The sequence below is a fragment of the Cajanus cajan genome, chromosome 1 (assembly GCF_000230855.2).
Source record: "Cajanus cajan strain Asha chromosome 1, NIPB_CcT2T_4, whole genome shotgun sequence".
Lineage (NCBI taxonomy): Eukaryota > Viridiplantae > Streptophyta > Magnoliopsida > Fabales > Fabaceae > Cajanus > Cajanus cajan.
Genome location: NC_138517.1, coordinates 27,112,774 through 27,256,952, shown reverse-complemented (window position 1 = coordinate 27,256,952; position 144,179 = coordinate 27,112,774). Strand labels below are relative to the sequence as shown.

The following is a 144,179-nucleotide window of genomic DNA, read 5'->3' as shown; positions in this document are numbered from 1 at the left end:
AAGATACTTCATTTAAGTCACAAACATCTTAAATATAACCAGTAATAGACTGAGATGTTGGACCAACCGTGGTAGCTGATTTATCTCCTACTTGTTCTATTTCATCAACTCTTGCTAAAATTTCTTGAAATGTTGTAGTACATCTAAAAATAAGATAGTTAACTCACTTAGAACACACATATTAGAGGGTTTTCATAGGAAAAAAGTATTTTGATACTTGTAACATTTTTTTGTTGTAAAATCTCACTCTTCATTGATATTAAGGTTTTTTAATTGCATTATAATTGACCATAGCTTGTTTTGAGCACAAAACAGTGCCTTTGCCATTTGTGGATTTAAAGAGATTCAAAAAGTATCTAAAACCCTATTCCTAGTACTAAATTCACTTTTTGAAGTAATAGTGAAAACTGTGATGACTAGAACATGTTTAACCATTTTTAATAGTATAGGAAACCTTGAAAAGTTTTGTTTCCAATAAAAAAGAATGTCAACTGTATATATTTTTAGTATCTATGCAAGTTTCATTCAAATACCTGTTTCTATTAATAAATATTTTTTCTCTCAAGTGCTTCTTAAAATCATCTTTCTTAGCCAAATATGATAAATTTTTAGCAAAGACAGATGTTTCACAATGAGAAACACATAATGTTGAACAACAAGAGGATTGTGCAGATTCATTCTCTTTTTCATAAGCTGTTTTGCACCAATTACACATTTGGATCAAATTTATTTTTTCAAAGAAGTTGACAAATTATCAACAAAAATTACATCATTTGAATACATTTCTTTAAATGACCAATCCACAAAGTCTAATTTGTAGCGAGGATAAAAAAATAAATCTCAAATACACCAATTGATTGGTGTTATTTATATTACCCAAATAGTTATCACACTTTTGCATCATATCCAAACCTATCATGGCCAAAATAGTGTTGAGGTTCATAGTTGATTGCTTGAGTGCAAAATAAATGGATGAGAGTTGATGAAATGAAATGTGTAAGCTAACATGCAATGGTGTAGAGAAAATCCTAGTGGTCTCAAAGAAAATTTTCAAAATTTTCAAAAATGTTCGAACATGCTCTTAATCAACTATAGTTGGAGTACCACCTACCCTAAAAAATTCCACATCACTTGAGACCTTTTAGGTTTTTCAAAGGCATCTTGAAAATTTTCAACAATTTATAATATCATATATATATATATATATATATATGTGTGTGTGTGTGTGTGTGTGTGTGTGTGTATAATTTCATCTTGTGGGAATATCAAGCTATAACAATTTTTCACACTCAATTCTTGAAAATTCAACACATTCGTTGAACTTAGAAGATGTTTTAGTTAACACCTTATAAATCTAACAACTGTTTGGATACTTGCAATGGAACTGTAAACATATTTCAATCCATCATTCATTACTAGATTTGATATAAGGACACAACACCTCATATGAAAAATTTGATTATCCATCACTAACCGTCCCATATTCTTGATCATTTTTTCTTAAATATGTTACAACATTAGATGAATTTTTTTTAACTGTAATTGTAAACAAATTTCTCAAATTCCATTCCTTTATTATCTCCTCAACTTTCTTTCATATCCCCTCCCCTTGTGATTAGAAGTCCAACAGTTAGTGGTGAGCTACCCTAACATAATTTGACTTAAAGAAAACCTTTAGCTTATGTTTCTCATCCATGTAAAACTAGAAACAAAGTTTTGTTATTATATGTCTTAATAGTACAATAAGTTTTTCATGTAATTGTCTACATAAGTGCTTAAAACCCCCACCCTCAATCACACTAAAAGGTCGTTCATCTAAAATTACAAAACAATTAATTCCTTTCTACAAGCTTCAACATTGTATCTTTGGCTTACAAGTACCAAACCACTAACATCTTCTCTTCTCAAAGTAGTGGTTGTTCGATTAGGGTTATAACCAATAACATTTGGATATTTAGGATATTTTCCTACATTACATCTATATTTTTTGCCACAATTTTTACATTCAATCATTTTTTTCCTTGTATTAATTTTTCATGAGTTGTTTGAAATGTTCCCAAACTATAATTTTTTTAGAACCACTTGCATTTTATTCCCTTTTATTTGTATTATTTGGAATAAAAATATTAGGGTCAATTCCTATAGTTTCAATTGTAGTTGTTAGTTGTCTAATTGGCTGTGCACCACCGTCGCCAACTCTTGCTATTGCTAGTTTAGTCATGGAGGGACTTACAACCTCTACAAATTGACTAGACCGAAAAATTAGTTATAATAAAGAAGTCATAAACAATCTTCAAGTTTTATAATATTTTAACAACTTTTAATTTATCATTTAAGAATGGTTATAAATTATAATTCATCATCTATACTTTAAAATATCATAGAAAATTATCACAAAAAAAAATACAAACAAGATAAAGAGATAAACTAATATAAATAATTACAAAATATTTACTTATCACTAAATAAATGGAACACAGTTATAGGATATTGACTAGTTAGTAGTTCCTTATAAAATAAGAATCTATATCCTATAAATTTAGTCAAAAGGCTAGCATAAGAATTTGCAAAACAAAAAAGAAATCAACTATAAAAACAATAATAAGATGTTAAATGAAAAAAAACATGGATCTTTGAAATTTGAGGTTTTTATCTTCTTTTTATGCTTTTCTTCCTTTTGTTCTTCCTTCCATGTCTCTTGCATTTATTCAGAATACAAATCTAGTGCAAATTAGAAGTCATAACAAATAAAATTATTTTGTTTATAGAAATTATTATCTCATAAGAAAAATGATTATTATCTCATAATAGAAATTAGAACTTCAAACCTCATAAATCCTATTATTGGCAAAGTTGTAACCATTCTTAAAAATATAAAACATGAAAAACATTATAGACAGAATCTTGTAATTGGAATTTATTAATTATGTTTAAAATAATGAAAAAGATTAAAGCTTCTAATTATCATGTACAAACTCAACAAAAAATAAAGAAATAAAAACATGCTTTCTTTGATAACGAACTTTATTTATTTATACATCATATATTTGCATTACATATAATTGACCATGCCAATACAATGAGAATGTAATCAATCTCAATAACTACTAGAAAGATTAAAGAGTATAGTATCCCAATACAATGAGAATGTCAATATCATGTTTTTTTTATCCATAACAATTATACTCCATGGAAAGAATAAAGAATAACTAGAATAATGATGTATAGTGAATATGAAAAAATACAGTATTAGTCACCATTTTACTCATAAAGTGCATGCTCATCATATGCAATAAATATTGAATTGAATAAAAAATGCTCCCATCAACATCAGATTAATATTGACTTTTAGAAATTATAATTACATAAACATATATATACCATTAAGTTGGAAATAAGGAAATGAAGATAATATGAATTAAATTGAATTAAAGTGTAGAAAAGTATGAATTTTTCAATGAAATTTTAATTCTTGAAAATCAACCAATTAAGTGTCTATGATTATGCAAAGTAGAAAAATAACTCACTTAAAGGATTTAGAGTGAAAAAAAATATTAGTGTTATGTATGATTCCTAAAAAGGACCTCAAAACAGAGACATTAGACACGTTATCTCAACATTTTTGGGTAATTCACCACTATTTTCCTTGTCAAAGTCCAATATCAAATACTATTTGTTTCCAAAAAAAATTGTCTTTATGATGCGCTTACAATAACAAAAACAAAATACATATAAACTTTAAAAGGACAATGATGAGTCATTATTTTTCCTTATTTTCTTACCTCTCTGTACTTACTTTAATCTCTGATTTGTGCTTAATTGTTTATATTTTGCACTGTTTTCTATTTGGGCTTTAATTGGACCGCTAATTCATATTTTAACTAATTTGAATTTTCTAAATCTAATTATTCCAAATTTTATTTTCAGGGCAGTTTAATAATTATTTAGGCTTGGAATTAAATTTTTGGACTTCAAGTGGAGCTGCCACATCATCTTCCACGTCATCTATCGTGTCATCGCTGCACCATTTTCCACCTCAGCATTAATTTTCAGTTTTAACTCTATTTTATGTAACTTGGGTCAGATTTGTATTGTTGGGGGCCCAATTTCGTTTTAGGTCAACTGCACCTAGAGTAGGGCTGACTTGGCAGCCACTAGCACTAATATTCTGATGTGACCACGTTGGGACCTCTCTTCATTCCATTTGTCTTACGTTTTTCTTTCATGTAGCTAAAGTGTCTGGACGTTTTGGTTTTCCCTGTTGCTTTCTTTTACATTTTGTTCTTTTTGAGTTTCCATTTTCGTTCTTCTCTTGTCTTCTCTGGTTGTGGAACTTGAATATTTACATTTGAAGAATACATTGCATTTCTCTTCTCTGCCTTGCATTTCCGTTTCCTTTCTCTTCTCTGCCTTGTATTTTCGTTTGTATTTTCGTTTTGATGGAAGGCTAAAAACCCAGGGGTTGGTTCCTTGAGCAGATTGCAATATCTAATTGAGGTTTTATTTGTATTTGAATATGTGTTCTACTTGGTTCTTCTTCATTGAACCTCTGAAACGTTTTTGATACTTGTTCATGCTTAATGAATCAGGTTACTCACAAGTTGCTTAATATTGTGAGGAGGTTTAATGTTGTATACGTTTGCTTAATTCGTGTAGGGAAATCTTGAGTTAATCTTCGCTTAGTTGGTTAACTCGGATAGAACAAGGATTAAGTTATGAACAGATAAATCTTTTGAGAACCAGGGATAAAAGAGTTGCAATCTGAACAGGGAACCAATCCATTTTACTTGCTGTTTTATTTCGTTTTATTGTGTTACAAACTGAAAATTCTGAACCAAACACCCCCTTCGTGTGTTTAAGCCTTTAAAAGTAAAAGACGGTCCTTGGGAGACGATCTAGGAGTCACTTCCTAGTACTACATTTAATTGTAATTATTTGACCGGATACGGCTTCGATCAGACAATAACAAATATAAAGACTTATATAATCATACGTATGTTTATAAAATAAGATGATTTCACCTTATCACGTTTTCACCTCTAACCTCGAACTCAGTCCAAACAGTCATGACCTTTGACTTTAGGCTCACACCAGAAAGTCACAACCTCTAACACCTCGTGCTTGAACCAAACACTCATGACTTTTAACATTAATGGCTTGATTTAGATAGTCAAGACCTTGTACCTCAACCTTGGAGAAATGGAGTTTTGTGTTGGGAACCAAGTCACGACCTTATACTTTGGATTATGAAACAGGAGGATATGTGGTATAGGGAACCTAATCTCCCATTGTGATAGGTTTATGAAGAGGAAAGAGATGAGTGGACTTTATTTAGGAACATAGGCTAATGGTACTAGGGATTTAAGAAAGGGAAGGAGAAGAATGTGCTTGAAAGCCTAAACTCTATAGAACTAGGTTACAACATGAGTAACATTACCTTTTATATGATGGATTTTTAATAATCAAGTGTCAGTTGGGTTTGTGTACCAATGGGTAAATAAATTTAACATTTAAATCCAATTTTAAATACTCAAAAATTCAATCACCCAACACAAACAACTGAAGGAATCACAAACGAAGAAAAAAAAGCACGTGTCACCAATAAAGCAAACCACTAAATGAAATGGAGTTAAAAAATTAACTACAAAAGGAAAAAAGGAAATGAATACGAAACTGAAGCCAAAAAATTCAAACATGGACAAAATCATCAAGCCCACTTCGTATAGCCATAAGCCCAACTCATTCATTTCTCAAGCCACATCTTGAACTCTCCTTCTCCAACTCATTCATTTCTTATTTGCCAAAAGTGAGCCTGACACGTATTTGGAAAATGGACATGTATTTGATAGTTATGAAAGACGTATTTTGCATTGTTAACATGGTTTGCTCACTTTTGGTCTTAAACAAGGTAAATTTCAGGTCTATCGAGGCCTTTCTGTACTGCACGTCAACCATTTAAGCCTACTTTTCTTTCGTTGAACAATTTTATAGCTTTGCGACTATATATATCCAAATTTTGATTTTGTCATCAGGATTTGAATAAACAACAAAAATGTTATTATTTGGACTCTTGACGAGATTGTAGCCTGCCGATATATGACAAAAAGCTTGAATAAGTAAGTTTCGTCTTTCATTGCGAATTTCATATTTCAAAATGAATCATTTTAATATTTTGATTTTGAAATTTGAATGTCTGTCCTGCCTCATTAGGGTTTTGATAAACACGGAAAGGGGAATGTTTTGCATTGTCGAAGACGTAGTATAGTTTATGTTTACAATAGTAAGCTTTATTAATTAATTCATTTACTATATTTCAATTATCACATTTCAAATTTGAATTTCGTAGATTTTTTACCATAAATTTTGAATGCATGGCTTTTCTACTAGCCTACTTTCTGGGTTATATAAAATATGTTCTCCCGAGGTGAGTTGTGCAAACAACATTCTGTCAATTGAAATCATGGCCAACCAATTCAACACAATTTTCTGAGTTGTGTCCTGATAAGGAAAATTGGAAAATCATGCTAATTGTAATTTATGCATGGACAGTCCCTTTCTCTATGGAGTTGATTTTCGTGGATTGTAAGGTAAACTTTGCATTAGCTCACTTTGTTGTATGCAAATATTATAACTTCTTAAAACTATGATTTCATTTTTTTTTGTCTAAGGAGATAGAATACATGCCTCTATCCAGTGACGGATCTAGAAATTTTAGATAGTGGGGGCAATACTTATTTATATATTTGTAGTATTAAAAATTTTACATATATAACTTTTAAAAGCATAAATATATTATCATAATTATTTTTTACAAGCTTTTATATTTACGATTACAAGTAAATATAAAAATAAATTAGGTTAGACTAAATTTTATTATAATTTAATAAGTTTGAACCTAACTTTTTCTAAAAATATATATCATAAGTATGACTTATTTATCTATCATAGACATTTTTTTAAAATTTTTAGTTAAAACTACAATCTTAAAGACCTACTTTATAATAATTCAACACTATTAAAAATATAAAATAAATATGTTAAATTGTATAAAAATCAAGTTTAATTTATTTATGATATAAACATGTTTTTAATATCTAATACGTATTTTCATATGATAATTTATTTTAATATATATTTTATAATAAAAATTCTAAATAAAACATAAATCTTTCAATTTTTCTTATTTTGATTTTTTTAATCAATATATGCAATAAATAGAAAACACAAAAGGTATACATGCATACTGCAAATTTTATTTTATCAAAAATTAATTTTTTAAATATATTACATTGTATATGTGAGTATTAAGATATATATATATATATATATATATATATATATATTATAATTAAATCTTTTAAGAAAATTGATTCGTTATTAAAGAGTATTTAATTTTTTATCACATAAGAGAATTAATCTTCTTCAAAAATTTGACACACATCAAATAAATAAATCTCTTCTACGAATCTATATTTTATACATATAATAATTTAAAATAAATATATAATTTTTATTTTAAAATATTATTTTTTAAAAATAAAAATTATGTATGTGTGAAATAGTAGTGAGGGCAAGTGCACCCACTGGTCTCAACATGGATCCGTCACTGCCTCTATCTGAAAGACACTAATCTACAAGTTCCAAAAAGACTTAAAAGAGGGATCTGTTTACTCCATTCAGTGCTTTAGATTGTCTCTAAACAAAGGTCTTTTTAAGACCTCGAATCATGCCTACAAGATTAATTTCCAATATGGTATGAAGGTCACAAAATTGAACAATCTATGAACTAATGTTGTTTGTTGTAGACCAAATACACTTGCAAAACTGTATAAATTATACAAAATTGATTTTCAGGGCAGAATGTGAGGAAGCTATAAATCTAGCAAATAGGTCAATTTTGTCCATCAGTAAAGCTATTACTTATTTTGGTGTGTTTCTTGATTTTTTATTTTTTAATCCTTTTTATTATTTTGTTATTTATGTTGTAGGATTCTGGAAAATATGGAGTCACTTACACAGGGTTTGAGTCATCTCTCTACAAAGGTATTAATGTCAAAAGGGTTCTTGGATTCTTCTAACAAAACAACCTTACAAGGTCTCAAAGATGGAAATGAGCTTTAACGATGACAATTGCTTCTTTTTTTAAGTTGACACATTATTTCATGCTTCTTTCATTTATATAGCATGAAATAAAATTGTTGAAGAAGAAGATTGGTGGTATATTACCAGCAACTGCGTTAGGGCTCTTATCCAAACTTTAAGATGTTTTTCTGTGACAGGTGCAACAAACATATCATGAATGTTTATTTAAGGTTCCCATTTTAATTGAAATATAAATATGTCAATACATGAACATGTAAATGGTTTATATTATAGATCTGTCTGTGTTTAAATTGTGTCGATCATTTTTGACAATTGCATACATTTATTTAGGTACTGCATCAAAGTAAGGGTAATTGATGACACAGACTCAGCCACTTTTGTTACCTTTGACCGTGATGCCACATTTTACTAAATAAATCATGTAGTGAACTATTTGAACAACATGAAAAGGTTTAACTCAAACTTAGTAAATATTGCAAAGCATTGTAGTTGAACCATTATTTTTTTTTTGTATCTAACTTTTTTAAACCTAAAATTTTGTAGCAAGATTTCATTGGAGTTGTTCCAAAGGATATTTCTGATTTGATGGGAAAGATTTTTCTCTTCATGGTTGTGGTCAAAAATTGTATTAATCCAAAATTTTGACAATGTTTCAAAGTTAAGAAAATCTGTCCTAATATGTGTATCATCAAGAAGTTTAAGGAAGCTACATCTGATTATAATTTTAAGGACTCACAAAGGGAAAATGCATCCACTAATTTCCACCAGGTTAGATGATGTTTTTTTTGTTTATCATTATCTATCAAATCGTTGTTGATATCTAATGTATGTTTAACTCTCAAGATCTGATGAATATGTTTAGTGGTGTTGTGGAAAACGATTCTCAGATGGATAAGAAAGAAACCACAGATTTGTCCAATGATGTTGAAGAATCTCCATATCTAAAAAAATTGTCTCATAATACTAATTATGAAGGATTTGACATGTTGAATAATTCATCTAGTATAATTCCATCTAAATGTGGTTCTACAATGTAAAAGACGGGAAAAAAATGACAATGATGTCATGACAAAGCAGATGGTTTCACAAACTGGTGTGTTGCAAATTAATGAAGTTTAGGGTCCTATTGATGCAAATGAAACAACAACTCCAAATATCACTATTCCACTCAAGTTGTTGAAGAAGAAAATTAAGGTTCAAAAAAAAATGTTGTAATTTAAGTTTTTACATTTTATATTTATGTTGTTTATTTGTTATGAAGACTTTTTTGTAAGGGTAGCAGTTTCCAGATTGAGTTTGTATTGCACTACCTTCTCTGTGATCATATTATTGGGCAGCTCCTTTGTGTGTACTATGTTATTAGTTGTATGACTGATTTTTCAATATGTCATTCCCATGAGTTGGAGGAAGTAAGATATTTAGTTTAGGGTTTCTTGGTCAATCATCCAGATTTTTTGTTAACATAACTTTGCAAAATAGTAAATAAAAGGCACATTTTTTAACAACTCATGTTATTATTATATTTTAACACAATATTTCAGAAATCTTTAGTGTGAAAAAATGGCATGAAGAAACAAAACTTGAGTCAAGCCCATTCGCATTCGTGCAGATAACTAATAAATAGCCCATTTGAGTTCGAAAATTTGATGAGAATAAAGTGGAAAAGTTAATAAATTAATAAATCATTGAATAAAATGACATAAATATAAAATTAGAAAATTTAAGCCTATTTTCATTCTTTTGAGACCCAACACATGGTTCAGTCTCGTGTTTAAGATGTAATCAATGGGCCATTTATGTTCGTAAATCTTTTGATCGTAAACTAAAAAAGTTTAAAATTTAATAAATCATCGAATAAAAGCACATAAATATAAAAAATATTAGGTCAATACGAATTTCATTTGTTTAAGACCCAACATATGGCCTAGTTCTGATATGAAACCCAACCCATGTGGATCTCCGCTTATGTTTCGAATTCCTTGATACTACTTGGACTTGGCAATATTTAAAATTTCTAAATTGTTTTAATCACAATCCTTCCCAAACATCTTCATATTCGTACAACACAAACATAATAAGGAAAAATGGTGAATTTTCACTTTCACATATATATTTTCTTCGCTTAGAAACCCTTTCTGTTCTTCATCCCAAACCCCCCTCTTTACTCCAAAAATGGCACAGTGAGATGCAGCATCACAGAAAGGAAGACGAGAGGTTTCTTCCAAAAAATGCATCGAAAGGATCAGGTTAAAATGTAGATATTATTTTTTTATTATTTAGTTTATCTGTTTTATGTTATCTTTTTACTTCTTCAGGCCTTTGGTGAACTTAACTAGTACTTCTAGACGAAGTACAAGAATCGAGTGGGAAATTTATGGACATTGATAGGAGAAAAAGAAAACAAACATCAAGTGAAATGTGAGGGGTTCGGTGAGAAGGCAATATTGACCAATGGCTAGGAAAATTTGGAGGGCTTTTTATGGATTGATCGGCAACCACTCTTTGTTGTTACGGTATATGTCGGTCACATACTATTCCAACTCACAGTCTGTAAAAAACCCTCCACTCGAAACCCAAGTGCACAACCTTCCAATACAAATCCCATGCTTCCTTCTATTAACCCTAACGTCTCTATTTCCATTGGAACGCCATGCACAAGACCTTGAATAGATGGATACAATTTTGTAGGAAGAATGAATTTGTTGAAGCAGATGACCTTGAATTTAAATTTGTAGACAAATGAAAAAATGAAGTTCATGTTAGGAAGGAGTAGTGTTTGATTATGTGACTATTTGTTTTAGCCTTTTTTGTAGCTGACTCTAGTTTCGTTTTGACATTTCATGGATGTTTTGTTTGTTATCAATAGTTATTTGGACATGCACTTTTTAATTATATATTTATGTTTGTGGTTTCTTTGAATTATAATATTTGATAACAAGTTTACTAATATATGTTTATTTTTGTTTTACTTATTCATTTTTATGAAATTGAATTTTAATTTTGTTTACAATTATGAATGATTGGCGTAAGCAAATATAGAATGGACATTCCTTTCACTAATTAATTTCCCTGGATTACCTTTTAAAATTGTAATTTCTATGTCAAAATAGGTTTTTAACAGTGTATTCAAAGTTCCATTGTCGATTACTATTTTATATTGTTTAATTGGGTACCAATTAAAATAGGTCTAATAGAGAATGTTACTTTATAAACAACAATAAAATCCATATTTTTAGTAAACATATTAATCAACGTGTATACCGGTTTAGGGGCCATAAACCATTTGGGCCAGAATGCATGTCCAAAGTTATAGCCACATATTTATTATTTTGTAAGCTTTTGTCTCAAAGAAGAAACTGTGCTTTTGGATTTTGAGTTGGGCCAACAAACACTAGATTGGGCCAACTTCGAAGTTGAGAAGTTGTTCAATTAAATTTTTGACAACTATTAAACAAAAAAATCTCTAATTTTACTTTTTTTTTTTTGTTTAAGCTACACTTTCTAATTATCAACTATTTAAAATTACTTTTAATATTAACGATTTTCATAACTACTTAACACAAAGTCTTTCATATTATAATTTTAATATAACATATAATAAAATCTTATTTTAAGATCAAATAGAATTTAATTAAAATATATCAAACAAAAAATAGTACATAACTCGAATGGTCCCAATTTTTTTTTTAAAAATTATTTATTCAGTATAAAGTTTACGTTCCAATAAATACGTAAATTGAATATTATTTTTACAATTTACTCCTCTTTATAAATAAATCAGTAGCCACAATTACTAAAAATTGGGCCAACAATTAAACTGTATGTGAAAAAGTCCAATAATGTTTTCACGGTTGATCCCAAAAAAATATTTTGATTTAGCTGAAATGTGAATTGTTTTTTTTTTTTTTTACTTTCAGTACTTCAATAAATTAAAGTAATAAAAATTGTTGAACACCTTCATAACAAGGTCAATAATGTACTTTGTTTGGAGTATATTAGGGAAGGGGAAAATTGGAGTATATTGACTTCTTCATCACATTTCATAGAAAGTACAATGTATAAGCCTTAAATTTGCTATCTTAATTTGACTTCTATTAATTTATTTTATTGAAACAACCATTTGGGATGATCATATGAGTTTTTTGCAAGGAATAAAAACATCATCTCGGAAAATGGTAGACCTTGATCAACTAAGATGAAAATCGTCACCGTGTTCAAGTTGAAGGGATTGGTGACATAGCCCTCATTACTAATAGGTGGCAAGAACTACGACGATTTTATGGACTTACAAAAATTCATTCCATCCTTTTGCGTTATGTAGGCCTAACTGATTTTCAAATAACAGTTTGGAAAAACCCATGTAGATCTATGGTATCTTCAACTAACAAAGAAATTCCACCTTAGATGTTCAACTCGTAGATTAGGGAAAAAAAAGTTCTAATATTCCTGAAGATTCAAAAAGGGTAAGTAACAATTTGGTGCATGGAAAGTCGAATTACCGTTTTAGGTTCGATAATTATACCAGAAAAAAGTTGTGTTACAAAGTCATCCCCACCTAGTACAAAGCCACATGCAACCATTTGGTGTGCATTTCTCATCTAATTTTGTTTAAATAAATAAATATTAGTTATGCATTTGTGTTCCTTAAAAACATAGGTCTTACAAATATATATATATATATATATATATATGTGTGTGTGTGTGTGTGTGTGTGTGTGTGTGTGTGTGTGTATACATATATATATATATATATATATATATATATATATATATTATTTCTTTTCCCATTAATGAAACAAAGTTTGCTTGTGGAATTTTCTCATCATTTGGGAATGTGCTGATGGAAAACACTTACTCTACATGGTCCTGGTGGGATAGTCAAATGTTCTGTTCTTATTCGCAAATGAGACAAAAAATCTATAAAGTTTGGTAGAGGGTGTAAAGCATTTTATGAAATTAATCAGCTGAAAAAGGGGGAAGAAATTGAATTCAAATTTGAAGATGAACAAGTTAATGTTGTTGATGTTAGAAAGATCATTATTTAGATCTTTTGCAAAATGATGGATGTAATTCATTGACATTCTGTGAACTATATGGTTCTTTTGAATGTTGGGGGTAATGTAGAGAAGGAAAGTAAACGTTTGGTGATATTTATATATGTATTTTGACCATCCTTTTTGGGTTGTTACTCTATGAAAGTCAATGTCAGATTATGGAATGTTTATTTTATATTTTATATTTCTCATATTGATATATTGAATTTGGATCTTATGTTTAATGTAATATTCTATTTTTATTTTTCAAGTTATTATATTTATTTTTATATGAGTTGACATTATATGAGAACAACTTCATAGCCAAAAAGGTTAGTGGCTATTTTTAACTTATAAAAAGATATTATCCAGTAATCTCAGGAAGTTTATCACCTTTTGATGATTTTGAAAATAAAATTTTTCTAAAGTTAATACACATACTTGAAGACAATCTGTAAAAGTTTGACACTACTACCTATGCATGGACTATTACAAACGTTTTACTTCATGCCTACTGCCCAAAGTCTTCTTAGTTGCATATATGGATTCAAAAGACTTCACAAGTGCAAGACTACAAAGGAAGATGATAATGAGGTCAAAGAAAAACAACCAAGTTGCTAGTGTAATAGGTACTTTAAATCTTTTACCTAGAAGAACTTGGTGACACAATCCTTAAATTTTTAATCTTATTTGTCTTCTAAGAGTCAAATGTTCCAACAATGTAAAATAAACATTATTTCAAAATGCTACAATGTTAAAATATATTTAGTAATTGATATGAAATGAAACAGTGCTCAATATCAACCAATATTGCATACATGGATAATATATAAGGTTAATGATTGAATGACATGTAGTTAACTTAATTTATTAATATCGATATATCTGTATGAAAAGATTCGTCAGTCAAGGATAATAGGCAGACAAAATTGTGTTTTAGAACATTTTGGCCAACCAAGACTGTTTTATGTCATCTGTATGCATATAACATTAAATGAGTTACAAAATTCTCAAGAATGTTTTTTTGTAGATGAAAATACATGTTCAATAGGAAGCTATCAATCTATGAATGATGAACGAAGAAAGAATACAACCAGAACACCATTATCATCCATATCTAATGGTATATACCGATTTCACAGCTTTTATTATATGTTGTTTATGTTTAGAAATTTACTAATTGAAATTTGTTCTTATTTAACTGTGGTTTTTGGTTTTCATAAGCAGTGTCGATACTATGAACCATTATGAAGCAAGCAATCACATATATAAAAGATCAAAGACAACAAATGTTGATTCTGGTGTTGATGTATCTTATTTTATATCTCCTTCAAATAATGTTATCAGTCAAAATTCCAATTAGAATTCAACAAACTTTAGTCTTTCCAGTAAAATTACGTTGGATATCCTCCACGTCTAACATAAAATGGTTGACAGAAAAACAAACAAATAATCTCAATCCGTGAACACATCCAAAAAATAACCAAAATTCTTCAATCTAATCGGAGAGGTAGATCCAAAATAAAAAATGGGTCTTGCTGTCGTGCATCATGAACGGAAAATTTCTAAAGGTCTCACACTACTGTCGTCGAAAATCGCTGGAGAGGAAAATAGTGTTAAAACACTCGCGTGCAGGAATAAAACAACATTTTTACACAGAAAGATCAATACACGCATGAAAGCACTAACCTCAATCCATGAAAACGCCTAAATGCTTCAACTCAATTGGAGAGATAGGTTCAGAATCAAAAATGGGTTTCATCGCTATTGTCGTCATCGTGCTCACCGTGACCGAAAAACACCCAAAGATCTCATACCACCATTGCTAGAAATCGCTAGAGGAAGACCCTAGAGGAAAATAATGGAAAAACACTTGCGCACACGAAAAAGACGAAGGTGCTGGGGGAATAAAATAACTTTTTTACGTCCGGCCAATAAGGGTTCGACGTAAAAATTGAAATCTACGTCGAACTGTACTTCATATCCAACGTAGATTTTAGTTTTTACGTCGGACCCCCTTTGGTTCGACGTAAAAAAGTTTACATTAATTTCAAAAATGCCACCGCGTATTTTTTACGTTTGGTATTTTTATAACCGACGAGAAAACACTAACGTAAAAAGACTGATTTTCCACTAGTGTGTGCTGTGAACTTAGGATAAGAGAACATATGTTATTTTTAAAAGATGAGATATCCTATTGTGTAGATGTGTTGTGGTGCTCTTAGAGCCTAGATGGTTGAAAAATGTTTTTTGAGTAGTTGACTCTTGAAGTGGAACATTGAATCTCACTATGAAGTTAGCGGAAAAATACACAGAAGAGGGGGTTGAATGTGTGTGTGCAAGAACGAAGGAATTTTAAAACCGTTTTCACAAAAAGACTATTTTCCGTCTAAAAACAATATTATCTAGAACACTTGAAAACTGTGCACGGTTGGCTGAATAAAAGATTTTTCGTCTAAAGGTTTATCATCTGCACAAGGAAAATGTTTCTTAGAAGGAAAATGTTCTTTAAGATAATGAGTTGCACAAGTATATTTTTCGTCTGAAGATAGTTGTAGGCAAAAATAATTAGTAGACAAAATTTTCAGTATGATATAACAGCTAAATAAAATTGCGTCTTAAAATAGATAAGGAGTGCAAATAGTTTTATATTGGTTCGCTCGACATGAGCTACGTCCAGTCTCCTTTAACTGAAGGGTTCCACTAATCATAACGGATTACAAGTATTATCAACCACCTCTGGTTCTTCAACTTCACTCGTCGACGCTAGTATTTTTAAACCACTTCTGGTTTTCCAAGTATTATCAACCACTCCTGGTTCGTCAACTTCACTCGTCAAAGCTAGTATTCTTAAACCACTTCTGGTTCATCGAGTATTCTCAACCACTGATGGAGACCTCCCTTCCATGGATGATTATGGCATCTTGAAGAGGGTCACCTTTGCCCAAGGATCTAGGCTCACCAAAGGACAAGAAATGGAGACGTTAGGATGGAGGAAGTTTTAGGCGTGAAGATAGGTGAAGGGATAGGTGGAAGTGTTTGGTGCTCAAGTAGGTTGGCTCACTCCAAGATGAAGATGGAGGTCACTCTAGGTTTCACTCTCCAAGGGTGGAGAATGAAGAAGGTTAGCCGAAGTTAACCTAGGGACTAAGGATAGGATTTGAGGCAAAGAAATGCTCTCTCAAATTCATATAATCCAAAGTATTTACAAGGTGTGGTGCCTAGGGTATTTATAGGAGTGGGAGGCATCTAGGGTTGCATTTGGAGAGTGCATGGCCAAAATTTACAATGCCAAATGCATACCAAATGAAACCCAAATTAACCATAGATGCAACTTGGTGGCCAAGGGTGGAATCTTTGGGTTTAGTTAGGCTACATCTAGGTGCATGATAAGACCATGCAACCTTTGCCCTCCACTTGGGCCTAAGCCTTTCTAAGTTAAAAAATAGGTCCAAGAACCACCAAAAATACGTCTAGTCTCCTAATTAAATACCTTAGCCCAAAAATAAAAACCTATGATCTAAATCACCCCATAATACAAGGGTAAAATGGGAAATAAAAAAGAAAATAAACCCTATGACTAAGATACCCAAAAATACAAGGGTAAAATGAGAAATACAAGTAAAATAAATTCTAAGACTAAAATACCCCAAAATACAAGGGTAAAATTGGAATAAAGCAATACAATCTTATACTACTCAAAATGAGCCTAGGAGATGGATCAATACTCCATATTTATGATGAGTATGGCTCTAGGCATGCTATCTCCTTTATCTTCCTCCATTCTCCTAGCTATGGACCATTTGATGGGTCCCACATGAAGTTCCAAGGATGGTCCTCCATCAACCACTCCTGGTTCTCCAAGTATTCTTTTAAATAGCCTCTTCAAGCTTTACAATAGATGAATGGTTTGAGTGTGTGTATAACTCTCACAGAGAGGATAGGATGATTTCTACACTCACTAAGGTATACAACCTTAGTTTTACAGAGATGTGTTTTTGAGTGTCTATATTACTCTTATAGAGAGGATAGGATAGTTTCAATACTCACTAAGATAAGTTATCTTATATCTACATAGATGTACAAGACTGCACAAGAAGAGATGTAAATTTGCTTTGACGTTTTTTTTTTGCTTATTGCTCGTTGTTTCTCTCCTCCTCTCTTCTCTTGTTTTGTCTTGATATTTATAGCCTCATCATAAATCTTCCCGTTGTTTGAATTTGAAAGTGTTCGTTGGAGCGGAGCTTCCCGTTGGTGCAGATAGCAGTTTGTTCATGGCTATGTAGATCTTTCATTTAATGCATTTGATCTTGCATTAAATGTTTGCTTGCCAAATCTGTGTTACATGAAGTCTTTTGCATAATTTGTTTACTTTTATATCTGACTTCAATCATAACCTAGGTATATATGTTCTCTTTCCGTCAATATAGCTGTAGAGGCATTGTCTTTTTTCTGAAAAGTAGGTGTACTTGCTCTGACACATGCAGCTTTGACTTGTGAATTTTCGCTTGCCTATTTTTCTTCTTTCTTTTCACAATATTGATGACTTCGTGTTCTTTTCTTATGAGTGTAGACGATATATGATATCTCTCGTTGTGAATAGTGGACTTTAGACACTTTTCAATATTCTTCGTCTGCATCTGGAATTTGAGTCTCTGTCTAAGAGATAGACTTTGACTTTTTCTTTCGTCTGCTTTGACCTTTCCTTTCATCTAATCAGTCGTGAAGATGGAAGACTTTAATTTCATCTGAAACGTTTCTTCGTCTTGTGTTTTCCATCGTCTGATACTCTGTTGACCTTCGTCTAATTGACCATTAAGCTTCATCTGATGTTTGTGTGGACTTCGTCTAGTACTTAACCAACTTTTTCTTGATTTAGCCTTGTTTGATGCTTGTTTTGGCCTTTCATTTGATACTTCAAGACTTCGACTGGTATTTCTCCTTGTCTTGTATGTATTGTATTTTCGTCTGGCTTTTGATCATGTTTAGTCTTGATGCTTGATCAATTCGTCTGATGTTTTATACAGCTCATCCATGCTTCATTTGGTTTGACCATAGTATGTGTAGTAATACGTACTTCGTCTTTCATTTTTGTTTGTTCTTATATTTATCTGAAACACTAACATATATGTTAGAAATAACAATATGCATTATATTTGTCATGTTCAAAACCTTGTTGGGAGTTGCTTCGTCTAACTTAACAATCTAAGCCCTTAGTTGTTGTTACATGATGGATAAGTTGAGCCATACCAGTTTAGAAGTGACTAAAACACACTAAGTATGAAGTTAAGGTTTAAAATCCTTAATTGATTATTGGAAGGGTGGGTGGTATCAAAAGGATAGTTAGCGAGCTATACTCATATGTGACTTGGTTAATGCATCCAAATGTCGTGGAGGGTCCACACCCAAGCTACACTATATCTAATGACTAGTACTAGACTTATCTAGTTTAAGTGACGAAATTTGAGAAATCATGTCGTGATGAAAATGAATTAATATCCAAGCACTGTGTTGTCAACCTAATAATGAAAAAGTTCATTTTGTATTGATTTGATAAGGTTAAGTCACTTAGATTGTTCACTTATATTGTTAGAGATCTCTTAGTTGAAATATGTGATGACACATAAAAGTGTTGTGTTGATAAGTTGTTGTGTAGTTAGTTGTTATGTTGATATATTGATAAGTTGTATAACTTGTTGATGTGTTATCTAGTAGAAATATTGTTGAAGGTTGCATGCATTATGGAATGTTGATGTTGAAAGTTGTGTGACAAAATTGTTTAGTTGTGAAATTGTTTTCATGTAGTGAAGTTGTTTATACAATTAGCTAATTTGCTTATATATTATATGATGTTCTCTTTACTTTTTTCATGTTTTAAAACTATGATGGTGATATTATTATGGGAGTAGTGTAAGAAATAGGTTGGAGGGCAATTCTTGAAGGATGACCTTGCTAGAGATGGCTTGTTTTTTGTTGAGTTATTTTGATCAACATGTGCATTAATGTTGCTTGATCGGCAACTTAAGAATTTTATATTTTGATGCTTGATATTTGTGTGTCTATATATATATATATATATATATATATGTATGTATGTATGTTTTTATATATGTATGAACATATAGGATCCTGTTGTAAACCACTACTAGATTTTAATTCTTTAGCAACATTTTCTTGTTTACATTTGTTAAAATGTTACTAAATATTAAACAAATAGGTTATTTTGCAACACTTTTTAAAAAAATGTCATTATAGATAGAGTAACATTTTTATTTTAATATTATTCTTTCTAATTGTTTTCAAAATCAAAGTCCCATATCGAGTAAAAAAATTTCACATAGGTTATTTTGTAACATTTTTTTTTGAAAAATGTTACTATAATTGCTTCTAAAATCAAAGTCCCACATCAAGTAGATTAATGACTCATAAAGAGTATATATAACCATATAGTTATACTTAAGATAAATAAAATTTGATATTTTATATATAATTAGTGGTAACTAATTAAGAATGTCTTCCCCTAAAAAATAACTAAGAATTCCTAGGAGTTTAAGAGGCATAAAAATATAATAATTATAGTAATATATCTAAATTAAAATTAATTATTATTTTATAAATTAACAAAATATTAGCAACATCATTAAAATGTTACAAAAATACTACTTTGCTAATATTTGAAAAATTTTACCTAATTATATAAAAATGTTATTAAAAGTTTTTAGTAATATGGACTATATACAACATTTGATAATATGTTGCTAAAGCAAATTAGTAACATTTATACATAATTAAGTAACATTTTTCAAATGTTGCTAAAAGCTATTTGTGTTGTAGTGCTCCACTTAGGGATTTTATGATTTTAGTTGGTTACTCCTTACATATATTCCACTGCATGAATATCCAAGTGCTACTTGCATAAAAAATATAGGTTAGATGACTTTTATGTCTTTTGCTACCTAGTTATTGAGTTGTACAAGTGTAGAGACATGTTGAGTTGTTGCATTCATAATCCATGCATGCACACTAGGTGTGATACTCATCTTTTTGGGCAAGAGAAAATTCCACTAAGGAACTTGCTTTCTCTGATTTTTTTTTTTTTGAACCCACCCACTAAAATCTTCAATGCAACTTAGAAAACATGTATTCTATTCTTCATGCATCACCAGAATTAGCAAAAAGATCACATGTAACTAGATCATGTTACAAAATTATCAATTCTGCTTGAAAACCCAAAAATACATAAAAACCCTAATACCCCCCACTTCATCATCATCAATTCAACTGAATTTTCCACCAATGAGCAAAACAACACTAAAATCGACATAAGCAACACAACAATGATTGCAATTACAATCCTTCCTTACACCAATTGTTTCATAAAGCAATAAGAGGAAGAAGGAACAGAACTCAATGAGCCCTCAAAAGTTAACTTCTCAATATGATTTTGAGCTCCTTAAGTAGAACCCAAGCTTCTAACAATTGATCTTGACTTCAAGAGAAGATCTAGAGGCTTCTGGTGAAGTCAAAATAAGAAAAGGTCTTCCTTAACTACAAAATGTATTTATCTAAAATTTCTTTCTAGAATTTTGAAAAATGAACTTATGATGTTCAAATACTTTGAAAATCTTATATACATTCTCCTATTCTTGATCAACTTTGACCTCAACTTAAATACCTCTAAGCAATTCAACTCTCAAGGATCCCTTGATCCTCCAACCTCTACAAAATTACAACTAACAACATAAAACACATTACGACATGTAATAAATACTTAGCATACAACACAATATTACATCTTCTATGATTATTTTAAAGTTATATCAACTCTAAAAATAGGTTTTTTACCATTACATCTCAAATTAGTCCACTTCATAAACATATTTATAAAATAATTTTAAATTTACATACATAATTAATAAATAATCACTTATAATCATTATTGTTCGTTAAATATACTCTATCAACTAAACTTAAAAATCAATTATATTGATGTTTTTCTTAATCATTATCTTTAATTATTAATTAAAATAAAGCTTTATGAAATATATAAAATTTAACTATATATATTTATTAATTGACTACTTTTAATTGTAATGCTTCTAAAGTATAATTAAAAGTATATAATATATTTATTTTTTTAATTGTCGGCTCACAAAATATATTTTAACATATATAAAACAAAAATAAAATAAAATTTGTTACATACATAATATTTTATTTCTTATGTGTTAATATAATATTTAATTTTTTTTTATTACAGTGAGTTACGTATCCATACAACTTTTTTATTTATCATCTTCTAAATTTAAAATATATATTATTAACTTATAATTATTAAATTTGTATTGTAAATACCATTAATGTAAGTCAATTAATTATTTGTTAATATAATTAAGTCCATTGAAATTTGCTTCAGTGTTTCACATTTGTTGAAGTCTACTCTATCAATTGATTTATGGAATTGTATAATAAGTAATATCAATTAATGGATATGTTTAATGGATAATAATTTTTTGTAATAATAACAATAATAAAAAAGATACTTTTGATTCTTCATAAAAAAAATATTTTTTTAATAATTTTTAGTTATTACTTTTAGAAAAATAGTTATTATTTTACACATTTTTTTTTCTATTTTATCCTTAAATAAATATTGGTGAAAAAAATAGAATACAAATAAAAGAATATAATTATCTTTGTTATAAAATAAACACCAAAATAATATTTATTTTATATATTATTATAGATTATTCATATATATTTTTTATTACTAACCGATAATTATTTTAAAAAAATATATAATAAATATCATTAATTGGTAGTTCAATTATTCATCAAGTATAATAAATTCCATTAATTTTGATTATGTCTTATCAACAACTGTTTTAAAATACGAAAAGATGGATTTGGATCCTTTCCTACAATCCTCTCTCTCCGGCATCAATAATAACAATGAATATATTTAATAACTCAAATTCAATCTTATAAAAATTATTTAAAATAAATATTAACTATTAGATTAATATTTAGGCATTTTTTTACTAGTTTCATCTCAAATTCTGTCTCTTCCAACAGAAACTCGTAAATCACCCAATAAAGACTATATTGACAAACAATCCAAATCACATAACCTCTTGTATTTTAATGCGCAAAATATTATTACAAAACTAATCAAAATTATTATAATATTATTTAAGAAATCATAGTAATTTTGTAGTAATATTTTTGGCTGTGCAATAATCAAAATTATTTAAAATATATATACAATTATATTGAGAATAAAAATTATTATCTTGCTCAATTTTTTTTTTTTTGTAATCTTTATGAAACTAAGTTTTCAGTATAAAAAATTAAAACCTAAGCCCTTTGACTTAAAAATCATATGGTAAATGAGAAATTCAACATTATTTGACTATTTTTAAATCTTGGTTTTCACTATATGGTAAAAATTTGGCTTTCATTACTAACTTGCTTTGGAAAGAAAACAAGAGGTTACGTGGTTTGGATATTTGTCAATGTAGCGTTTATTAGGTGGTTTACGGGTTTACGTTGGAGGAGCGAATTTGAGATGAAGCTGGTAAAAAACGCTTAAGTGTTAATTTAATAGTTAACATTTATTTTAAATAATTTTTATAAGATTGAATTTGAGCTATTAAATATATTTAATAATTATTATTGTTGTTGGAGAGAGGCTGGAGAGAGAGGATTGCTGGAAAGGATCCCATTCTCGAACAAATTAATACAACCTTAATAAATGCAAAAATTAGAAATGCAATATATGGAAAAGGATAGAATTAAACCGTTATAATTTTTTTATGAATATCACACCATATAATAATTTTATATAAAAAGTAAATTTTATCAAGTTAATATTGAAATTGAAATTTTATATTATCTTAAATATGTATGTTAATTTTTGTTAAATTTTTTTTAAAAAAATAATTAAATTATTTATATTTTATTATGTTTGAAATGTATATAATACATATGTAAATTTCATTTATATGAATAAAATATTAAATAATTTTAAATTAATATAAAATTTTATATATATAATAACACAAAATAAAACTTTCAATAATTTAATAATAACTTTTACAAAATATTTATTTAATTAAAAGTTATTGAGTGATGTAATATATAATATTACATTTCTCTTGACTACTAAGAAAACATGATTTTATGAGTAGTTATTATATTTAAATATTTAATATATATGTAATTAAATTTAAAGTAACTTATAAAAATATTTGAAATTAAAGAAAGGATGAGTATTAATTAAGAGAAGTAAATTATATAGGATATATACTCTAATTGATTAGAAGGTACTTGACTATTAATTAGAAAATAAAAATAGTGTAAAATAATTTAAAATATATATATATATATATATATATATATAATATATAAATTTATTATTAAGAACTAAATTGACTTTTTTTTTTTAATTTGATGAGCAGTGGCATATAGTATCAGTATATTATTATTATCTTTAAATCTTAATACTTGTATTAATTTTTCTGATGTTCAGAAATTACAATTATCTTTCTTTCGATCATCAAATTCATTATGGCCCTCTTTTCGAACGCATTAGACAACATATGAGCAGCACTTCATTAACTTGTCCATGCTAGCATTCGCCCTATATGAGAAGGCAATAAGTGTGAAAATTGACAAGCCAAATAGTACCATTGTTTTTTATTTTCCTTATTAATATCAAAATACATTAAATACCTATCCTTTATAGTTTAATGTTTAGCTGGCTCTATTTAAGAATGAACCCAGAAATAGTTGCACTTCATTTATTGTGTTTATTATTTGTAAAAAGTTATTTTATAAAAGCATTTCAAATAAGTAGAAATATATATGCATATTAATATAATATATTAAATATATTTTAAATTTAAATAAATAACTATATATTTTTAATAATTTTTTTACAACTAATATTTTAAAGGAACTAAATTAAAAACGAAATTAATAAACTTATTTATGTAATTATTATTATTATAATTTATTTTTAAGTATTAATATAATTATTATTTTTCATTTTTATTTCATATTAAATTATTAAATGCATATTAGTTGTCAAGTTTATATTAATTAAAATTGAAGTATACAGTTATATTTAATATTATTATAATGCATGTCTATATTTAGGCAGGTAGCTAAATCGATATAGAGAGATTCAACGAGGCCATTTCTTTTTTCTCTTCTTTTGAGCAACGTGGCAAGTTAACCAACACAAAACCATTTCTTTTTCTTTCAAAAGTTATCATCTTGATTGCGATAGAAGATAAAATGAAATGTTTTAAATGTTAACAAATAATAATATATATTTATATTGGGTCAATTTGTTTAAAATTAAAAAGTGTTTCTAAAATATGTTTTCTAAAAAATAAAGTAACAAATATGGATTGCTTTCTTATTTAAAAAAAAACTATACTTAAAAACATAGAAATTGCTTATTAAAATTATATATTATTAAACATTCTAAAATTCCTTACACATCGAAACGAGAAAAATCTAGAAGTTGTACATATGTGAAACTGTACAATTGAAAATGCTTAAAAAAATTAATTAGTATTACTTATACTAACAAGATGCATCTACTTTTTAATAGTTTGTTATTAAGAATTCCATAGATTTGATGTCTCATAGGCTACACTCCACTCAACTTCATGTTGATCAAAAACCTTCACCGATAAAAAGCCTTCATGAGTCACCTTTTCTGGGATAGTTGACCACTTTTTAGGATCATTGATTATGTACACAAACTAACACAAGATTTTTCATTGTGTTTTATCCTCGTTCACACTTTTCTAAAAAATTTCTTAAAAAGTCACTTGTTATTAAATCGCTCTAAATCAAGCATGTTAAATTATGAAAATTATTAAATGAACTACCAAAAATTATATGCATCTCCCTTATATAGGTATATAGGTAGTATTAATTTATTCATATCCTCAATTGTATAGTTTTTTTTTATCTCTCCCTTTTTTGTGTGTTTATGATATTACAAACCGATTAGTTTTTACTTGATTCGTCTTGAATCAACCAGGAGAGAGAACTAGGTTTTGATAGCATTTATAACAACTTTCATATTTTCAACGACTACACATCAAAAAATTTCATACAATGTCACTTCAATTAATTATTCAGAATCCTTCGTCAATTAGATCCTTATATGAACAACCCTTTTTAAAATGTTCAGCTGATTTTTGGGTTATCAACGTTCATCACAAATAAAAATAAATTTTTTATATATGATTTCTCCTCACTCACATTTACTGAGAAATTTCTATAAAAAAAAATAAAAAATAAAAAGGAGGAAAGAAAGTCATCCATTTCTAAATCTCTTCGAATCAATCACGCTTGAAATCATTAAGCGTTCAACCGATATTAATTTTATGTTTGCAATGTTTTTAGTATATAGTGAAATCATTCAAAAACGATCAAGATTCGATAATTGTAATATCGACACATCTGCTGTGAAACCATTCAAAATCACCAAATCCAAGTTAGAAATTATTCAAAATAATATATAAACTAAAGAAAAGAGAGGTTTAAAAAAAAAAAAGATAATGCCGACTTAGGTGAATTGTTCAGAAAAATAAACAAATAAATAAGGAAGGTAATGAAAACAACAAAGAGAGAATCACACATTGAGCTTATTTAAATACAAATTTATTTTTTATTTTTTAGTTTTTGTCCTCAAATTTAATCTTTACTTCTAATAATAAAAAAAATTTAAAAAAAAACACTTCTAATTTATATTCAACCACATTATTAACTTGATATTGCTTTAATCATTGCATTTCTGGAGAAAGAATGTCGTCGAATTCGAGGAAGGAGTTGCATTTCTGTGACTTCTAGTAAGGGGGGACACACCATCAATGAAGAAGAACATAGGCTAATAAATGCACATGCATTTGTGACTTATCCTAATCTAGTAACCCCATGGTTTTAAATTGCGGTTGCGGTCGCGGTTGCGGTCGCGGTTGTAATTACTGCGGTTGCGGGTATTGCGGGTATTGCGATGCGGATTACAGCTGTTGCGGTGTGAGATTATTAATTATTTTCATTAAATATAAAAAATTTATAATTATCAATATATATTTTATTTTTAAGGATTTATACATTTTAATTCCTTTTTTTAAAATATTTTATTATTTTAATGAATAATTTAATTTATTTTAAAATTATAGTATCAATTTATCGTATTGCGGATGTATTGCGGTACATTGCAGATGTGTTGCGGACGCAACACTGTTACGTTACGAAAAAATGTGTGATTTCCAGTATCATCGTAATTGCGGTCCGATGCCGTTGCGGACAAGGCCGCAACAACAATATTGCGGCCGCAACACGTGTTGCGGTCCGTAATTTAAAACCATGAGTAACCCTAATCATGAATTAGAGAGGCGAAGTGAGACACACTAGCACACAACAAAATAAGAGATTCTAAGATGAACTAGCTAGACTGAGTTATCTGTCACCAAAATCCAAAATCTTACAGCCCAAACATAATAACAAAAATATATATATAAAAAATAATAATAGCATATTTTTTTAATCTAGTGAATTGGTTCGGTTTAATTTTTAAGAATCAAAACCTGATATTTGAAGTAAACCGACTGAACTTATAATTTTTTTAATTTGAACCAATATGTAAATATATGAATTATTCTAGATTTTTTTTTTTCCATTGATATAGTTCAGATTAACTAGATTAATGGATTGATCCAGACTCCAATTCACTTCTAATTAAGACTACAATGGTCTGTGCTCTCTGTGTTGAGCAGTTAGAACTTGGAAGCATTTAACAAATACAGTGATAAATTCCAGAGTTAGGCAACAGATATACGCATTTTTCAAAGTTTGCTATGAATTGCACGTGAATAAAGAGGCATAAGTGTGACACAAATTAAAATTATTTATTATCCAAGACTTTGTGTTCGAATATTCGAGTCATAAACAAAATTGCTCACAAAGTACACAACTAAAATAGTTAAATAAGTTTGGTGTCCTTAACTACAAAGAAGATAAGGTTAATGTCAACATTACCAGCTAACTGGCTACTTTTCTCCAGCTCTACAATCTACATTGGTCCAAATACGAAATATAATCGATCTAATTTTTCCTATACATCAGTGTTTATACTTATTTTATATTATATCTGCCTTTTCTTTTACAAGGAAAAGAATATATACTAACATAAATAAACGTACAAAAAATGGGTGATTTAGAACTCAATCTTCTTAAACAAATTCTTGAGTTTGAGATCTATATATATATTAGAAGAAAAATCTCATTAAAAATAATTAGTCAAATTTTTTGAAAAATAATCATGGATAAAATTGATAAATATTTTATACTAATAACTTAGTCATAAAAAGAAAAGAAAAAAAAACAAAGAATTGTTTTTCAACCAAAATTATAAAATTTTGTCAATAAATCGTGGCGACATTTAATGAACAGGTTATCAGTCAGAAATTTCAACTTTAAACATACACACAAGTTTTGTCTATATATTGATTATCACATGTATCATTTCCCTCGATCTCTTTCTGTATATAAAATGATTAAATTACTTCATAATTTCTGGATAAATAATATGTTTACATAAATTTCTTTATACACACTTTTAAGAAATTAAAGAAAATAACAAGGAAAAAATAAAATATTTTTTTATAAAAATTAAAATTAGTTTATATTGAAATATTTTATATTAATTTTTTATAAATGATTTCAATTCACACTAATTTTAACTTATATGAATATGCTTTATCTTTCTTTTTATTTTATTTTCTTTTATAATTCTTTAAGAAAAATTTATCCAACATAATTCAAAGTATTCATAAATTTTAGAATTTTCAACAAGGTAAATTTAAATAGATCAAATCAATGTACACCTTCCAAAAAGATTAATTGTTTTTTTGGATTAAAGTCACAATGGTGATCGAGTTGAGTACAACTTGACTTTTAAACCAACATAAAAAAAAATAATAATAAAAAGTGATTGTACATAGTAATACATATACTACAATAATATAATAATTATCAAAAAAAATACTTTTACATACTATAAATAAACTATATATTAATATATTATTAAAAAAAATATTTATATATGTTATAGTAACACACATATTGAGTCTTATTTAAAATTAACATTAAAATTATATAAAACTATATATTAAATAGATTTATATTTACATACATTATATTTATAATGAATATTTTTGTATATCGTTATTTGTAAAATTTCTTATAATGATTCTTTTTGTTTTTTATTCAACTAACATTTGTGGGTAATTTACGCTCAATAAAATGAGTTATTTTTTCTAAGCATGTAAACATTGCATTTGAAACTTATTAACTGTAGACACAAATTTCAAACGTGCAACGAAATATATCCTAATAATTAGTGGGTGGTGTTAATATGGTTTAAAAAAATTATATAAAGGGACTCTACCTTGTATAGCATAACCAAATCCTTTTTGAAGTTGGGAGAAAATGTGGTCTCAAATGGCCTCTCTTAGTACTCTCGCACTTGTATTGGCTTTACTCTCTCTGAGCTTGCCATCTCAAACCTCAGCAGACAAAGATGGTTATTCATATCCTCCACCGCCACAAAAGAAGCCCTATTACTACCACTCTCCACCACCCCCACCCTCTAAGAAACCTTACTATTACCACTCTCCTCCACCACCAGTGTACTCACCTCCCAAGCATCCTTACCATTATTCTTCACCACCACCACCACCTAAGAAACCTTACAAACCTCCATACAAGTACACTTCTCCTCCTCCACCACCTAAGAAACCATATAAGTATCCATCTCCCCCTCATCACTACTAGATAGTCACTTAGTATACCATCCAACGGTAAGCTTCAAAGTATGTATTCTCCATCTCATTTCAATAAAGATTTTATATATTGCAATTAAGTAAATGTCTAGAATTTTAATATTGTAATAGGTAATCACATTTACATAGCAAGATATTGTTAATAATGTATGAAAATTCACTAAATCAACCACAGTTATAATACTATACACGAGATTAATCGTCACTCTAATGAATTAATAGATATTTATGACAAGACAAAGCATAATATCATTATTTAAAATTTGACATTCAATAAAATTTGCTATTATGATGAAAGTTAAATACATGCATTTATTTATTGCAATTTTAATTATTAATAAATATCATTTTCACTGTTGCATTTCTTCACTTCATTCTACATTTATTTTTTATTCCAGAAAAGATAAACACATTTCTCTCTCTGTCTCACTCTTTCTATATATCAGTGTGTAAAATAGTATATACAACTTCAAAATGAAAATTATATATATATATATATATATATATTTTTTTTTTTTGTTTTTTTGTTGGTCTTCTAAGAATATTATGTAAAAATCCTTAATGTTTTACGTATGTTCTGAATTTTACATTTATACTATACCTATTTGTTTTGTTTTTCTCAGGGGATTAGAAGAAAAAAAATATTGTTCATTAATTTTAAGACACATTCAATTATGTAACCTGGTTACTATGATAAATTATTACAGTCTGGCATCATTATAATTCCAATTAATATTGACAAATGCATATAATTAAATAACATCAATTCTTTCTCATATATAAATTTTTGTCGGGAGGAACTAGGTAATCCAAAGTTAATTATGAGATAGTTTCCTCATTACCGGATTGAGGGATCAGTTATTTACATGTTATGACAAACTAATAATTTAGTCCCGCACGTGTTTTTCAGGATCTGAAGAACATGTGCAAATAAAGGAGATGGATGGATGGAAGAAGCACCAAATAGTTTATACAGTGAAGAGTGGAACATGTTTTGTGAAAGTAGTGTTAATTTGCTTTCAACTTCATTTATTTTGTAGTATTTGTACTCAAAGTTTTAAGGCACATGTTCACTTCTGATTCATGTATCTCGTTGTCCTGCTTGTGTTGTGGTTTTCTAACTGCTGGATATGCAGAGACAACTTTTACGCCATTTATATAATGTAATAAATAAATACTTTGAATTGTGCTTCCTTTTTTCTTTTTTCTTTTTTCACTTTTACTGGTGTACCATCGAACAGGTACACAAATATAAGTTGTTTTCATTGAAATATGTCTATATTCCGGTCTAGAATATTTAACATTTTTCTATTTATGTATATACAGGTCTAGAGAGAATATTAATAGTATAAATAACTTTTTAAAATATGTTATTAACTTATAATTATTAAAATTATATAATATATATATATATATGTATATATATATATAATTAATTTATATATTTAATTCTTCATTAAATATAACTAAGTCTATTCAACTCAATTAGATTTAGCAATTAGTCTTATAAGAATGACACAGTTAGTTAAATATCTTCCTTCACCTCTATTAATTAGGACCTAGATTTGACCTTATTTAAATCGTGTTTTGTCCAAACTTTTTTTTTTAAAAAAAATATCTAACAACTATAAGATTGAAAGACTAATATTAATATATTAAATGTAAAAAAGAAATAGAAAAAATATTATATAATTAAGTCTAACTTAGGTTAGAAAATGTAACACCCAGTTTTTTTAAAAGATGGCATTTTCGTAATTATTGATGACATTTTTGTAATTTTAATAAAGGAATAAGGGTATTTCTGGGTGTCGGAACGGGCCGTTCCAAATGCAGAACGGGCCGTTCCAAAAGAGGGAATATGCTTGTTTTTAAAGACCCAGAACGGGCCTGGAACGGGCCGTTCTGGAAAGGAGAACGGGCCGTTCTAAAATCAGAATGGGTCGTTCTGCTGGGTTTTGGAACAGGCCGTTCCGATTTTGGAACGGGCCGTTCCAGTTGAGAAATTTGCACAGATTCGAAGGATCCGGAACGGGCCGTTCCAAATTCAATACGGGTCGTTCCGGAGACCCCAGGATGCCTATAAATAGGGGCAAGGGGGGTGAAAATTTTATACTGAGTGAAAAGTGAAAATTCTAGAGAGAGAGAGAGAGAGAGAAAGAGAGAGAAAGAGAGGGAAAGAAGGAGAGAATCCGGAGGAGGAGGCCCTGCCCAAGTTTCAACTCCGCTTATCCAGGTAAGGGAGGAGTGAGAAACCTCGCTCAGGGGTGTGTGGATAATTGTTGAATAGTTTGTTTGTCGGATTGGCCCCCAATCCCTTGCCATTGTGCTGTCTTATTTTCTGTTTGCTCTACTTTATTCCTTGTTGAAAATAATAAATGATTATGTAATCATAATCCCTTGCCGTTGTTCTGTTGGATTTTTTATTTACTCTACTTTGCTCTTTGTTGAAGGTGCCGTTGTTCTTCTATTTACTCTACTTTGCTCTTTGTTGAAGGTGTCGTTGTTCTGTTTGATTTTCTATTTACTCTACTTTGTTCTTTGTTGAAAGTAATAAATGAATATGAAATTAATGTTAATAATAAATGAGTTTTAATATGAATAAGAATGCTCTCTGAATCTCTGTGAATACCTATGCGGACCTTATGAGAAGTATTTATGACATGACCATGGAAATATGGACAAATGACATGAGACCTAAGAATGGACTATGAGACCTAAAAATGGACTATTGAGACAAGCTGTGATAATAACAATATGAAAAATAATGACATGATATACTTGATGAAACCTTGTACTAAGTTAAATGTTGAGTTCATGAAATAATGAATATATGTCATGCATCATATGCATATATTACTCCAGGTGTGCCGCTGAGGCCGCATACCAACGATGCTAACGAGGTGTACCTTAGGGTCACCGGTGGTGTAACTTGCTAACGAGGTGTACCTTAGGGTCACCGATGATGTAACTTGCTAACGAGGTGTACCTTAGGGTCACCGGTGATGTAACTTGCTAACGAGGTGTACCTTAGGGTCACCGTTGATGTAACTTGCTAACGAGGTGTACCTTAGGGTCACCGGTGATGTAACTTGCTAACAAGGTGTACCTTAGGGTCACCAGTGATATAACCAGGTGTACCTTTGGGTCACCAGTGATGATATGTGAAACTTCCTTATGGCGCCACATGCATGCATTTATGAGTCGAGTTCATGACATCATTTCATGATAAATGAGTATATATGTGATATTGATGATGTATGTGTATTGTTTATATGTGACTTATATTTGTTGTGTGTGTGTGAGTGCTATCTAACCTTTATTTCTGCACCTGAAACTGAGTGAGATGTTTCTCACTCCCTTGTTGTTCTTGTATATGTTTAAATTATGTTGCAGGTGATCAGCATCATGAGGATGTTGGTAATGAGGCTTAAGGCTTCAGTTGGGCATGCTCTGATAGGATGTGACATCGGGCATAGCTAGGCTTATTTTAACATGTTATTATTTTAAAAGCTTTAATTTTCTCTTCCTTTGTAATTTTGAACGTTCTTGAGAAAAGACCAAAATGTACATCTTTATCATATTATTTTTATTATATGAATTGAAAATTAATTCCTAACTAGAAGGCACTGCCACCTTTGCTGGAATTAAGTTTATATTTTCTTTTATATGACTTTTTAAGTTTTAATACTTATATGTTGACTTTTTATGATTGATGAGTTACGAATGTGAATCTTCTACCTTATGAGATTTGAAACAATTGTTTTATACATGAAAGATATTATTAAACTATGAAAGATTTTATTTACTCAAAAAGAAAAAGAAATTATTGTTTACATTTATTATGTATTAACGTTGGGGTAGAGGGTGTCACAGAAAAATTGTTCCACCAACCTCTCTTTTGTAGATATAAAGTTAAATGTTGTATTAATTATTATGCTAAAAAAATTTCAATTGGTTTCTATAGAAACATATGTTTTAACGAATAATAAATTAAAAGCAAAAATGTAATGAATACATAGTTAAATTTGAAATAATTTAGAAAAACTTAATTTAAATAATAATTATGGATAAAAATTAAGAAACACATTATTAAATATATGAGTCTACCACCATATTCTGAATTTGGTTATATTTTATAGTATAGAAATTCCAAAACATGTATAAAGTAAATCTCCATGTCTGATTACACGTTGTCAATTAAACAAAACCAAACTCAAAACAATTACATAAAACTAAGGCTTAAGCCTCTTTTTCAACGTCATCAACCACAAATGGCGCTTAGTCAAAAAACAAACAACACAGATAAAAGAGTAAGATACATCTTGCTACATATTTTTGGTGTGAAAATGAAAGTCAGACAGCACACAAGCATATAAATGTTTATATCAATTCAAAATAATACACATTTCAAAACAGTTACTCATGTGATGTAACGTGAATCAACATTCTAATGCATTTGTTGTCATTTTAAGTCTTAATTTACATGAAAAAGAAGCACAGGAATACACGTGAGTCGACGAACACTACATCATGGTCATTCAATACTATCATTCTCAACTAAGATGATATTGCTAGCAATATGACACCTCGTAATTAAAATGTATATAAAAAAAATATTTTGAAATTAATTGGGTTTTTATAAGACAATAGTTTAAAATAGAATAAAAAAATTACTTTGTGAGAAATTAAATGTTTTAAACTATTGAACTTTGATCTCAATTAGTTCAATAGCATTTGGTTAATTAAGATAGAGTTTATTAGCTATCTAACCTAATACTATTATTTTTTGTTTGGCTCTTGGAAATATTTTATTTTCATTACCATAAAATGACATTTCTCATAATTCATAACAATATCAGTCTCAATGCATCTATGCAAAATTCTATCCAGACTATTCAAACATGCATCAAATGAGAATCTATAAATAGTTAAATCATCTATAAACACCTCCATGCAACTCTTTAGAAAATCATCACTAAAAAATGCTTACCATACACTACTAGAATGTACGAGAGGCGTTGCACAAGTCAAAAGGCATCCTCCTATATGCAAAGGTGTCAAAGGGGTAGGTGAATGTGGTCTTCTCTCCTAATCCTCAAGAGCAATATGAAATCAGAAATAGCCAGAAAATCCATCAAGGAAATAATAGTGAGATTTACCTGCCAGATGCTCAAGCATTTGGTCAATGAAGGGTAGAAGAAAGTGGTTCTTTCTTGTTGCTTGATTTAGCCTTCTATAATCAATGTAGACTCTCCAATTGTTTTGCACCCTTATTGGAATCAGCTCATCTCTGTCATTCTTCACAACTGTAATTCCTATTTTCTTGGGAACTACTTGGACTGGACTCACCCAATGACTATCAAATATGGGGTATATAATTCCAACTTGAAGGAGTTTGGTAACTTCCTTCTTCACAACATCCAGAATCACCGGGTTGAGTCTCCTATGAGATTGTCTCACTGATTTAGTTCCATCTTCTAAGAGTATCCTATGCATGCATGTGGATGGGCTAATACCAGGAATGTCAACTAAGGTCCAACCTATAGCTCTCTTATGCTTTCTAAGCACGAGCAACAACTTCTCCTCTTGCTGAGCATCTAGGGAGGTGGACACAATCACAGGGAGCTTGTCATCATCCTCCAAGTATGCATACTTGAGATTTTTAGGCAGAGGTTTAAGCTCCAAGATGGGTGGCTGCATAATGGAAGGAACAAGACTAGTTGACAATGAAGCTACAACTTGCACCTCAACAAGTAGGTCAAATTCATGCACATGTGCATAATCAGAATGTGTATCAGTACTCATATCAGTATCAGCATTAGTATCAATATTCAGAAACTGATCAATGCAAGAACTACACAATTCAGAATCAGTACATGTAAGACAAGTGAAAGAACTTTTTAGAGGTGGGAAATCAGCATCATGAAAGAACTCAAGCATATGTTCATTAATTAATTCATCAAACAGATCAGCATGAAAAACAGAATGGTCCTCAGATGGATGTTTCATAGCATCATGAATGTTAAATCTAACCACACTATCATCAAACTTCGTAGAAAGTGTACCATCATGGACATCTATCTTGGTTCGGGTTGTATTTAAAAATGGTTTGCCTAAAATATTGGGTACTGCACCATGAAAATATCCTTCTTCCATACACAACACATAAAAATCAACAGGAAAAATGAGTTTATCAACCCAAACCAAGACATCCTCTATAACGTCAACAAGGTGGGAAGTACTTCTATTTGTCAATTGAATCACCACACATGTGGGTTTTAAGGGTCCAATGAAAAGAGAATTGAAAGCAGACACAGGAATAACATTTATTGAAGCTCCTAAGTCTAGCATGACATTTTCAAATTTTTTGTCAACTATGATGCAAGGTATAGTAAATGTGCTAGGATTCTTACACTTCTCAAGAATATAAGGAACAAGCTTACCTATGAGTGCAAACACATTTCTTCCCATATTGATCCTTTCATTACCTTTCAGCTTTCTCTTATGAGTGCACAACTCCTTCAGGAACTTGGCATACCTTGGTATTTGCTTAATTGCATCCAAAAGAGGTATATTCACCTTAACCTTTCAGAAAACATCCAGAATCTCTTTATCTACCTCTTCCATCTTCTTGCTTTGAACTACTCTTGGTGGAAATGGAAGGGGGATAGAAAATTTTTGGTGTTGGTTTGTTGAAGGTTTGTTGGACTGAATTAGCTCTTATTTTGCTTGCATATGACCATTCCCTTTCTCTATGGCAAATTGATCTACATTTGGAACACGGGGTCTTGTTGCTTCTATGGAAACTGTGTTGTGGCAGGTACAGGTACTTCATCAATGGTATTCCCTGACCTCAAGGTGATAGCACTAACATTCTTTGGATTGACCACAGTTTGCACAAGAAACTTGTTTAAATTTTGTGCTTGTAGCTGATTCACAATAGTGGCTAACTGCCCGATCTGGTTGGTCAAAATTTGAATGATGCATCATTCTTTTACTGGTAATGGAGGTTCAACTCAACCATTTTCTTCACCATATCCTCCAATGAAGGTGAAGGTGAAGGTGCAGGAACATGTGTTGGTGCAGCTCGCTATTGGGGAGGTTGATATGCAGAACTTGATGGATGGTTTTCAAAAGGTGATTGGTTCTACTAAGAATTTCCCCATCTCAAGTTAGGATGATTCCTCCAATCAGGATTATATCTGTTAGAGGACAGATCATAATTTTGTTGTTGTTGCTGGTGTGGAGGCCTATTATTGTAGATATTTGCAACATAAGCTTGGGGGGTATCAGGACCTGTAAACTCTTGCAATGATGGACAACCATCTGTAGGATGATTATTTGAAGTGCAGATGCCACATACTTTTGCAGGAGAAGCTAATTTTTGATTCGCAACAAGTTGGGAGACTAATGTGGTGAGATCATCAATTTTACTCTCAAGCTTTGTGTTCTGTTGTATCTGAGGCTCCAACATCATGGACACCTCTTACAACTATAACATCACTTCTCATGTTGAATTGCTGAAAGTTGGATGCCCTTTTCTCAACTAGACCTCTAGCAAAAACAGGTGTCATGTCTCCTAAGGCTCCTCCACTAGCTACATCAATCATGCTTCTATCCATTATGTTCAATCCCTCATAGAAATATTACAATAACAACTGCTCAGAAATATGATGGTGGGGACAACTAGCACACAATCTCTTGAATCTTTCTCAGTACTCATAAGCTCTCTTCCATGAGTTCCCTAATTCCATATATGTCTTTCTTGATTGTAGTGGTCCAGGATGCAGGGAAGAATTTTTCAAGGAACACTCTCTTCAAGTCATCCTAGCTTGTTATGGAACCACGGGCCAAATAGTACAACTAGTCCTTGGCAAGATCCTCTAAGGAGAAAGGAAATGCCTTCAGATAGATGTGATCTTCTGGAACATTTTGTGGTCTCATGGTGGAACAAACTATGTGAAACTCTTTGAGCTTCTTGTGTGGATTTTCACCTACACGACCATGAAACTTAGGCAACAAGTGGATTAGTCTAGTTTTAAGCACAAAAGGAACATCCTCCTCAGGATATTGAATGCACAAACTTTCATATGTAAAATCAGATGCAGCCATCTCCCTAAGTGTTCTCTCACAAGGTCCATTAGGTTGCTCACCCATGTTTTCAGTTTGAACTGAACAACTTTAGTTGCAACACTTACACTATGACTATCACTATCTAAAGATAGAATTATATGATCTATAACTAATCTATGGACTATCCTATCTATTTCAGGATCAAATGGATGCAAAATGCCCAGATTGTTCCTAGTCATGCACTAGTGACCAGGATACGTGAATAGTAGGGGTAAAATTGGAATTTTTATGCAGATTGAGAAACCATAAACAATAATGCACCAATATCATCCTAAAATCATTGAAAACTACCACAAAAAATTTCAAATCAAAATTTAAAGTCTAACTACATGAACTACCTACGAAAAGTTTGGAAAAATAAGAAAATAAAACTTCAAAATTAGAAGAAAAAAAATAGTAAATGACGTTTTCTTGAAAATCTAAGCATGGCCTGCTAGCAAAGCGATAAAGGTTGCATAGATCGCATTTTTCTACCCCAAAAACATATAAAATATGTCCAATTCTAACAATCATAGTAAAAGTTATGGCCATTTGAAATTTTTGCAAAATCACTATTCACCACACTCATGCAACTCACTCCAAACAAGATAACTAAATGTGGCTTATCCAACACTCATTATATGTTGAAAGAATTGTGCAAACCAATTTTCATGCAAAAATTCATAGTGCAACCATATAAAGTATGTCAGGTTGAGAGTTGGACAAAATTGACACTATTCACCAACACATTTCATGCACAATTTTCACACTCGCAATAGAGGAGTAGTAGGGAGAGAAAACAAAGTATGCATAACGGAAATAGAGTATGCACTACACTACACTACACACTACACACTACACTACACGAACATACAATACAATACAATACACAACCTTTGGCTGGAGCGTTACTCCCCGACAATGACGTCAAATTTTATTGATGTCGTACCCGTTCAAATGAAATGTGATTTTTGTAGTACTAGGAAGTGACTCCGAAGTCGTCTCTCTCAAGGAGCAACAGGCCAAGCTAAGGTTCTCACAGTACAAACAAACACACGAAGGGGGGTTTCAAATTTGAAATAAAACACAGTCCATGAACAATAAAGTAATGGAACAACACACATCAACTCTCCAACTCAGTTACAACACCCATATCATTGGTTCAAAATATTACCCTACTTGTCTAAACCTCAGTTCAAGTTCGAGTAACCACTAAGCATCATTACCCTCATTGAACACATATATACAAGTGAAGCATTAGCATGAATCTCTATTCACGAGATTTAAGCAAACCGTGAGCAACTGTAAACAGATTAATAAGGATTAGAACGCAAAGACACATTAAATGAATGAACCTCAATAGTGCATTAAACTGAGTCCGAGAGTAATACAAATTAGCCTTCCATGGAAATGGAAGACACAACAGAATAATAATGGAAGAAGAAGAAGAAGAAGCTACAACAACGAAAATACAAGAAAAGTGAGGGAAATCGAAAATACAAATATGGTTCTCTTTTGAATCTCCTCCAGAAAATTAGATACATTAAGTTCAAAAAATTGGGCTAGCACAGCTGCTGGCCTATACAAATGGGAAAATAAAAATAAAGAGAAAATTGGAATGGGGTATTGGTGCTGAAGTAAGTCCACGTGGCAGTGCTCCTAGTCCATTAAGTAGTCCAAAATCTCTACAGGTGATTATGAAATTAATTAGGCTAATAAATCCAATTAAAGGCAATTCATAATTAATAGCCCAATAAAACTCAAAACAACAAAATATGGCAGGAGAAAATAATTGGGCATTAACAACATTTAATAGGAGCTCACAAAAGTAAGAAAATGCATGAAAAATATGGTTCATCAATATCCAACATACAAATCCACATCCAAAGCGAGGTTTCTCACCCTCCTCTTACCTCAATGAACGCTTGATGAAAGATGTAGGTCTCTGAGGTGTTCTCTTACAAGCTCTAGTTCTCCTTCTCATTTTTCAAAATGATAGAAAATAAGGATCTTAAAAATAAAAGAATTATTGTAATCTTTTTTTAAAAACTTAATCCACACTTAACCCTTTAGTAAAAATATTTTAACCATAGTTATCTTTTTCTTTCCCTCAAATATTAAAAATTATAAATAAATAATATATCAAATAAACATATTTCTTTCAACTCAAATAATTATAACAAAATAGAATAATTAATAATTAACAAAAATATAATATATAAAATAAATCTATTTCTTCCAATACAACTATAATTAAAATAAAATATATAAAAAAATCACAATAAAAACACATATTTTTCTTCAAATACTTATTATAACAAAATGTCATAAAAAATACATATTTCTCTAATAAATATAATACAAATAATTTTCATAGATATTCATTATTTAATTAAAATACTTGTAACTATTAAAAGCCTTTAAAATATTTTATAGAACCCATTTAATTAATTAAGACAATTATAAGAAAATAATCTTGATAAATATAAAAATAAATAATAATTAAACTATTATATTAATAAAAAATTTAGGGTGTTACACCACATCCACTCTGGTATATTTAAAGGTTGTAACTTTCTAAAAGGTTTCTAATGTTCTACCTTAGACTTTTGGCAAACTAAGCAACCATTATATTGGCCTTACTACGGTGATAGTTGAGCTCAAAGTCATAATTCTTAAGAAACTCTAACCATCTTTTGTCTCACGTTAAGCTTTTTTTGGTCAAACAGGTACTTAAGGCTTTTATGGTCATTAAACACCTCAAATCTTTAAGACAAAAACTACTGCAACTAACTTTAGGTCATGGGTAGAATAATTTTGTTCATGGATTTTCAACTGCCTAGATGCATAAGCTACTACCTTCCCTTTCTGCAAAAGCACTCCTTCTAAACTCATCTTAGAGGCGTCACAATACACTACAAAAGTTTCACTAGGGTCAAGTAATACTGAAATAGGTGTTGAGTTAGACGGAGCAATCCTTAGCAGGGTTTTGAGTGAGACAAATATAATACATGTTGTTATTACTAACAAGTGTGTCAGCGTTTCAGAAAAATATAAGTACAGGCAAAATGAAGAACAGAGCATGAGCAACTTTCCACACCAAAACCAAGACAAAGGGTAAAGAACTATAAGGCATCAGATGAAGAGATCAAGCGAAGCCAAGCCCAGCACAAGAAGGAAAACAATGAAGCCTCAGACGATACAAGACCAAAGACAATGGATGAGGACAAGACAAAGAATATGGAAAAGCTTCTGAAGTCGACAAAGATCACAGAGGAAGACCTGTCAAACACACCAAAACAAAAGCAGGTTAAGCAAACGATTGAAGCTCAAGCCATGCAAGAAGGATTAGTTCTAATACCAAAGAATAAAACAATCACTAGTAAAAATGAATGTACCGAAGAAAATTGGATGAGTCAGGAAATATAACAAAGGATAAAGCAAGTGGTTCAGATAAAGTTTGAACAATCAGACGGAGATGAGTCAAAGCAAAGCACACCATGAGGATCAAACAAACCAAGTCATATGAATAGATAAAGTATGACATGTGAGCCAGACAACTATGAACCAAATGTCAGACGAGGATGTGTCAAGGACAACCTCAATTGCAATCTAATAAATTAGACGAAGAATTGGTCACAAAACAGAAGGAAGTCAACTATGCGTCGGACGAAGGACAACGCAGATTGAAAGGAACTCCAGATGGAAATGGAATCTGTCCACCTACAAGTTGATCAGACCTAGAGAAGAGTCAAAGCATCAAGTCAAAAGCTCGGACGAAGGTCAAGTTTTGAGATGCATAGGACTAACAGACAAAGACGAAAACTACCATGAAAGCATTTAAGGAATTATGTCTCCAAGGACAACTCAGACATCGTCTACGATCATAAAAGCTCTCAAAATGATTGCGCGAGTAAAAGTTGAAAAGAAGAAAGAGAAAATCAAGCGCAGCAGTAAAAACATGCATGTGTCAGAAAAAGTACATTACTTTTTCAGAGAAGGACAGTTCAACAACTAGGAGACTAGAAAAAGGACAAAAAGGTTCCTTGGTCTCTGCTAAATCAGACACTACTGCTAACAAGGCAAAGAAGACTTCACGCAATGTCTATGAACAGGAAGCAACACTTAATGCAAAATCTTTAGCATTAAATGAAAGACCAAACTAGTCATAAACTATTATATCAACTTCAACGAACATATGCAACGAGCAGATTCCATGAGCCTACAAATATACAATAACCTCAAACCTAAAGAGAGGGGAAAGAAGTAACGAAAGAATGACTATAGGCATTGCCCTGGGCTTTGAGCACTAAGCACCAAAAGTAATATCAAGCCCAAAAGAAAAACAGAGAAATCAGAGATCGATTCTTCATAGTCAAATCTACAATGTATCATTGTATTTATCTCTGTAGTCTAAGGTGTTCCAAGTGTATCTTAGGAAGGAGACCTTAGTGAGTGTTGTAATCTTATGTATCTTCTTTGTAAAGAGTAACCCACACACTCAGAATCTCTATAGGACTAAGGTAGTGAAACCTTAGAGAGTGTAAATCATATATGTATCCTCTCTGTAAGAGTAACCCAAACACTCAAACCTGATTATACGTCTATCATCTGTAAATCCTGAAGAGGCTAGGGAAAGAATACTTGTAAAGCCTAGAGGGGCTTGTCAAAGAATACTTGTAAAGCCCAGAGGGGCTTGTCAAAGAATACTTGTAAAGCCCAGAGGGGCTTGTCAAAGAATACTTGTAAAGCCCAGAGGGGCTTGTCAAAAAATACTCACTGCTAGCCAGAAGTGGCTGAGAAGAATATACTAGCGCTGGTGAGTGAAGTTGGTGGGCCAGGAGTGGTCAAGAATACTTGGAGAACCAGAAGTGATTTAAGAATACTAGCGCTGGTGAGTGAAGCTGGCGGGCCAGGAATGGTCGAGAATACTTGGAGAACCAGAAATGATTTAAGAATACTAGCATTGGTGAGTGAAGCTGGCAGGCTAGGAGTGGTCGAGAATACTTAGAGAACCAGAAGTGGTTTAAGAATACTAACGCTGGTGAGTGAAGATGGCGGGCCAGGAGTGGTCGAGAATACTTGGAGAGCCATAAGTGGTTTAAAAATACTAGCGTTAGTGAGTGAAGCCAACGGGCCAGGAGTGGTCAAGAATACTCAGGTCCAGGAGTGGACGATAATACTCAATGTTCTTCATTTTCATATCTAGTGGAACCCTTTAGCTGAAGGAGACTGAACGTAGCTCAATTGAGCGAACCAGTATAAAAGTACTTGCACTACTTTATTTATATTTCAAATGAAAATCTTTCTTAATTGTTAAATCATACTGAAAACTTCGTCCACCATTTATTCATCATCAAAATCATCTCTTAGACGAAGACGCAAACTTCTCTTAGCTTACTTATTACACTGAAAGTTTCGTCTACTGCTTGTTTTCAATACGACAATCTTTAGACAGAAAATGCAAGATTTAAATTATTATTATAAGAAACATTTTCCATGAAGCAGACGATAAAACTCTCAGATGGAAAACCTTGAGCTGAGAAAATCTTACATAATCGTCAAATGTTTTAAAACCATATTTTATCAAACGAATCAAATCATCTTTGTGAAAAAGGTTTTAGATTTCCTTAAATTACACAGACACATATTCAACCCCCCTTTCTGTGTGTTTCTCATCTAACTTCAATAGGCACGTTGGTTAATCTCCTCTTAAGCTCTTGAAAACTCTCCTCACACGTAAAATCCCACACAAAAGATTGGTTTTTCTTAGTCAACTTGGTCAAAGGCAATGCTAACTTTGAAAAAACCTTTATAAACCTTGATCGAAGCCATATCCGGTCAAATAAAAACATGTAAATGCAGTACTAGGAAGCTTTCCTAGGTCGTCTCCCAAGGACCATTCGTCTCTGTCAAAGGTTCAAACACGTAGTGGGTGGGGTTTTGGACAGGTTTGAGCAAAGTTAATAATGCAAATTAAATGCAAATTAGGATTGACTCCTTGTTAAGATTGTAACTCTCTTATCTATGGTTCACTACAGATATCTCTGTCAACAACTTAATCCTTGGTCCATCCGAGTTAACCAACTAAGTGAAGATTAACTCAAGACTTCCCTACACGAATTAAGCAAACATATACAACATTAAACCTCTCCACCAGATTAAGAAAACTGTGACATTAAAGGAAACCCATTAAGAATGAACGCATTAATACATAGATTTAATGAAAAAGAACCAAGCAGAACAGAGATACACAATATGAACACAACCTCAAACAGAGATTACAATCTGCAACAAGGAGCCAACCCCAAGGGTTTTAGCCTTCCATCAAAATGAAAATGCAGCAGAACATAGTCAGCATGGAAGAAGAAGAAGAAACTAACAATCTATATTCATTCAAATGTAAAACCCAGTCTCAAATACAAGCAGAAAATCACAACGTGAAAGAAGAAGCAAAACAGAGAGGAAAAATATAAAGGAAAAAGAAGAATAGAAAACTAAAATGTGGTCACGTCATTGAAGAGTAGTGGCTGCATGGTCAGCCTAGCCTAGGACCCTAAAACCCTAGAAAAGTCAAATGGCCCCCAATCCAACTCTGACCCGAAAATATAATATAATAAACAAAAAATAAAACAAAATGCTAATGTGGCGCAGATGTGGTGAAGTGGTGCTGACGTGGCACCTTGTCTCTTGAAGTCCAAAATATCTGAGCCCAAAAATGCTTCATGATTAACCTGAAAATAATTAATGAACAAAAATTAGACCAAGTGAATTGAAATTAATTAAATTTCAAATTACTGGCCCAATGAAGCCCAAATAGTAAAATTGTGCAATTAATAAGCATTTAAATCCAAATCAACAATTAAAATAAGTACAAAAAGATAAATAAATAAGGAAAATAATGACTCATCAAACTTCCTATAATACCCAACTAAACCTAGTAAGCTCTTAATCTCAAAAAATGATTTAGGTGTTTTTCACTCAAGTATCACTTCATCCTTAGAAGGGTCTAGAGCTATACCTCCCTTAGAAATCACATGTCTTAAGAAGCTCACACTATCTAGCCAGAACTCACACATAGACAACTTAGCATAAAGCCTCTTATCCTTAAGGATTTGAAACACTATCCTAATATTCTCGATATACTTTTCCCTAATCTTAGAATATAAAAGGATGTCATGTATGAAGACTACTACAAACCTATCAAGGTATGGGTTAACGATCCTATTCATGTAATCCATGAATACTCCAGGTGTATTAGTGAAACCAAATACTCATAGTTCCCATAACAAGACCTAGAAGCAGTCTTTAGAATATCCTCAAACTTCACCTGAATCTAGTGGTAACCTGATCTTAAATATATCTTGCTAAATACACAAGCCCTAACTAGTTGGTCCATAAGGTCATCTATCCAAGGGAAAAGATATCTATTCTTAATGGTAACCTTATTAAATTGACGGTAGTCTACATATAATCTCATGATCCCATCCATTTTCTTCACTAGCAACACATGCGTTCCCCAAGGTGACAAACTCGGCATAATGAATTATTTTTTTTGAAGCTCCTCTATTTGTTTCTTAAGCTCAACTAATTCCTTAGGGGACATCATATAAGGTGCTACTAATATGGGTGCAGTACCAGGTACTAAATCTATGGAAAATTTAGTTTCTCTCTTCAATGGTAAGTTAGACATGTCCTTAGGGAAAACCTCAAGAAATTCACTCACTAAGGGGATCTCACTAAACTCATTGTCTTTCTCAAGATTCAAAGAGGAAAGAATCATGTATACCTTATCATTTTCTTTTAAACATGTTTTTATCTTATTAGCACTTAAAAACTTCACTCTCACTTTCACCAAAGGATATGGATTTTTCAAATCAGTTTAAAAGGAAATGATTGGAAGATAACCAATCCATTCCAAGAATGATATCTAGTTGATGATGGACCATCCTTGAAGCATCATATAGGGCCTATCACAGGGTCTATGGCAAGGAGAGCGGAGGAAGATGGAGAGCACACCATGCCTAAAGCTATGATCATCATGTGTGTGGATTTTGAACCTCTCCTTAAGCCTATCTAGTTATTTGTTTTCTCTTCTATTTTTTCCCTTGCATTTTGGGGCACAGTAGATATTAGGTTTTTATTTTTAAATTTTATTTAGCCTTTGTATTACGGGAAAAATTAGTCTTAGGACTTATTTTTGGGACTTAAACCTTGACTTGTAAGATCAAAGTCAACTTTTTTCTTTTCTACACCTAGGGGTACTTTAGCCTTTTAGGAGAGACGAGAGTCCATTTCATTTGGGCTACATTTTGGGCTCATCTAAGGTGCATTTAGGCTTGAAATTTTGGCCAAATTCTTTCCATGAAACCCTAGTTTTTTTCCTCTTGCTATAAGTACTCTAGGCCATCCACCTTGTAGCCACTTTGGAAATTAATGATATTAAGTGAGCTTTGTGCCTCAACATCTTTTCCTTAGTCTCTTAGGGAATTTCCATGGCCCTCTTCCTCTCCTCTCTATCTTGGAATGAGCTTGGGTCTCCCTTGTGTTGAGATTCATGGATGGTGAATCAAGTTCTGAAGTGTTTTGATGATAACAAAGGTCATGAATGAACAAAGGAGAAGACATGAAGACCATGAATGAATATCAAATGTAATAGGAGTAGTTTATGTGTTTTTATGTGTTTTGTTGCTTTCTTAGTCAATTTTATGTTCTATGCATGTTTATGAGTGTTTATGTTTTGCGCATGAGTCAAGTCTTAATTCTAACTGTCAAAGAATAAGTATGATGATGATTGAGAACTAACTCAAAATAATCGATTATTGCTAACTATAATCGATTATTTCGGCTCTGTTTTTCAATAGTTAAGAAACCTTGTTGTAATAATCGATTATCTGTGAAATAATCAATTATCCCAAAATGTGCTATCTGGAATAATCGATTATCCTATAAAATAATCGATTATTCTATTCTTGAATGATTTCTAGAAATCATAAAGAATAAAATAATTGATTATCCTTAAAAATAATCGATTATCTGAGTCTAAAAACTTTATAAAAAGGGTTTTCTCATTTAGAAACATAATAACAAGAGAAGCAAGTGATATTGTGAAAACTTTGTGATATACTTTTGATCTTTGTGATCTTCTTGGAGATTTTTCTTTATGAAATCAAGAAGTAAAACACTTTGTGAAATGTTTTGAGAAAATTCATCATCACCATTATATTCTTGTACAGAGGAACTAAGATTGGTCAAGAATTCACAATCTGATCTATTCAGTTTTAAAGTGAATTCATTCCTTAAATCTTTTTGTGTATTGTGGTAAAAATCTTGTGTAGGTTTCTCAGGTGGTAAGGAGTTCTTGTAGTGGGTTTCTATAAGAAGTACTTTCTTGGGTGCAAGAAACGGTCTATCTTAAGGGGCTATCTTGTGTGTAGAAGTGTGTGCATGTATGATATGCTTGTAAAACTTCTTCATTAAGATAGTGAAACAAATCTTGATCAGGTTATGATTGAGGACTGGATGTAGGTCACGTGTGGAGTGGCTGAACTAGGATAAATCACTTTGCATTCTTTTTTTACCCTTATCTTTTATTTTAAGCAATCTTTAGTTGAATTTTAAAATGATGCTTATGATTTATATTCTTATATGATTAAAGTGGACTGATCTGAAATGTAATCACTGCATATTAACTTGATTTTAAACTGATTCAATAAAGATTGTTAAGCAAATCATAAAAAAGTCATTCCCATATACTAAGAGGGTCAATATACTTCATTGGAAATTGACTTTAGAAAAGTTTTAAAGAAATTAAGATCCTTAAACTTTGATAAATTTTTTTATGTTTCAATAAATATAATTCACCCCCCCCCCCTCTTGGATTGTGCCATTATTTTCTAACACCTTGGTTGGCCTTCATCAAGCTAAGTGAAGTGAGCCAGCCTAAACACCAAACACCTTCCCTTTCCTTCCATCCATTTTGTGCAACCTTGCATCACTTTTCTACCCTTGGAAAGATCATTATCATCCTCATCTCAACCTTGGAAATGAGAAGGAACCATCCATTAGCTTTCATAGAGAAGTTGGTTCCATCACTATTTGTCTAAAAGGCAAACAGATAAGGTCAACCAAAAATTGCTTTCAAAAAATAACAATATGATGACACTTAAGACAAATACTATAAGTAGTTATAAAACCATCAGTGGGAGTCTCCACAACCAAATCATAGCTCAAGCAAGACACGTGTAATTTTATATTCTAGACATATACAAGATAAATAAATGAATGGGTTGCACAAGAATCAAACAATACAACAAAAGGATTCTCAACTATGAAACAAATACCTTGTATTAGACTCTAGAATTGAGTAGCTTCAGCACCACTAATAGCAAATACTTTTCTAGTAGTCTTTGGATGCCCAGATTGAGAACTAGATCTCTTTCCAATTATACGTGGCCTTAGTGGCTACAGACATTAAGTACTAATATGACCCTTACCATTGCAGTTGAAACACGTGATCTCCTTGTCAAGACAGTTATAGTGTTCATGCCCACATTGCTAACACTTTTTGCATCTACCAATAGGTGTAAAAACAAAGCCTCTACACTAGCAACACCATTCACAAAAGGGCTTATAGCAATAGACTTACTTCGACTGCCTCTAACATGATTCCCTTGAAACTTGACAAGAGTAGAGTAACGTTTACTCTTACTTTGACCACCAAATCTCCCATCACGAATAAAACCACCCCCTTGTACAAAGTAGCACATGCACGGTTGTCATAGTTATAGATCCTACACTTAATGACGAGCATTAAATAGTGATAGATCTCCTAATAGTTGATCACCATCTTAACCTCAAGACAAAAGTCATTCACAAATTTAATGCACTTAGCCCTTTCACCACCCTCACCATGGTAGTGAAAGAAATAATGGACAAGCACATCAAACTTGGCAGGACACTCAACAATAATACCATCTCCCTACATCAATTCATGGAATTCCACCTAATCAAGAGAATACTTTTCAAGGAAGAAAACCCTCTTGTAGTTATCCCAATTAACCAGTTTTACTTCAACCATCATCCTTTATAAAGCTCCTTTCCACAAAAAGTAAGCGTTAGACGTCAACATGAAGGTAACAAGATTCACTTTTTGAGTTGCAGGACACTCCATAGCCTTAAAGATCTTCTAAATATCGGTTAACCAGATCATCACGCCTTTTGGGTCATATCCTTCCTTGAAAAAGGGTGGATGGTTACGCTAAAATCGCTCCAACCAACTAGGAGTATCTCTAGCCCTATCCATCTTTATAGCTTTTGCTAACACTTGAAAGGCGTTAGCAATAGCGTAGTCATTCCTACCAACTTAATTCTGATACATATCAACAAAAAATTTACTATCACATCAAGCATAACAAATATGCTATCAGAGAACACAGAAAAGCATAGAGACACACAACACACATGTCTGGTTTAAATCAATCAAGTTTTGATACCACTAAATGTGACGCCCACTACCCCATATTCCATAACATATATTATAATATAAATACCTGAAATATATATAAAAAATAATCATAAACTCAAAATCCATGCAGGAAGAAAGAATCACATTTGACATAACTAGACTTGTGGAAATAACAAATTACAAAGGAAATAAAAGTAAACTACTCAAATTAAATAACCTAATTCAAATACTAGCTAGTCCCAACTAATCCCCGATGACACGTTTCCTACCATATCAAAATCCAGTATTGAGGACTAAGCCTCATCACCGACATCCTCAGCACCATGTTGATGATTACCTGCAAAAACCACAACAAAAAAACACAAAATAGAAAAGGAATGAGAAACATCTACTCTAGCTCATGATGTAGGAATGTAAGTCGACTAGCCAAATACAAACAACCAACGTAATCATAATATAACATACACAATTGCACATCATCATCATCATACATAGCCCATCCATAACATAGTAAATAACAACAAATATAATTATAATACATATGCAATGGACACAAATTATATTCATGTATGTGGCACCAATAAAAATATCACATTTGTACATTGCCACTAGCAACACACTAGAGTAGTCTACAAGAGTCAGCCCACGTCCAACGAAAGCGTCATAGGGAATCTCTTGGAGCTTCCACACTCAGTGAAGGTCATTCCATGCCCAATGTGAGAGAACCTAAGAGCAAACTTTTCTATCTGCCTCAATGGCACTTGACACGCCCTAAGTGGTGCTCGACGACATATCAAAAACAACACACACATCAGAAAACACATAATTACAAGACACACAAATTCACCAAAATACATGATTCAATCGATAGAAGCTTTCCAAACCACCTAATAAACATTCTAAACAACATAATTTATGCATACAATTACAAACTAAAACAATTGCTTCATACACAACCACCAATGCATTCCTTTAGGATTCCCATAGGAATCCACAAGAACATCAAAACATACATTTTACAACCCATTTTCAAAATTACTAACACATACATACAATTCACATCAATTAGAACATACAAGGAAAACAAAAAGTAAAACAGATACAATTGGGAAAAACTCCTTATACATGAGCATACAACAAACACAGGATTGGGGATCAATCTCACTACCCGACTCACACATAGAGCGAGGTTTGTCACTCTCCCTTACCTACATACGCTATAGATAAAGGGTGCATGCCTCTGTGGTGATTTCCTTCTTGCTCTTGTTCTCCAAGCTCTGAAGCCCGTACATGAAAATAAAGACGTAAGAGGGTTTGATCAAAAAACTATTCTTTTAAAAACTTTAACCTTCCTTTAACCCTCCTTTAGTTAAAATACTTAACCATAGTTACAAATTCTCTTCTCTTTTACTAAATATTATAATAACCTTTAATAAAAACACTATATATTATATTCTAAAATACATTAAATAATTAAAAAATTATTTAACAATCCCCATTAATAAAATAAAAATATCAAAAATATAAATAAAATACTTATATTATATTTAATGAAAACAATGTGGTGTTAGAACTCTCCCCTCCTTTTAGAAATTCCATCCCTAAAATTACCTAAAGCAAATAAAAATGGATATGTTTCTTGCATCTGACTTTCTAATTCCCACGTAGCCCTTTCTTCAACATTTCCTCCCCAAACAACCTTGACTAAATGAGTTTCCATACCTCTCAACTATTTCACCCTCTTATCCTCAATCCTTAAAGAAACAATTTCATAAGTGATGTTATCCTTTAACTTAATGTTGTTAGACTCAAAATTATGGGACAAGTCATGAATATATTTTCAAGTTGGGCAACATAAAAGACATCATGCAAATTAAAAACTAACAAAGGCAAAGCAGTTTGGTAAGCAACATTATCTATCTTCTTAAGGATTTGGTGAAGACCGATGAATCGTGGAGTAAGCTTACGAGATTTTAGTGCTCTACCAACTCCAATCCAAGGAGTTGCCTTAAGGAATAATTGGTCTCCCTCTTTTGACTCAAGGTTTTTCTTTCTCTTATCAGGGCAAATTTGATGCCTACTTTAGGATGTTCTCATTCTATCCTAAATTAATTTCACCTTCTCAGTAGTTTGCTAAACTATCAACGTGCAATATCTAGGATGAATCTGCATGTTGTAACCTTTCTCTGATAGGTGTCCCATGCTCAACAAATTGTGATGAATAGCATGAACATAGAAAATGTCAAAGATAAAATTTTGTGAATCATCTTTCAATCTAATAGAAATTTGGTTGGTCCCCAAAATAGGAATATTTGTGTTGTTTCCAAATTTTACGGTAGCTTCTACTATTTTTATCTAAAGATAGAAATAACTCATTTTTCCCACACATGTGATTTATGCATTAAATATCTAGATATCAAATATTTTCATCCTCGAAAAATATATTGCTCGCCAAAAATAAACTTTGTGGGTTGTATGAATTCTCCCCAATATTTTGATGAGTTTCAAAATATTCAAAAAAAAATTGCTAGTTTTGGAATTTGCAATTTTGTCAAAAAATATAATAATCTACTCCTTGGTGAATTTGTGATAACACCAACTGGTTTCTCCTCCTAGTAATATCATAAACTTCTTTTGCTAATTTCAATTCAACAAAGTTTCAAATATTGTGAGCTCTTAAATATGTGACCATCAAAATTTCCCAATAATTAAAATCTAATTTCTCATCTAACTTGATATCAGACCAAATAATATTATAACCAGTAATCATATCTATCTCAAAGATATAATAACTCTCTCTCTATATATATATATAAGGGACGAAGAATCTTTCTTCTATAATTCAATATCTTGATTCACTTTGATTTTACTAAAAATATGATACTTAACTATGGTGCAGCACGTTGCCATTTATAGGTGATACAAACTATTAAAATAATAGAACTTAGTGGCTAACAATGCTACATATCAGTGTTTTAAAACCCGACCGACCCGGCTGGTCAGACCAGTTGGACCGGGAACCGGTGGTCCAGCCGGTTTGAATATGAAGTTGGATCGGTTATGCAGTCGACCCGTTTTAAACCGGATTGAATCGGTCAATTTTCCGGTTCAACCGGTGAACCGGTGGGTCAAACCGGTTCAACCACTTTTTTTTCTTATTTTTTTTAAAATTTTTTTAAGGGACCATAAATCACAAAAATAATAATGAAAATTGAATCTCTTAATGAAAAAACAAGGAGTCTTATTAAATATAACAATGACTACTTGTTCTAATATATTTGTTTGCAAAATATACAACTTAAATAAATTTTATAGTATATTATTAATTTTAAATTATATATTTAATAATGCAATATCTATGTAAATATTACATATATTATTTTGTGATATTAATTGCAAGTATATTGTATATGTACATATTATTTATATTTTTAATTTGTATAAATATACCGTTTAACATGTAATTTTTTTATGTATTTTTTTACAAAATAAAAATAAAAATAATTTTAAATAAGATAGAAAAATTGAAATTTAAAATAAGATATGAATTTATTAAAATTTATAAGTATAAAATATATTTAATATAAATATTTTTTAATAAAAATCGAGTCATGCGGTTCAACTAGTGACCCACCGGTTCAACCTTTGACCCACTGACCCAGTACCTTAACCGGTTCGATGACCGGTCCGGTTTTTAAAACTACGCTACATATCTTAATAGGTAAGTTAGCAAATTACGTGCAATATTTTTTTTACTATTTTTTAATGCTTAATTGCTAAGTAAATCTAGCGGTGCCGCTTGATTTAATATTTTCTGACAATATTTATTAATTATAAATTATAATTATATAAAAACTGTTTTATATTATATTATGCACACACTAAAATGTTAATTATGACAAAAAGTTATAATTAAAATTATAACCCAATTTTGAGGCATCAAACAATTCTTAACTAAACTAAAACTTGTTTGCATATGCATTTCACAAGATAAATATCATTTTATTCTAAAATAAATATTATTTTTATATAATTAAAATTCACAATAAAAATATTTCAAATATATAATTTATATTCAAATTTTAATATAAATTTATTTTTAATTATAATTTTTCAAAATTAAATTCAATTTCAAGATAAAATTAAGATATGGTAAATTAAAAGAGATAAGTGCTTAAAAAAGTTTGTTCTTTTACAAATCAGTTGTAGTTTACACAATTACATATTTAGAACTTAAGAATTATTGTTCGAAATAAGGGTTACGAGTTCAAATTTGAATTTTTAAATGGATCTAACATAATTGGTTTGCAAATTGTTACAAATCTCGTAATTGGTACCGGAATCGATTATGATGTATAGAAAATTTATATATCTAAAACTTAAATTCAAGATCAATAACTCACTCATGCACTTGGTGAATCAACATAATAGTAACTAATTTATCTTTATTTTTTTCTATGAATATTTTGATACGTTAATAAATGAAAGAATATGACCGAAGAAGTTAGTAAATAAAAAAAGTAATATAATATTAATGTGGAGAAATTCACGCATTCCAACGGAGATGTTTGGTAAGGAAGAAGTTTTAGTTTTCAGAGAATCTTACATGCAAAATGTATGTTTGGTATCTATTAAAAAAAAATCCTGAAAGATATTGTTTCTCAAAAATATTTTTATCCCAATTTTACACAAATATATTTCCATTTCCATGAGAAGGGTTGAGAATCTAAGTTTACCGGCTAAAAAGGAATATTTTAATTATTCAAAAATCATAATATCACTTTTTAAAATAAAAAATATATACTTGATATTCATCTTTTTTATCTAACTTTCTTCTTCCTTCTATTTCTTTTTCTCCCACTATTTCTCTCTCACACACACTCTCCCTCTCTCTTGCTCTCTCTCTTTCTCTCCCTCCCCCCTCTCTCTCTCCTTCTCCCCCATTTCTCTCTCTCCTTTCTATATCTTTATTTCTCTCTCTATTGTATCACATTATTTTTTAACCTTATAATTTTAATAATATTATTAAAGTCTATTTTATTTTTATAGTTTAATTGTATTTGTCAACACTTTTATTTATTTTTAATTTTTTGAATGAAATGTAAATATATTTTTATTCTTCTTAATTATAAGGTAGCACCTTTATTTCTTTACTTCGTTTGTTGAATTTTGTGTTTAAATACTTTTTACTATCATTTTTTAACTTTTTAAAAAAGTTTAGTGTCATATTTCTAATAAGATTTGAGTAAATAAAAATATATAATGAGGTTATTTTAATAAAGAATATTTTGTAAAAAATATTTATATACCTAGGAATATGTTATTGTAACCAAACTTAAAAAATTTAAATTCTTAGGAATCTTATATGAATATTTCTAGGAACTTTTATGAGTAACTAAATAGATTTTACCTATTCCTAAGAAACATGATTCTTAAGATTCCTGATTCCTAAGTATGAAAGAACTTTTCTCCAACAAAATGTCCCTTAAGAGTAAGTTTACTTTAACTTACTCCACTCAATAACTCATTTTCTATATCAAATTTCAACAATGCAATTGTAGAATCAAAAGTTCTTAATTTACGGATCAAGTCTACAAATTTTTTTAAGAAATTAAAAATTAATTCATATGGTTTTTCATTCATTTCAAATCAACATATAAAATGCTTTTATGATTATCCATCATTTTGAATTAATGAAACAAGGCATCAAATAGTTTTCAGTTTTCAAAAATTTGCAAACTTGATCTATTGATTAAGAACTTTTAATTTAATGGTTGAATTGTTAAAAAATTTAATGTAAAACATGAGTTATTGAGTGAAGTAAGTTTAAGTAGACGTACTCTTATAGCACCTCCAATGGGAGGTGCTTCCTGTGTTGCTTAAGAATAAGCAATAGAGCTTATAGAAAACTCCATTTGGAGTGGTCTTACGTGGCAAGTCAGGTGCTTAAATTTTTTTCTCAATTGCTTGTACAAGGAACGGTGCTTAGCACTGAAAAATTTGAAGAAGAGAAGTTTGATTTGTTGAATCTAGTCCACGTGGAATATGGACACAAACTTGGAAAATAAAAAAAAAATAGGAAAAACATTCTTCACCTCTTCTTCCTCCGTCCGGGGAGGGATGTCTTCGCCGGCCTCCGCATGACCAGAACGGTCGGCCCGCATGACCGTCTGCTCTACGCGCAGCTCCACACAACCAGACCTGCCGGCCCACGCGAACCGCCCGATCAAACCCCTCCGCCCAGCGCACCAAGACACCCAGCCTGCACGCGACCCCTCCGCGCGGCCGTTCCCTCTGTGCGCTCCGCACCCAGACTCCTGCGCACAACCAAAACCACCGTGAAGAGAGAGTGAAGAAAAAGACAGAAGAGAAAGAAAGGGTGAAAAGTGAGTGAAATGAAAGAAAACGTGAGGGAGAGATGTGATTTTTTATATTTTTTATGTATTATGTAATTTTTTATATATTTTTTATATTATGTAATTTTTTTTATTATTGTAATTTTTGGTATTTTTTTTATTATTTAATTTTTGGTATTTTTTTATTATAATTTTTTGTATTTTTTATTATGTAATTTTTTTATTATTGAAATTTTTTATTATTATAATTTTTGATTTGTTAGTTATTCATATTTATATATTATTTATAATAATTAATTTTATAAAAATTTATTATAAAGTGTAGTGTGAGGTGTCAAAAAAGTGTAGTATGAGTTGTAAAAAAGTAAGAGTGCTTATAAGCAATTTCTATTGGAACAAAAATTGTAAAAATATAATATGAGTTGCTTATGAGTGACATGGCACAGAGGGACCCATTTAAAGTGGGCGGGAGTTGCTTATAAGCAACTCCCATTGTAGATGCTCTTAGAGTAAGTTGATCCCTCCTTAATGTTAATTGTAATGAATACCAACATTTATTTTTTTCAAACACATTTTTCAATGTATCTTATTTTATCTCGTTAAAGTCGTCATTCATTAATTTATAAAACTTTACATTTACAATAGTTTTAAAAATTTTGAAGGAAAACGTAACCCATTTATGATAGTATTATAAAAATGGAGAAAGGCATAAAAAGTTAAATCATATTTAAATTGGGCTAAGATACGAGGATCGAGAAAAGCAAACCAAAACAAACCAACAATTGACCTCATTCTCCACTCCTCCTTCGTCAACAATATCTTGTAGATTAGTGAATCATTTGGTTTGTGTAGAGACATTAGAATCAACGAACATGGCTAATATCTCATTTGCCTCATCATTTATGAATTGTTCTTCTTTGTTGAGTGATATAAACAATTTACCAGATGATATATTGGTAGAAATATTCTTTCGAATGTCATATAAATCCACTGTGAAATGCAAGTGTGTGTGCAAGCGTTGGTTGAAATTGATTTCAATCCCTTATTTTCTGAAACAATTTGTGTCTCGCCAACACTCTCTTTCCAAGGCCATCTTCACCTTCATTTCACCTTGCCAACTCATGCTCACTTTCCCACCTCCAGATTTAGACTCCAATCCTCAAGCCCACAAGGCTCCTTTTTCACCAGATCAAATGCTCATAAAAGGGAACGTGTGTGGCTATTCCAACGGCTTGTTTTTGTACTACAACAACAGATCCACATCAGGTAGGGGCTACTTTGTGTATGATCCACTCACCAAGGTATGCACCCACATAGCTCCCTTTCCTTGTAGAAAAACTAAGAGAGACGAGTAACACTAAAATTGTGGGTGATCGTAGCAACTCACTGTGATTTTTATTGAATAAGAGATGACCTTTAAATAGCCATTGTACAACGTACTGAATTAACAAGAAGATAATAAAATATCTTATCAAATCAAAACTTACCAAAAAACTATCTTATCTAATCTGAAACAAAATAACTCAAAATCAAATAATTCCAGATAACTAAATCGGATATCCCGGATATCTTGGATATCTCGAATATCTCGGATATCTCGGATATCTCGGATATCTCTAGAAATTTAAGATTATCCAACAAAACTCCCCCATAATCTTAAATTTCTCCTTCTTCTTTCATTTCGATGCTTCTTCCACCAGAGCGCGATACTCCTCTGTGTACCATGGCCCCGCGAGCCATGCAACGTCCAGCACCCCCTGCGTCGAGGTGGCCGATGCCTCTTTTGGGACACAAAAATACCCGTTGCTCTTTGGTCCACCTTTAAACCCAGAAAGTACTTCATGATGTCCAAATCGGTCATCACAAACTCCCTCTTCACTTCTTTAAACTCCTCAACTAGCTCAGCTTTACTTCCCATCTCACTCTTCTCAATTGATCCGATCTCCTCATCCGTTGCTTTCTTCCATCTTTCATCAAGTACCACCTCTTCAGATTTTATGTCTTCTGTTCTTGTCAATAGACATACTACATGTAACTCGTCAGTGGAGTTGTAGATGTCTTGCAAGCTCCGAGTTCTAAGTTGCTCAGGTTCATCATCTTCCTCGGAATGCTCATTGGTCCTATCCGAGCTTCTCCCTATTATCTCCGAGTTCTCCCTTTCAGAGTTCGAGCTCCCCGAGGTCGTTTCCGAGTTACTCCAACTCCACTCACTTTCCTCATCTACTTGGACATCTCGGCTTACCAGAATTTTACCTGTAACAGGGTTATACAATTTGTAGGCTTTTGCCTTTTCATCATACCCGATCAAAATGTACTTCTTGCTCCTATCATCAAGCTTCGTTCTGAGCTGAGCTGGAACATGACCGTAAGCAAGGCTTCCAAAGATCTTGAAGTGACGTATACTCGGTTTTTGTCCACTCCATGCTTCTTGAGGTGTCACATCATCCAATTTTGAATGTGGGCACCTGTTCTGTATATATATAGCACACTGTACTGCCTCTGCCCAAAACTTCTCAGGCATATTCTTCCCTTTAAGCATGGTTCGAACCATTTCAAGAATAGTACGATTCTTTCTTTCAGCTACTCCATTTTGTTGTGGTGAATATGGAGCTGTGAGAAGACGCTTTATACCTTGCTCTTCACAGTATTCCATAAACTCTGCCGATGTGAATTCTCCACCTCTGTCCGACCTCAAAGCTTTAATTTGCTTGTTAGTCTCTTTCTCCACCATGACTTTAAACTTCTTAAAAGCTTCAAATGCCTTTGATTTTTCTTGCAAAAAATATACCCAGGTCTTTCGAGAGAAATCATCTATGAAAGAGATGAAATATTTCTTACCACTGAAAGATGCTGGAGAGATTGGTCCACACAAGTCAGTGTGTATCAGCCCAAGTTGCTCCTTCGCTTTGTGCTCGGACGAGCTCGGAAAACTTGTCCTTGTATGCTTTCCAAGTACACACGCTTCACAAAACTTCTTGTCAAACTCAACACCACGTAGTCCGAGTACCAACTCCTTCCTTGATAGCTCGGCCAAGCCTCCAAAGTTTAAATGCCCAAAACGAAAATGCCACATCATGGCTTCATCCTTCACGTCCAGCTTCAAGCACTTATTTTGAAGGATGTTCAGCTCCAGTTTATACATCCTATTCTTTTTCATCTCCACTCGGGCTATCAAACGATCATGCTTGTCCTTCAAATAAAGCACTCGATCCTTCATCAGAACCGAGTTGCCTTTCTCCATCATCTGCCCCATGCTTAAGATGTTGCTCTTAAGTTCGGGAACGTAGTAGGCATTCCTTATTTCTCCAACTCGTCCATCCTTCTGTATAAACTTGATGGTTCCACGCCCTTTTACCGCCACCTTGGAATCATCCCCAAATGACACGAATCCAGCCTTTACCTTGATGAGTTCATTGAAGAAACTTTCTTCTCCACACATATGATTGCTCGCTCCAGTGTCCAAATACCAGATCGAGTTGTTTAGGCAACTCGAATCAAGCTCGGCTTCTGACTTCTCATTTGAGCTTGGAGGCTCAATTGTTGATCTCTCGACGCAACTCAAGTTTAGCTGGACCTCGGAGGCAGAACTTGGACGTAGCTTGGTCTCCGAGCTCTGCGTCATCATCAAAATTCCTGCTTCCTCGTCCTCTTCTTCTGTGAGAAGATTCTTCCCTTTTTCTTCACTTCGACTTTTAGCTCGGCAATACTTTGCTATGTGACCGTATTTGCCACAGTTGTAGCAATTTGCCGATCTGCATTCCTTTGCGTAGTGGCCGAGTTTGCCACACTTATAACATTCCACCTCGGACCTCGGCTGACTTCCTTGGCTACGATCACCTCGTCCTTGTCCACCTCCATGGTCACCTCGTCCTCGACCTCGTCCTTGATCACCTCCATGATCACCTCGTCCTTTGCCTCGTCCTCCATGATCACCTCGTCCTTGTCCTCCTGATCTTCGGCCCTGAGTGTTCCGAGTTTCATTCAAATCAAGTTGCGCCTGTAATGCTTGATCAAGAGTATTCTTCATCTTCCTCCTCCTTTGTTCGTGGGCTTCGAGTGACCCAGCGAGCTCTTCCACTGAGAGAACTGACAAGTCCTTTGACTCCTCAATTACGCATGCAATACTCTCGAAATCATCTGTTAATGATCTCAAGATTTTCTCCACAATTCTACTTGCTGGCATTGGCTCCCCATTCCTTCCTAGTTGGTTAGCCACCTTCTCCACCCGAGTTATGTACTCGGATACTTGTTCCTTATCCTCCATCTTCAAACTCTCAAACTCTCCTCGGAGAGTTTGAAGTCGGATCTGTCTGACACGGTGGTTACCTCTGTGCGCAACCTCTAAGATCTTCCATGCTTCCTTTGAAGATGCAGCGTTTGCAATCTTCTCGAAACCTGACTCATCCACGGCATTGTACAAAAAATACAAAGCCGATTTGTCCTTCACTCGTGTCTTTTCCAATGTGGCAATCTGAGCCACAGATTGGTCTTCGTCCTCCTCGGGTTCTTGGAACCCCTTCTCCACTATGTCCCATAGACTTTGGGAACCCAACAGGGTCTTCATTTGTAAACACCAATTATCATAATTGGTTTTCTTTGACAGTTGTGGTACGGTCATTCCATTCACAACCTTTGCCATTACTCTCTCTTTCTTCTTTCTTCCCCCTTCACAGGCGCACACTGTTTTCCCCTCACACTCGGCACTCAGAGCATATAGCTCTGATACCAATTTGTAGAAAAACTAAGAGAGACGAGTAACACTAAAATTGTGGGTGATCGTAGCAACTCACTGTGATTTTTATTGAATAAGAGATGACCTTTAAATAGCCATTGTACAACGTACTGAATTAACAAGAAGATAATAAAATATCTTATCAAATCAAAACTTACCAAAAAACTATCTTATCTAATCTGAAACAAAATAACTCAAAATCAAATAATTCCAGATAACTAAATCGGATATCCCGGATATCTTGGATATCTCGAATATCTCGGATATCTCGGATATCTCGGATATCTCTAGAAATTTAAGATTATCCAACATTCCTGACACAAATAAGAAAGAACGCATATACGCTATTGGCTTCCTTTCCATAACCTCGAATTCTACTCGTCTTTTTTTGGTGGTGATTGTGAATTCTTTTATAAAAAGCCTAGATAACTTTAGTATGGAGGTTTTCTTCTCACATATTGGTATATGGAGACAAATTGTTGTGAGATGCATAAAGGGGTTTACTTTTGCTCCTCATTGGAAGCTTGGTTTGGCACATAAAGGAAACCTTTATTTCATGGGCACAAAGAGTGTTTTTGTGATTGATCATCGTTTTGTGGTTAGTTATACAATTGATTATCCTGAAGATGTTGCTGCTATGAATATAGTGAGATCTGGATACTTGGGATGCTCTGGTGGGACTTTGAAGATTGCAGATATTAACAATGATAATTTTAGAGTGTGGGAACTGATACAGATAGAGAATGACACCACCCCAAAAATCTTTTACCGAACATGGAAATTGGTGCATAAGACCAATCTTTCCACACACCTCCCGACTAAGTTTTGTGCCAATTACTTCAAGCGTGTAGGGGGATTTCATCCCTATGATGGAGACATTGTGTATTTGCATTCCTATGCTGATGGGGTTTTTGTTGCCAACCTAAGGACTAACAAATTTGAGCACATTCCTGGTCATGAAAACCTTGATATTAGTCCCTTCCAACTAGAGCTCCCACTCTTACCTCTGATTCCATCTGCAGACAATTGATGTTATTCTATAAGTAATTGAAAACCCCTACCTCAATTTGATGCTTAGCAGTTGTTTGAACCTATTTTGATGTTTTAAACACGTTATTGTACTTTTTTAGAGACAAATGACTTATGTTATTATTGTTTTTCTTGCAGGGAAGACTTGGAAAAACCCAAGCCTTATTGTTAAATCTTGATGATTTTGAGGAAACATTTTCTTCCCAACCCAATTGTCACTTTCCAAACTTGTCCTGTGGTTTTTTTCACCTTTTCCTAATTACTATTTTTTTTTAGTTTTTGTAGACATTTGTGTTTTTTTAGGTTTTTGTAGTTTTAAAAATCTATTTTACACCACAAGTTTCCATGTGTCCTAGAGAAAAACTTTCTTTGATTTGTTTGACTCTTCACCTATTGAAATTAAACCTCTTGCATTTTCATATAATTTTCTATCTAACATCTTTTTCACTTCGCTAACAACCTATGCATTCAATATTGAAGTCAATTACTATGTTGAAAAGTCAAAATACACTGCACATGAAATCCTAAATAATAGATTTCATATCATACATCATAATGGATCATTTTGAACAATGTATGGATGATCTTTAGGAACATTGGATTCAAGAGTTCAATGAACTGTTTAGGCTTGTTCAACAAAGACTCAAGTTCTTCCATAAACAATAAGTTGTTGATGAAAAAAGGTGGAGGAGAAAGATGATGATGAAGCTGAAAATGATAAGAAAAAGTGATACAAAAATCAAGAGGATGATATTAGATCACAACAAAAATGGATAGTCGAAGAGAAAAAAAAAAGAAGAAATAAAGGTGCAAAAAAAAGAAGACCAAATGAAAAATATTGTGTTTACAAATTTTTATTTTAGATTGTGTAATTTTGATTGCTTTTATCTTATCTTTTTGAACTTCTTATTTTAGATTGTGTAATTTTGATTGCTTTTATCTTATCTTTTTGAACTTCTTATTTTAAATTGTATAACTTTGATTGTTTTTCATCTTATCATATTGAGCAAACCAAAACATATCACCTTGATGTGAAAACAATATATTTGAATATATAATTTCATTAATCAATTTGATTAAGCAGGTGGCCTATTATACCTACCTACTTCATTATTTTTCTTAATTATACCTTATATAATGCACTAAAAATATGCTTTGGAACAAATGTAATAACAAAGGATGTACACCCTAATGTCAAACCCAAAGGACTAAACGATTATTATAAACTTTTAGATAGTATGGCTGTTTCAATATGAAAAATAGTATGATAAAAATTGCAAAATAAGTAATGATTGGTAAGAAAAAATCAACAACAAAAAAGGCTTAAAGTTGTGATTTCTTTTACACTCTTAAATTCCTTCATATCTATTTCTAATTGAACTCTTTAATAAACATCCATTACCAATATTTTCTTACAAATTTTATTGTCAATTATTGATCATGAATTGAAATAGACCATTATATGTTAATCAAAAGCATACAAGGAGCAATCAACTTCAAATACAAATTATGAATAATAAAGCAATCTAAGTGACTAAATAAAATGATAATTTAAGTCAAATTAATCATTTAGGTTTCTAATCACAAAGTACACCATGACCTTAATAAAGAATTTAACTACTCATTACAAGAAGAGAAACTAAATTTCTATAGAAGTATGTAGAGAAAAAGGGAGATAGTAACGAGCTTCCTTTTGTCTTGCCAAATGTATCCTAATTATTCAAGAACCTTTTCTACATCAAAGATGAAAGCATAAACTATGTCTGTTATGGCTTTCTCTCACCTATTTATATTTCAACTCCCGAATCAAGACGCAAGATGCTTTACCCCAATCAATTATTGGACTAACCCAAACTCATCAAGGATTAAAAGAAACACAAATTCAGAATTTGAACAACCTTGACCAAGGTAAAAACCCATTAGATGATATTTTTTTCAAAAAATGTTATGAATCACTGTTGGATATAGCTATCAATTGGACAACATGACTCGACTCAAATTTCTTAGAGGTCATTTATTTTATGACTCGGCCTCGTTTGTTGGCCAATTGAGTTGAGCCAAATTGGGTTATTTTTCTATTTTTACTTAAATTTAACAAAGAAAAGTAAAAATAATACAAAACCAAGTAAACTTACTAGGTTGAGTCATAATTTTAGAAAATGTTCATCCATTGGTGCTACTTTGGGTTGGATCAAACCATTTTTTTACACCTCTAGTGTTGGGAAGGCATGTCCTAGAAGTGACATGTTAAGTGGACATGTCCTAGAAGTGACATGACGAGAAGCCCATCTACCACTGTTGGGGTAAATGTGGCACTTCATGAATCAAAACATGTTCCTTTGCTCATTTTCCACCCAGTATTATGCTTATGGACCTTTTTTGTGAACTTAATATTCATTTTTTCTTGCTTTATCCTCTTTGACTAGTATAAATTCCTTTTATAGTCATTTAACTACCTTCGTAAACTAACATAATCAAAACAATCATTTAAATTTTGAATGAAAAGTTGAAAAATGTAATACCATGTTACATTAGACACAATTCATACTAACTATTTACTTATTGTTGATATCAAAATAAGGCTAAATTTTTCATGATTATTAAAAGATGTTATTATCATAAAACATAAAGAACCATGATCTTCTTAAATATGAATTTAAATTCTTATGATTAACAATTATAGGTAAAATACATATTAATTATTCTCACTTATATATATCATAAAACTTATATTTACACCAAAAAAGTGCATAAATCCTAAATTATACACAAGCATATGTGAAACTATTCTTGAAACATTATATCCCACTATCAATCTTCTTGATAACTAAAATGGTGAATAATCCCAATCATTGTGTTTGATCGTTATCTTCGCTTATATCTATTGAGTACAAGCACAAAAAATAGAACAAAAAGAGTGAGAATTTAACGATCTCAACTTACGTACATACTAAGGGTAAGCATACTTACCTTTGACATTGACTTTGTTAAATACAAAGGTAACAACATTTACCTTCAAACACCCAATACTCTAAGGTTTAAACTAAAATCTGTTATAGTTGTACTTACTTGATATTGACTCGATATTGATCAATACTTTTTCCCTATGAAAAGTGACAAGAAATGTGTACATCCACCTATAAAGTGATAACAATCTTGAATACACATCAATATATCAATATCATAGGACATGTCTGTAGTCCTTTACTTGGATTTTCTCTCACTAATTTTGGAATGCTTGGTAGTTGTTGGGATTACCGAGCTTGGTTAGGTGGGGTTTCTTGTAACACCCCAATTTTTAGGACACTTATTTTTCTTTTCTTTCCAGATTTTATCTGAAAGGAATCTCAAAATTCTTATAAATACCATTATGATCTAAATTTTGAATCCTACCTAATCATAATTTTTAATAATTATTTTGAATTAGAGCTCAAAAAATTATTAAAATGACTATTTTTCCCTTATTTCTCTATATGATAAGGGATGACATGAGAAAAAGGTTTAGGAAACAATAAAATATCTTTCTTAGCTTAGACACATGTCATCTATATTAAAATATAATTTTGTAAATTTTTCTTGAATTTTTAAAATTTTTTGGAAAAAGTGATTAAAATGCCGTACTTGCGTACTAAGGCTAACTAGTATCAGTTTAGCCTTCAAACCTTATAAAAGTAGCAATGTCAAATTATCTTTAGATGAAATATACAAAAAAAATATAATTTTTGATAAAAAAAATGATTTTTTTTGTGGAATGAAAGGTTAAAAAAACCCACAAAATCAATTAAAAACCATGAGAAAACAAAGTATGAGCAATATCAACTCTTACAAATGAAGAAAAGAAAGGTCTAACATTATCAAATACACAAATATTATCCTAGGGACAATCCATAATTACCCATCTTATCAGCTACTTGATTCGCTTCATGAAACACATGAGACCAAAATAATCCTCCACCTACCAAGTTGAAAGAAGTAATGCTTTCTACCAATCGGAAACAAGGATGATAGGGAGCACATCCTTCCTTCAACAAAGTCACCGCAACACTAGAATTTGATTCTACTATAAAGTTTCTAAACTCTTTATTCCAAGCAATAGTTATACCGATATGGATTACCCATAACTGAGCTAGAGGAATTGAACAGTAGCCTATATTTGCAGAGAAAGCAAAAATAACAAGGCGAGTTAGAAAAACACCTCCTACAGCCACCTTCATTGCTTTAACTAAGGCATCACAATTTAATTTTATCAGACCAAGGGGAGGGGGTTCTCACCTTAAAAGCATGGGCTCTGCAACTATTTTATTAGCATTGATCTTATCATCAATAAGCAAGCAACATGTTTTAATAGATAGTCCAACTGCCATAATGCAAAATTGTATTTCTGCAGGCTGTGAAGCACTATCTTGAAACACAAACTCATTCCTGCATCTCCAAAATACGTCCAAGGCCACTACAAATAAGATGTTCCATCGTCTATTATTTGTGTTGGAATGTTCACTTAAATTTTCCAGGAGCCATGACGAGAAATCTTTATCAAAAAAAACCAACAGTGTTGCTGTCCAAAGAGTAACATATACCAAACAATCCTTATAGGGGGAAAATCGCATAACATGGTTTAGATCTTCAATGCAATGTCCACAACATAAACAAGAATAATCTTCTATTCAATTGTGCATATGCTAAAGAAACAGAGAATTTACCTATTGAGGTTCCCTTCCAGGATAGCACATCAAGACCTCTTAGATCGTTCGATGGAGGTATAACATGCATACAATTCAAAACATGCTCTTCCAGCACATTATTAAGAGCGGGAAAATTTCAATCACATGTTTCCATTACCAAATCTTTCACCTTAAGATGAAGTTGAGGGCTAGAAATAGTTTTTGTTGCTCGTTCAATCAGTCTTCCCAATTTTTGAATCCATTCATCATTCCAAAGCTCCACCATTTGATCATTACCAACAAGGACGGAGCCAAGGGGGACCTACGGGTGCCACGGCCCCCCCAACAATTTTAATTTTTTTTTATATACATATATATTACTATATGGCACCCCTTATTTTTAATATAAACTCATATTTTTAATATAAACTCATATGTATATTACTATATGGCACCCCCTATATGGCACCCCCAGTATTGAAATCCTGGCTCCGTCCCTGATTACCAATGCTCCAAATAATACCCTATTTCACTTGGTCCTAGACACTGCAGATTCCCTTCCAAAAGTTTGAACCCATCAGTTTCAAATTAATCAAAGGAATTATATATGGAATCTCCATATTTGTACTTAGCTCTCTTTAAGCTTTCATAAAAAAAAAGTTAAAATGAAATTAATGTGAATTTTTAAATCTAAAATATTAAAAATAATTGCACTACTAGAATTTCTCTTATTACATGCGACTTTTCCTACGAATTTTTATGAAAAATTCGCAAGAAACGTTGTTCTTGCAAATTTTCCTGATGAAATTTTATCTGCAGGTAATACCTTTGTGGATAATATTTTTTTGCGAATTTTAAAATTCGCAGGAAATTTTCCTGCGAAATTTCTTGCGAAAAAAATTTGCAAGAAAGTTTCCTGCGAATTTTTTCGCAAGAAATTTTGCAGGAATATTTTTTACGAAAAAAATTAAAGAAATTACTATAAATTCTATCAATAATTTTTTAACTTTCAAATGTTCACAATGAATTCATCCGAAGCATTTATTTTCATGCCTCTAACATGTGATACATAATCTTTTAAATTCTAAGATTGTAGATTATAAGCTTAACACTCAACCATACAAATCAACTTGTAAGGTAAGTGTTGCCCCAACTTATATACTCTTTAATTGCTTTATTTTCAATCGATGTGGGACTTGAAGTTTTTTTAAAATATTAAACTTATAAATTTAAATATTTTTTTTTTATTTTTCCTGCGGATTAAAATTTTCAGGAAAATCCGCAGGAAAAGTTACCTGCAAAATTTTTCTACCATTTAGTAAACATTATTTGCGAATTTATTTTTGCAAGAAAATCTGCAAGAAACAAAATAAAATTCTTACAATATTTTATGCAAATTTTTACCATGGAAAAAAAATTTCTATGATTATTAAAATTGTAGCAAAATTCGTAAGAAATATCTGTAAATTATTTTTCGCAAAAAAATTTTGCGAATATTTTTTTGCAGGAAAATTTACAAGAAAATGACACTTTTCTAATAGTATTGGTAGAAATTCAAAAATTATTATAAAAATTAGTAAAACTCAATTTTTATATTTAAATAACCATATCACAAAGTTTAAAAAAAAATGAAGTCGATTGATATAAAAACCATGAAATATGTATAGAAACAATATCTAATCGGTACTAGTTCAAGAGAAATCTTTGTACAAAGAGATTAAAAAAAAAAAAGATAAAGAATATCATTGTACCTTTTTCTTACTACTCACTCCTCTTTTTCTCTATTCTTATTATGACTCAATTAATTTTAATAAAAAATTAATTGTGACATAAGCAAGCCTACATCATCCTTACCACCTAAGCTCATTTTCTCCTATAAATAGTCAACAAAGTCTTTCATTCTCCTCACCCCACTCTCCTCTACCAAAGTTCCAAACCACAACCCCCTCTCACTTTTCTTTTCCCTCTTCTAAACACCACACTATCATAACAAACCTCCATCTCTTTTATCCACCATCAAAAACCCTCATCATCTTCTTCCTTCTTTCACCACCATACAAGAGTCCCAAACCTTCTACTTCCTCTTACTTATCACCTTCACTCCCCAAGGTATGGGGCGTGAGGATTGATCTCTTTAAGCTTTTATTATAATTTTTATATATGTTGTTGATCAAAATTGCTTATTCTTTTCACTTAGATTTGTTGTTGTTTTGAATATTGTTGGAATATTTCTAAACGTTATTTTGCTTTGAATTTTCTAGAAAATGCTTTAAATTAAGGGGAGACTACCAAAAATTTTCCAAAATTTTTAAAGGCTGTTGTTTGATATTTTTCCAAAACCAAAAACATTAACCCAGAAATCCATCAACCAAATCCGAATTGAACATGGCTTAATAAAAAATTCATACCTCTCATTATACTAATCAAAATGATACGAAATTGGTCTTGTTGGAAACTACACTTAAAGAGCTTCAATTTAGGCTTTGGAATAATTTAAAATAAGATTTTAAATGAGGTAGATAATTGCTATGCAAGTTGGAGTTTTAAATTTGGAAATTCAGGATGATCTACATGGGTTTTATAAATTAACTATATCAAATTCTAATTTTTTTTTTTAATTATTTTTATATATTCGAAAACTATAATTGACGAGCTATCGATACACATAAAGTTTGTAATTTTATTGATATGATTTACTTTTTTAAATAAAGTTATTTTCTGGAAAATGAATCTAGAATTTCCAGAATTTTGAGAAACTATGAATACTATTCAAAAACTTACTATAAATTATTTATTATGAGTTAAATTATGATTTGGCTTTATTGAAAACTATTTACATGCACTAAATAATAAATAAAAAAATTAATTATTTTGATAAGAGTATCAGCCTCTAAATTTCAATTTTGTATAAATAGTTCAGTCAAAAGTTCTCCAAGAACATATGAATCTGCATGAATTTTCATAATTTTTTTGCAGATTTTTGCTAAAAACAAATTTTAATACTTTAAAAACTAATTTCATAGATCTTTTCACTGATATAATTATTTAAGTTTTAAAAATTTATTTTTTATTTTAAAAATATATTATAAACAGACAAGGTTCTCAAAGAAAATCAATGGAGTTGATTTTCAACTAGTTTCTTAAATAAGTAAATTTTAATGTGTCATATTCCAATTATATAGCAAAATATTTTCTTACTAAGTTAATTATTTACTATTAAGAATAAGAAATAAAAAAAAAAAAAAATTTACTATGATCATTTATTATGATTTATCATCTAGTTGATTATCTTCCTAAGATAAGATTATGTATGTAAATCGTTATTTTATATAGTTATCTTTTCTTTTATAAATAAATGTATTGCTATATATTTTTTCAAACTCAATAAAAATATAGAGAGAACTATTTTTTCAATATTACTTTCTCTTAATTTTTACTATAATAATTAAATTTAGGATTGTTGATTTATATTAATATATATTGACCTGAACATGTCACGCAAGAAATCCTTCAAAGTAAGGGTACATGGTTAAAGATTGGTGCTCAAAGTGAGTGAGACCAATGAATTCTCTAGAAAGAGATATCTATGATTATATCATAAGGAATATGACTATGTGAGTGATAGCGTTGTCGAGTAACTATCAAACAAAACTAGGTTTCTAAAAAAAATTATAATATAGAGAACTAACTTAGGTCATCTTTGAAGGACATAAGTTCATTCTATTTACAATTTTTTTTATCATGAAATTGAGTTATGTTTTGGGAGGAATTTTACTTTTAAAAGATTGTAAACAACAATATAGAAAAGAGAAGATAGAATCTCAACACAGAATTTCAATATTATCAAATATCGGTTCAAGACTTCAATTCTTACGGTATAATTTTCATTGTTCACAAAAAATACAAATTCTTAACCAACCTAATTCAATTCGAAATTAATCAATATAGAGATCTAAATCTAGATTATGAATTTTATTAAAACAAGAACTACAATCACAAACTCAAGGTTCCAACAAAATTCAAGAACGGTAATCAAATTGATTTAGGTTGATTTAAGTTATTTCAAATTTGAAATTGTATCTTCTCGTTTTTGTTTATGATTCAAAACGAAAGTTCAATATCATGAAAAACGAAATTATCATAAATCGAAAAGAGAAGAGGAAGAGAGAATTCATTTGATAAAAATTAGGAACTCAAATTTACCGTAGTTCTTGAAACCCTAAACCGATTGATAGATTAGTCTTGTCTCATAATCATGTTGCTTTAGCCAATTCCAGTAGAGGAGAGAGAAATTTCATGAGAGAGAGAGAGAGAAGAGAAGAGAGAATTTGAGAGAAACTTCTTGAGCAAGAATTCCCAAATCTAGAAAAAAAAATGAGAGTACAAAATTGATGCTAAAAGTCATTATATGAATTTAAAGACGAAGTAATGGGCCTAAACTAAGGGTTCAACCCACTAATTACATTTATAAAGCCTAATTAACTACAACTAAACAATTTCAAGACAAATTGAAAACTTCAGTGCAAGGCCGCGAGCTTGAGACACGATTTTGTGTCTGAAAACGTTCGAAATGGGTTTTTCTGTCAACATTGAAGTTATAGATATCCTTGTTATCTTTCCAGGGACACCAAGTTTGCCCAATTCCAAGTTGTATAACTCCAGATATGGCTTGCACAAGAAACTATGTCAAAAGAGAAAATTATTACGGAAATTTATTAAAATTTACAACTAAATCCTAAATGACTCACTAACACAAATCTAAACTAATACATGAATATATGACACTAAAAGAAATTAAATACTGCAAAAACATATACAGAAAGATGTATTAAAATATGACTATCAATGAGAGACATGTGACGATATGAAGCCTTGCACTAGAAGTTACAACTTGGTAAAGATGAAGGATGAAAGGCAGACAGTCACACACTAATGGGAATACCTTGGGGGTAAGGTGTTGGGAGGTTGAGAAAGCCAAGGGTCAAGGTGGCACCTTGAACCGAAATCTCCACCAAACCAAGTCAACAACCCTAACAACTACTCCAGCATTCCAAGATTGGTGTGAGAGTATGTCTCGAATTTGGACAGGGAAGGAAGTATCCCATTGATATATTGAGATTCATCCGAGGGATGGAATCATACCATTTATGGGTCAGAACATATGTACTCCCAATCACTTCCGAAATGAGGTAGTATGGATCCATATAGTGTTAGTGTCAAGTAAGTACTGCTAGAATGAATTCTAGAGTTTTTGTGTGTCTGATGGTAAGTGTTATTACCTTTGTATTTAATAGAGTCGTTGTCTAATAAGTATAACTAGAACTAATTCTAGTTTTCCCCATAAATTAATGTGTCATAGGATAAGTATCCTTACCCTCAATATATATATATATATATATATATATATATATATATATATATATATATATATATATATATATATATATATATATATAAGTTGAGGTTAAATCCTTACTCCTTTCTCTTTTGTACATATACTTGTTGGATATACGTGAAGATATTAGTCAAGCATAGTGACCAAGTTGATTCAATAGTATGAATATCAAAAGGATTATAAAGACTATCAAGAAGATATAACACATTAAGATTATTTTCACTTATACTCATGTCTATGATAAGATAGAATTTTTGTACTGCTTTAGTTAGGTTTTATATGAGTGAGAATAGTTAATATGTATTTTCACTATATCTATTTGTAATAAGAACTCATTTATATTTAAGAAGATCATGGTTATTTATATTTTATGATAATAATATATAAACTTGAAAAATTTATTCTCATTTTTATAACAACAAATAGTTAATAAGGATTTGTGTGTGATATAGTAGGATGTTACATTTCTGGTGCAAGGCGTTATCTTGACCATGGGCTTTTCAACCACTGTACACCTTAACCCCAAGACCTCTGCTAGTGGATCCCTTCCTTTCATTCTCTAGCTTACTAGATTGTGACTTTTCATTCATAATGTCGTATGTTAACAGGTGCATCATCGCATACAGTACAATACTTGCTTATATCATAGGGGTACTTCTAGGCAAAGGTTCCCCTATTCTCAACTTCTCTAAGCACCAATAACTTTCTTAAGGTCTTACTTATATGACAAAGTTATTTTTAGGGTTTATTTTTTATCCCAATTAAAATGTTTAAGCTAACAAACATCTTTCACTTTTCCACATCAAATGACATATTTTGTTAAACAAACAATGTAATGTTTTGAAAGAATAGATCCCAATCAGATATCATCACCAAGAGCAACATAACAAAAGAATGATTTTAATTGTCATTATGGGCAAAACACTCCCGTCTATACAATTTTGATTACCATTAAACAAATTTCCGACTTAGAGCTAACATTATCTAGTGTTTAAGAATTCGAGTATAACTGACATTACACTTCTTCAACTATAGTAATTTTAAATCAAATTTTGGAACAAGAGAGCAGAATGATAACATTTCCTGTGAAAATTGGATTCAATAACAATTTTATAAATGCAAAGAACACTTCTGTATAGATGTTCCATTAAATTGTATTTTGAAAGTACTCTAGTGAATAGTGGTGCATGATCCTAAATGATGATGTGTGACAAAACCCCGAAAAAATACAAAAACAAGAACGTGAATCCAATGTGGGAACATAGGGATTCTAATCTTAGTTATCATTATCACTGTCCTTCTTCTTAGATTTGCGATATTTTTCCTCAACTTGTTTTGCTTGTAACAAGGCAGTGTCAGCTACCTTCCTGAGGTTAGGGATTTGATAATTTTGAGCCAAGTAAACCCCAAAGGCCGTCCCTGCAATGAAAGAGAAGCAACTCCTAATTATACCCATTACAGTTGCTTGAGTGCTTGCTTGCAGTTTCAGAGAAATATCTGGTATTGCAAGGATCACTTTTGCAAAAATCACTGTCAAAAAGAAACAAAAACAAATTAGCATCAGGCCAAAATCATTTGAGAAAGTTATATGTTAATGTGATTTCATTCCATCTTCAAACATAGAGGTTATCATTAACTCATTGTCGGGTTCCATCTTCTCAAGGTACATCCCCCTTTGTATAAACATGAAATTACTCATTGAGCCCAATTGTAGAAATGCATGGAAGTTGGTTTCATACACACATGGAATAACCCTAAATAACTGGTTGGACAATACATAAATTATGCAAAGAGCAACATTGTTTTTAGTCTTCAGTTCCACCTTCTCAAACAAATGACTCTTCTATTTGTATAAATTTAATTTAATTAATTCGAGCAAGAAAATCAAAGTTCAGTCTAAGATAGTGTTCTCACTTAACTTCAGTGTATTTCCAAAGTAACTAGATTCAACGAAAACCGGGAACGCAAAAGCATGGTTATCAACAATGAAGAGTTGTTAGATGTTAATCGATTAATCGTACACATGAAGTGATCCATTTTTCTAAATATTTTGAAATAACAAGCCAGAAATCATGCATAGACTAATAATTCTCTTTCCAACTAACCCACCCATAGATAATAGTAATACAAAGAGGGAACGAAAAATCGTGCCAAATAGCTAGAGGGTGTTGATATTGATTTGATTTCGCGAGTCACTGAAAGAAAACAATGGTTGTATTGTGCATCAATTGCAATCAAACTCAAAATTCTGCAAAACCTAACAAGAATGAGGAAAGATCACTGCGGAACAACACAGCACTGCCATAGGTCATATCCAAATAATGACCGTTTTAAATGCGTCGTTTCACTCACCAGTCACTCATGACTAATTGACTATGTAACATGTGCCTTAATTTTGTATTGTTTAAATTAATTAGTCTGAGAATTTTCAATTAGTTTTTTAAAATAAAAACAAATTATGATTATGTTGATGCTCTTAGAGACATTCAGCTTAGATCATATAATTTAAAGCAAAGTCCAAACTACTATCGTGAAATTTTTTTTGTTAAAATTAATAAATATGTTGTCCTAAAAATATGATAAAAAAGATTAAAAATAAATTATAATCAAATATTTGATATTTAATATTTTACAATTACATAATATTTGGTCAGAGAAAAATGGAGGAGATGAATTTTAAAAAAATGGCTAAACTTTTATGAGAGAGGAGCAGAATCCATTTTCATCTAATTTTAGATTGCCTTCTCATTTTGAGGGAGGAAGATTTTAAAACAATTTCAGTATAATTTCAAAAAGATTCTTTCTTATGTTATTAAATTTAAAATTATAAAAATAAAAAAATAAATTAATTTTAAAATTTCTTCCTTTTCCTTATAAAACAAATAAGAAAAGAGCTATATTTTCTCTCTTCCTCTAATATCAACCAAACAAAATTTACAATTCTTTCGCTACCCCCATTAAAATCTCTCTCTTCCTCTTCTCTCCCTTAAACCAAACGGATCTAGATTCTTGTAGTTAATTTTCAATAGCTTGAAATGGCTAAAAAAATATGATAATTTTAAAAACTAGATTATTCATATTCAAAGAATTATTTCTTTTGACTTGTTCTCCAAGAGTTCTTGTCCATAATCGTAAGAGTATTTTTTTTTAACATATAAATTACATGTATCTTTCAATGAAAACATTCTTGTTCGAGTAAGGTAAAATCATTATAAGCAACAAAACTCTCTTTATAAGTATTTAACATGACTGCATATTTAACAATCAACTTGAAATTATTAATTAAGTTGAAACATGAGAGAATGATAGGTAACTGATGAGAAATATAGGGAAAAATAAAAATATAATATATATATATATATATATAGGATAGAAATGATGTGCAAGAAAAAGTGAGTGTATGATAATAATCCTCTTACGAGTTTCTCCTCAATATGGAGATACTGATTTGATGAAGATATTACAAGCCTTTTAGCTTTTTTTATCCCGGTTACAATGTGAAACCACTAAGCAACTTCACTTTTCCACACCACAATACACATACATTTTGTTAAGCAAACAATATAACATCTTGAATGAACAAATCTCAATCAGATATAATCAGATATCATCACCAAGAACAACAGTTGAAGGGTGATATAATAAAAAATGTCTTTCCGGGCATAACAGAACAAAAGACAACAATTTTCTGACTTGGAGCTAACATTATCCAAGATTTAAGACTCTGAGTAAAACTCACATTACACTTCTGTATAGATTTTCCACTAATTTGTGTTTTCCAATTACTCTAGGCTTGTTCATATTTTAGTTCCTCATAAAAAAAGCCGAACCAAACTAGAAAACAATTTTTCCTGAAACAAAAATATAATTCACCTAAATCAAACTGTTTCTTAGGCTCGATGCACTGATTAATGGTCTGATTTTTTAAACTCTCGATTCAACTTGATTCACTAATATTTCTTGAACAGTCCTATACAGTGGGGAAAAGGTAAAAAGTAGAGTAAATAATAATATGTGACGAATAAAGAATGAAATAAGAACGAAAAAATGGGATAAAAGTGAGTGCATGTCTAGATAACAATAAAACTCTTACCGGTTTCTCCTCAAATATCTGGTATTGCAAGAATCACAGTCAGAAAGAGGCAAATCAGAAACAACCCAAAATCATTTCTTTGTGTAGTTCCATTCCATCTTCTCAAGGTTCAATCCCTGTTGTATAAACATCAAGTTATTCATTGAATTCAAATGAAGAAATGCACGAAATGAAAGCTAGCTCAATTTCAATCCCTCGTGAAATTGTTATTAGGTTTCGGTTTCAGCTTCCCAGACAGTGTTAAATCACAGTTAAATCTCAGACAGTGTTTTGACTTCATTTTATTCCCAAAATAACTAGATTCAAAGAAAATTGGGAACGCAAATCATGCATAGACTAAGAAATTAACAATTCCCATTGCATAGGTACAATAGAAACAGGGAATGAAACATCGTACCGAATCGAGGGAAGCGGTGAAAGTTGATCTGATTTCACGTGTTGCCGAAACGAAAGAACAGTGGTTTGAAGGTTTTTGTATTGTATGTGATGGAATAAAAGAATTGGGTATTCGAGAGAATGAATGAATTTCCCAGAAGAAAAATTGTTGCAGTTTAGTAATTTCTCGAGATTCATTCTCTTTCATTCACCTAGCTGGGTTTCATCAGTGGCCTTTTGGGCTTGGTCCCGCATTTGGGCCTTTTTCCTGAGTTCTCATGTAAGGATGGATGCATATGATTTAAGAGTGCTTTAACTTTAAATGTTCTCTTAAATTCAAGATAAATTTATTATTTGATCTTTTAAGTTTAAAATAGTTGTTTTTAGTTTTTGTTATTCTTAAAAATTTTGTATTTAATCTTTAAGGTCATCAATAACACATAAGAAAGTGATAGATTGAAATAATTATACATCATTATATGAGTTTAATGTGATGATGTTATCACTAATATAGACAACAATCTATTTTAAAATAAAATTCTCTAACAAAATTTAAGTATAAAAATAAAACAATATTTTTTTAAAATTACATGAATCAAAAAGACCAATTATAAATTTAAAGGATTAAAAATATATTTAAGCCTTTAAAAAAATAACTTATTTATTTAATTTTTTTAATAATATATTTTAAAAATTATGAAATGCTAATTAAATAGTGATTCTTTTATATTTAATTAATAGCAATCAAATAACCTCTAAACCAACTTTGGTCACCTTAATCAATTTATCCATACTTAAATTATTCATAAAAATATATTCTTATAACTTGATAAGAGTAAAAAAACAATTTTACTCATCATCATAAGAGTCTATTTAAAATTGAAGGGATTTTAAGAAAAATAAAATTTTCTTTTTCAAAAAGTTGTATATTAGTATTTAGTAAAAGGAATTAAAGATGGTTGAAAAGTTTCACAATATATTATTTTATCTATTTTGCTTCAAAATTAAATAATATATTTTTATCAGGATTAGATAATATTTATGTGGAATGAAAAAAATTACTTTCTTTTAGTTTTCACCAAAATCTTTCAGGTCTAATGTAATACCTATTTTTTTATTATTATTATATGGTATTTGGTCATAATTTGGTGGTTATCTTTTACTTCAATTGTAGCTAATTCACACTCCATTTATGCTTTAGAAAGATATGTGTGTTGTTGGGCCTAATTAGATAGTTGTGAATTTTTTTTTCTTAAAACCGTTTCTCGCTGGGCTGATTGACAAGCCTCGGTTTTTAGGGCATAACTTGGGCTGTGGTTGTCCAAATAATGCAAACTCGGTGGCAATGGAAAGCTAAGCGAAAACCCTACAACTTTCATGAAATAGCCATTCACAAATTCGGCTGTTTAGAAGGTCAAAATCGGCATGCAAAAGAACGCATCCACCAACTCATCCCACCAACTCCACCAAGCCTAATTTCTTTATATTTTAATGTGTTTTGAAGGCTATAAATAGTCCTTCAATCTTCCATTTCAATTCATCCCAAGAAAACACTTCTTATTCTCATTCTCTCTTCTCTTCTGCTTTCTCTTCTTTCCCTCAACTTCCTGCCTTAGACAGAAGGAGCCTAGAGGAGGAGGTTGTGCTCTAGTTTCAGTTTCAGTTCTTGTTTAAGAGAAAGGAGGAGGTTCTACCTGAGTTTCAGTTCAGTTTATCCAAGTAAGGGTGACATTTATAAAATTAATCTAGTATGCAAAGTAAGGTAGTACTTATAAGATTTAATCTAGTATGTATGAGCATAATAGGAATAGGAAAATTTTAATATGATATTTTATTTGGCATGGTTCTTTTAGTCAATTAATTATTTGTTATTATATTGAATGATTTGGTATGGATATGGAAATAATTGCATGTAATTGAGGAAACTGTTATGTGTGTGGTTTGGAAAGTAAATAGGACTTAAAGGAGTAAGGTTATGGTATGGATTAGATCTCTTGGTGAGATCAGGATATAATCATTGGAAAAATATGGAATTTGGGAATCCCATTGTGAGGATTCCAATATGGAACTTTTCTAAGGATTATAAAATAAACCACTTCAGATGTTAGGTGGATTCTGAAGTACTCCTCTAAGTATTCTATTTGCTACCGGTATGGGTCTGGGCCGAGTCATACCGATGGTTGAGGTGGCCCCACCAGGGTTACATGACGACGTAATTCAGCTGTATATCTTCCATGAGAGGTTAGGCGTGGGACATGGGTTGCTGACATGTTTCACCGTATCAACACTTGGTTTGGATGGTGTTGAGGCCAACATTTGGTTTGGATGTATTGGTTACATCATGGATTATACAATGGTGTGACTTTATTTTGGATGAGGAATATGTATACATATGGTATGGATTGTATACATTGGTTATGGATTCTTTGATTAAATATGTATGCATTGGCATGGATGTGTATACATTGGATAAAATTGGATTGGTTTACATTTAGCATGGAAATGACTTTTTGGAATGGATAAATAATGTGGATTAATATCTGTTTTAATGATATTTCATTATGTTGTACTATGGTTGGTTTTATACGTACTAACCCTTGCATGTTTCCATGTGGTGGAACTGTGATGATCTCACGATGTGGGAGAGCAGATCAAGTGTAAGGCCTTGGGATAGCAAGGAGTCTTTTGGGTAGCTGCTTTGAGAAGTGGCTAGGCTTAGAGCTTGACCAGCACCTCAGGTGTCTCTTTCGATAGTTAATGTTATATATATATCGGATGACTGTATAACTTTATGATTAATGACTCTTTTATAATAGTATGATTTGGAAAATAAATATATGTTATTTTATAATTACACTCTAGCGTAGCTAACTTTTGCTCTGTTTTCTTTATTATATATTATTTTATTATGGTTGATGATTGATGTGACGACCTAGGGCGGGTCGTTACAATTTTGGTATCAGAGCTGGTCGAGTCTCTTAGGGTTTGTGGGAAATGGTCTTGTCATGTTTCTGTTGTGAGGAAATTGATTAGGAATTACTTATGAGTTTTAATGTAAACTCATAGATTCCTTGACCTTTTGATTGGGATGGTTGGTAGGGGAAACAATTCAAATCCTTTTTCAGGCATGGAGGAGCATTAGATTACTCAAGCTATGGAGCTAATTGTTGCTACTATTGGACAACAGAATACTTTGTTGGCTCAGATGGAGACCAACAGGGTTGTAGCTGAAGCAGCTAGGGCTGAGGTACCTGATGAGTATAGGGGCTTGTCAGAGTTCAAAAAAGGGAATCCTCCTCAATTCACAGGTGTTGATGGACCTGAAGTTGCTGACCAATGGATTGAGGAAATGGAGAAAATCTTCATGGTGATGCATTGCCCCGAGGAAAAGAAACTAGTCTATGTTGTTTATATGTTGGTGGGTGAGGCTAGTTTCTGGTGGAAAGGAGCTCAGGCTATGATGGAAGCTAGAAGGGAGGCAATAAATTGGGAGAACTTCAAAAAGGTGTTTCTAGAGAAATATTTTCCAGATAGCACCAGATATGCTAAGGAAGCTGGATTTTTGAGACTGCAGCAAGGAGGCATGTCAATACAAGAGTACGTGGTCAAGTTTGAACACTTGGCTAGGTACTATTCTCAAGCTATCACTGAAGCTTGGAGACGCAGGAAGTTTAGTGAAGGTCTAAGATTTGAGCTGAAGAAGACTATTGTTCCTATGGGAATTGTGGAATTCCCAGTGTTGGTTGAAAAGGCAAAGACGATTGAAAGATTTGAGGGAAGGAATAAAATGGCAAAGGGTCCAGAGGGATCATCTGGATTTGGGAGGGGGAAACATCTTCAAAAGAGACCATCTCAGTTTCAGACAGGGAATGCTAATAAGAAACCAATGGGGACTATTACCGTAGGAGCTGTTCAGGGTATTAGATGTTACACATGTGGAGGCCCACATATGATGAGGGACTGTCCTACAAAGAACTATGCGTGTTTTAAATGTGGCAAGGTGGGTCACATGGCTAAAGATTGCAATGACAGAAATACTCCAGCTAGAGGGAACCAGAAAGTGGATCGACCTACTACAGCAGGTCGTGTTTTTGCCTTAACAGGTGCTGAAACTGAAACGTCATCTAAGCTGATGAAGGGAAAAGGCAAAGTTGATAGTAATAATATTTCTATTCTATTTGACTCTGGTACTTCACATTCTTTTATTTCTTACGAATGTGTGAGAAGACTAAAATTTGTAGTGAGTTTCTTGTGTGTGGATCTAGTAGTTTCTACCCCAGCTTCAGGGTCTATTTTGACTTCTGAGGTTTGTTTAGGATGTCCAGTAGAAGTAGAAGGTCGTTGTTATAAGGTAAATTTGTTTTGTTTACCTTTATCCAATTTGGATGTGATTTTAGGGATGGATTAGCTTTCTTCCAATAGGATTTTGATAGATTGTTCAGAGAAGAGATTAATCTTTCTTGTTGTTGAACAGGAAAGGTTTATTTCTAGTGGACAGGTGGATGGATTATTGAAAGGTGGAGCTCTAGGGTTTATGATCCTATCTTTTATTAGTGTAGAAAATGAAAAGTTATTGAATAGTATTGAGGTTGTTAGAGATTTCCCAGAGGTTTTTTCGGATGATATTCCTGGATTACCACCAAAGCGAGAATTGGAGTTTAGTATTGATCTTATACAAGGGGCGGGACCAGTGTCTATTTCTCCTTATAGAATGGCACCAGCGGAGTTGTCTGAATTGAAGAAGGAGGTAGTTGAGTATGTTGCATCTTGCATTGTGTGTCAGAAAGCTAAAGTGGAACATAAAAAACCAGGAGGTTTGTTACAAATGATGGAAGTGCCAAAATGGAAATGGGATAGTATAACCATGGATTTTTTTGTTGGATTACCAAGGTCTGGTAAGAATTGTGATTCTATTTGGGTGATCGTGGATAGATTAACTAAGTGTGCTCATTTTCTTCCAGTGAATATAAAGTGGTCCTTGGAAAAGTTAACTCAATTGTATATTAAAGAGATTTTTAGATTACATGGTGTGCCCTCTAGTATCATCTCTGATAGGGATCCTCGTTTTATATCTCGATTTTGGCGGAGTTTGCACCAGACATTAGGGACTAAGTTGAGACTCAGTTCTGCTTATCACCCACAGACTGATGGGCAGTTTGAGAGGACTATCCAATCTTTGGAGGACTTGTTGAGAGCTTGTATTTTGGATCATCTAGGGAGTTGGGAAGAGATGTTGCCTTTGGTCGACTTCACTTATAATAACAGTTTTCACGCAAGTATAGGAATGACACCATTTGAGGCTTTGTATAGGAGGAAGTGTCGAACACCTTTGTGTTGGTTTAAAGAGGGAGAATCAATGATGGTGGGGCCAGAGATCATCTTACAGACTACTGAAAAGGTGAAACAAATTCAGGAAAGAATGAAAGCTGCTCAGAGTCGGCAAAAGTCTTATGCAGACAAGAGGAGGAAACCTTTGGAGTTTTCGGAGGGAGAATATGTGTTTTTGAAAGTAACTCCTACCACAGGTGTGGGAAGAGCTATCAAAGCTAAGAAGTTGAATCCTAAGTTTATTGGGTCGTACCAAATTCTCAAGAGGATTGGACCAGTGGCATATCAGATTGCATTACCTTCATTCCTGTCTAATCTACATGATGTGTTTCACGTTTCACAGTTGAGAAAGTACATCCGAGATTCGAGTCACGTGGTAGAAATGGATGAGGTACAAGTTAGAAAGGATTTGACTTATGAAAAGAGACCGATAGCTGTAATTGATCATAAGTTGAAGGAGCTTCGTGGCAAGTCCATTAAATTGGTAAAAATTCTTTGGGATGCAGCTACTGGTGAGGCAACTTGGGAAATAGAAAGTCAGTTCAAGGAATAGTACCCATATCTTTTTTTAAGTAAGTGAATTTTCAAGGACGAAAATTTTTGTTGTTGGGGAGAATTGTAATACCCATTTTATTATTATTATTATTATATGGTATTTGGTCATAATTTGGAGGTTATCTTTTACTTCAGTTGTAGCTAATTCACACTCCATTTATGCTTTAGAAAGATATGTGTGTTGTTGGGCCTAATTAGATAGTTGTGAATTTTTTTTTGTTAAAACCGTTTCTCGCTGGGCTGATTGACAAGCCTCAGTTTTTAGGGCATAACTTGGGCTGTGCTTGTCCAAATGATGCAAACTTGGTGGAAATGAAAAGCTAAGAGAAAACCCTACAAATTTCATCCAATAGCCATTCGCAAATTCGGCTGCTAAGAAGGTCAAAATCGGCATGCAAAAGAACGCATCCACCAACTCATCCCACCAACTCCACCAACTCATCCCACCAACTCCACCAAGCCCAATTTCTTTATATTTTAATGTGTTTTGAAGGCTATAAATAGCCCTTCAATCTTCCATTTCAATTCATCCCAAGAAAACACTTCTTATTCTCATTCTCTCTTCTCTTCTGCTTTATCTTCTTTCCCTCAACTTCCTGCCTTAGACAGAGGGAGCCTAGAGGAGGAGGTTGTGCTCTAGTCTCAGTTTCAGTTCTTGTTTAAGAGAAAGGAGGAGGTTCTGCCTGAGTTTCAGTTCAATTTTATCCAAGTAAGGGTGGCATTTATAAAATTAATCTAGCATGCAAAGTAAGGTAATACTTATAAGATTTAATCTAGTATGTATGAGCATGATAGGAATAGGAAAATTTTAATATGATATTTTATTTGGCATGGTTCTTTTAGTTAATTAATTATTTATGTTATTATATTGAATGATTTGGTATGGATATGGAAATAATTGCATGTAATTGAGGAAACTATTATGTGTGTGGTTTGGAAAGTAAATAGGACTTAAAGGAGTAAGGTTATGGTATGGATTAGATCTCTTGGTGAGATCAGGATATAATCATTGGAAAAATATAGAATTTGGGAATCCCATTGTGAGGATTCCAATATGGAACTTTTCCAAGGATTATAAAATAAACCACTTCAGATGTTAGGTGGATTCTGAAGTACTCCTCTAAGTATTCTATTTGCTACCGGTATGGGTCTGGGCCGAGTCATACCGATGGTTGAGGTGGCCCCACCAGGGTTACGTGACGACGTAATCTAGCTGTATATCTTCCATGAGAGGTTAGGCGTAGGACATGGGTTGCTGACATGTTTCATCGTATCAACACTTGGTTTGGATGGTGTTGAGGCCAACATTTGGTTTGGATGTGTTGGTTACATCATGGATTATACAGTGGCGTGACTTTATTTTGGATGAAGAATATGTATACATATAGTATGGATTGTATACATTGGTTATGGTAATACCCATTTTTTATTATTATTATTATATGGTATTTGGTCATAATTTGGTGGTTATCTTTTACTTCAATTGTAGCTAATTCACACTCCATTTATGCTTAATTGTAGGCTTTAGAAAGATATGTGTGTTGTTGGGCCTAATTAGATAGTTGTAATTTTTTTTGTTAAAATCGTTTCTCGCTGGGCTGATTGATAAGCCTCGGTTATTAGGGCATAACTTGGACTGTGGTTGTCCAAATGATGCAAACTCGGTGGCACTGGAAAGCTAAGAGAAAACCCTACAACTTTTATGAAATAACCATTCGCAAATTCGGCCGTCTAGAAGGTCAAAATCAGCGTGCAAACGAACACATCCACTAATTCATCCCACCAACTCCACTAATTCTTCCCACCAACTCCACCAAGCCTAATTTCTTTATATTTTAATGTGTTATGAATGCTATAAATAGCCCTTCAATCTTCCATTTCAATTCAACCCAAGAAAACACTTCTTATTCTCATTCTCTCTTCTCTTCTGCTTTCTCTTCTTTCCCTCTACTTCCTGCCTTAGACAGAGGGAGCCTAGAGGAGGAGGTTGTGCTCTAATCTCAATTTCAGTTCTTGTTTAAGAGAAAGGAGGAGGTTCTGCCCGAGTTTCAGTTCAGGTTTATCCAAGTAAGGGTGGTATTTATAAAATTAATCTAGTATGCAAAGTAAGGGTGGCATTTATAAAATTAATCTAGTATGTAACTCCTCTAGGTTCTATTAACTTTCCAAACCACACACATATAGCATATTCCAGAATTACATACAAACTTTTCCATAACCATGTCAAATCATTCAATATAATAACCATATAGCAGCTATCCCAAAGGACTCCTTGCTATCCCATGGCTTCACACCTGATCTGCTCCCCCACATAGTGAGATCATCATAGTTCCACCACATGGAAACATAAGGGTTAGCACATATAAAACCAACCATAGTACAACATAATGAAATAGATATTTATCCACATTATTTATCCATGCCAAAACGTCATTTCCAAGCTAAATATAGATCAATCCAAAATTCAATGTATACACATCCATGCCAATGCATACATATTAAATAAAGAATCCATAACCAATGTATACAATCCATACCATATGTATACATATTCAACATCCACAGCAAAGTCACACCACTGCATAATCCATGATGTAACCAACACATCCAAACCAAATGTTGGCCTCAACACCATCCAAACCAAGTGTTGATACGGTGAAACATGTCAGCAACCCATGTCCCACGCCTAACCTCTCATGGAAAATACACAGTTGGATTACGCCATCACGTAACCCTGGTGGGGCCACCTCATCCATCGGTATGACTCGGCCTAGACCCATACCGGTAGCAAATAGAATACTTAGAGGAGTACTTCAGAATCCACCTAACATCTGAAGTGGTTTATTTTATAATCCTTGGAAAAGTTCCATATTGGAATCCTCACAATGGGATTCCCAAATTCCATATTTTTCCAATGATTATATCCTGATCTCACTAAGAGATCTAATCCATACCATAACCTTACTCCTTTAAGTCCTATTTACTTTCCAAACCACACACATAACGGTTTCCTTAATTACATGCAATTATTTCCATATCCATACCAAATCATTCAATATAATAACATAAATAATTAATTGACTAAAATAACCATTCCAAATAAAATATCATAATAAAATTTTCCTATTCCTATCATGCTCATACATACTAGATTAAATCTTATAAGTACTACCTTACTTTGCATACTAGATTAATTTTATAAATGCCACCCTTACTTGGATAAACCTGAACTGAAACTCGGACAGAACCTCCTCCTTTCTCTTAAACAAGAACTGAAACTGAGACTAGAGCACAACCTCCTCCTCTAGGCTCCCTCTGTCTAAGGCAGGAAGTAGAGGGAAAGAAGAGAAAGCAGAAGAGAAGAGAGAATGAAAATAAGAAGTGTTTTCTTGGGATGAATTGAAATGAAAGATTGAAGGGCTATTTATAGCCTTCATAACACATTAAAATATAAAGAAATTAGGCTTGGTGGAGTTGGTGGGATGAATTAGTGGAGTTGGTGGGATGAATTAGTGGATGCTTTCTTTTGTACGCTGATTTTGACCTTCTTGACGGCCGAATTTTCAAATGGTTATTTCATGAAAGTTGTAGGGTTTTCTCTTAGCTTTCCATTTCCACCGAGTTTGCATCATTTGGACAACCACAGCCCAAGTTATGGCCTAAAAACCGAGGCTTGTCAATCAGCCCAACGAGAAACGATTTTAACAAAAACATTTATTACTATCTAATTAGGCCCAACAATACACATCTCTTTCTAAAGCTTACAATTAAGCATAAATGGAGTGTGAATTAGCTACAATTTAAGTAAAAGATAACCACCAAATTATGACCAAATACCCTTTTTTTTATTATTATTATATGGTATTTGGTCATAATTTGGTGGTTATCTTTTACTTCAATTGTAGCTAATTCACACTCCATTTATGCTTAATTGTAGGCTTTAGAAAGATATGTGTGTTGTTGGGCCTAATTAGATAGTTGTTAATTTTTTTGTTAAAATCGTTTCTCGCCGGGCTGATTGACAAGCCTCGGTTTTTAGGGCATAACTTGGGCTGTGGTTGTCCAAATGATGCAAAGTCGGTGGCAATGGAAAGCTAAGAGAAAACCCTACAACTTTCATGAAATAACCATTCGCAAATTCGGCTGTCTAGAAGGTCAAAATCAGCGTGCAAAAGAACACATCCACTAATTCATCCCACCAACTCCACTAATTCTTCCCTCCAACTCCACCAAGCCTAATTTCTTTATATTTTAATGTGTTATGAAGGCTATAAATAGCCCTTAAATATTCCATTTCAATTCATCCCAAGAAAACACTTCTTATTCTCATTCTCTCTTCTCTTCTGCTTTCTCTTCTTTCCCTCTACTTCCTGTCTTAGACAGAGGGAGCTTGGAGGAGGAGGTTGTGCTCTAGTCTCAGTTTCAGTTCTTGTTTAAGAGAAAGGAGGAGGTTCTGCCTGAGTTTCAGTTCAGTTTTATCCAAGTAAGGGTGGCATTTATAAAATTAGTCTAGTATGCAAAGTAAGGGTAGTATGCAAAGTAAGGGTAGTACTTATGAGTATGATAGGAGTAGTATAACTTTAATATGCTATTTTGTTTATGTGAAAATTGTCATTTATTTAAGTTAAGGGTTATTTTTTAGGTGTTTAATTATTTATGTTATTATATTGAATGATTTGACATGGTTATGGAAAAGTTTGTATGTAATTATGGAATATGTTGTATGTGTGTGGTTTGGAAAGTTAATAGAACCTAAAGGAGTAAGGTTATGGTATGGATTAGATCTCTTGGTGAGATCAAGATATAATCTTTGGAAAATGTGGAATTAGGAGTCCCATGGTGAGGATTCCAATATGGAACGTTTCCAAGGATTATAAAATAAACCACTTCAGATGTTAGATGGATTCTGAAGTACTCTTCTAAGTATTCTATTTGCTACCGGTATGGGTCTAGGCCGAGTCATACCGATGGATGAGGTGGCCCCACCAGGGTTACGTGACGACGTAATCCAACTGTATATTTTCCATGAGAGGTTAGGCGTGGGACATGGGTTGTTGACATGTTTCACCGTATCAACACTTGGTTTGGATGGTGTTGAGGCCAACATTTGGTTTGGATGTGTTGGTTACATCATGGATTATGCAGTGGTGTGACTTTGCTGTGGATGTGGAATATGTATACATATGGTATGGATTGTATACATTGGTTATGAATTCTTTATTTAATATGTATGCATTAGCATGGATGTGTATACATTGGATTTTGGATTGATCTATATTTAGCTTGGAAATGACTTTTTGGCATGGATAAATAATGTGGATAAATATCTATTTCATTATGTTGTACTATGGTTGGTTTTATACGTGCTAACCCTTATGTTTCCATGTGGTGGAACTGTGATGATCTCACTATGTGGGGGAGCAGATCAGGTGTGAAGCCATGGGATAGCAAGGAGTCCTTTGGGATAGCTGCTTTGAGAAGTGACTAGTCTTAGAGCTTGACCAGCACCTAGAGTGTTTCTTTTGATGGTTAATGTTATATTTTGGGATGACTGTATAATTTTATTGAGAATGACTCTGATATAATTATGTTTGATATTATGAAAACAATTTTTACACTCTAGCCTAGCTGGCTTTTGCTCTATTATCTATTATTTTATTTTGGTTGGTTTTGATGTGATGACCTAGGGCGGGTCGTTACAAATTAGATAATAAAGAAAATAGAGCAAAAGCCAGCTACGCTAGAGTGTAAAAATTGTTTTCATAATATCAAACATAATTATATCAGAGTCATTCTCAATAAAATTATACAATCATCCCAAAATATAACATTAACCATCAAAAGAAACACCCTAGGTGCTGGTCAAGCTCTAAGACTAGCCACTTCTTAAAGCAACTACCCAAAGGCCTCCTTGCTATCCCAAGGCCTTACACCTGATCTGCTCTCCCACATCATGAGATCATCACAGTTCCACCACATGAAAACATACAAGGGTTAGTAAGTATAAAACCAACCATAGTACAACATAAGGAAATATCATTAAAACAGATATTAATCCACATTATTTATCCATTCCAAAAAGTCATTTCCATGCTAAATGTAAACCAATCCAATTTTATCCAATGTATACACATTCATGCCAATGCATACATATTTAATCAAAGAATCCATAACCAATGTATACAATCCATACCATATGTATACATATTCCTCATCCAAAATAAAGTCACACCACTATATAATGCATGATGTAACCAACACATCCAAACCAAATGTTGGCCTCAACACCATCCAAACCAAGTGTTGATACAGTGAAACATGTCAGCAACCCATGTCCCACGCCTAACCTCTCATGGAAGATATACAGCTGGATTACGTCGTCACGTAACCCTAGTGGGGCGACCTCAACCATCGATATGACTTGGCCCAGACCCATACCGGTAGCAAATAGAATACTTAGAGGAGTACTTCAGAATCCACCTAACATCTGAAGTGGTTTATTTTATAATCCTTGGAAAAGTTCCATATTGGAATCCTCACCATGGGACTCCTAATTCCATATTTTCTAAAGATTATATCCTAATCTCACCAAGAGATCTAATCCATACCATAACCTTACTCTTTTAAGTCCTATTTACTTTCCAAACCACACACATAACAGTTTCCTCAATTACACGCAATTATTTCCATATCCATACCAAATCATTCAATATAATAACAAATAATTAATTAACTAAAAGAACCATGCCAAATAAAATATCATATTAAAATTTTACTATTCCTATCATGCTCATACATACTAGATTAAATCTTATAAGTACTACCTTACTTTGCATACTAGATTAATTTTATAAATACCACCCTTACTTGGATAAACCTGAACTGAAACTCGGGCAGAACCTCCTCCTTTCTCTTAAACAATAACTGAAACTGAGACTAGAGCACAACCTCCTCCTCTAGGCTCCCTCTGTCTAAGGCAGGAAGTAGAGGGAAAGAAGAGAAAGCAGAAGAGAAAAGGAAGAGAAGATGAGAGGTGTTTTTGGGATTAATTGAAATGGAAGATTGAAGGGCTATTTATAGCCTTCACAACACATTAAAATATAAAGAAATTAGGCTTGGTGGAGTTGGTGGGATGAGTTAGTGGAGTTGGTGGGATGAATTAGTGGAGTTGGTCGGATGAATTAGTGGATGCGTTCTTTTGCACGCTGATTTTGACCTTCTAGACGGCCGAATTTTCGAATGGTTATTTCATGAAAGTTGTAGTGTTTTCTCTTAGATTTCCATTTCCACCGAGTTTGCATCATTTGGACAACTATAGCCCAAGTTATGCCCTAAAAACCGAGGCTTGTCAATCAGCCCAACGAGAAACGATTTTAACAAAAAAAATTACAACTATCAAATTAGGCCCAACAACACACATATCTTTCTAAAGCCTACAATTAAGCATAAATGGAGTGTGAATTAGCTACAATTGAAGTAAAAGATAACCACCAAATTATGACATAATAATAATAATAATAATAATAATAATAATAATAATAATAATAATAATAATAATAATAACCATTTTGAAAATTGGGATGCCCTAGGTCATCACATCTAATACATTATTTTCATGTACTATTAACATGGTATCTCATTGAAAAGAAATGAAGGAAAGGTTTTAATAGACCTTTCTTGTTTGGTTTAATTTTTAGGAGAAGAAATGAATGGAGGAATATCTCTCCTCATCTAATGATGGAATCATGCCAAGGCCAAGAAGATCAAGAGGTGATACATTGAAAGACCCAAGAGGAATGAGTTAATCTTAAAGACCTTTCATATGATTATGTACATAGTAGTTACTTGTATAGGTTTATTTTGCATTTGTATTTGTGAGACACTTTCTTTCTTTTCTTATAGGATATTCCTTTTAGATTTTAGGGTATGTTACTTGGAGACTTTTACTCCATTTGACCTTGTATTAAGGGTCATTTATTTTTATATTTTTAGTAGTAGAAGTGGGGTGACAAATAGTAAAGTGTGTAGGTATAACTAGTAATTGGGCCAAAATTTGGCCTAGGCCAAATTTAACATACTGGGCTTGTTTTTCTCCATATTTTTCAAGGAATTGATTTAGGTAGGTTTCACCACCATTTGGTGAACCTAACTAAACCAATTCCAAGTTTTTGGATTGGATTAAATATGGAAATTGAAGCCTTGGCCACCTAGCCTTGTTCCCTTGGCCGAATTCTTAGCTTGCATTGCACACTTGGGAAGCTTGTGCTACAAGCTTCTAACTTAGCTTGCTTTCCAAGCTTCTAAGTTAAAAGCTTGCTTCACAAGCCTCCTAAACCAACTAGGCCGATCAAGTTAAGCTAACCATGATTCTTTTGAATCATAGTTAGCCTAGCTTGCACCACAAGTTTCCCTACTCTATATAAGTTTTTCTTCTACCTTTGTAATCACTTTTGCACGTTTATGATATTAGAATTCAGAAAATTCTCTCTCTCTCAAGAGTCAAAACCGTGGAGAATTCCTTCTCCTTAAGAACCTTCACAAAGGAATCCTTCTTTTGTGCCTTAGTTCCACATCTCTTCCTCTTCTTCAAGAAGAAATCGAATCTCCATTGTTTCTTCCTTCAAGCTTTTGGAGATTGAAACACAATCCGTGAATCTCATTTTGAAGCCTTAAGAGAAGAAGTGGACGTTGAAGATGGAGCTTGGAAGAGAACATCAATCACTCCTTCAAGACATTTCCATCATCTATTTTTAACTCTCCCCCAATATTGAGGATATTTGAAAGAGACAAGATGAATTTTAAAACATTTATAATATAATGTATCAAAAATTCTTATTTATGTTTTCAAATTTAGAATTACTATGATATAAAGGTAAATTGATTTTTAAAGTTTCTCTCTCCCCCTTATGAACCAAGAAAAAAGTTGCATCTCATCTTCCCTCCTCTTAATATCTTAATATTTTTTTTAATTCCTCTCATACCTTGCTTTCCTTTCTCCTTTGCTAAACCAAATAAACTATAAGAGGAAATTTGGTACAAATTTTTTTTTGATACTTTTTTTGGAAATTTGATGTCGAGAATATTAATTTCATGAGCTTAGTTTGTTATTTAAAAAGTAACATTTTTAGGGAATACTTTTTTACAGGAACTAATTTTGCATAGATTTCTCATGAAACTATTTCATGAAGGAGGTGAGAAACTAACTTTCTTAAGGTAAAGGTAAAGTTTTAATGCAATAAAAGTGTCATGTTACCTTTATTTGTTTATTTAATATAGTAAAAAATCTTTAATTCCTATATAAAATTTATAAATATTTTAAAAAATATTTATGATCAAGTAAATAGATTTTCATAATTCTTAGGAATCATGATTTTCAGGATTTATGATTCCCGTAAATTATAATTTTCAAGTATAAAATAATTTGTCATGTGCTAAAAACTCTTAAAAGAAATTGTTAATATTTATTTTTAATTATTTTATAAATAAATAATTTATGCACCTATAAAATTCTTTTATGAAGTAGTTGGAGTAGAAGTAAGAGAACCTAAATCAACGCATCTTTATAATATATGCATAAAAAAATCTTTTATGAAAAATAACAAGTTATAATAAGGTATATACGATGATTTTTTTTTATTTTACTTTTATACCATCAACTTCAATTATTTATTAGTTAATAATTAACATTACATACAAATTAAATTCTTTAAATGTAATATGTTCACAACCTCGTTATTTTTATTTAAAACAATATTATGACAATAATTATTATCTAAATTTTATTTTGTTGTTCAAATATCAAAGTCTAGGTACCTAAAAAAAATATCAAACTGGAAATATGATATGTCAACATCTAGTAACCAAAGCCTATTTGAGCAAAACAATTCATCAACAATATAACGACTTAAATCCGATGAGTAAAAGACCTAGTTGGTTACAAAATTTTATTGAAGTTTTATCTTTTCCAAGTTGTACTAGCTGGTAGTTACCATTGGAACAATCATACAACACCATTTGGTGTGGCTTTCTTTGTATTTAATCAGAGGATTCTTACCTCAAGAAGGAATAAAGAATATTGTTATTTCCTTTTCTTAGTCTGAATTTTAGTATTGTAGATAGGGGCTAGTTATTAGGTTCTAATCATTGGTACTTTTATTCCCTTATGCCTCCCAAAAGCACCAAGGATATGGAGGAATCTCTCCATGCTCACTACAAGAAAAACTGTTATTATCTACGAAATATTACCTACAGAATTTTTTCCATAGGTAATATTTAGTATCTACGGAATATTATCTATGGAATTTTTTCCGTAGGTAATTTTTAGTTATCTACGGAATATTACCTACGGAATTTTTTTCATAGGTAATGTTTAGTTATCTACGGAATATTACCTACGGAATTAGTTATCTATGGAATATTACCTACGGAATTTTTTCCATAGGTAATTTTTAGTTACCTACGAAATTTTTTCCGTAGGTAATTTTTAGTTAACTACTGAATGTTACCTACAGAATTTTTTCCGTAGGTAATATTTAAGATTTTCTTTTTCTCACAATTTTTATTATATATATTTTTTATTTTAATATAATGTACAAACGAAATGTGTATATTATTTTTCTTTTAATATTTTAAAGTTTAATATTAGTAATAATTTATTTTATTTTTTAAAAATTGTAATAAAGTATGTAAATAGAATATGAATTTATCTTTCAATAAACTTATAAATTTACTTTATTATATAAATCAACAAGTTTAATATTTAAAAAGATAAACAAAAGTATATATAATTTTAATATATTATAGTAAATTTAATATAATAATAATTATTATTATTATTTTTATTATTTTTATTCATTTTTACTCAAATAGATCAATTTTTAAGTGTAATATAAGTTTTTTTGAAATAACTTGTAGCGTATGCTTTTAAATTAAATAGATATAGTAAAAAATAAATATTAATAAAAATTATTATTTTAAATTTTTTATTTTTATAAATTAATGATGATAAAAAAATAACATACTAATATTTGGTTTTAAATTTGATATGAAAATATTATAATATAATTAGATAAAATTTTAAATTAGTATTTTATTAATGGTTGATAATTAGAAAATAAAACAAGATTAAATATTTTTTGAATTTTATATCTTAAATTCAAGATGAATATATATATTAAGTTAATTAATTAATAATTTATTTAAAATGTTAAATTTTAGTTACCTACGAAATTTTTTCCGTAGGTAATTTTTAGTTACCTACAGAATTTTTTCCATAGGTAATTTTTAGTTACCTACAGAATTTTTTCCGTAGGTAATGTTTAGTTATCTATGGAATATTACCTATGGAATTTTTTCCGTAGGTATTATTTAAGATTTTTTTTTTTTCTGACAATTTTTATTATATATATTTTTTCTTTTAATACAATGTAGAAACGAAATGCGTACATTATTTTTCTTTTAATATTTTAAAGTTTAATACTAGTAATAACTTATTTTATTTTTTAAAAAATTGTAATAAATTATATAAATAGAATATGAATTTATCTTTCAACAAACTTATAAATTTTACTTTATTATATAAATCATCAAGTTTAATATTTAAAAAGATAAATAAAAGTATATATAATTTTAATATATTATAGTAAATTTAATATAATAATAATAGTAATTATTATTATTATTATTGTTATTCATTTTTATTCAAATAGATCAATTTTTAAGTGTAATATATGTTTTTTTTAAATAACTTGTAGCGTATACTTTTAAACTAAATAGATTATAGTAAAAAATAAATATTATTAAAAATTCTCATTTTAAATTTTTTATTTTTATAAATTAATGATGATAAAAAATAACATACTAATATTTGGTTTTAAATTTGATATGAAAATATTATAATATAATTAGATAAAATTTAAATTAATATTTTATTAATGGTTGATAATTACAAAATAAAACAAGAATAAATAGACTTTTTGAATTTTATATCTTAAATTTATGATGAATAAATATATTAAGTTAATTAATTAACAATTTATTTAAAATGTTAAATTTTAATTTATAAAAATAATATTTTAAAATAGAAGGGCTATAATAACACCAGTGTAATAATAAAGGTTATTTATAATGTTAAAATTTAATTTATAAAAATAATATTTTAAATGTGAATTTTATAACTTCAACCGTTAGATTGAAAGTTTTGTACTCTTAGCTGATATATACAAAATTTTATATTAGTTCAAGATTATTTGATACTTCATTCTTGTAAAACAAAATTGACGTAATATATACATTTCAAAATATACTAAAATAACACTTTGATTACCTTTAAGTTGTTGTTCAATTTTAACAAAATTTGATATACATATAAAGTGATATGAATTTTCGATCTAACGGTTGGATTTACAAAATTCATATTTAATATAAAATTATTTAGTGGTGTAATACATAGTAAAAATTACACGGGTGTTATTATAGCCCTTATCATTTTAAAATATATAAATTATTATTTAAACTTTTAAATTTATAATAAATAATTTAAATTGTATCATAATATTAATTTTAAATATAAATAAATAGATTGTTAATTATACAAGTAAGTATATATATATATATATATATATATATATATATATAAAGATTAATTAAATATAATATAATTATTATATATATTTTTATATTTTTATAGCAGTCTAGACATACCAAAATGAGAGGGATCCAAAAATAGTATAAGTATGAGATTGTATAGTTGAGAATGACTTAAATGAATTAATTTGTACTACTTATACTGATGACATGCATTAGCTTTTCTGTAGCCCATTTCATCAGAACTCCACAGTTAAGCGTGCTTGAGCTGGAGTAGTACAAGGATGAGTGACCTTCTGGGAAGTTTCCCAAAAAATGTGCAGTAAGGACAAAACACGTTAAAAAGTGAAGTGTCATGAAATAACATCCTTGAGAGGCTAAATATGAAGGTTGTTGCATTAATAAATTTATTAAAATTAAAAAAAAAAATTAAATTTCGTAGGTAATGTTACCTATGAAATTTTTTCGTAGATAACGTTATCTACGGAAAATTCCGTAGGTAACTTGACCTACAGAAAATTCTGTAGGTAATGTTATCTACGGAATTTACCGTAGATAAAATCCGTAGGTAACATTACCTACGAAAAATTTCCGTAGGTAACGTTACCTACGAGCTTATTACCTACGGATTTTTTTTCGTAGGTAATCCGTAGGTAATTAATTGTTACCTACGGATTTTCAGCATTATCTACGGATTTCTTCCGTAGATAATGCTGATTTTTCTTGTAGTGGCTTTTGCTAAATTGTTGTTGATTTTTTGATGCCATGTATGGCCTTTCAACACCAAGACTCGTCCATTACGCTTTTTGGTGACACTTTCCTTTCCCAACCCTACTTCTTGGCAAAAATATTTCATCTTTTACACACCAATGCCATCACTTCATTCCACTTTTTATCCATCTCTCCAACTTCCAACCATGATTCAACAACTACTCCTACCAATTTACCTCACCCTAACCCTCTTATACAACCCATTCTTTCCCAATTTGCTCATTTTTTTTTCACCCTACTTGTCTTCCTCCTCCTTATCCACACAATATGCATATTCCATTACTACCACACTCTGCTCCCATTAATGTAAAACCTTATCGATGTCCACAAAGAAGCCATGACTACTATTATTCATAATTACTTGAATTTGGTCTTATTCGTCCCAGCAACAACCCATTTTCATCACCTGTGTTATTGGTTCAGAAGAAAAATGGGACTTGGCATTTTTTTTTTGTGGATTATCGTGACCTAAATGGCATTACAATTAAAGATAAATTCCTTATTCTTACTATTGAAGAACTCCTAGATGAACTGGGTAATTGTACTTGTTTTTCAAAGATTGACCTACAAGCAAAGTATCACTAAATTAAGGTCAACCCTTCAGATGTTCACAAGATGGCTTTTCGCACATGAAATGATCACTATGAGTTTCTTGTGATGCCTTTTAGGATTACTAATGCCTCTCATCATTTCAAAGTGCTATGAATGATTTTCTACATCTTTATTTACTTTGTTTTGTACTTTTTTTTATGACATTTTAATTTTTGGCAAAAATCATGATATCCATTTACATCTTTTTCAGCTTATACTACAACTTCTTTTAGATAACAATTTTTTTGCTAAATTTTCAAAGTGTGTATTTGCAGTTGACTAAGTTCAGTATTTAGGCCACATTGTTTTAAAAGAAGGCATTCAACTTGATCTAGAAAAAAATATCCACCATATTCAAATGGCCTTAAGCTCACAATATCACCGCACTTTGAGGATTTTTAGGATTAATTGATTTTTATCGAGGTTTTATGCGTCATTACGCTTTCTTCATTATGCCAATCATGAATCTCCTTAAAACTTCTAACTTGTTAATGTGATGAATACATGTTTTTATGATGCCAATAGAAAGGAAAAGATCACAAAGATTGAGTTAAATCAAAGTTGATTCAAGTTCAAGATTAGACGACTCTTAATCAATTTAGTTTCATTGTTAAAAGAATCTCTAAGATTTTTACAAGATGTATTGGCCTTTAAATATTTTTTAAAAGGAAACAATTTAATATACTTTTGATAAGAAGTAAAAGTATTATTTAAATCTTTACAAGGTAACAAATTTTCAAAATGATACCTCAAGAAATGTATGCAAGATTAAATTTATTAAAACCCTGAAATATACATTTTGGGTCTGGTAATCGATTATCAAATGTTGTAATCGATTACCAGTAGTACGAAAATTTAAAATTCAAATTAGAAAGCATCAACGGTATTATCAACATTTGAATTTCAACTGTTGTAATCGATTACCAACCCATTGTAATGGATTACCATCATGTCTTTTCATAATAATATTTAAAGTTACAACTCTTCATGAAAAGACTAGAAAGCTTTAAATTTTCCTCATATATATATTCCTCTACACTTCTGAAATAGTTATGAACTAAAATTGTGAGAAACCTTTTTGAAAAGATACTTTGGCCAAGCACTTGAAAAAATCTTTGAAAGTTCTTATAGGATCTTCAATTTGTTTCATCTACTCTTATAGAGAGTTTATCCTGTGAACAATCTTCAATTCATCTGTTGTAATCAAGAGAGAGTGTTTCTCTTGAGTGTGATTGGAACTCAACACAAAGGAAAGAGATTACAAGGTGTTTGAGTGTTCATCTATTATAAAGAATTTACAAGATAGTGGAAATCTCAAGTAGGTGACTTGAGGACTAGACGTAGGCAAGGGTTGGCCGAACTAGTATAAAATTGAGTTTGCAATTTCTCTTCCCTATCCTTTTACTTGTTTACTTGATGATTGTTAAGTTAATATCTTAAAGAGATAAACATTTTGTATATACACTTTCAACTTAAAATCATTCTAAGTATTTTTTGTTCATGGTAAGAGATATTAAAAAATAATAGAAGAAAATTTTGAATAACTTAATTCACCCCCCCCCCCCGCCCCACTCTTAAGTTATCTGAGGTCACTTGTCTAACATAACTTTTTTATGGATAGACGTAGCCACGAAGGCCTTTACAAAACTAAAGAAGGTAATGAATTCTACCCCCTATTTTACATTTACCAAATGTTGACTTGCCCTTTGAGGTAGAAACTGACGTTTCTTCTCTTATAATTGGTGTTGTACTCTCCCAAAATTTCCACCCCATTGCCTTTTCTAGCAAAAAACTTTGTCCAAAGATGTAATCCTCCTCATGTTGTAAATGCATTGAATCTTGAATGTCATGCATCATATGAATATGTGTTTTTATGATGAGTATGATGCAAAATACACCACTAAGGAAGGCTCCCTTTGTAAAAACTTTGGGATTAGTCATTGGGGATAACTTGGTTTGGGAAGCCCTAGTCTCGTCCATTGTGTGTCTAGGACATATATTAAGCAATTTAGTTATCCCAATGAGACCCTAGTAATATATCCTTCTAGTGAGAGTCTTGTGATGACTTGACCCAGTATGTGCTCATAGACTATTCAACCTTTAGGTAAAGAAAAGTGTTTTACTAGCATCACTTGCATATATTTAGGAGAGTTTTGTCATTACATGAGCCTTGCATACCCTATATGTTTAATATATGATATCATGTGGTGTGATTTATAATGTGATTGAATTATTATCATTTTCATTGTTATTGTTATAAATTGAATATTACTACTAATTATATGAATGTTGTATATTATGTTGTTATATGAGTGTGGCTACCCGACCTTATTATTTTGGAGAATAATTAGGTATGCCTAAGATCCAATATATCATGTAATCAAATTATCTTATTTGATAAAGTCCTTGATTAAAATTATAGACTTGTTATCATGATAGAGATTATGACAATGAGAAAACAAGAGTCTTTTATTATTTTAATCTAAATTGTTCTTAGTGATAAGGTTGTTGTAAATAGGTTAACAATAATCTAGATAGACCAATATATGTGTAAATGTCTTTATTGGATAAAGATTAATATATCTCTTTTAGTAATTGCATATATAGATGATGCATATGTGAGTATGATCATTTGAACTAACTCAATTGAGAATTTCTAATGGTTTATATTACCTTAGATTGTGAATAGAAAATTCTTAAGAAGAAATTAAATAGGTTTCTTTAACCTGAGATTATCATAGTAACTAATAAGTTGTTTATTATATTTTAATTCTAGACACCTAATGTCTTGGGGTACTAGTTGAATAGAAATTGGAAATGATTAAATACTTGTAGAATTAATGGTTAATCAAGAATGAATCTATCAACTCTAGGTAATAAGTTTTAGCTCTAAAACAAAATTATATCCTGGCCAGGAATATTAATGAAAAAAGAAATGAGTTTCTTAAGTCATTTATGGTATGTTAACTTAGTATAGTTTGATAGAAATACCATTCTGTAGAGTTAACTCAAAGCTATATATGATGGAAGAAAAATATTTTATTATTTTTTTATTTGTTCTTAAAAGTTAAATATTACTTCATGCTATCTAGGTGTTAAGGAGTATTGTTAGATGCCTACCTTGATTAATATATTAATTTTATTAATATATTACTAGTTTAGTATTGAACCTATGGGATCACGCACAAATGAGTATTCTAATCTTTGTTATAAATTATTTTAGTATTTGATTATTAAATTAGAGAATTTAATTATATCATACAAATAAATAAATAATTTTACTTGTGGAATATTATTATATTTGTTTTGCTAGCATCGAAAATATAAATGATATAAATAAAATTATTTGAAATGCTTGAAGATATAATGGAATGATCCACATTTGAAAAGGGAAAGAATTGGAAGATTAAATGTTTTTATTTAAATTGTTTAAATTGAAAATTTGGTTGAAGATTTGAGAAGATTTTGTTGAAATTGGTCTTCAAAACATCTAAAAAAAATAGCTACATGCATATCAAAATAAAAACCACCTACTAATTGGTAATGATTTTGTTTTTATTTTGAGAGAAGTTGGTTTTACCCACTTTCTATAAGAAAGGCATGGATTTTATGGGAAAAAACAAAAAAAAAGCTCTCAGAAAAAAGTTTAAAAGCATTTTATCTTATATTTCTCTATCTCGAGAATCAAATTCTTTTGCTTCCACTAATCAAGATTGTTAACAGCAAAGTTTAGTCTAAGTGTGAATACACATAGAGTTTTCACATTATTGAAATTTTATTTATTTATTTTTGGTTTAAAACCTCATCAATAGGTACATTTCTAAAACTTTATCTTTGTATAATATAATTTCTATGCAAAATTGATCTTGTTTTATTCCACATGTATGTGTTATGAACATTATTTATCCTTTATATTCTACAGTAGTAGCCAAAATGAGATATGTTCTCAGTTCTCACTCCTTTTATTTTCGTGTGTTTGTTTTCTATATGTGTTTGCAGGAGAGTTCCTTTTTGGAAGAGTTTAGTTGATGGAAGGGAAAGTTTTAATACATGTGACATCAAGGTTATTAGGAATATGTCTCTATGTTTTCTGCACTAGGAATTTTAGTTTAGTTCTTCAAACTTGTTTTGTAATTTTTGTAATAGTTTAGGCTTTCCTTTCCATTTGTTTGAATGTTTGAATTTGAAAATATGATACCTTTTACCTTTATTTGGAATTATTCAACACAATATTATTTTTTTTCAAAAAAAATTATTTTATAGTCTTATGCATGAGAGGTAGAGGGTGTCACATTATTAAGAGGACTCTCTTTCACATATGGATCCACCTGCCAACTCCAACTCCATCATACTCGCAGAGTTAGTCATCTAATTAAAGCAATGACTTTGATACCACTTGTTGTAAATCGGGAGTTTTCACACACATATATATCTTCATATTGGTAAGATATTGCTCGCTTTGAGCCTAAGTCCTCATGTTTTTGCTTTTTGGACATCACCTAAAAAGCCTTTAACTAATGAAGATAATTAATTGCATGTATATAAACTTATGTCCATTCTCTTGTTTGGGTATTTGGAAAATGTGAACTTGTCATAGATCCTACAAATATTGCCAAGAGATATTTACAATGTTACTTCATCGTTGACTTGTATGTACTTTAACTGATCAAACTTTTTTTCTTTATTAGTTGACAATTCAAAGCAAGACTTAATAATTTGTAATTAAATTCTTTAGAATTCACATATGATTATTTTTGTTGATTCAAGGAAATCAAACTTGTTATTATAGGGAGTTTACAATATTTATACACCTTGTTTAACCAATTGAGTTAGACTTTTTTGATATGATATGAAACTTACTATGTTATATTCCACTTTGATTAACAATCTAAGTTGTTAAACTAAGCATTTTTTATGCATTTTATTTTTGTAGCTTGTGATTTTTTTTTAATTTTATTTTCCTTATTTAAACCATAAATCATTTTGCCTCACCATAGAAAACAAGCTAGCAAGTTTTACTATTACATTGAGAACAATATGCGATGCCATTTATCTTATCCATATAAGCTTTCAATTCCCCACTGCTTACATTGCACCGTCATCTTGAGTATTTGTATGAGGTGAACTTGTCATAGATCCCACAAAGATTTCCAAGAGATATTTATAATGTTACTTCATTGTTGACTTTATTTTTGTGCTACACATGCCACATGTTTGAAAAAGAACCTTTCAGTAAGAGTAATATCTTGCATTGCTAATATTCATGAAAGTAGCCTAAACAATTGTTAATGGCTACTAAATTTCACCTATAATGTCAACGATGATAATTATGATTTAATTTATATTTGGAATGTTTTTATGCAAATAAGGTTCAATTGTCTTCATGTTTATTGCACATTGTAGTGTGGAAATATCTCAATATAACAAGAAGTGTAGTGGTATAATGAAAGCGCGGGTGTTACTTACTCTATTTCAACTCAAATCAATCAACTAGTTTGTGACTTAGGAAAGTCACTGTATGAAATTTCTATTTCCAACTTTCTTTGACATAAATAAGACAATTGTATATACTTTTAAAATAAATGCTTTGGAAAAAAAAGAGATGGTTAAATACATTATTGAATCACATTCATGGGTTCGCTGTACATGTGGAAAAATATTCTATTTGCCAAAGATGAAATTGTCAATGCTTATAAGATTTTTAATGTAGTTTTACAGCACTACATCAACACAACTACTAACACCATTTTTCTCTGCTTCTCTTCTATTTGAAATGGCATGAGCTGTAGTTTAGGGGTTGATTCACTTAACATATGAGCTTTGACACGTTTAAGGGAAGGGTCAAAGACAAACCATCACCATGCTTTAACATGATATAACATTAAGAGTTTCTTATCACTAAATGGAGGAATACTTTTAACACATTTTTACAAACTTTAAATCTTGGAATTATCATGTAATTGGACAAACCTACCTTTAATCAATGTCAATCCATCTTAAGGAAATGAGGATCAAAACACGTGACTCTGAGCAACAAATGCATCATTTCTTGAGTGAGATATTATGACCAATACGAAATTTCCCAAAACCAGACTTCATCAGTCTTAGTCTTGAGGAAGATTGATCCTCCTCCTCTTTCTATGAAAAATTGTAACATCTATTGTATCATTCAGTACAACACTATTTGCACTTGCAAAACAGATTCGTCAGCTCATATCACTATCAATGTTAGCTTATATGGTGTCACAATTTTGGTTTGGGTGACCTACAACATGATTCTAGGTTTGTGGAATTTCTATAGATATTGAATTTAGATATAACATGTATTTTCACATTTTTTTAATATGTTTGCAAGCTTGCTTGTGATAATTGTAATGTGTGCAAATATGTAATTTTTATAAATTTCAAAATACTTTTTGGGACAAATTTCAAAATGTTTACCAACAAGCATAAAATTGATAGAGTATGTCAAAGCTTTTATCAAGAGATCCTACACATTTTTTATATTATGCAACTATTATAATTTTTAAACTATACAATTGTGTTTCGAAAAGTACTTTTCAAAAGTGTATTATTTTACATGATTTAGGAAAATTCTATCTAGGACAATAAATTTAGTATTTTGAAAAGTACTTTATGAAAATATGTTAAAAACATAATTTTAGAAAATACTTTTTGAAACACCCACTATTTCGAAAAGTACTTTCTAGAATATTAAAATTATTTGAAACACTACATTTAATTTTGTATTTTCTAGATATGTAAATGAAGAAAGTGCTCGAAAAAAAAATGCACATTTAACTTGACATCTTCGACGATATTGAAGAAGTTACATGCACCTATAACATTGTCAAAAATTAGTTCTATATTTTAAGTACATGTGAAAACTAAAAGAGAAAAGTAAAAAAGTAATAATTAAAAAATTTAAATTATCTACTGAAATATGTGGAGTAGAAAAAAGACAAGAGAGTGCATGTAAAAATTGAAAGAAAGAATGAGAAAAATATGTGAAAAATAAGAAAAAAAATGTTAAATTGAAAATTGAAAATATAAAATTAAAAATTTAAAAATAAAAAGATTAAAATTATTTTTAAAAAATAAAGAAATTTAATAATTAAAAAATGATATATATATATATATATATATATATATATATATATATATATATATATATATATATATATATCATAAGCAAAATTACAATGATGACAAGAAAGGAAGCAACCTAAGCCAATAATTTAAAGCCCATTCCCACCAAAAAACCATTTGATCCAACTCACACACACACACTCTCTCTCTCTCTCGATCATTCTCTCTCTGCTCTCGATTTCCGTCGCCAAGACACGATGTCGGGGCAAACGCAGCGTCTGAACGTGGTCCCCACGGTGACGATGCTGGGAGTGGTGAAGGCGCGTCTGGTGGGCGCCACGCGCGGCCACGCGCTCCTGAAGAAGAAGAGCGACGCGCTGACGGTGCAGTTCCGGCAGATCCTGAAGAAGATCGTGTCCACGAAGGAGTCCATGGGCGACATAATGAAAACGTCGTCGTTCGCGCTCACGGAGGCCAAGTACGTGGCCGGCGACAGCATCAAGCACGTGGTCCTCGAGAACGTGCGCGAGGCCTCGCTCCGCGTCCGCTCCCGCCAGGAGAACGTCGCCGGCGTCAAGCTCCCCAAGTTCGAGCACGCCGCCGACGCCGACGCCGCCAGGAGCGACCTCACCGGCCTCGCCCGCGGCGGCCAGCAGGTGCAGCAGTGCCGCGCCGCCTACGTCAGGGCCATCGAGGTCCTCGTGGAACTCGCCTCGCTCCAGACCTCGTTTCTCACGCTCGACGAGGCCATCAAGACCACCAATCGCAGGGTTAACGCGCTCGAGAACGTGGTGAAGCCGCGCCTCGAGAATACCATTAGTTACATCAAGGGCGAATTGGATGAGTTGGAGAGGGAGGATTTCTTCAGGCTCAAGAAGATTCAGGGCTATAAGAAGAGGGAGATTCAGAAGCAGATGCAGTTGCAGTTGCAGTTGCAGATGCGGTCCTCCTCCGATGCGCCTTTGAACAAAGGGGTTTCTTTCGATTCTTCTCGCAATTTGTTGGCTGTGGCGGACAAAGACGACGATATTATTTTCTGAATTCTTGGTGAGTGAGACTTGTTTACTTTTGTTTAGGTCACAGTTTACTGTATCATTAATAAAGGTGATTAGTATATGTTTATTTGTTTATTGAGAATGTCAAATTTTTTTATGGATTCTTTGAAGTTGTTGTGAAGTATCAAGTATATTGCATCTGAATAGAACGTGTAGTTATTGTTGTTTTAGCTTAGCAGTTGCATTTCACTTATATTATGTGATGTTTTTACTTTTGGCTTGGGATGAACGATAGGTTTAAAGATATGGTCTTTAGGATAAGCAAAAACCTATTGATGCTGTGATTGAAGAAAACAGAAAACAACTAATAGATGGTCTAAAGGATGGGAAATGAGGTTTGTTAACAACGTACTACCCGTATATAACTCATTTCTGTTGATCAATCACTTCATTGTTCACATACAAATTATTTATCACTCTACCCTATATAAGTTTAACAGTTATCACATGCACACAGAGATGCATCCAAGTATTTTATTCTTTTCTTTCCAAATTCTATTTTAATCAGAGAACCCATCACAGGAATATCAATGTTGCTCTTTAATCAGCCACACAAAGCAATGATAAAAAAATATCAACTGCTAGTTTGATATTATCCACAATATAATTGATAACTTCTTTCAAAGTAACCTTTCTTTTTTCCTTCAAGTTCCGTAGCTCCACCACTGGATACCCACCGCTTGCATTGTATTCGTTTATTTCCTTCAAGGCTTCAACAACAACTGAATGTATCTCATCTCCCCATTCCTGCTTGAGGCTTTGTAACTTGTCATCTTCCTCTTCTATAATATTCTGTATAATGCAACATCATTATGTGTTTCAGTATTATGCTACTCTGCTACAATTATTAGTGATATAAGCCAAATCAGGAGGTGAAAGAGCATAACACAGGATCTTTTACGTATGCCAAGCCAAGTTCGTAACTTAACTACAAATTATATAATTAATTAATTACTAATTAAAACCATTTTCTTGGGACAAGAAAGCATATAGAACAAATTTCTTCAATGTGTGAACAGAGCATTTCAAGTAACCACGTCAACTAATCATTAAAAGACGGAACTCCGTTATGAACACAGGAAGCATGTCATGGTGGCACAAACCTCTACTTTATATCATCTGTGATCACTTTAAATGGATGCCAAGCTGAATTCTTCACGTTCTCCTGCCACAAAGAGCAAAGCTCAACACCCTTGGTCTCAGCTTCTCCAGAAGGAAATCTTTTCTAGCAGATATTCACAAAATTCTTATTTCCAACAGAAAGGTAGAGTGGATATTCTTGTAAACATGTTCACAGCTTAGCTTGACTAGATGCAGGAACAGAAGCGGTTGTTTGTTTTGTTAGAGTGGTTAACTTCAAGAATCAATGAAGAGAAAGGTAATTAAAGATTTAGGGGAGGGAATAGTCCCCAATCCAACGCAGGGGAAAGCCTCCAGGCTCAAAAATAACACGGAAGAACTTACATCTACCTCTCCCTGACCTGCTAGATGCAAGACTGTCTTGCTTCAACCAACCACTTGGGGTCATATATAGAGGATTTCCTAACATGAACCCATTTATTTTTTTATACCAAGATATAGCTTGGATTTTCTTAAAATACACCCAAGGTGTAAGCTGCTACATTACTCCTTCTGAAACTAAGTGTGTATGTTAGAAAATGGATACTTCCTTATTTTCTATTGAGTATTTAGCAAGATATAACTAGGATTTTCTTAAATTGTGCCGTAGCTTGCTAAAATACTCAAAAAACAAGTGGGTGTAAATTGACAAATCTCTATACAGTATACAAGATCATACTTTTATTGATTCTTTACGAGCTTCCTGTAGTTCATCATTACTCTGGCGCTCCTTCACAATGAGGGTATGATTCATGGCCTCCATATTTTCCAAATTATCTACTTTTTCTTGCAGTTCATCATTCATTTCTTTAATCTTATTCTGCACAGCTGCATCATCTTCATCTCCAAGATGCTTCATAACTTGCAGTTTCCCTCTTAACTCTTCAATTTCCATTTCCAACATCTGTTTGGTGTCTAACTGTTTTTTCAACTGAATTATCTTGTCATAGGCCTCCTGTTTCTCTCTTTGGAAATTTTGAAATTCACATCAATTGGAGGCATTCATGATTTATAAGAATTAAGTAATAATTAACATAAGCTTTTCATCATCAAGATGCTAAAAATACTAAATAAAAGCAAACTTTTTATTCCACAACAAGCTTTAAGGCATTTTGATCAGCTATCTCCTTGTCCTTTGAAGCCAACAGGAGTGATTCATTCTTCAAATCTTTCTAGAAAGACGGAGATTATATAAAAATCCTGTGAAGCACATCATAAGCGCTTATGTTTTCAAACTCTAGGCACCTTAACACAATGATGGATGGAACCTATAGTAACCCAGAAAGATCAACGTAATAAATAGGCTAAAAACCTAATTTGGTCCCTTATAATAATTGTTTGTTTCAATTTAGTCTCACTTTTATTTTTTGTCTTAATTTGGTCCCTAATAAATTAAATTGTTACAATGTCGGATTTCCGTCTAAATTATTTAGACGGAATTAACTGTTGGCCACGTGGATGTCACGTGGAAACTACGTAGATGTCCTATGGAAGCTACGTAGATGCCATGTGGATGTCAAATTTTTTCATGCATCTGGAACCAGAGCGGCCTGTTCTGAAACCGGAATGGCCCGTTCTGGTTGCATTCATAGCGTGTAAATTTTGCATCTGGAACGGTCTGTTCTAGATGCATTATTTAAGATCAACGCGTGTAGCAAAACGGACCGTTCTGAAACCAGAACGGACCGTTTTGGCTTCCAAAACGGACCGTTCTGAATTCAGAATGGGCCGTTCCAGAACGCCAACCAACATAGTGCACCAGTGTGGTTAAAAATCGAAAACAAACTGTTTACACATACACAATTTTTTTTATCTAAAAAATAAAAATTATATTCTAATATATATATATATATATATATATATATATATTTAAATTATCGTATGTATAAAATATAAATTTTGAGGAGTTATTTATTTATCTGATATTTGTCAAACTTTTGTACTTTCTATTTATTGTTAATGTTGATAAAAAAATATTTTAAATTGTAAAAATTTATATAACATATTAAAAACATCTTTATATGATAAATAAATTAAACTTAATTTTTATAAGATTTAACATATTTATTTATATGTTTTTATTAGTGTTAAATTACTATTAAGTAGGTTTTTAAGATTGTTATGTAACCAAACATTTTAAAAAATATTTATGACAGATAAATATATAATATTTATAACATGTATTTTTAACAAAAATTAGGTTTAAATCTGTTAAATTATAATATAACATAATCTGAACTAGTTTATTTTCATCCTTAATTATAATTGTAGATATAAAAACTTGTAAAAAATAACTATAATATATATTTATACTTTTAAAAATTATATGTAAAATTTTTAATATTACAAATATATGAATAAGTATTCTCTTCACGATCTAAAATTTCTGGACAAAAGTTTGACATCCACGTGGTATCTACGTAGTTTTCACGTGACATCCACGTAGCATCCACGTGACCAACAGTTAACTTCGTCTAAATAATTTGGATGAAAGTCCGACATTGCAACAATTTAATTTATTAGGGACCAAATTGAGACAAAAAATAAAAGTGAGACTAAATTGAAACAAACAATTATCATAAGGGACCAAATTAGGTTTTTAGCCTAATAAATAATAGTTAAAATGAAAATATATTTCATGCCAAAAATTATTATATATATTACCTTTCTTCTTCAAGCTTCTATCTCTCTTGATCAGTTAGTACCTCACGTTTGTTTAGATCTCTACTCCAGGAATCAAGCTTATGCCTTTCTCTCTCCAATTCACTACTCAATTTTTCTTGTTCATCCAAGATCCTCCCCACCTCATTTCGAGCTCTACGCTGCATATTCCTTGATTCTGACAGAGAAGTGAAACAATTACGAAGTATTATCAACTACAAGGATTTTTGTTTCCTTCTGCATTCATAATTGCCCACGAATGTATCTCACAATAGTGGAACGTATATGGCCACATTTAAAAAATATGGATTATATAAGCAAGAAGGCAAAATCAGATACAACAATTTCATGAGTTAGGTTTGTCACAATACTATTTCTTAGGGGTGAGCAACGGGTGGGTTTGGTTGGGTTCGGGTGAAAAATGTCCAACCCGTTGTAAACCGACTTTGAAAAAATGTGACCCATATCCGACCGACTGAGCTTTCGATTTGAGGCGGTTCGGGTTGAAACGGATTCGGATTTAAGCGGGTGGGTATAATCGGGTTTGAATTTTTTTGTAGACCAATTTATCTTGACGAAGATGAAGCTTAAAACGATAAAAAATATTTTTAAAATAGTGTATAAAAATAGAATGAAGGTGACAATAGATAGTGTAAATAGATTCGTAGTTGAAACATTTACAAACTAAAGAAGGAAAAATAAAAGATAACAAAATTCATAGTTGTTACATGGAAAAGAAATATAAAGTTAGATTACAAAACCATAAGAAATCACAGTCACACAAAATGTACTCAAAATGGAGATAAGAAGATGGAAAAGAAAGACAAAGAAAAAAGCAAAAAGATAACTCTAAAAATGGACTAGTGTGTTGAGAAGTTGAATGAGGAAGGAGAAGATAAAATAAATATCTAAGTTATGAGAAAAAAGAAAAAAATAAGTTACAAATTGATGGCTATATTATACTTAAAATAAAGACTTTTAAATTTGGACCATTGTTGTTTAGTTATACAAAAATAATAAAAATTTAAACTTATCTCATTTTCGGTTGGGTTCGGTTTTTAGCGGGTTTAAAAATTCAAAACCGAACCCGCCCAATATAACCCGTATAAAATCAAAATTTTAACCCGATTTACCCATAAGACCCGCCCGAACCCACCCAAAAACAATATTTTTTTTCGGGTTTTTCGGGTTCGGTTCGGGTGTCGGTTTAATGCTCACCCCTACTATTTCTGCTTCGAGATTCTTCTTCAACAATATCTGAAACTGTTCTCAACCTTCCGTTGTTGGGGAGGTATTTCCCTATTGGTCCTCCACAATTATAATCTTCTTCCCGCGCTATCCATCCATAAATGTTTGAGCCAACCTCCCTTGAATTCCAATCCTTTTTATCATGACATGCATTTTCAAATGACTTCTCAAATTCACTTACATTCAGAGAAGATAACTATTGTAACATTTTGAGTTTAACTCACAAGTTTTTTTCTATTTTCATTATTTGTCCTTATGATAACAGATAACTATTTGACTTATTTAATACAAGCATTAAATGTGTTTCACCAAATGATATATCTTATCTGATCAAGAATTCTACTAATCAACTTTCCATGTCAAATAGAGTTTGTAGAAACAATGTCAATATAGTGTAGTTGTAGTAGTGACTTTATCTACTTTTCTCCGTGATTTCAAGGATCTTAGTCTTGGCGCCAAATCTAATTTTTCTCTTTAATAAATTTGTGAGTTTTGAATATGGCTTTCTAATTTGAGCTGTTAAGGAATAAAACTTTCAAAATAAACTTTGTCATTAGTCTCAATAAATAATAAACATTTAATGTATATGAGACAAACTATATGTTTCATTTGATTTACATTTTCTTACAAACAATCTATGTCTTATACTTTGTTTGATAATCTGTTTTCACAAATATTTTTTCTTGTAAAAATGTTTCATTTGTTAACATTAAAACTTCAAAATTTAAGGAATCCAAGATCTTCTTTTGACATAACATATATTTTAAATAATGATTGACATATAGTAATGCATCATTGTTACCCAAACAATGAAATAATCATTGATTCAATTTTAACCTTCTACAACCAAATTTGCCATAAAATAAGTTGTTCATTCAACCATATGCTTTGACCAAATACGAGACATAATGTTGTCATGCATCCTTGTTTGATTTGATCATTTATTTCACAATACCTAAGTAGATGTTCAATCACAAATAGACGCAATATCTCATATTAGTTCATTCCATAGAATGACTTTCAAGAATACATAATTACATAGCTTCATAAAACTCTAGGTCCTTTCTTCTCTTATATATCTTGGTAACTTTTCTACTTACTTTAGGTTGCTCTCACCCTTTCTTGGATCAAGTTAACTTTTACAATGATATGGTGCAACACTTGAAATCTTAACACAAGATTCTTATCAGGCTCTAATCAACATAAGGGTATCCTATGTAATAAGAGAGGAGATTGATTATAAACTATCATTGACATAAACTTCTAAGTGATAGAGACATTTTGACATATCGGGACATATTAGAAAAACTTGAGCAATGCCATGAAATGTGTATATATTCTTATAAAATAACTAGGCTATAATCTAAAAAAATAAATAAAAATTCTTGTTACATCCTCACAATTAATCATTGTTTTAAAATTGAATCGATCATTGAACCGACCTAGACACTGTTTTAAGGTTCAATGGTTCAATCATGATCAAATCAATATTAATAATTTAATAGTTATTATTATTATTATTATTATTATCATCAATATAAAATTAATATTAAATAAATATAATATTATAATTTTATAATACTAAAAATTAAAATAAAATATTTATAGGTCCTTAAATTTTGGTGTATATGTAAATTTCTAAACTATATAATATAATATTTCAATTTAATTTTTAATAAATATAACAATATCAATTAATAATAAGTTTAAGTATCAAATTAATATAATATAAACTATAAAAAAATAAAGATGTTAAAAATTACAAATTAACATAAATTATTAAATCAACTTTATGAAATAAGTATTAAAATAATTTATTTTAATTATAATTTTTATTAAATATTATTTTTAATAAAAATATTTTAAATTAAATTTGAAAAATTTTAAAAATAGTTAGAATGGTTTGATATTTTTTTGTAACACTCCGATTTTTCATACTTTATATTAATTACATTTTATAAATTATTTTAATATTAATGTATATATTTTGGAATTTTTATATTATTTAATTAAATATATGAACTCTATTTTATTTACGAGACATGATTTGTAATTATTATTTTAATTAGTGATGCATGATGTATTTTATAAAATGTACTTTATTGATAAATATGCTTATGTTATTTGATTAAAGGGAAAAAGTGTATTTTAATTATATTATATTAATTATTTTATAAGAAGGGGAAAGAAGGACGTGATAGTCATTTGTTTATTACTATTATTAATCTTATTATTACTAGTGGAGTCGAGGTACTTCGTGCTTCTATATGTATTTTATCTTAGAATTTAAAATAATTCATCTATTAAATTTAAAATTAGTTATTTTTTTGTGATATATATATATAAGTTAATCACCTATACACTGTCAGTGTAAAAATTTTTTACACTGGCAACCAATTAGATCTTTTAATTGTGCCATGTCACTGGTAAAATACAGTGACATGACACAATTAAAAGATATAATTGGTTGCCAGTACAAAAAAAGTTTACACTAACAATGTATAGGTGATTAAGTCTATATATATTTATTTATTTATTATAGAAACTAGCAGGGTCGAGGCACTTCGTGCGTCTATATGTATATCTTAAAATTTAAAATAATTCATCTATAAAATTTAAAATTGGTTGGTTTTTTGTGTTATATATATATATATATATATATATATATATATATATATATTATAGTAATTATTAACATAATTTCATGGTAAAAATGATTAAAATTGAGAAAATATAAAATTTATTATTTTTAAGTTTAATTTTAATTTGTTTAAATGAGTAAACATAGTTTAGATTAAAAAAATGACTAAACTTAATCATTTATTGTAGATTTTTTAAAAAATTTATTTTGTAAAAAACTCAAAAGAAATCCAATTTCCAAGTAATAAATAAAAATAACTGTAACATAGTTTTTAAAATTTTTGAATAAACTTATTTGATTATAAGTTTTAAAATTAATTTTTGTAATTTTAAAACTATTAAAAATTAAATAAAATTCAACTTTCAAAATGAGGCATAATTTAAATTTGATTTTTTAATAAGTTGAGAAAAATTAAATTCATTGTAAAAATAATGGAAAAAAAATAAAAATCATTGTAAAAAAGGACTAAACTTACAATTACATAACTTAGTTAAACAAATGACTAAACTTAATAATTTAATGTAGATTTTAAAGAAAATTTGTTGAAAAGAACTCAAAATAAATCAAATTTTCAAATAATAAATAAAAATAACTTTGATTTATTTTAAAAATGTTGATTAAACTTATTTGATTATAAATTTTAAAACAAATTTTTTAAAATTTAAATCTATTGATAATAAAATAAAATTTAAAATTTAAAATTAGGCATATATTAAATTTGAATTTTTAATAAAATATAATTATATATTTAAATTTTTAAATCTATTAAGATAGTAAGTTTAAATATGATTTTTTTTTAATTTTAAAGGGGAAAAATGAATTCGGAAAATAGAGATATTTTAAATTTGAATTTTTAAAAAGTTGAGTAAAGTTAAATTCATTGTAAAAATAATACACAAAAAATTTATTGGAAAAAAAAGACTAAACTTGATAAATACATCGAGTTTATTAATTACGTAAATGTATGTAATTAATTTAATTATAAAAAATTAATAATATTATTTAATGACACATATTATGATTTTTTAAATAAAATTAAAGGAAAGTTTTGAAATTTAACGTGAATCATGAAGATATTTTCAAGGGTGGCTTTTATTTAAAATCCTTCTTAAATGTGAAATAAATAATAGAAAATATCAATGGAAGAAAAAGCAGAGAAAAGAATGGAAGAATTACTTTAGTAGAAGTAAAGAGTGTTGGATCTTAATCGTATGGCAAAATGTTGATGCTCCAAATGCAAACAAAGCATTAAAAACAACCAGAAAACCAAAATCAAAACGAAATTATTGTCATTTATTAAAAAAAAAGCATTTTAATAGATTGATTTATTCTTATTGAATAATAGCATCCTGATTTAAGAAAACTGTCTCAAACCTTTATTTGATACATATTTCCATGGTTAAGTTATTCAAAGTGAAAGCAATGCCATTTGTACTAAAAGTACAACCACCCTTTGTTCTTTGCAATGCAATATCATTAAGTTGTCAAAGGACAAATACCTATCAGTTATTCTAAACTTTATCCAATTAAGTGAAGCCGATTTGACAGTTGAAATGAAACAATTTGCGGGGAAAGATGCGATGTGAATACTCCAGACCCAAACATTCATTCAAAAACTCCAATAAACCTATAACAAATTTGAACTATGAGAAAACCTCAACATGGAGCAATTTTTCAAAGTGAACGAAACAACGAAATCTAATATACATAAGCCCAAAGGCACAAAAATAAAACAAAACAAAATCACTCTAAATCGCATCTAAACCTTTATAAGTCGCACTATTAACTATGTATCGTTTACGTTTTTAGTTACATTTAAAACAAAATAATCAACAGGAGAGGAAGGGATAACTATGTTACTATACAATCTGCAACAATCAAAATCAAAGGAAACCAAGAATGAAGGGGATGTATATAATGGAAAGTAAAATAGAGGAAGTGAGAGAGGATATACTGTAAAATGGAGAATAGATTATGCATCGATGTGAAGTTGGTTTAATAAAAAAGAGAGGAAGTAAGAAAGACGGAATTATGAGAGTGGAAATAATGAGTGTAGTTACTTAAAAGGTTATTTGGTAAGGAATAAAAGATTCCAAAAATATAGAGATGACGGTTACTTGTATTCAGATGGCGGTTACTTGTATTCAGATGGCAGTTATTAAGTGTAAAAAGATCATGGTAAAAGTGGACACCAAATGACGATTATGAATATTTGTATCCCTTTTATATAATGTTATAGCTTATTATTTTAAGATGGGAGTTATTAGGAGTTAAGAGAAGTTACCTTATGTTTCATGTCTTCTGACTTCTTTCTTACTCATTTCTTTCTACGCTCTAAAGATCAAGGAGAATTCAGAGAAGAGGAACAACCAGATTCTGCCCGTGTTTCAACTTCTGCTCATCAAGGTAAAGGGGAGTGAGGAACTTTGCTCAGGGTGTAGAAATATCTATTAGGTAGCAGAATTGGCCCTCAATCCCTTGTCTGATGCATGCTCATATGAACATGCAAATTCTGAATGTTTTCTATTTTGGCGTTTGATGTTTTTTATGTGTTCCTTGTTGGATGCTATGCATGAATATGTAATTAATTTCAAAAGTTGGTATGTTTTGATGTGGATTAAAGTGCTATGTGGGTTTTTATGGGGAGTCCTATGAGAAACAATTAGGGATATGATCATTTGACAAAAATTGAAGTGTTTAATGTGAAATTGAGTTTGAATTTGTGTTCTAGAAGTTATTTGAAGCAATTGTATCGATTGGATTGCATGAATATGTGTTTTAATGTTAAAATCGCATGATTGCGAAGTCTGGTACTGTAGGTTCGTGTTGATGGCGTCGAATGCGGTTCTATGTGCTGGGCGCAAATTTATGGGTTAGGCTAGGAAAGTTGAGTCAGACTTAGGAAAGTTGATTCGGGCTCAGGAAAGTTGAGTTGGGCTTAGGAAAGTTGAGTCAGACTTAGGAAAATTGCGTCAGGCGTAGGAAAGTTACGTCAGGCGTAGGAAAGTCACGTCGAACATGTGTGAAGCTACATCGGGCAAATTTCTATGCTTTAGGTACGACATTAAATTCATCGAGCGCACCGGGCGTGTTGCTTCGCTTTAATTTGGTGTGACATTTAATTCATCGAGCATGAGTTGGGGCACGCCGAACGTGACCCCTACTGATGTCTACATGTTTTCTTGTGTGTTTGGAGGTACGAATTGGATGTGAACTGTCTTGTACTGATTTGATATGAATTATGTTTTCTTATGAATATTATGATGAAGTGAATCCTTATGTACGTGACCATATGAATATGACTATGAGAAATGTGAAATGTGAATAAGTGACATGATATGATATGACAAGTGAAATATTGAGTTCATGGATTTGTGAATATGTGGCATGCATCATATGCATTTATGTGACGGGGTATGATATGAAGTACACCGTTAGGAAAGGCCCTTCAGGTGAAATATCTCGGAGGAGTCCTAGGAGATAACACGATTTGGAAGACCCAATTTTGCCCGTTTGTGTTCATGGGACGTATCTTGCACAACTTTGCTATCCTGACAAGACCCTAGCAGTACATCTTTCTAGTCGAGAGTGCACGATCGAGCCTGCATGTACTCCTAGACTACTCTAGGTATGTTGCTTCGGCAACATACCAAGTGATATGTGATTGTGAGACATGTGACTGACATCACATGCATGCATTTAAGAGTCGAGTTCATGACATCATTGCATGAAAAGTGATTGTATATGTGTTGTTGTTATGTATGATTTGTACTTGTACCTTGTTTTATGATTATTATGTGTGTTCTTTAACATTTATTTATGCATCTGAACCTGAGTGAGATATTTTTCACTCCTTTATTTTTTTGTGTATGTTTTAAATTGTGTTGCAGGTGATCATCAACATGAGGATATTGGTGATGAACCTTAAGCTTCCAAATTGGGCGTGTACTGATAGGATACGTGACATCGAGACATAGATAAGACTAGTTTAGAACTTTATTGTCTTTTAATTACTTTTGGAAAACCTTAGTTTCATTTCCTTTGTAATTTCTACAATTGAATCATGACTATGTTATGAATGTGAATCATCTACTTTTATGTTATATGAAACATTGTTTTAATTAAGAAAGTTTTGTCTATCTAGGATTTATATGATATATTTATTATCTATTTATGTTGGGATAGAAGATGTCACATTTTTTTTTACTAGTTTTAATGATTTTGACTAGTTTTATTGGTTCAATGCAACATGATTTTTTGGACTAACCGAACTGATGATGAAGGATCGATTTTTGGTCGAATAGTTCGATCAATCAATTTAGTTTCATTTTCAAATCAATGCAATTAACACCAAAATAATATTTACTCTTTTGTACCAAGTACTTTTTAATTTGTGCTAAATTATTTAATAAAATTTCATTTACCTAATAAAGTAAGAAATTTCATAATTGGTCAACAATCTTTATTTGTTTTTTTTTTTTTTGAGAAAAAGTCTAGCTTAAGTGTTTGAACATGATTCATGAGTTATAAATTTATTGATACCGAATTTGTGATTTTGATAAATAAATAAAAAATATATATACGGTTTTCAAAGTTAGGTATGAAATTGTCAATTTAAAACTAAAAATTACTTATATTTTCAGAAGACTTGTGTGTTTGAATGTTTGAGTCATATAAAATTGCTCACAGCGTACAAAATTAAAATAGTTAAATAAGATTAATGTCTTTTTCTACCCAAGAAAATACTAAGGGTAATGAGCATTACAAGCTAGCTGGCTAGCTACTTTTCTACAGCCCTCGAATCTACATCGGTTGGAAGACGAAATATAATCGATCTAGATATTCTACATTTGCTGTATCTTTTCTGTCGTACGTTAAAGGACAAAATGTACTTGTACTACTTTTCAATCAAAATAATAAAATAAAATAAAAACTCAATAATTCAAGGCGACTTTTGTATCATGTTTTGTTGATGAAAGAAAATTTGAAAGAAGAAAATAGAATACAAGAAAGTGAAAGGAAAGGAAAAATTAAGTGGTTTTTATAACTATTTAATAGAAAATAAAGTAAAATAAAAAGAATAGTTTAAATTTATCGATTGAGTAGGACATAGAAGAAAAAGAAAATATATATTTATAAAATAACAACAATATCCTTAAATAATAATCAAGTATAATAAAAATAACATAAACTTAATTATGTTTTTAATTTCTCTAATATTATAATTATGTAATTTTTGTCTTTTGAATTTTAATTAAACAATTTTAGTCCTTCAATACTTAGAGATTAAAATTATTTAATTAATATTTAAGAGATTAAAATTGCATAATTACTATACTTCATAGACAAAAATAGAAGATATTAAGCATAAAAAATAATAATAAAAAAGATTAAAGACTAAAGTTTAATTAAAAAATAGTAATAAATTTTATAAAATGATGTCATCAATTAAAATAAAATAAAACAAAATTTAATAATATAAATTAATTTAAGAACATTTTATATCTTTTAATTTAGTTTAACAATCTCTCTTGATATTGTCAGATTCAATCAAGTCACCTCTCACAAATAAAAATTAGTCTTGATTGTCAACTCTAAAATATTGCGTAGATTATGTCCATAGAAAAAAAATCTCTCTCGTTCTTTTTAAATTGGAAGAAAAAATTTAGTATGAAACTAGTTAATTTTTTCTTTCCTTCCTTATTTACATAAAAATCAAACAAAAGAAAACTTATTCTTTCGTTTTCTTTCTCTTTTTATTTTCATCCCATCCAAAAAGAGCATTAATGCACGGACCAGTAAAAAAAAAGTTAATTTTAATTAAAAAAAACATACTGATAACATGAACACATAAATTTTGGTTATTTTTTTTAAATATATTTTCGTTGTGAAGTAGATATTGATTTTATCTTTATCAATAATTAATTTTTAGTCAGATAATGACTAGTTAGTATATAAGTTTTTTCAATAATATTGTTTATCACATTTATCATTCCCCTTTTAATCTATTTATCTTTTTTTTTTCATTCTATCTTTCTTTCTCTTTATGAATAAGGTATTATATATATATATATATATATATATATATATATATATATATATATATGAGAAATGATCTGTTTATTCTAGGAATAAGTCTATCTAGATTTATTCTGTTCAGTAACTCATGTTCTACATCAAATTTTAATAATCCAACCGTTAAATTTAAAATTTTTAATACATAAATCAGGTCTACAAATTTGATACTTCACTTCATTAATTCAAATTGACAGATAATTATAAAATTATTTTATAAATTATTTTTGAATTAACGGAATAAAATATCAAATAATTTTTAAATTTTTAAAAGATTTACAAATTTGATTTATACAGTAAGAGTTTTAAATTTAATGGTTGGATATTAAAATTGAATATAAAATATGAATTACTGAATAAAATAAATATAAATAAGCTTATTCTAGACATAAACAGATCCATCCTCTAAAATTTAGAAACAAGGTAAATTTAATATATATCATCATATCGTGTTATAGTCGAAATTTACTTATAGTATAGAACTTTATAATAACATTAAATAAATTTATTTGTTAAAAATATCAAATCATTTCGAAAGTTAATAAATTTCTGTAAAATAATCTATTTATTGGACCGAGTAAAATGATTTCCAATTTAATTAAGACAGCCAAGTAATATTTTATAGATTGCAGAACTTTCAACTAGCTAGGTAAATTTGAAATGATCAAATCAAAGTACATCTGCTGTACCAAAAGAAATTGACTGTACCAATAAAAAATCAAATTCAAAGTACACCTATTCGGTGTTAACGTGGTGAAATAAACTATATAAAGGGGCTATTACCTTGGCCAATAGCATAACCAATATCACTAGAAGTTGGGAGAAAATGGGGTCTCTAATGGCCTCCTTTTCTACTCTCACTCTTGTATTGGCAATAGTCTCTCTTAGCTTGCCATCTCAAACCTCAGCAGACAAATATGACTATTCATCTCCACCACCAGAGAAGCCTTACTATTACCACTCTCCACCACTCCCACCCACTAAGAAACCTTACTATTACCACTCTCCACCACCCCCACATAAGAAGCCCTACAAGTACCCTTCACCTCCACCACCAGTCTACAAATACAAGTCCCCACCACCACCAGTTTACAAATACAAGTCTCCACCACCACCCCATAAGAAACCCTACAAATACCCATCACCACCACCACCAGTTTACAAGTACAAGTCACCACCCCCACCCTACAAGTACCCTTCTCCTCCACCACCCCATAAGAAGCCTTATAAATACCCATCTCCACCACCCCCAGTTTACAAATACAAGTCACCCCCACCTCCATACAAGTACCCTTCTCCTCCACCACCACCTAAGAAACCATACAAGTATCCATCTCCCCCTCCACCTCACTATGTCTATGCATCACCACCTCCCCCTCATCACTACTAGATAGTGACTTAGTATATGGTAAGCCCCATATAAAATTTAAGCTTAAGTATGTTTTAATTTTCTTAACTTTAGAGTAAATTTATTATTAATTTCTTAAATTTAAAATTAAATTTTGATTTTTTTAATTTAAAAAATATCTTATTTTAATTTATCAAAGTCACTAATGACATAATCGACACAATAGATTAAAACAATTATATAATTTCAATAGAATTTAGTATGAACTTTATACTAATTAATTTAAGTAAATTGTGTGCAACATATTTTCAAATAAGTGAGTTTTCTTTGCAAATTTACTAATAATATTTGAGTTGAGTGATTAAATAAGATTTTTTTTCTATAAAATTTCATAGGCTAAAAATTAATTTTAAATTTAAAAAATAAAATCAAATTAATCTCATTTTTCAAAGATTATATGTATACCTAAAGTTTATATTTTCCATGTTATTTCAATCAAGGTTTTAATTACAATTACGTAAACTTTTAGAATTTTAATATTATAATCACATTTATAGTTAGATGTTATAATTGAAAATTTTAAATCCACCTAAAATTCATTTTACGAACAAAGTTCGAAACATTTTAATTTATTTATTTCAATTTTAATTATTTATAAATTCAAAATATCATTTTCACTCTTGTCCTTTTACACTTCCTTGTACATTTATTTTTTATTCAAGAAAAAAATGTTATATCTCTCTTTCATTTTTTTTTATGGAAATTTAAAAGATACAAATTCAAAGCGAGAATTGTATTATTAATATTTACTACTTAATCATTGGTCTGCTGAGAAAATTCTATAGCAATCCTCAATTTTACATTTATCTTACACTAATTTTTATTTTTCCGTCTCGTCATAATTATTAGTTTCTGAACATTCCTTTCTTGTCCCTCTTCCTTCCATATCAAAGTGTATAGCCTCACGGGTGCCAGAAATAAAAAATTCTTATTTTGTTGATTAAAAAACTCAATTATATGACACATAAGAATTAGTCAAAACACATGCGATGATTTGGGACCATGTGGTATCAATTATAATTTATCATACTGAATTGTGGTATCAATTAATTACATGTTATGATAATAACCTATGTCCTTTTCAGGATCTGAAGAACTTGTGCAAATAAAGGAGATGGATGGATGGAAGAACCACTATATATAGTTTATAAAGTGAAGAGTGGAATAATGCCTTTTGTGAAAGTAGTGTTAATTTGGTTTCACTTCATTGTTTTATTTTGTTAAATACTACATGTTCTAAGGCACTGTTTAGATGTGATTTGGTTAAGGGCTTACATTGGTTATTACATTGTACTCGTATTTATATGTAGTCCTGCTTGCATTGTGGTTTTCTGACTGCTGCTATGCAGAGGCTTGGTTTACGCCACTTATATAATAAATAAATACCTGATTTTTTCACTTTGAACTTTCCATTCAAATTTTCTATATATTTCGGTAATACCAAAAAAAATCAAGTTTCAGTGTTAGTATAAACCCATGTTAAATGTGTAGAAGAAGAACTTTGTTATCTTTAATAGTTTTATCTAACTGCGCACGAAACGCGAAGGTAAAAAAAACCGATGCATCTCTTCTTAATTTTATCATTATTTCTATATTAATAAATGAGGTAAGCATAATAAATTAATAATGTTTTTACGAAATGATCGTTATCAATATATTATTGACTTATTTACACATTATTCATCAATAATAATAATAATAATAATAATAATAATAATAATAATAATAATAATAATAATAATAATAATAATAATAAAGAATGAAAGAATATCTACATGAAAATTTTCGAGAATAACAAAAAGGACTACTCCTACAAAGTATTAAACTAAATTTTAGATCCTTGTTGGGATTGTATGTCGAGAGGAATTAATTAATTCATCATCTGAAAGAAGAAAGAAAACACACAGTAATCGTATAATCAACAAGAATATAACATTAAGTATTCTTGTTCTACTTAACAAACAAATTGTCATCTACAATAAACTTTACAAACAAATTGTCATCTATACAATCACGTAATAGAGTTTTCAATGCTACAAAAATATTACATATAATTGATATATAAAAAGTGTGATTATAAAAATTATTACATATAATAATTTATAAAAAGTGTCACTATAAATATAAAATATGCATGTATAAATTTATTTGATATATATTTACACAATATTAATGTTTATTTTCAATGAAATTTAACAATATATATTATGTGTTACAATAATTTATATCTATACTTTTTAACAATTTTGAAAATATATTTAGAACATATACCAATTTATATAAAAATATTTTTTAGTGACAATATTAGGTTATTATAAGGTATATCATTATAAGTATAAGGTCACTATTCATTGAAATCACTTAAAGCTTATCTTATAAGTTATATTCTTAAAACAATTTCAAATTTTCACTCTCCTCTCCACTCTCACTTTCGTGCAACCACTCCAAAAAAGGAGAAAAGTAATTTCTCTACACCTTCTCCATTCCTCCTTCTTCTCAAGAGCATTTATTCTTGTTCTATTCAAATATAAGGTAAACAACTAAGTTTTTAAGTTTCCTACTTCATCTTCCTTTGATTTTCATCTTCTTCTATTTCTCTTTGAACTTATCTTAAGGTTATTCTCTTTAGGGGAAATTGTATAGAAGTTTGTTTTCCTCATTTCATTTTAAGAAAAGTTTCCTTGAGGTAAGGAGAGTTGATCTCAACCATTGAAATCATATTTGAGGTAGTTTCTTTTGATCTTGAAGAATAAAATCTGAAGAAAAAAAATCGTGATTATCCTATTCTAGTCTGCATTTATCTATTGGTTATGTTCAATTTTTTGATGTCAAAAATGGATTTTTTGGATATGAAAACTTAGGATTGGTTTAAGGATCATTTAAAATGAAGTTTTCTATAAAAAAAATGATTAAAACAAGTTTTGAACACTTTATTTAATTATTCAGGTAGGAGGATGTCATATTTGTTCAACACCACCTCTTTGAAGCCTCATCATTTTCTCATGACCCAAAGATATGTGTTTCGGTTGTGCAAAACTCAATTGACTCTCCTCTTCTTGGATTTGGATATCATCAGGATTTCTGCATAAAACCTTCTGACGGGATTATTGTGTCATCATACCCTCACGCCCAACTATTTCTTTGCAGTGCATAAATGTTAATTCCCATATTTGCTGCAAATAAGAAAGGGCCACTCCCATCTTTCTACTTCTAATGTGGGCTTAGTGTTAGCATAGGCCCAATATTATGTGGACCAGGTATCTCAACATCTTTCTCACATGCTTGTTGATTATTAACGTTGTGTTTTATTGCCACAAAGTCATTTTCACCTCCCACACTTGATACATCGAGAGGAACATGTTGGTTCGCATTTAAATTAACTTTGCTCAATGCACCACATTCTTTATTCTTTTCATGACTTTATCAATTCCAAACTTATCAAAATCTTTCAACTTGTCGAACATAGTAATATCCTAAAGACGTCCAACCCAACTGGCCTGGAGCCATGAGTTATTCTCTTCTATCACTCTAATGTCTAGCCCTTGCCACAAATCCTTATCCTATTTCATCCTTTGTTTCCTTTGCTAGATTGTGGTTATACAACTTTGTCCACCCTTGATTGCTTGTACATATGTTTTCCTAGTATCTCCGTACACTTTTGCCATCTATTCACTCTATTTCACTTCAGAACTAGCTCCCACCTTATATTTTAGTATATTGTTCTTCCCCCGAGAACTTCACTCATTCCTCCTATATATTGGGGTATTCACGTACATTTTAATATCTCCTCTCTCTCTCTCTTTATATATATATATATATATATATATATCCTATCAAGTTGTTGCTCTAGTTCCTTCTCAATTGAACTCCTTTATACCTTACTATTATCTCCCTTGATAAGTGTACAAAATCGTATAAGTAGTTCAATGAAAGTATGAGTATCGTCTTCCAAGAAACTTGCGCAATACTTTACAAATTCACTTGTTATACCAACTAAGCTACCGAAAAACAATAAGAGTTTGATTTGCTGCAGTAAAAGGCTCAAAGCCCAATAAGAGTGATTTAGTAGCCTAGAACGGGTCGTTCCAAACTACTAAAATGGCCAAGAACCCTAGTTGCGAACGGGCCATTTTGGTTTAAGAACGGGTCGTTCCAAACATGGTCGTTGTAAGTTAAACTCAACCCCAGAACGGGCCATTCTGGTTTTTAAAACGGGCCATTCTAGATGAGAATTTTACACATGATGAAAGGGTCCAGAACGGGTCATTCCGAATTTGAAACGGGTCGTTCTGGCCACCTCTAACATCTATAAATAGAGCACTTTGACATTGTTTATGGACACACTCTCTGGAGATCAAGGAGAACCAAGAGAAGGAGATCAGCCTGATTCTGCTCTATAGCTTCATCTTCTGCTTATCCAGGTAAGGGGGAGTGAAAAACCTTGCTCTGGGTGTGGAAATGTATGTTGGGTAGTGGCATTGACCCCCAATCCTATATTTGTTATATGCTCATTTATGAGGAATTTTTCCCAATTATATATGTTTCTTCTATTTTCTCTTCTTATATGTAAATAACTGTATGATTTGAGATCTCTATGGGTTCCTCTGGAAAACCCTAAAGGAATGCATTGGTGATTGTAAGAGGGAGATTGTTTGAAAAGGTAATTGTATGAGTAAATTGTACTATTTTAAATGTTTATTGTATAAATTAGAGTGCTTTGTGGGTTCCTCTGGGAACCCTATGAGAAACAGACAAATTTCTAATATTTCCTGTTTTACCTTCTGATTGTTTTGTTGTATTCTTTGTTGAATAAGATGTACGAATATGTGTTTACTTTCGCAAATAAACAAGTTTTGATATGAATTAAAGTGCTCTGTGGAGACTATGTGAATATAATATAATGTGAAATGTGAATATGTGACATGAGATATGAGGATATGTGATAATGTTACATGATGATGTGATATGACAATGAGACATGACGATGTGATATAATAATGAGACATGATAATATGATATGAGAATGCATAGAGTCGTGATTGACATACATCATTTGCATAAATTTTTTTAAAGGTACGATATGGAATACACTGCCAGGGAAGACCCTCTTGTGTAAAAGCTTGGGGATTAGTCATTGGGGATAACTCGGTTTGTAAGTCTCAGTCTCGCCCATTGTGTGCGTGGGATGTATCTTGCGCGGCTTAGCTATCCCGACGAGATCTTGGTAATATGTCCTTCTAGTGAGAGTGCGTAGAGGGTGTGACCCGATATGTACTCCTAGACTACTCTCGTGTATTGCTAGCGGCAATACGCCATGTGATATGTGTTACTGACACCACATGCATGATAATATATAGTCCGTGTCCATTACATGTGCATTTTAATGTTATATATACTAAAGTGATTTTTATGTCTTTGATGAGTGAAATGTGATATTGATGTACATATACATGTCTTGTTTGTGTTTGGCTATCCGGTGTGTATTTCTACACTGTGAGTCAAAGTGAGATCAGATGTTTCTCACTCCCTTTTCTTTTGTGTTGTTTTCCTTGATTGTTATACAGGTAATTATTAGCATGAGGCTGAGAATGTCGGTGATGAAACTTAGGCTTCAATGTTGGGCTTTGCTCTAATAGGACATGTGACATCGGGGCATAGATAGGATTAGATTAGAATGTTATTCTTATTAAATTATTATGGAAAACTCATTTGTAATTCCACTGACATATTATTTGGATTAAGTTTATGAATGTGAACTTTTTACCCTTATGTGGTTGGAGATTTGGTTTTTAATGATGAAGAATTTTATTTTTTTTTATAATTACTTTATATATATGTTGAGGTAGAGGGTGTCATACACTTAGGGTGCAAAACTTGATTCTAAAGTAATATTAATAAATGTTTGGGGTTTGACTTCACTAAACCTTCCTCTCATGTTTATCACTAAGCTCATAATAGTTATCATTCAAAATTTATCAATCACTCTAAAAAATAACCAACCCTAATCTCTTACAAGTTGGCGTCTAAGTTGCTAGATTAAACTATCAATCTCTTGCATAGTTTAATTAAGAAACCAACTTTAAAAACTAGAGCTTAAGAAAGACTAATGACATTTACTCTATCTCTAGCAATAAGCACCATTAGCTGCTTTATTCTATTTCAAAGGTTTAAAATCATTTCTCAATCTCTTAAAAACCTCAAGTTCAAGTTAAGGGTGATCAAGTCATAACAAGCATTATGCATAAAAACAAAGCAATAAAACTAAATAACAACTGAGATTGATTACTTAGAGTTTACACATGAGAATGAGTTTAGTTACATCAAACCCCAATAAGGGTGAGATTAGCTACACATAGACATGTAGAACTCTACAAAATGATGAAGAAAGGAGGAAGATTCATCTTGAAGGTTCTAGAGCTCTCCAGCCACCACACAGACTCCAAGAATGATTATCTTCTCTTCTCTCTTTGAAAAATTCTCTTTTAGGTCATAAAAGCTTTTGTCTTATGTGAATAATGACATGTCAGCACAATTCATGCTAAGCGTGAGATGCCACGCTAAGCGTGAATGATAGGTCTGGAAAAAAATGATGTTCTAGGACTCTCACACTCATCGCCAATTCCACACTCAGCTTGAGGATTGAAGTTTGTTCCAATGATTCTCTGGCAAGCTAAGGCTAAGCGTGGATATGAGGCTTATCTTGGAGACTTAAACCAAAAATTCCTTCTGCTTTGAGTTCACCACTTTTTCCTTTGCTTCCTTCCTTGTTCATAACTTTCTCCTAAACTATAAAACAACAACCAAATATTTGTATGTTAGCTAAAAACATGATTCAAAGACAACATGTGATCACCTAACAATTTAGATATGTTTTGAGTTAGAAACAAGATCTAAAGCAAAGAAAATTGATATAAGTGCTTCAAATTAGGTCATAAACTTAATGAAATCATAGCACTTATCACTTACATACCCATATCTTTAACCCCATCTATTCCTTCTTCCAGAAATGAAAACCTCCCAGACCTTGTCCCATTGTTGGAAGATCCTCTATGGATCCTTTACTCTGTGCTTCTCGAGAAATCTCAAGAAAAAGAAAGTGGCAATATCACTATGTTAGTTACCACCTGTATTGAAAGGAATGAGATGGCCACGTGTCATGACACATGAAATGTCACGTGTCAGATACCAACTCACCTAGTCATTCCGATGTTAACCGTTTAGCTACACTATCTTGGCCATATCAGCAATCGAGACGGTCGAACAAATACGTATTTCGGTGTCTTCTTAATAACTTCTTTAACCATTTTGTTACATTGTCTCAGCCATATCGGCAGTCGAGACAGCCGAACGAAACATGCATTGTGACGCTTCCTCGAAACTGTTAAGGCCATCTCGACCTTGTCGGCAACCGAGAATCGAACACACTGCCTTCCTCGAGATACTCAAATATACCACTAGAAGGCATATGGTTTTCACCAAATGGCCCGCGCCTCTCATCCCGACAGAAGACCGAAAGGGCCGAGACAATGACATAAGTAGTATGTGATAATCACAAGTAACGAGGATAACACGTGATTAAGGGATAATCTGTCATCAGTCACCGCATTATCTAATATGGTAATCATGGAATGAGGCCCACCACGCTTGGACCCATTACAGTTAGAATAAATAGTCACAAAAAAATGTGGTATGGTTACTATTCATTTATTGCTACTATCGATATTCATTTTTGTTCTAACTTGAGCATCAGAGTGCCTTTTGTAGGTGCCTCCCCCTTTTGTATTGCGACTTGGAACTCCTGTTTGGTCCTCAGCATACGAGAAGATTACTAGTGTGCCCTTAGACAGGTACATTTTGGCGCCCACCGTGGGAATCCATGACCACAATCCAATGGTCCAAGATTCACAACCCTTCAACTTCCCGAACTGTAACGCCTAGCATTGAAGAGTCGCGACCATTGCAACCCTAAATATTCTCCATTACTTTGAACCTTCACATCACTTTGCTTCTCAAGGCTTGGGGGCTTGTATACTAGAAGGAATGAGATGATCACGTGTCATGACACATGAGATGCAACGTGTCAGGTACCAACTCACTTAGTCATTTTGATGTTAACTGTTCAATTACATTATCTAAGCCATATCGGTAGCCGAGACGGACAAACGAACATGTATTTCGGTGTCTTCTCAATAACTCCTTTAACCCCTTTGGTCACACTATCTCAACCATACTAGCAGTCGAGACAGCCGAATGAAACATGCATTGTGACGCTTCCTCGAAACTGTTAAGGCCATCTTGGCCTTGTTGGCAACCGAGAACTGAAAACACTGCCTCACCCGAGATACTCAAGTATACCACTAGAAGGCATATGGCTTTCACCATACGGCCTACACCTCTCAGCCTAACCGAAGATCGAAAGGGCTGAGTCAATGACATGAGTAGTATGTGATAATCACAATTAATGAGGATAACATGAGATTAAGGGATAATCCGTCATCAGTCACTGCATTACCTAATTTGGTAATCATGGAACGAGGTCCACTATGCTTGGACCCATTACGATTAGTATAAATAATCACACAAAATGTTCATTTATTGCTACTATCAATATTCATGCTTGTCTTGACTTGAGCGTCAAAGTGCCTCTTACAGGTGCCTCCCCCCTCTATATTGCAACTCGGAGCTCCCATTTGGCCCTCAGGATACAAGAAGATTACTAGTGTGTCCTCAAACAGGTACACCACCGTTCCTTACATATCACTCCTCGTCTTTTCCCTACTCTTTCATCGTGACATATTTAAGTTTAGTTCTACTATCACTACAAGAAAAATGTAAATTTTCGACGGAAAATTTCCGACGGATATGGATCCGTCGAAAATTTTCGACGGATTTATATTTCCGACGGAATATTCCGTCAGAAATTTCCGACGGATTTATATTTCCGTCAGAAATTTCCGACGGAAATATAAATCCGTCGAAAATTTTTTATTTTTATTATTTTTAATTCTTATTTTTAATTCTTATTTTTAATTTCTTATTTTAATTTCTTATTTTTAATTTCTCATTTTTAATTTCTTATATATATTTGTAGTTTAAAAATTTTATATATAACTTTTAAAGGTATAAATATATATTATAATTAATTAAAAGTTTTTTATATCTACGATTAGTATTAAAGATCAAAATAAATTAGCTCACACTATTTTATTATAATTTAGTTGGTTTGAACCTAACTTTCTTTAAAAATATATATCTTAAGTATGACTTATTTATCTATCATAGACAATTTTTAAATGTTTGGATAGAACTACAATCATAAAGACTTATTTTATAATAATTTAACACTATTAAAAATAAAAATAAAAATGTTAAATTTTATGAAAATAAATTTTAATTTATTTATGATATAAATATGTTTTTAATATCTAATATATATTTTAAGATGATAAATTATTTTAAAATATATCTTATACTAACAATTCTAAATGGAACATAAATCTTCTGATTTTTCTTATTTTGATTTTTTTAATCAATGTATGCAATTTTACTATTTTGATTTTTTCAATCAACGTATACAATAAATAAAAAACACAAAAGATAAACATGCATGCTATAAATTTTATTTTATCAAAAGATTATTTATTTTAATATATTACATTATATATGTAAATATCAAGACACACACACACACACACACACACACACACACACATATATATATATATATATATATATATATATATATATATATATATTATAATTAAACTTTTTAAAAAAATTAAGTCATTATTAAGAATTTTTTTTTCACATAAGAATTAACTTCTTTCAAAAATTTGACAGATATCAAATAAATAAACATTGTTTCTGAATCTATATATTTATTTTATTAGAATATAATTATTATTTTTAAAATATATTATTTTTTTAGATAAAAAATTATGTATATGTCAAATAGTAGTAGGGGCAAGTACCACACTATTCCAAACGTGCATCCGTCCCTGTATACATATATGTGTATGTGTATATATATATATATATATATATATATATATATATATATATATATATATATATATATATATATATATAATATAGGGGGTTATAATTATACCGGTGTAACTTTTACTAAGTATTTTGCTGCTCAATAACTTTATATTAAATGTGAATTTTGTAATCTAACTGTTAAATTGAAAGTTCATATCACTTTATACGTGTATATCAAATTTTCTTAAAATTGAACAACAACTGGAAGGTAATCAAAGTGTTCATATTTTAGTGTATTTTGAAATGAATATATTACATCAATTTTGTTTTATAAAAATGAAGTATTAAATCATCTTGGATTAATATAAAGTTTTGTATATATAATCTATAAGAGATATGAACTTTCAATCTAACAGTTGGATTTACCAAATTCACATTTAATATAAAGTTATTGAGCGGTGTAGTACTTAGTAAAAGTCACATTTAATATATATATATATATATATATATATATATATATATATATATATATATATATATATATATGAGGGGGGTTATAAATATATTTTTTTTAATTTTATATGTTTGATTTAAGATAACTTACAAAATAACTCTCGGTAAAGTTATTCCGCTCAATAACTCATATGTATATGGTGTATGCGAAAACTTTTTTAACTAGTCTAATCACTATAGTCAAACTGTGAAATTCCATGTCATTAAACATGTGGTTTGATTTGAAATGGTATAACTGAAGTGTCATTTTATTTACCACATCATCAACAAATTAACAAAAGTTAAATATAATGACTTTTAGATAAGAGTGTTTACGGGTTGAGTTTGTTTAGATTTCGAAGAAAATCAAATCTAAACTAATTACTTTTAATTAATTAGGTTTGATTTAGATTTCAAAATATTTTTTTGTCAAACCCAAATCAAATCAACTTGATGTTAAACGAGTTGGTTTGATTCAAGTCATTAGATATTCAATGAATTAAAAAAAGTTAAAAACATAATTTTGTCTCAAAATTGATAAATAGTGCTAACATAAAAAGAATGTAAATTAAAATTCGAGTGTAATTGACTTACACCAATTAAATAATAATATAAATTATAATAAAAAAAAAATAGCATATGAATGATTAATTAAATCATACGAGTCTATTTATAATAATAGAAGAAAAATAATTAAAAGGAATGAGCATTGAAAATTTTCAATTGTGAATGTTTATTTATGAAGCCTTGAATTTGAAATTGAAACACAAAGAAATGCTTCAAAATGACACACAATATTTACTATGTTAACTAATAAAAATAATAATATATAAATAGTTGGTTTGATTCATATTGATTTAGATCTAAAAAGTGTGAATTTGATATCTCAAACCACTCATCATCGAATTTTAATTATTTTGGTTCAAATCTAACTTGAATAACAAAAAAATTCAAACTAATTTAACTAGTTCAATTCATATCATTAGGTTTATTTGGTTGACTCAAACTAATGAACACTCATACTTTTACATACTATTTTTTCAAACACTTCATTAGCACTCGTCATTTTTTGTTTTGTCTATCCTCTCATCACCTATTATATCTATATATTTTTTTCCATTCTATTTCTCATTTTCTAGCTGTCACATAAGTTTTTAGATATCCATTTGGGATTAAAAAAAACTAGAATCTAAAAATGAAAAAAATAACTACATAGACTAAACTTAGACATAACCATATTTAATTACTAAACTTAATTAAAACATATTAAATCCATACTTGTTATCTATGAATTTATGTGTTGAAATTTGTTCACATACAAATCCAAAATAGTTATAAATAAGGTTGATGTCATTTTCTACGAAGAAAATAAGGGTAATGTCAACATTACCAGCTGATTTGTGGCTATTTTCCAACACAATAGATTGCAGTCTCCGATCCAAAATCTATTGGTTGCCAATTGCCAAACACGAAATATAATCAATCTAAATTATTCTACACCTCAATTTTTATATTTATTTTATATCAGTATTTTCTTTTTCTACCATGTGGTATTGTAAATAGCATTATTTTTTAATATATATATATACATACATATATATATATATATATATATATATATATATATATATATATATTTAACCAATTGAAGTACTTTAAATTTAAATTAAACTAGACACAAATTCAGGTGCATATAGCATCTCTGATCTGTCTACAGGCATTTCCAATAATAGTGATACAGATAACTTAAAACAACATGTCTAAATCATTAGGAGTAATTAAGATTATAATGATAAAAGCTTGCAACTTTTTATTTCCACACTGATGAGGACTTGTAGCACAGAGAATCAGAAAGCAGGACATGACAATGTTGTCAAGCAGGCATGCCAGCTTCTTCAAGCAGTTGTTTAACCTTAGTGATGTAATTAATCACTCATCGCTTCCTCCTCGGATTTCCCTTCAACAGCTAGCCTTCCATGCATCCCATTTAGCAATTAAGGTCCTTCATGTTGAAGTACATTCCAGGGCGTTCAGTGTTGACAGCTCCAACAGTGGCTTGCTTGTACAATCCATAGAGGATAAGCAAGTTTTCATTTGTTGGACTGCTTGGCAAAGTCTTGACTTTCTCAGCCTATTGCTCAAATTAAAATCCTCCTTCAAGCCCATGTTTGGGAGATTGAACTGCTTCTTGGATCTTTGTTTAGTTGAAGAGATATGATGATATATATATGATCATATACAAGTTTAAACAATTCAAATATTTGGTAATTTAGTAATCTCATAATTATCATTTTCTTATATTATACAATATTATAAATTAAATCTATATAACTAAATATCAAATAGTTTTATAATTTTATTAAAAATTCTAAAGTTCTACAGTGTAGTAAACCGAGAATATGTCTATACTCTCTACATGTATATACAATTTAATTAACAAATCCCATAAGGTGGTAAGTTTGAATAGATCAAAATTTTCCAAGTACAGCTCCCCCCATATGAATCTTTAGTCGGTGTTAACGTGTTGAAAAAAACTATATAAAGGGGTCACTACCTTTCCTTATAGCATAACCAAAACCCACTTTGAGAAAATGGGGTCTCCTATGGCCTCTCTTACTCTCACTCTTGTATTGGCAATAGTCTCTCTCACCTTGCCATCTCAAACCTCAGCAGATAAGTACGTCTATTCATCTCCACCACCACCACCTAAACCCTACTACTACCACTCTCCTCCACCACCAGTGCACTCACCTCCACCTCCTTACTATTACCACTCTCCACCACCACCACCAAAGAAGCCCTACAAGTACCCTTCACCTCCACCACCAGTCTACAAATACAAGTCCCCACCCCCACCTTACAAGTACCCTTCTCCTCCTCCACCCCATAAGAAACCCTACAAATACCCATCACCACCACCACCAGTTTACAAATACAAGTCTCCACCACCACCCTACAAGTACCCTTCTCCTCCACCACCACCATACAAATACCCATCACCTCCTCCTCCATACAAGTACCCATCACCTCCTCCCCCACCATACAAGTACCCATCTCCACCACCACCAGTGTACAAGTACAAGTCACCCCCACCTCCATACAAATACCCTTCTCCTCCACCACCACCTAAGAAACCATACAAGTATCCATCTCCTCCTCCACCACACTATGTCTATGCATCACCGCCTCCCCCTTACCACTACTAGATACTATAGCACCCATGGTAAGCTTGATACAAAATCTGACTTAAATATGATTTTAGTTTTAATTTAAAAAAAATTTGTCTTCATCATTCAAATTTAAAATTAACTTTTTTAGTCTTTATAGTTTTAAAAAAATTATTTAGTCAATTAAGATACTAGTAATATGATTGTTATTAATAAATTGAGAAATTGTATTCTATTATCTATATTTAATATGATGTACATTTTTACTAATAAAGGTGTTAGTAAATGAATTTTGTGCAATAATATTTTACTAATGGCATTTGAATAGAAATATTAAGATAAATATTTTTCAAATAGCAATTTAAAAAGAAGTCTATTTTTTTGAGAGATAAAAAGAATTATCTCTTTTAAGTCCTAAAATGTATATTGTCATGCTATTTCATTCAAACTTTAAATTACAAATTCGTAAACTTCTAGAATTTTAACACAGTGATCACAATTATAGTTAGAGACTATAATTTTAGTTTTGAATTTAAAAAAGTTCCCTAGTATGATTAAATTATGAACTCATTAATTTATTAAATGTTGTGACAAACTAATAATGCACGCGCGCATTTGTTTTTTCAGGATCTGAAGAACAAGTGCAAATAAAGGAGATGGATTGATTATGGAAGAAGCACCATACAGTTTATACAGTGAAGAGTGGAATGCTTTTTGTGAAAGTAGTGTTAATTTGGTTTTACTTTATTTTGTATTTTGTATTTTATGTATTCAAAGTTTAAGGCACTGTTTAGATCTGATCCATGTGTACTCGTTGTCCTGCGTGCATTGTGGTTTTCTAACTGCTGAGAATGCAGGGTTTGTAATGCCAATTTATACTTTATAATAAATAAATTAAATACCCTGAATTTTCCACTTTGAACTTTCCATTCAAAATTTCTAGAATTTGGTATACCCACCAAGAGCTTGACATGCAAGAAAGAAAGCAAACATTTAAGGAAAATGACGTGCCCCTTTTTTTTCAAAAATTAATAAACGGGAATACGTACATTAATAATGTTTATTTGACTTATGAAATAATTATTGATTATCGACACATTATTCACTACTTAATTACATACTATTCAACAATATAAAAAATAACAAAAAATAAATTAAACAATGTAAGCATGTCTAATGAAATTATCAAATGGGATTGATTCTAACAAAATATTAGTGCCACAAAGTGTTAAACTACAGTTTAGATGCTTTCCTGGAGAAGCTCGGACATATAATGCATTTAGCACAAAAAATAGCCAGCTGCTAATTTATTTGACTAGTTAATTTTAAAGTTTGATAAAAAAAAAAAAAAAATTCCTCACTAACTGTCATATTTTAATTTTTCTTGAAAATTCATGGTGTTTTAATTTTTAAATTTCTAACTTATTATCTTTTCTCATTTTTATCCTTGTTAACATTTTTCTATGTTTAGAAATTCCTAATACAACTAAGGAGTTATTAGATACAAGTGTTAATATATTGAACCGTAGGTCAAATTGTTTGGACAATATTTAAGTCTCATTCTTGATGGGAAACAATCAACTAAGGCGAAGCCTGGATGGTATATTATGTGATATTTTAAAATTTTGCAAGACTAATTTGATAGAAAGTTAAAAATTTAATTAAAAGACCAACTCGATCACAATATAGAATTTTAAAATCTATTTTGACAAATAATTAATATAACAACATATATAACTTTAAATAATCAAATTAAAAGGTTTTCCCGTAAATAATTAAAACTTAATGTTGACAAAATGAATTATTGAATGATATCATTAATTATATAAACATGTTTACGATCGTGTAGTGACACTATATATTATGAAGTAGTCCATGAATGACATATACAGTGAATGTAGATGAATATATCCTCCTTTTACGATCATAGTCTATTTGTACTGTTTTCCGTACGCAGAGGGCGAAAATTAAGCCAAGCCTTGTTAATAATGATTCAAATGACTTCTAATAGAAGTAGGTAATTTTGCAAAGGAATAATTCGTGCTTTTGAGAGTTTGCGTTTCAAATAATTAATCGTATGACTCAACTTCAATTAATGTATACAACTTTTGCCACACGAGTGAGACCTTTTCTTGCTACATTACTTTTAATACAATTAAGTGGAGCACAAGTATACAAGTACAGAAAGTAAATACGTAACTATTTACGTACAAGTCATTTTTTTTTTTTCTTTCTTTTTTTCTTTTTTCCAACGTCATATCTAACACTACAATACGTAATGTTTTAGGTTTGATTGGATTCAAATCTATTGTTACAATTTTCTGAGTGAAAAGAAAAACTATTTTTTTTCTTCCAAATTGTCAAAGCATTTAACTCAGGAAAAGGAAGAGTTGTGCATCTCACAAGCCGCGGATTTAAGATTGTGAAGTAAATGTATTATATTCTCTATAAATATTTTTTAAACTCTACAAATTTTCTCCACCTTTGATTGAGAGGAATTTTTAATTAGTAAATAAAAGAAACAAAAAGAAGGAGGAGGAGGAGGATTTGTGATATAGCATGTTCATGTCATACAAATTTAATCGAAGATTTTAGAATGTGTGTACGCAGTGAAGTTTGAATATCCATCCATAGAATTATTTTCTAACCGGTAAAGAAAACAAAAATTTCTTATATAATATGTGAAATATTGAATTCGATATCCTTAAATAAGATTTGAGTAAGATTTGAAATTTAAGTCTTGCACATGTCCAAAATGTGGTTGAAAAGAGACTTTTTTAAAAGTGATTAATCAAGTTTTTGAATAAAGACTAATGATTAATAAAGTCAATAAATAATTGTATCCCAATAACATAATTAAAAAAATTAAAGAAAAGCAATTATCTAATAATAAAATAATTTAATAGTAAAAAGGAGTAGGAATCTCCCATCTAAACGCCAACTGAGAAACCAATTAATCCATTACATAAAAATTTCAAATAATTAACATTCCTGTTGTAATTAAACTGAATATTAATTTAATTTTCATAAGAAATTTTTTTAATAATTTAAAATTAATCTGATAACTAAATAACATTAATTACCACAGCCATACTCATAAGGTTATAATTATTAAGAGTGATTCCTAATAGGTTAAGACAATAGTGTTTGATTATTATGAGTGGTTTCTAGGTTTAGATAATAGTGTTTGTGGAAATTAGTATTTGAGATATTATTTATAATATAATATTTTTTTTAGTCCTTTTTATAAGATACATTTTTAATAAAATGATAGTCCTTTTCATAAAATATTTTATAATTTTTATAAAGTAAAATCTATTGTCAAAAGTTGTAATTAGTCTTTATAGATATCATGAATATTCTCCTCTCAATTTTAATATAATTTATTTTATATCTAAAGTTGTAATTCAAACTTTGGATAACTTAACTAAGAAATACAAATTATTACTATTTGTGTCATTTAATTAATGTAGGTTAGCATAAATTTTGGTATATAATAATATCTTCACCTTTCTCATGACAATTTAATTATAAATTAGAAAAGTAAAAATGGTATATTATAATTTTATTTAATAAAATTATCTAACATAATTACTTATAATTAGTGTGATTATGTTAATAGTATTTTATAATAATGATTTGGGAGTAATAATTATTCATATAATATTTTCTTGCAACACTTTTATAATATTATTTGCTTCTCTTTACGTCAACTTCACTTATTTTTCTTTTCTTCTCTTCCCATTGCTCATGGTTAATAATTATTAAAAAAAAATTATCATAAAAATATTTTTGTATGTATACAAATGATACTTTTTTACTCGTCAAAATTACAGTAATAATAATGTCGGAAGTAAAAATCTTACACATATTATTTCATCTTTCCATCCTTGTAATGTTTTTAAAGATGTTCTTTATTTAATAAAATAAAATAAACCAAAAAGGAATACGCTCTAAATTAAATACATTTACCCTGTTATGGAATTATGTGATAGAATATACTCGTTAAAGTCAAATTTCATTATATGTACCAAACGAAAGTCAAATTTCATTATTGATTTGAAAATGATTTTAATAATAAAAATTTTGTACTAAGAATGCATTAAAATTAAGTCTTATTTTTCATTACAATGATAATTATCTTAATTATAGCAAAATACAGTAGCTTACAAGCTTCAAATGGGTAACATGTACTTTGTATATAACTTCAAATTAACGCAAATATATGTGATATATATATATATATATATATATATATATATATGCGCGCGCGTGTGCGTGTGGGTAAAATAAATTATTGAATTTAGATTTAACTACTTAACCATACATATATGATTGTATTGGTGTATACATTTATACACATAATTTTTAAGTAATTTCCAATCTCTTTTAGAGGGAACGATTGTTCTCATTTGAGTCAATCCCTTGTCAAATGTTATTTCGCAACGATTTCAAAGATAATATATGCATCAAAACCTTAAAAAAATGAATAATAAACATCAATCTTCGAATAAAATTTCATATATGGTTAATTTTTCTAGGTTTTTTATTTTGAGTGCTAACAAGATATATACGTTGTTGATTGGTGTGAAAAGGTGCTACGTATAATATGAATATACATTAATTAAGAAGAAGAAAACAGATCGAGAGTGGATCTGATTGTAGAGAACAAAATGTCTTGCAAAATTTGTCACTTTTCTCTGTTTTCCTAACATTTTTGTACACTTCTTATAACAAACATTATCTAGACATGGAAAATGCCCTACTGTACAGCATATGCTTTGTTTTTTTAAGTCAGATGCTTGACTCGTATTGGTAGGTGAATCCTTATTATGAGAAATATTTATCATTTATTTGATAATTATTTCTATCTTTCCCTTTCGTGGATCCTCTTCTTTGACAAATGAAGGGGTAAATGAATACTTAAATAAATAAATAATAGATATAAGGAAATTTAATTAATTTCTGTAGAATCATTCTCCCTTATGAAAGTTGTTGCTTATGAATTATTAGAAATAATTATTTAGGAGGAAAAGACCATTGCAATTAATCATAAGTGTATTATTATTCATCAATCATCTTTGTCAACAGTACCAATCAATATGACTGAAACCTAATTTTGTATGACTTAAATAGTACGACTGAAACAAAGTCCTGGATTAATTATTTGATTTAACGAACCAAATTTGTATGATTTTATTTAACGTGTAAAGTTATTAGTTTCTCTCTTTAGAAAAAATATTTAGGAGTACGAAAAAGAGTTCATTTTTCTTGTAGATCGAAATTCAAGAGTATTTAACAAACTATTGTTGAAACAAATGTCCTTCACTAATGATTTGGTTTGAATTTGGAGTAATATTTGCGTAGACAGATACTCTACTTAAAACTAGACATGGGTTATCATTCTAAACACATATATCATATACATTTTTATGTATAACTTTGGTCTTTGGATATATATACACACACGAAAGAAATGATGTTATAGACATGTGTTTGTTTGGAAAGTCCTCTATGTTCTTGAAGGTGAGTTTAAGTCTAACTCGGTCTTATAAAAAAAAATTTTAAGATGAGAATTATTAATTAAATACTTATGAATTTTTTATTATCTTATCTTTAGTAGATATGAGATTTGATTTTTTTTTAATACACCTTCACGTTCAATATTATTAGACTTAATATATAGCGATATATTAGATGACCTTTTTTAATTATCTAGAATAGGAGAGATTTGAATTTTTCTCAATACATTGTGTCACACCTAACACTACTTAGCTTAATATATGTATAAATGGTTGGTGACTCTTTTTATAAAGGATTTAGGATATAGGATAGTTTTGATATCATTTTAATAAATAAATTTAAACTTAACTCAACTTTACAAAATCAATTTATAAGATAAAATTATATCTTCTACTTATAAACTCTTTGTTTGCTTTATATTTAATCAATGTGAAAATTAGGTTATTTCCAATATCATGAATTTGAAACTAACAAAAAATCGATAGAGAGATTTTATTGAGATTTGATAACAAGACTAAAGAATCGAATTATAGGGAAAATTTTAGATTTTTAGAACATAACTTAATAACCTAATTATAGCATTAGTTTTTTTTTTCATCTAGTAATTTTAGAATTAAATCTTAAATCTATATGGGTGCACAAAGTCTTAAGTTTCAACTATGATCGTGTTATTAAAATTCTGATGGAACAAAAAAAAGATCTATATGTGTCTTAACATGTTTTTTTTACTATTCTAATCTTAATATCGTTAAATTTATCATATTTTCTCTAGAGTCTCATTAGATTATGATAATTTTATCCTTAAAAGAATGTTTCATTGAATTAAGAGGGAATACTTTAAAGCAGTGTGAAATTTTTTGATAGGCCGAAACAAGTCTCTAAACTAAGGGGTAAGAATAGTCTTGAGTTCCTCTTTCTAGTACCACCATTTTGACCTCCAATCCACTAGAAAGTCACCAAATCTGAAATATTTGTAACCGATAGCGAACTTAAAGTCGGAAAAGTTACATTCTGTTTTATCACTTTATTATGGCATATTGCAAAGAGTTGTATTATATATCTTCATAAATCCTTGCCTGCTTATAATTTATAAAATTTATTAACTTTTAAGTTAAAAAAACGTGTGTAAATTAATGTGAACTCAGATCTCCAAATAGATTCTTACACGGTAACTGATCTCACATAGGTAGTACATTCCAAGATCCAAAAGACAGAGTGTATGTATATGTAACTTACTTTATTGTAATTTTGTATTGTTCTGTCTGGCTTGACAGGTTTGGAAGTTCTTCAAGTCCAAGTTGCATATATGCTTAGACAGAGACTTCAGATTTTGATTTCTAATGTTTAATTAATTAAGTACTCTAGTGTGGGAGATCTAGCTATAATATGGTATAGTGTTATTTTTCAAACTTTTATTTTATTTTATTTCCCCTCACAATATGAGAAAGTTATACATGCTGAGATTTTGAGAAATTTAGGGTAATGCAAATACAGTGATGCACTTTCTTGTTAACTATATCCATTATGTAAATGGTGATATTGTTCAACATATGTCAATGTTGTGCAAATTAAAGATTGAAGTGGTCACATATACATTCCATTGAACACATTTTTTTTTCCTTTATTGTTTTCTGATAGTTCTTCCATTTAAATTTTTAAGAAATAAATAAAAGAAAATATATAAACAAGAATCATTCATGTATCAAAGCAAAGTTTTCTTTCATAGATTATTTAATTTAATATTGACTTATATATTTAAAGAATGACGGTTGATGAAAAGATGTCTAATGTGATGATTATTAAACTTAAAATATATTAAGAGTTATTGGAGATTATTTTTAAGTTATTAAAATTAATTCTCTCCCTTCTCATTTTATTAAAGGATAATCTTGACATTAAAAAAATTGAAAAACGGAAGTTAAAAGATTAATGCAATTTGCAAACAAATGCATTTCAAATAAAATTAAACAATTCGCGTTTCATGGTAGAATTCACAAGCGAAAGAATGTTTCCTTTTTAATGCATAGTTATAGCAAATTCATATTAAACATTCTCCCACTTATTGGGCGATAGAGCTGTCAAAATAAGTTTTGACATGTGGGCCAACCCAGCCATCTTGAAAATAGGTTGGGTGAGGTCAAAAATATGAAAATTTTTATAGTGGATTAAAAAATGTAACCTAATTCACTTTTAACTCGGCCCACCCAGGTTGAACCCGTGATGGGTTGAGCTGTCCACCTAACTCACTTACACTCTCATCAACCTAACTTACTAACAACCCACATAACCTATATATTATTATATATGTATTATTTTAACAAGATACCATTTTTTTTATAGATAAAGATAAAGTTGAAATTAAACAACATGAAATTGCTATAAATTTATCTACTCAAGCTTCCAATGAAGTTTAATATCGATGAATAATCACTCTTATGAAATGATTTTTATTTTTATTTTTATTTTGATATTTAAAGTTGTACACTTTTTAATTTAAGTTTAATGTTTTCATGATAGTTAGTTTGACAATTTTTACTTTAGATTGGAAATTATTTTAGCTTGGAGTTTAATTTAAATTAAAAAATGTTTTAAAAAATCAGGTGGGTTAATGGGCCGACCCGTTTAGTTAACCAACCCGTGGTGGGCGGACTGAGTTAAAAAAAGTTGGATATTAAGGTTAATGGGTCAGGTCGAGTCAATCCATTTAAAAAATGGGTTGAAGTGAATTGGATCAAATAGGTTGGCCCGACATATTTTGAGAGCTCTACTGCACCTAATGTAATTAATATAACAGTAACACACGCACAATCCAAGATATCAAATTCAAGTGAGAGAATGCAATAATGCAATGGATTATGCACACAGTCGTAAAAGACATTAATTTCTATTAATTTTAATTTATTGTGTGGATAGTAATGAAAAGTAAACAAAGCAAAGTGAACTATATGTCATTCATATAAAAAGAATTTAATTCATGTCAATCGTAAATAAAGACAAATAATAATCATAGAGAAAAATAAAATCTTTAATTGAAAAATATAATATCTTTAACCTTGCTCTAATACCAAATTATGAAAATTTAGAATTGACAAAAAATCAAACAAAAGAAGTTTCCATACCATCATAGAGATCAACTAAAGGAAGTAGAGAAAGAAAAACAACTTATTAGAAATTTTGTATTGCATTATGGATCATGATATATTTTCTAAACTTTCTCATAGAAATTATGGTGTATAAGAATAGTGAAAAATATGTTATTTAAGATCCTTTGAGTGTAATTCTCTTGAATAATGAATTTTATGGAATTACATGTGACCATAAAATTTATGATTTGGTTTAGCAAGGTTAAGGATAATAGAAATGAGCATTTATGAAATTATATATTAAAGTAAGACTTGTTAATCACCAAAGTGATTTAATGTATGGGTTTATAATTCCCGTTTACATGATTGATTAGAATAATGATGTCATATAATTAATACATTTAGGTTGTTTAAAATTGTTAATTATAAGGCATACATAGATTACCTAAAGGTGAATCATTGCTTATAATTAATGATATTAGATATTTGTTTTCATACTTTTTAAGTGTATGTATATCCAAAGATAACTTGCATGTCAAGAATAGTATGATTTATTTCCTATTAAAGTATATTTATTTGACGTCATTATTCATGTGAATATGTTTTTATTTATCACCCAAAGGTGAACTTAGATGTATGATTAAAGTTGATGTAGTTTGAATCTATTAGTTTTACTCAAAGCATTAATGTATGAGTTTGTTTAAATGTATGCAATTATGTCTAATATGCTCATTTTGGGTAACTTAATGATCAAGTTCAATGAAATGAATTATGCTGATTGGTCTGAGTGTAATTCCATGGGAATGGAAGTTAGTGAGTCATTTTTGGTATAATTTATTTTGAACTCTCTTCATGTTGAATTTGGCCAATTTTTAAGTGAACTATAACACTTTTAAGAAAAAATGAAATTTTCAAGAAATTAAAGCCATGTTAATTCAGGTGGAAGGGATGTTAAAGAAAATGAAAGATAACTCAATTCATCTTATGACTCCTAAAGAAGCCAGTAATAACAAACGCAAGTCAAGTAAGAAGAACGAGGGAAAAGTTCATTTAAAGGCTAGATGGAGGAGTTCGTAAGGAAAAGAAGTGCTACTTTTGTAAAACAAGTGGTCACATCAAGAGGGACTATCCAAAAAGAAAGAAATCGTTTGAAAAGAAAAATATATTTTATATATATATAAATTTTGAATCAAATCTTGTTGAGGTACCAAATAATATCTGGTGGTTTGATTATGGAGCAATTACTCATGTGTCACATACATATTATACAAGGGTTCTTTTCGAGCAAATCATAAAACGAACTCAAAAGTTTTTCTATATGGAAAATAGAATAAAGGCAAGAATAAAGGGCATTGGAATGTACAGATTAATCTTTGACACGAGGTGTCATATAGATTTGAGAAGGTGTCTCTCAGTACCTGGTTGTGCTAGGAATTTAGATTCTATTGCAAAGTTGGATCAATTAACTTTTAGTTTCAAGATTGAAAATAATGTATTTTCTATGTTTGAGGATTCATATTGTACTATCCGTACTGCGTAACCGAGCTCCAAGCTCGGCACCGCAATGCAAACCGACCTCGGACGCGCACCACGTGACGTCAGCTCGGTATTTACATGAATCATAACTGATCCCCGAGGATCTCGCCCCAGACGAGATCCGTTATCTAATCATATTACACTTCGTCTCAGGCCCAAGGCCCAAAGCAACCCTAAATCACACCAAGGTACGTGCATTACATATACGAGACTATTACTCATACAAACGCTAACTTTAGCATCAGAGTCTCTTTTGCAGGTACCACCCCCATCTTGGAGCACCAGCGTACCCGTGAAGGAGGCTCACCGATCTTACCAGGCAGATCAGCTCTACAGCAGATTTCCGGTAAGAACATTTGGCGCCCACCGTGGGGCCGATCGAGACAGCCCTTATTGGCCACCTGTATGGTATTCACCAGAAGCCACAACAGACGTGCAACAAACGACGCTGAACACTCTATCACCATGGACAGCGATGCTGCAACCTTGAGAAGACTGATCGACCAAGTCGAACAGATGCGACAGCAGCACGACACTGACCTGCACAACATGCATGCCAAGCACGAAGCCGACTTGGCGGTAGTGCGAACAGCCAACGCAGCGAACCTCGCGGCATTACGCGAGGAAAACGAGTGTATTCGTGCCCAACTCCAGCAACGACACTCTGATCACCCCTCTGGCTTTCAACTCAACCCCAGCAGAGCAATGCGAGGCCAGGTAAACCAGGAAGTAGGATCAACTCTCCTACGGGAAGTGGTCTGCACGATCGCGGGAGGTTTCGCAGGAGGAGGCGCCAGCAGCTCGGCCCGGAAAAGGCACCTGCGCAACGCCAACCACGTACACTTCACTACCCCCGCTTCGCACCAGAGCTCGTCAATGATCACTTTCACTGACGACGACTATGTCGGAGTCTACCCCAACTAGGACGACCCCATGGTTATAGCCGTAGCGTTAGCTAATTGGGAGGTCCACAAGACCCTGGTCGACCAAGGGAGCTCGGCCGACATCCTATTTTGGCTAACGTTCCTCAGGTTAGACGTCCCCCACTCTCTCATACAACCTCACACAGAACCCCTAGTCAGTTTTGCAGGAAGGAGCGTCCACACCCGGGGGTATGTGGACCTACTAACAACTTTCGGGGCACCCCCGGACTCAAGGCGGATCATGGTTCGGTACCTCCTCGTGGAAGCCGACACCTCCTATAACATCATCATCGGCAGGCCAATCTTGAATCAGCTCGGAGCGGTGGTATCCACCCCACACCTCACCATGAAGTTCCCAGGACACGACGAGAAGATCATCTCCGTCAAAGCAAACTAGAAGGTGGCACAGCAATGCTATACCGAAAGCCTGAAAGTTGCCCCACTCGATGAACAACGCAAGAGCAACCTCGCCACCGTGGCTCGCACCGACCACGGAAAAGTCACCGACCTCGACCTAAGATCCGACACTCGCGACGAGCGGCCCAGCCCCGTTGACGAGCTCGATGACCTCCAGATCGGGGAACTCCCTGGACAGACCACGAAGATCAGTAAACAGTTGACCCTAGAGTTGCGACAACAACTCAAAACAGAAATCCTCAAAAACGCCGACCTCTTCGCCTGGTCCAGCGCTGATATGCCAGGCATAGACGCCAATTTCATCTACCACAGGCTAGCGATACACAGGGAGGCAAAACCAGTCGCCTAGAGGAAGAGGAAGGTCGGTGGCGAAAGACGGGAAGCCATCATCACCGAAACACAGAAACTACTCAACGCTGGCTTCATCCGTGATGTCAGATACACCACATGGCTGGCAAACGTGGTCCTGGTAAAGAAGAACTCGGGGAAGTGGCGTATGTGCGTCGACTATACCGACCTAAACAAAGCATGCCCTAAGGACTCATACCCTTTGTCGAGCATTGACAAGTTAGTCGACGGAGCCTCCGGACACGCCCTCCTCAGTTTCCTTGACGCCTACTCGGGTTACAATCAGATAATGATGTACCCACCTGATGAGGTACATACGTCCTTCATCACCGACCACGCCAATTACTGCTAC

At 31.1% G+C, this 144,179-nt stretch overlaps 5 protein-coding genes, 2 long non-coding RNA genes and 1 pseudogene across 15 annotated transcripts; 5 read left to right on the top strand and 3 right to left on the bottom strand.

Moving 5' to 3' along the window:
• The first annotated feature begins 27,535 nt into the window (after positions 1-27,535).
• Positions 27,536-30,201, top strand: LOC114916487 (uncharacterized). The gene is made up of 2 exons (XR_014434853.1): positions 27,536-29,026; positions 29,919-30,201. It is a non-coding gene; the product is annotated as an uncharacterized LOC114916487 (long non-coding RNA).
• Positions 30,202-43,280: 13,079 nt separating this feature from the next.
• Positions 43,281-51,200, bottom strand: LOC114916497 (uncharacterized). The gene is made up of 4 exons (XR_003804933.2): positions 50,555-51,200; positions 49,796-49,864; positions 48,857-48,924; positions 43,281-43,854 (listed from the first exon to the last, which is right to left on the bottom strand). It is a non-coding gene; the product is annotated as an uncharacterized LOC114916497 (long non-coding RNA).
• An 8,911-nt stretch (positions 51,201-60,111) lies between these two features.
• LOC109807226 (uncharacterized) lies at positions 60,112-60,705 on the top strand. Its single transcript, XM_020369744.1, has one exon. The coding sequence runs from the start codon at positions 60,112-60,114 to the stop codon at positions 60,703-60,705; it is 594 nt and encodes a 197-aa protein (XP_020225333.1).
• An 11,105-nt stretch (positions 60,706-71,810) lies between these two features.
• LOC109808698 (uncharacterized) lies at positions 71,811-75,452 on the bottom strand. Of its 2 annotated transcripts, XM_083077411.1 has the most exons (4): positions 75,251-75,452; positions 74,854-74,969; positions 74,634-74,730; positions 71,811-72,290 (listed from the first exon to the last, which is right to left on the bottom strand). In XM_083077411.1, exon 4 carries the CDS (start codon positions 72,214-72,216, stop codon positions 72,037-72,039), a length of 180 nt encoding a protein of 59 aa, XP_082933537.1. In that variant the 5' UTR covers positions 72,217-72,290; positions 74,634-74,730; positions 74,854-74,969; positions 75,251-75,452; the 3' UTR covers positions 71,811-72,036. The 2 variants fall into 2 exon arrangements, with proteins under 2 accessions (XP_082933537.1, XP_020227396.1); XM_020371807.2 differs by lacking the exon at positions 74,634-74,730 and having other exon boundaries at positions 75,251-75,441.
• Positions 75,453-102,279: 26,827 nt separating this feature from the next.
• LOC109808442 (V-type proton ATPase subunit D) lies at positions 102,280-114,780 on the top strand. 7 transcript variants are annotated; one of them, XR_014434846.1, is made up of 3 exons: positions 102,280-103,194; positions 104,026-104,117; positions 104,222-105,012. XR_014434846.1 is itself a non-coding variant. In XM_083077388.1 (2 exons), exon 1 carries the CDS (start codon positions 102,405-102,407, stop codon positions 103,185-103,187), a length of 783 nt encoding a protein of 260 aa, XP_082933514.1. In that variant the 5' UTR covers positions 102,280-102,404; the 3' UTR covers positions 103,188-103,194; positions 114,762-114,780. The 7 variants fall into 7 exon arrangements, 6 of the variants coding, with proteins under 6 accessions (XP_082933514.1, XP_020227039.1, XP_020227036.1 ...); XM_083077388.1 differs by lacking the exons at positions 104,026-104,117; positions 104,222-105,012 and adding an exon at positions 114,762-114,780; XM_020371450.3 differs by lacking the exons at positions 104,026-104,117; positions 104,222-105,012 and adding an exon at positions 113,212-113,230.
• On the bottom strand, positions 103,743-113,167 carry LOC109807227 (factor of DNA methylation 2-like; annotated as a pseudogene). The gene is made up of 9 exons (XR_014431252.1): positions 113,156-113,167; positions 108,201-108,426; positions 107,545-107,552; positions 106,986-107,197; positions 105,726-105,741; positions 105,408-105,481; positions 105,001-105,292; positions 104,302-104,427; positions 103,743-103,994 (listed from the first exon to the last, which is right to left on the bottom strand). The product of XR_014431252.1 is annotated as a factor of DNA methylation 2-like (transcript).
• Positions 114,781-117,733: 2,953 nt separating the features above from the next.
• On the top strand, positions 117,734-119,752 carry LOC109809641 (uncharacterized). Its single transcript, XM_020373006.3, has 2 exons — positions 117,734-118,354; positions 119,440-119,752. The coding sequence occupies exon 1, from the start codon at positions 117,773-117,775 to the stop codon at positions 118,334-118,336; it is 564 nt and encodes a 187-aa protein (XP_020228595.1). The 5' UTR covers positions 117,734-117,772; the 3' UTR covers positions 118,337-118,354; positions 119,440-119,752.
• An 11,642-nt stretch (positions 119,753-131,394) lies between these two features.
• Positions 131,395-132,912, top strand: LOC109809422 (uncharacterized). Its single transcript, XM_020372731.3, has 2 exons — positions 131,395-132,053; positions 132,625-132,912. Exon 1 carries the CDS (start codon positions 131,422-131,424, stop codon positions 132,034-132,036), a length of 615 nt encoding a protein of 204 aa, XP_020228320.2. The 5' UTR covers positions 131,395-131,421; the 3' UTR covers positions 132,037-132,053; positions 132,625-132,912.
• The last annotated feature ends 11,267 nt before the right edge of the window (positions 132,913-144,179 follow it).

Bases quoted from the DNA above. Each gene is read 5' to 3' on its own strand.
- LOC109807226 (XM_020369744.1), top strand. From the start codon at position 60,112: ATGGAGGTTTTCTTCTCACATATTGGTATATGGAGACAAATTGTTGTG.
- LOC109808698 (XM_083077411.1), bottom strand. From the start codon at position 72,216: ATGGGTATAATTAGGAGTTGCTTCTCTTTCATTGCAGGGACGGCCTTT.
- LOC109808442 (XM_083077388.1), top strand. From the start codon at position 102,405: ATGTCGGGGCAAACGCAGCGTCTGAACGTGGTCCCCACGGTGACGATG.
- LOC109809641 (XM_020373006.3), top strand. From the start codon at position 117,773: ATGGGGTCTCTAATGGCCTCCTTTTCTACTCTCACTCTTGTATTGGCA.
- LOC109809422 (XM_020372731.3), top strand. From the start codon at position 131,422: ATGGGGTCTCCTATGGCCTCTCTTACTCTCACTCTTGTATTGGCAATA.